This window comes from Neomonachus schauinslandi, chromosome 10 (genome assembly GCF_002201575.2).
Source record: "Neomonachus schauinslandi chromosome 10, ASM220157v2, whole genome shotgun sequence".
Classification (NCBI taxonomy): Eukaryota; Metazoa; Chordata; class Mammalia; order Carnivora; family Phocidae; genus Neomonachus; species Neomonachus schauinslandi.
The window spans coordinates 56,612,539-56,749,856 of NC_058412.1; the positions used below are offsets into that span (position 1 = coordinate 56,612,539).

General features: G+C 41.2%; 2 protein-coding genes across 5 annotated transcripts; both read right to left on the reverse strand.

Moving 5' to 3' along the window:
• Window positions 1–12,072: 12,072 nt before the first annotated feature.
• On the reverse strand, window positions 12,073–79,626 carry AFTPH (aftiphilin). 4 transcript variants are annotated; one of them, XM_021699035.2, is made up of 10 exons: window positions 79,426–79,626; window positions 49,531–51,494; window positions 37,206–37,357; window positions 35,190–35,316; window positions 34,715–34,771; window positions 31,489–31,611; window positions 25,592–25,652; window positions 19,934–20,057; window positions 14,255–14,286; window positions 12,073–13,199 (listed from the first exon to the last, which is right to left on the reverse strand). In XM_021699035.2, exons 2-10 carry the CDS (start codon window positions 51,460–51,462, stop codon window positions 13,174–13,176), a joined length of 2,634 nt encoding a protein of 877 aa, XP_021554710.1. In that variant the 5' UTR covers window positions 51,463–51,494; window positions 79,426–79,626; the 3' UTR covers window positions 12,073–13,173. The 4 variants fall into 4 exon arrangements, with proteins under 4 accessions (XP_021554710.1, XP_044775039.1, XP_021554709.1 ...); XM_044919104.1 differs by lacking the exon at window positions 14,255–14,286 and adding an exon at window positions 23,957–24,130; XM_021699034.2 differs by lacking the exon at window positions 14,255–14,286.
• A 46,853-nt stretch (window positions 79,627–126,479) lies between these two features.
• On the reverse strand, window positions 126,480–134,207 carry LGALSL (galectin like). The gene is made up of 5 exons (XM_021699148.2): window positions 133,793–134,207; window positions 132,913–132,984; window positions 132,674–132,762; window positions 131,616–131,793; window positions 126,480–129,620 (listed from the first exon to the last, which is right to left on the reverse strand). The coding sequence occupies exons 1-5, from the start codon at window positions 133,826–133,828 to the stop codon at window positions 129,477–129,479; spliced, it is 519 nt and encodes a 172-aa protein (XP_021554823.1). The 5' UTR covers window positions 133,829–134,207; the 3' UTR covers window positions 126,480–129,476.
• Window positions 134,208–137,318: the final 3,111 nt, after the last annotated feature.

Sequence of the window (137,318 nt, forward strand, 5' to 3'; positions counted from 1 at the left end):
CGTGGGGACCGCCCCGCCGGCGGGGCCCGGGGCCTCCCGAGCCCTTCCTCCTCCCCAGCTGCCTGTGGCTGGAGCTCGGGGCTCGCCCCCTGGCCCACAGGACGAGACGGAGGCTTCAAGGGCATGCAGCCCCAGACCACGGGTCCAGCCCCCGGGATCCTATCTCCGGGGCTGTTCCTCACAGCGAGGTGGCCTTCGACAGCTCCCTTCACCTCTCTGGCCTCAGTTTCTCCTGTGTAAAGCACCTGGCCTCGAGGGGCATGGTTTCTGAGGTCCCTTCCCGCTGTCCAGGGCTCTGACTGGCCACCTGGACCGTGCAAGTGGGTGAGGGGGCGATGGGGTCCGCAGGGGGGCGGAGAACAGGGCTTGAGGCTGGGCAGGGAGCTGTGCAGTGGGGGAGAGAAGGAGGATGAGGCAGGAGGCTGGCCTCCTGGCCTCCAAAAGGGGAGGTCCCTGTGGGAATCCCCTCACCATCTGGGTGCCTGGTTTACAGTCACGTGTTTGCCGGGGGACGAGGGAAGGAACAGGAAAGAACGTGCCGACGTGACTGGAAAATCCAGCTGGACAGGAGACAGCTCCTCGCTGTCCCTCCCGCTGAGGCCGAAGCCGGGCCTGCCCCTGCCCCTGCATCACAGGCAGGCCCTGCGGGTCCGGGAGCCCCATCCAGGGCTGCTGCTGCCACCGGGCTGGGAGCTCCTGAACACAGAGTCTGGGAGCCTTTAGCTTTGAGGCTTCGCACGTGCTCCCAAGACTGGGTAGAAATGACACTATTTTCAACTTAAATCCATTTTCCTATAGATTTACTGAAGGAGTTTAGAGACACTAGTTCTTAATTTATAAGCGAGGCAGCAGCTTCCAACACGTTAACCCAGAGGCCTTCATGGGCTCCCCAGCCCACCCCTACCCTCCTCTGCAAGAAGGGAGGCTCTTACAAAATGTCCAGATGGCTCAGAGAAGAATAGAACACAGTCTGGTTGCAAGTGGCAAAAATGCCCCTGCAAGGAGCTTAAAGATATATGTACAGGGGCGCCTGGGTGGCTCAGTTGTTAAGCGTCTGCTTTCGGCTCAGGTCATGATCCCAGGGTCCTGGGATCGAGCCCCGCATCGGGCTCCCTGCTCGGCGGGAAGCCTGCTTCTCCCTCTCCCACTCCCCCTGCTTGTGATCCCGCTCTCGCTGTGTCTCTGTCAAAAAAAAAAAAAAAGATATATATACATATAGAATGTATAAATACGTGTACTATTTTGTGTATATATTTGTCTCACAGAATCTAGATAAAGGTCAAATGTTGGAAGGGCAGGGATGTGATGGGTCTTGAATGCAGAGGGACTCGGAGGGCAGCTCCCAAGCTTCGCGACTTGAGGTCTCACTGCTGCTCTTCTCCGAACATCTAGAGCAAGGGAATCCTTAGCAAACCACACAGAACATTTGAGAAAGGTCTGCCGGGGGCCCCTCCGGCTTCAGCCAGGCCTCTCCTGCAGAACTGTAAATAGGTAGCCGGTCAGCGGAAGTGCGACAGCAGCCCGAGGAGGAGGGCTGAAGCGGGGGCAGGCTGGGGAGGCTTGTGCATCTCTCTCTCCCCATGGAAGGTACTCCTGGGAAGACCCTGCACGGAAGAAGGAGCGAGAGGGGGTGTTAACCTTGACCCTGGGGCCCCACCTCACAAGTCATCTCTTCCAGGCTGGGGGCTCTGGAAGGAGGGAAAGCGATGGGGCCAGGGCGAGGAGCCCTGCCTGGTGGCCCCCAGGAGCTGTCCTGGAGGCACCCTCAGCGAGCTGGATGGCCTTCCAGTGTCCCATTGTTCCGTGCCCAATCTTCCCCCGGTCACCCCTGCCCAGAGTGACCTCTCGCCCCTTGGAATTTCTCTGACTTTCTTTTTGGCTCTTGGCCCTCCCAGCAGGAGGTCTGGAAAGTGTAAGGTGACGTCTGGCAAGTTACCCAACCTCAGTGTTCTCACCTGTGGAATGGAGATCATCATCGTAGATACTTCAAGGGGGTGGTGGGGCGGCTCAGAGGAGATCAGAGCTTGAGCAACGGCGCATGCACTCTAAACTCCAGGTTTCAATCCAGTCTGCTGTGCGCCTTGGGCAAGTTACTTGAGCTTTCTGGGCCTCAGTTTTACGGTCTATAAGGTGAGATGAGAAGCGTGGCACCTATTTCCCAGGACTGCTGGGAGAGTAAGTGAGCGAAAGCACGGAGGGCACTTTGAGCGGTGCCTGGCCCTTACCGCGTGCTAGGTGGGCGCCCGCTGTAGAGAGGGGAGCCCTGTGCTGTGCGCATGGCAGACCCGCAGGAAATGAGCCCTGACGCCCCAACCCCACTCCTCGCTCGGGGGCCTTCTCTCTCGGTTAGCTTGCGCTCCTGGGTGGGAGGGGCATGCGGTGGGAGTTTGACACAACTTTGTTGATTCACCGTCCAGAAAGCTGCCAGGTGCCCTCCTGTGTTTTTCTTACCTTTTTTTTTTCTTTCCCTTTTTCGGTGGAAGTGGAGGTTGGGGCCGTGTCACAAACTCTGCTGGGAAACTGATGAAAGCTCTGGACCATCTCCCCAGAAAGGTGCTCAGAAGCGAGTAGTCACAATATGTTGCACAGAGTTTTAGGGGATTCGCGGAGCCCTTGAAGGCCAGGGTGAGAAGCCCCTCTTTATTTTTGTTTCAAAAGATTTTATTTATTTGACAGAGAGAGAGACACAGCGAGAGAGGGAACAGAAGCAGGGGGAGTGGGAGAGGGAGAAGCAGGCTCCCCGCTGAGCAGGGAGCCCGATGCGGGGCTCGATCCCAGGACCCCGGGATCATGACCTGAGCCGAAGGCAGGCGCTTAACGACTGAGCCACCCAGGCGCCCTGGGAAGCCCCTCTTTAGATGAGACACCCTCCACGTCTTGTTTGTTGGTTTTACTCCAACAAAACAAAGCTGCCCCTCTTCCTTTACTCATCAGTGGGAGGCACCTCGGCTTCCACCCTGGCTCCCATGCCCCCCCCAATCCCTCTCCCCAGGCCCCCTGGATCACTGAGTGCTTACTCCAAGCCTCGACCCTTGGCTAGGAGTTAAAAACAGCAACTGTTCAGCATTTGAGGGCAAAGAAGAAAAAGAAGGAGAAGACTCAACTTTGATAGAGAAACAGAAGGAATCGTCCTCGAAGCCAAACGCCATAATTCATCACGCTTTTATTCGCTGAGTGGGACTAAATGGTATTTATGACCAACAGGCCCTGGACTCACCCCGAGTTGAGCGATTCAGGAGTTGCCCAAACTCTGGCAGCAGGGAGGAAAGACACGGGAGTAGGGAGATCAGACAACTTGCAGGGGAGATTTTATTGTTCACGGTTGGTGTGATTTTTTTTTTTTATCTACTTACGGTTAAGTGTAGTTTCGAAATTTTTGTACAAGTTTCTGGGAAGATGATAACCTCAAACAAGATCTGTTAACTTGAGGTCAGTTATGGGCTTGGAATAGGGCTGTGTGCTGTAGAGCCCAATTCATTCATTCATTCAAGATTTATTAGGTGCCTTCCACACATGAGAGCTGTTCTAGGCACTGGAGTTAGAGCAGTGCACAAGGCAACAAAGGTCCCCGTCCTAATGAAGTTTTTGGTCTTGGCAGGAGAGCTAGATAACCAAATAAACAGTAAATATATGTCGGATGGTAATGTGTACTGAGAAGAAAAACACGGACCCCAGTGGCTAGACAGGGTCGCGGGACACTATTTTAGCTGGTGCTCAGGAAAGGCTTCTTTGAGCTGAGGCCTAAAGGAAAAGGCCTGGAGCCATGCAGAGGTCTGGGGAGGTCCCAGGGAGGAAGGAAGGCCATCCACCAGGTGGCCAATCCTGGTTGGGTTGGGACAGCCCAGCACGACTGAGGTCCCAAGGGCCAGTTCCCACAGCTGGGGGTTTCTGGATGGCCCCCCACCCTCTGCTGGAACCTTTCCTGGGGCACATAGATCCTTCCTGGCTGTGTGCTTGGGTCTCTCTGCCATGCTGAGAGCATGTTTCTTCCAGAGCCTTACCTTCCCTATTGTACCTAAACTTTGCAGAGCCCAAAGATTTCTGCTGAAAGCTGGATGGAGTTGGTGATATTTCAAGATATTGACCTTAAGAAAGGCTATACTGTTTGCTATAGACTGAACGTTTTCGGTTTGTGTCCTCTCAAAACCCCTTTGTTGAACTTCTAAGCCCCAGTGTGATGGTATTCAGAGGTGGGGCCTTTGGGAGGTGATTAGGCCTTTGGGATGAGATTAGTGCCCCTCTAAGACACCCCAGAGAGCTCCCTCACCCCTTCTGCCATGTGAGGATGAGGTAAAAGTCAGCTGTCTATGAACCAGGATGCAGGCTCTCGCCAGAACCTAGCCAAGCTGGTGTCTTGATCTTGGACTTCCCAGCTTCCAGAACTGTAAGAAATAAATTCCCGATGTTACAAACACCCCCATCTATGGTATTTTTGTTTAAGCAGCCTGAAGGGACTCAGACGCTGATAGAGGATATATGGGGGACAGAGAAACCAACAAGCTACATGATACCAGGAAGAAACAGGTGCATCCAGAATGTGGGACATTCTGCAACACAACTGGCCTGGTCTCTTAAAAAAAAAAAAAAGTAAAAAAAATAAGAGGATGGGAGAACTGTTCTAGATTAAAAGGAACATATAGTCAAATGGGATGCCTCCTCCTTGAGCAGACCCTGGTTTGAACAGGCAAGCTATGACAGACATTTTAGGGATGATTTGGGGAATTGAAATAGACTGGTTTTCAAACGGTATTCAGATATTATTGTTCGTTTTTGTAGGTGTGGTAATAGTATTGCAGTTAGATGAGAATATCTCTGTATTTTGATATGACGGTATGTGGGAGAGGGACATGGGATGATACCCACAATTTATTCTGAAATTGTTCAGCTAAGTAAGTAAATAAAATCTAAGCTATCGAAGGTTTAGGATGGCTCAAGGAGGGAGAACGCAATGTCCCACGGGCCCTGGCTCACCTTCCTGGAGTTGGCTGGGCCCTCCATGCTTGACAGACCCCTACCTGTGCACTTCCCGTGTGTCCGGGAAGGGACTGGGCACCAGCACCTGGCGTTCACTTGCTTAATCGAAGATGAATGAGTGCGTGGATAGCCTCTGTGGGACTGAACGCCCCACCTCCTTCACGTTTACCTCCCACCTGCCCTTGAAGCCCACCACAGGACAAGGAAAAACATGGGCAGACTTCCACTTGTCACTTTTGATGGAAACGCCCTATGAGTTCTCTCTGGATGATTCTAGGCCCTGCTGCCCTCTGCCCTCCCCTGGAGCCCCTCGGGCATCTCCTGGAGGCCTGCTCATGGAGCCCAGTTATTTCTGGAGCCTCCCTGTTCAGGTGGAGAGGAGGTTGCTCAGAATCACCGGGACGTAGAATGGCCTGCTGGTCCCTCATGATTTCTTTGAACCAGGGGCTGCATCCTACCTAGCAGCCTGGGTCCCAAGTCAGGCAGGGCACCCAGCAGGTGCCCAAGAGACCTTGGCGTCCTCAATAATAATACTAAAGATACCTAACATTTATTGAGCACTTAGTATTTCCAAGGGTCATCCTAAGTGTTTAACATTAACATTAACAGAATTAATGTCTTTAATTCTCCTAAGAAGCCTGGGTTGGTATTTTTTACTCGAGTTCCCATCCGCAGTTTACACACGGGTTCATGGTCTCACAATTAGGAAGTGCCAGAGCGGGATTCAGACTCTCAAACTCTGGTTGCCTGCTTGCTGCTTGTCTCCTGGGGGGAATGTGCGGGCCGCCTCTTTGGTGGCCCTGGAAGCCCGAGGAGTCCCGTGCCGTGAGGCTGGTGACCGTGTGGAGACAGCTAGCGAAGAAGGGCGCCAGCCCCCAGGGCCCCGGGGCTGCAACTTGCAAGCTCCGAGCTGCACTGATGAGCTGGAATGGTACAGCTCGTGCCCCTTCCAAGCCCTGTGGGAGCCGCCACAAGGCAAGGTCATCGGGCAGACGGACAAGTGTCACCTTCTATGGAAGTGTCTGGGGGGACCCTCTCCGCGGACGTCGGCCGCTGCAGATACGAACCCGTGGTGGCGGCCTCTCCCCTCCCGCTGGGAAAACAGCCATGTTTCAAGCACCCTGGGCTTTCTTGTCTGTCACGAGGGCAAGGCATTCCTGCCGGGTCCCCAGGAGCACTGGAGTGGGGACCGAGCACTGTGTTTCATCCTTGCTCCTCTCCTGGGGCCGGCTGGTGGGCTGAGGCCGATATTAGATAAATACCAGTTGTCACCGGTGGGCTCTGCCCTGATTTGCTACCCTTGGATGCGTCCTTTCAATAGGTGTTTGGTGATGCAGGCCCATGAGGTCCTGCCTGCCTCACAGATGTTAGGTTCCAGCCACAAAACCAGAATAAAAAAAAAAAAATCTGGGGTGGGAAAGAAGAGTCCAGATTTCACTGAAAATGAAGCTCTCCAGAGCTGCTGACTAAGGAGTTTTCTTTCCAAACATCTGAAACAGCAAACAGATTGTAAATTAAGAGGGAGTTACAAGATAGTAGCTGCAGGCAAACAAGGCCTCCCTGTTCTCTGGGTCGGAGCTGGGGCCGCGCTTCGGGGCCGGGCGCCCAGGGACGGGATCGGAGCGCAGGGGGGCCCGCCACTGGTCAGAGGTGGCTGCAGAGGGAGTTCTGGCCTCTTCTCGGACCCAGGGAGAGCAGTTTCCTCTGACAAGAGGCGGAACGCTGGTCTGGGTCATTCTCTGGAGCCGATCAATTAGTGACTCCCGCCCAGATCAAAGTTCAGGCTCCCAAGGCAACTCAGCAAAAATAAAGTGAAACAAATTGTAACCCATCAAACAGATGCTTCCCATGAACAGGGCCTGAAGGGGGCAGTTGGACGGTCCTTGTCCACTTCTCTCCTCCCGAAGAGTAAAAGTACTGATTTCAGTGAAACGTCTGCTTTCCGTGGAGGCTCGAGTTTCTAATGGAAGGCGGGCCCCTGGGGTAGCTTGCTCTGGCGGCAATCCTGCTGGATTTGGGGTCCTGGGGCCATGATGGGAGCCTGGGCCCAGAACCACATGGTCAGAAGCAAGGCCCGCGCTGCCCACCAGGCCTGCATGGCCGCCAGCTCTGGAACGGAAGTCCTGCTCTGGATGACAGGACAGAAGAAAAGGGGTGGGGTAAGCGGGAAAGTGGGTGGCCCTCCCGGCAGGTTTCATCATGGAGGATGCCTGAAGGCATCCTCGTTGTGTCCCTCGCGGGTAATGACTATCAGTGTGACATCCGCTTTCAGGGCTATCCAGCTTTGAGCACCCAGCACCCAACGGTGTGGTCATGTGAGCCCCTCTGAGTCACGTCAGGCCTTGCTCAGAGACGGAGAGGCATCTTTACTGATTTCCCATGTCCCAGATAACCATCTGCTCAGGGCACCCTCTGGGAAGTGGTCAGGATGATTCTAGGTTTGGGAGTCTCCTAGAGAGCCGTGTACTTCTCAGCCAGGGGCCGCTGGTGGTGTAGGCCACAGAGCTGTGCTCCAGGAGTGGCCCGGATCCTCATATGTCCAGCCCTTACTTGCTGCTCGCCCAAGGCAGGGATGGAGGCAAAACCAAACCCAAACAAATAGCTTTTGGCAAAATGGAAGCCCCAGGGAGTTGGGGTAGTGTTTGGGGGTTGCTTCAGAGATTGAAGGATTGAGTCAGTGATCAATAGAATAGGGTGTGTTTTGGAAAAAACTCAGATGGGGCTTGAGGTGGGGTTTACAATATTTGCAGGCAAAGGCAAAACACAGATTCTGGAAGGATCCCCATCCATTTCACTGAGAGGCTTATGCATAAACTGGTTTAGGAAGCAAACCAGGTGAGAGTTCGCCTACGTGTCAGGCACTGTGCCAGGGGCCAGGGGGACAAATCTGGGCCAAACACTGACCCTGCCCTCAAGGACCTCACAGCCTGGAGGAGAAAGAAGAGCACATCGGTCATTATAAAGCAAGGTGACGGGTGCCCTAACGGCCCTCATCATGCCAAGAGGCTGATACCCTGCGGGGAAGCATTCAGCCTTTGGGATCAGACAGACTTGGGTTCTAGACTTCCTCTTCCTGGCTGAGTGACCTTGGGGACGTGACATCATGTTCCAAGTCTTGGTTTCCTCACCAGTACACTGGAGTCAGGGACTTCTTAGGTTCCTGGGAGGATTCGGGGAGAGAATGTGTGCGAAGCCCCCGTGTCTGGCACTCAGGACTGCTCGGAATCAATGTATACTAGGTTTAGTACGAGTGTTACATCATCAGAGGGGCTTGCTGAGCACTCTGGGAGGCCGTAGAGCAGCTGTGTGGGGTGAGGTGGGGCCCGGGGTGGGACCCGGGGTGGGGGGCGTCCAGAAAGGCTCCCAGAGGGAGGGGTGCTGGCCGGCTGGTGAGGAGGCGCATTCCCGGCAGAGGCGCGAGCCCGGGTCGGTCCCCAAGAGCCCGGGGGCAGAGAGGGTGGTCTCAGATGCTGTGCCGCACTCACACATATTGCGTGATGTGATGGGAAATGCTCTTTTCTGCGACAGCCCAGGCCCAACGGATAACCGACACGGAAGGCTCTGGAGGTCAGGCTGACTTACCGTCAGGAACACAACCGCAGGAGGCTGTGGGGACCCTGGTGTCCGCTCAGTAGGAGTCCTACCGGCCAGTGCTGGCCATCCAAGCAAGCGAGCTTCGGAGCTCGCTCGAGGTCCCCGTGAATGTTCATGGGCTGGCCTGGCCACCCCTTCGGAGGGGAGACGCAGGAGAGTCAGGAAAACTGCGGTCAGGTCCTGCCTCTCTGGTTATAGAGGCACGATGCTGTGCAAGTTGGTTTCCTGTGTAGGCTTCCCACTGCCTCAGCTTGCAGAAGGGAACCGTCCTTGGCTTTGTCAGATTTGTGATCTGCAACACCACTGTCCCCCAACACAGAGGCCCAGGGAGTTAGTAGTGGCCATCCTCATCACTGCGGGGCCAGCGCTGCAGGGCTCCTGGGGCTGGTTTGCGGGCGCCCGACTGGCTCATCTTCCAGCTCTAGAATTCTGTGATTCTCTAAGGTTTCTTCCTACCTTAGTTTTCAGTTCTGTAGACTCTGAAGTACTGGAGCCTTAGGAAAGGGATTTATTCAACATCTTCCAGCTGATTAGTGGAGAACTGTATTTAGAAGACACAACTCCCAGCCTAATCCGGTGTCCCTTCTACCTCCCCCGGCTGCTCCCTACCACCATCCACGATTTGTCTTAGCACAGGTTCCTCCCAGGGCCCAGGAAACCTGTGCGGCCCTCCATAGATTCCTTCCCCTCTTATTAGAAACCACCAGGAAGTCAACAGATCCAGCCCTGAGACAACAATCCCGGAATTCATTTCTCTAGGTATGACTTGAGCTCAATGAAATACTGTGTGTATGCAATGTGAAGTGAAAAGTGAGGCCCAGCTTTGCAGTGGTCCTACAGCGTCTGTCCGCTCCTTCTTACTACGAGAACGCTGGTTAGATGGCTGCCCACAACACAGGTACTTCCCTGCCTCTTTTGTAGCCAGATAGGGCGCTGTAACGAAGTTCTGGCCGCGAGGTAATAATTAGAAATATTTTGTATACCTTATGGAAAGTGTTCTTTTTATTTATTTATTCTTGTTAATCCCCATACATTACATCATTAGATTTAGATGTAGTGTTCCATGATTCATTGTTTGTGCATAACACCCAGTGCTCCATGCAGAGTGTGCCCTCCTCAATACCCACCACCAGGCTAACCCATCCTCCCACCCCCCTCCCCTCTAGAACCCTCAGTTTGTTTTTCAGAGTCCATCGTCTCTCATGGTTCGTCTACCCCTCCGATTTCCCCCCCTTCATTCTTTCCCTCTGCTACCTTCTTCTTCTTCTTCTTTTTTTCTTAACATATATTGCACTGTTTCAGAGGTACAGATCTGAGATTCAACAGTCTTGCACAATTCACAGCGCTTGGAAAGTGTTCTTAATGAGAGGGAGAATGCTCTTCTTTGCTATTCCTTCATAGATGGCTGGAACATAGGCATGGTGGCTGAACCATCAGCAGCCCCCTTGGACCATGAGGTAGACACCATGTGTGGGTCCTGGTGGAACGAGGTAAGTCAAGAGCTTCAGTCACCGATGATCTTATGAAGCCCCTTCACCAGCCCTAGACTGCAAGAGAAACGAGCTTCTATGGCTTAAGCCACCATTGCGACGTTTCATCAATTCTGGTCATTGGCTGTAAGGCAGCACTATTTTCAGCACTAACAGAAAACCCACTGCGGGTGAAATGGAGCCCCTCCGATTGTGGGGCACATTCCAATCTCAGAGAAGTTCAGATGTGACGGAAGTATGAATCTTATTACATGGAATGCAGTATTTTGGGTTTTTGTTACTCACAGCCAAACCTAATCCTAACTGATTCAAGAAACATGAGGGAACGAAAAGTGGCAAGTTCTAAATAAAGAACATGATAATCATGTAGAGGGAGGAACAAGTTTCTATATAAAAGAATGACTCGCAAAAATAGTAGTGACACATGACTCAATGTAGGGACATTTCTCCTATACTTCCCGGTCTGGATTTGGCCATCAAGTGAGAGGAGACTCTAGGGGATGAGTTGAGCTGGCTTTAAGGTGTCGAGGACACAAAGCTGACTGCTAAACCAGTCTCCACTGCGTGTGACTGGCTTTTAGGGTCTCTGCCGCTTTGGTGTCTTCTCCCCAACTCTGCAGGGCCCACCGGGTTGACTTCGAGCAAGACAAATGGGCAGCTGCTGTGTGCAGCCAACGGGCTCTCCCTTAGCTGAGACCCAGAGAGACGCTTGAGGCTCTTCCCTCACCAGCCACTGCTCCTGCTTTTGGGTGCAACCTGAGCCCTGGTTTGGGGCGAGCACTTCTTGTCCTTAAGGCGAGTACTGACTTTAACCCGTGATAATCCAATACTGATGTGCCTGTTGTGATTAAAACATCAAAGGCCAATAGGACAAGCAAGAGGGAAATCTGGCTCATCTAAACGTGGTTCTAAGATGAAATATCCATCCTATGTGTCATTAAAGCAGGGTCACTTTCATGAGGAAGACCCACTTGACCATGTCTAAATAATGCAATCACTTATTTTACGGGATCCTTTCTCCCATGATTACTTCTTGAATCCCCTGGGACTCCAGGGGCCATCACAGGTTTTGCTGACTCTACGTTCCTGCTACCATTGATTCTTTCCTCACGTGACAAGTGTTTTACATTTATTATTTAATACATCAACCCCACAGGAAGGCAGTATCATTCCCATTTTCAAATTAAGGCTCAGAGAAGTTGATTAACTTTCTCTCAGTAACGCAGCTAATAGATGGGCTCTGAACTTTCGTTGGTAAAGGCTGCCATCATAGTCTAGTCGTACGGCAGAAGCAGCCCTTTCAGCCTCAATTACCGAAACGTGTAAAGTTCTGCTGAGGAATACTTTTATCCTTCCATTCGGAAGGGTCACGGGACACTGGGGATTTGGGACTATTCTGAAAGAGAGCCTTCTCTGAAACCACGATGACAACAAAAAGGTCGGACACGCACGGTCACTCCAGGCCATACTTCTAGTATGTTCACCAGCGGTTCCCACGGCCTGTGTGATAAGCTGGCAGCACAGGGATGTCCGTGCGGGAGGGGCAGGGGGTTCCCACAGCGCAGGAGGCCGACAGGGACTACTGTCGGGCCGGCTGCCTGTTTCTAATGAACTATGTCTTGTGACTCTGCTGACGCAATAGCCGATAGCAATATTTAAAAATTACCTCGTAGAAATTTCTTGCTCACCTTAGTATCATGCATATATTTACTGGCAAAGAAAAAAATTCCCTAGAAATGCTTATTTAACCTTACCAGTTCTGATGAAGATACATTATAGTGAATCATGGGAAAGTCTTTTATGATCTCATGTTCTACATAAAAATAGCTCCGCCTCAGTACTGATCCAGTTCCTATGGGCCAGATCCCAATTCTTTCTGCTTTCAAAAAAGTGGAAGCCCGACCTACCAAATGATTTCCTCTGGACTGAAATACATTAAAATGGAATAAACCTTCCCATCCAAACTCATCATATTTTTCCCTCAGATACCAAAGTACAAAAACACCAGGCTAAATTTCTTTTAAATTATTTTATTTTTGTGTAAGCTAAAAGGAAATTTACACACTGAAATCTCAAAAGACCTTGGGCATGCACATTAACCTTGTCAGAGGTTCTTCTACATGTCTTTCTTTTTTCCATAGGAATTTCCCCAAACATTTAAAACCCATAGTTTTTACTGTATATACAGCCTAAACCATAGCAATCTATGATTATGTCATTTTACACTGTGCAAAATCCTCAAAAAATAGTGGTACGATAAAACAAAAAATCATTAACAAGTAAATTTCATTGTAAGACATTCATGTAATTTGGTCCTTCTCCAAACCAAACTGATTTAAAACAGACACAATCTCTTTAAACCCCTCCAATCAAGTTCTGACAATGATCCACACCCTGTAACAAAAGAGCAATCGATAAAGTACCTTGCAAAAGGTCAAACAGCAATATGCCAGATTGAAAAGATTAAAAAAGAGCGCAAAAATGTTAAAAGCCAGATCTTAAACCCACTACACATAAAATTGAAAAAAAAAAAAAATTAAATGGGGACTTTGGAGCTTATTTATGATAGCAAAAATTAATTCAACATATGATATGGAAAATTAATAGGACATTCAATGCAATCTGAAAAAGACTGAAGGGGATTTCACAGACAGTGGAGATTTGAGTTTTTAATTTTCTTTTTTTTATTTCAAAAGTTTTGTAAGAAGGACACCACCAGTGTATTTCACAAAGACATAAATGTATACACCCCAGCAACACAAAAAGAATAAATCTTCAAAAATGTTCATCCCCGGTTATTTACATTTTTTTCTAATATAAATTTAGGACTTCAGTATGTAAATAAATATACATTACTATGTATACCTTTCTAGTGCGGCTTACCAACAAATCAGCTGAACTTTTTTTTAATTAGAGCAGGTATGCTTTTGATGGAAGGGAGGGAAGGGCTGGAGGTAAAGGGAAAGCAACTGAAATTGTCCAATTCACATCAGTTATCAGTCTGCTTTCTCTTGGGACCTTGTGGAAGGTGTTAACGTGGCCGGGAACATCAACACCTTGGCATGCATGAACGTTAAGTCCGGAAGGCTAGCGATCACCTTGATGGCTTCTTCACTCAGGTGCTCTTCTCTTTTCGGTTTCCTATTGACAAATGAAAAAAGAGAACCGTGTTAATATGACTTTGTTGTAGGTCAAATGGGAGAAAATCCACTCTCAAGGTAGAGAGTTAGAGATCTGTGGGGACTTCTCTGCCAGGTCCTGAACCTCATAATCCCTGTGTGTGTGCTTCCGTGCCAGATGCCGAATCTCTCACAGAGATGCATGCCCGAGTCGTGTGTGCACATTACGGCCAGGCTCGGACCTACAGACATTCCTGTGTACCCATGTACGGCTCACAGACCTGCCGAAGGCTCGCAGCATCTACCTGGGCACACTTTTAAAATGTTACTAAGCAGAAATAGAATGCTGGAGCCCTAATAAAAGTTCACCCAACCAGATTTCTCCCTGACCCCCGTGAAACTACCAAAATTACTTCAACATAAAGCAAAGTTTATGTCTGGCACAAGATCTTGTAAGTCATTTTAACCCGGGCTTTCTTCATTCCCCATGGGGAATTCCAGGAGAGACAGCCCTCGGCTCAAAAACCCCCAGTCTCGGCCCCGCTGGGACACAGGCGGCAGGTCCAAGAGGGGCAGCACGGGAGCTGGTTCTGGATGCTGAGAATGGACACAGGCTGGAGTGCTCGGGGAGAGGGGAAATCTCAAAATCCTAGGGGTTCTGCAGACGAAGTCCATTTTACTCACTGCCCCGGTATCAGAGGTGAGCAGGTTAGCGCCTAACACAGACAGGAAGAACTCCTTTTCATCCAGGGCTTCCCAGGAGGTGAGCTGCAGAAATGTCAAGTGAGCCTCAAATGTGGCTCAAATTGAGCACATGACTGTAACCCAACCCTGATTTTTTCCAAGATGTTAAATATATTGAAAGAATAGTTGCGGTCATACAGATATTAATTTTAGACCAAAGTTCATTTAAAATTGCTGATTCTAAAAAGCCCAATTCTCTTTTATGGTAAAATAGTTGGTACTATATTAGGTGTGACACAAGTTATTTCTTCCACCTAATTATTCTCTTTGTCGTTGTGATGGGGAACGGGACGTCAGGAGAAGAAGCGAGAGAGGAAAGACAATATTTCATACCTAGATTTTCTGTTATCACTTTTGAATTCAGGCTGAAATGAAAAGATTTAATAGAATGACGGAAAAATCAAACATCAGAATTGTAAGACCAAAGTTCTTCCACAAGGGATGGGCTTTAGGCACACCGAAGCCATCAGATCAACCAGTACTCAGTTCTAGGGTTCTCAGAAGAATGGAATAGCAATCCAGTATTTTCTGCTTAAAATCTACAATTTTAATTACATTTAAATGGTGGCAAAATTATTAGGTGGGTGTTTGATGAAGAAAAACCAGACAATGGGGGCACCTGGGTGGCTCAGATGGTTAAGCGTCTGCCTTCATCTCAGGTCATGATCCCAGGGTCCTGGGATCAAGCCCCGCATTGGGCTCCTGGCTCAGCGTGGTGTCTGCTTCTCCCTCTCCCTCTGCCTCTCCCCCTGCTCATGCTCTCTCTCTCAATCTCTGTGTCTCGAATGAATAAATAAAAATACTAAAAAAAAAAAAAAGAAAAAGAAAAACCAGAGAGTAAAGTGAAACACTGTAAGTGTCTGTATGATGGAAAAGGCCAGTCTCTCACCAGTGGTCCATTTTAGCATCACTAATGATGGAGTCAACCAGATTATTATGCAACTTCTGATGCAGTACAACACCTGTGCTGGAATCCAGCCAAAACGTTTCACCCGAATTCATTAAACTTGTGGATATAATTCCTAGCTTACAGGAAATAAGGGGAAAAGAGAAATATATTAACTACTACTTGAAGGAAGCCAACATATAAATCCCGAGGTTGGGATGTTCTGCAGGACATCTGGACTGATCTTTTTAATAAGCTACTGTTAAAACTGAAAACAAACAAAAGGGTTGGGGGTAGATAAGCTGGATTAAAGGAAGTTGAGGAGCCGTAACAGCCAGGTACAACAGTTGTCTGTTTTGCTGAAACCAATATTGAGTTGAGGGGACATCTGAACATAGCTTCGGTATTAGATGGAATAAAAAGGCACTGAAGTTGGGCGCCTGGGTGGCTCAGTTGGTTGGGCGACTGCCTTCGGCTCGGGTCGTGATCCTGGAGTCCCTGGATCGAGTCCCGCATCGGGCTCCCTGCTCGGCGGGGAGTCTGCTTCTCCCTCTGACCCTCCCCCTTCTCATGTGCTCTCTCTCATTCTCTCTCTCTCAAATAAATAAAATCTAAAAAAAAAAAAAAGGCACTGAAGTTGACAGATGGAGATCACAAACTGCAGAGGTAAGTTCAATTTGGCATGGACCATAAAATCTCATTTTTGTTTAAAACAACACACATACATATATTATTTACATAGAAAATGATCTGAAAGGAGTTATACTGATCTGAGTGGTAAGAATGTGAAGCTAAGTTTTAATTTTCTGTATTTTCTAACTTTCTATAATATATCTATCTTATTGCTTCTGTAATGATACAAGGTTATTAAAAACAGTAACAGAGAGACTCTGGACTCCGGGAAACAAAAGGTTGTGGATGGGGAGGTGGGTGGGGGGGATGGGGTAACTGGGTGATGGGCATTAAGGAGGGCACATGATGTGATGAGCACTGGGTGTTATACACAACTAATGAATCACTGAACATTATATCAAAAACTAATGATGTACTATATGTTGGCTAATTGAATTAAAGAAAAAAAAAACAGTAACAAATAGGGGCGCCTGGGTGGCTTAGTCGGTTAAGTGTCTGCCTTTGGCTCAGGTCATGATTCCGGGGTCCTGGGATTGAGCCCTGTGTCGGGCTCCCTGCTCAGCGGAGAGTCTCCTTGTCCCTCCCTGCCGACTCGTGCTTTCTCAAATAAATAAAATCGTAAAACAAAACAAAACACAATAACAAAATTGCACCTTAATGAACTTTCTCATTTGTGAAACGCAGTTGGGGTGTGGGAAAGGAGAGCAAGGTAGAAGCTTTTACCCAAGAAATGGTTGGTAAAGATTACTCTATAGACTTTCTACTAATGCCCTTACTTCAGAGGCACTACTTAGAGGCAACAGGAAATTGAAAAAGTTTAGAGTTGACAGTCTGTGTATTTATCTGTAGTCACTGTGCATTGATGTGATCTAGTTTTCTTGGAATATAAGAAGAAAATGCTTGAGGAGAACCTGAAAATAAAAAGTTGTATCATGAACTTTTCTCAAATACGAAAGCAGGGACCTAATTTTGATTTACATTCTTGTTAGCTAAGATGTATCCTTTTTGTCAGTGCAATACAACTGAGAGTCCAGAAACAAACCCATATATTAATGGAAAACTGATTTTCCATAAGGGTGCCAAGACCACCGATGAGGAAAAAGAGTCTTTTCATCAAACAGTGTGGGATATCTGCATGTAAAAGAATGAAGCTGGACCCCTCACAACACATTCAAATATTAAATCAAAATGGATCAAAGACCTAAATGTAAGAGTTGAAGCTATAAAACTCTCAGAAAAAAACATAGGTGTAAATCTTCCTGCCCTTGAAATAGGCAATGGTTTCTGGGATGGCTATAACCAAAAAGTCAGACAAAAAGAAGCCTCAGTGAGAATGTGGAGAAACTAGAATCCTTAACATATTATTGGAAGAATGTAAAATGGTGGCATTACTTTGAAAAACAGTTCAGCAGTTGCTCAAAAAGTTAAACATACTGTTACCATATGACCTGGTGGTTTCACTCTGAGTATGGAAAACATCTGTCCACACAAGAACCTGTACATGAATGTTCATAGCAGCATTAGTCAGAAGAGTCAAAAAGCGAAAACCACCCAAGTACCCATCAACTGATTAATGGAGAAGTAAAATGTGGTATAATTACACAAAGGAATATTATATTATGCAGCCATAAAAAGGTATTAGAAATACTGATACACACAATATCGTGGCCGAACTTGAAAACACGCTAAGAGAAAGAAGCCAGGAACAAAAGGTCACATACTGTATGATTCCACTTATATGAAATAACCAGAACAGGCAAATTCCTAGAGACAGAAAGCAGATTAGTGTATGTCAGGGGCTGGGAAAAGTGGCAGATAGGGAGTAACTGCTACTAAGTATGGAGTTTCTCTCTGGGGTGATAAAAATGTTCTGGAATTAGATAGTGGTAATGGTTGTACAATGCTGTGAACATACTAAAAACCACTCAATTGTATACTTGAGAAGGGTGGATTGTATGGTATGTGGATTATATCCCAACTGAAAGGTCAAAGGAAAAAAAGAGAAAAAAAAGACGTATGTATCCCTTTTGGCAAATAGTCGTTTGGCTTGTATAAACTTGAGTTAGAGGTGTGCCGTTACTAACTAGGTGGTCACCCACTGATTAAGGTGAGGAAGTAGTTTTTCTCTGTATTAGAAAAGGTAAAGCAAGAAAGAACTATTTCAAAACTAAGATCTTGAATTTCTTTAAAAAGTGAGAAGTTACTTTAACAAACTGGGTACGGAAAGAGATAAGCACATGCATTTCTTCCTACATATGCAGCAAAGGCATTCAGAAAAGAGTATGTGTTTGTTACACGTCAACTTCCTCTCCCTACTCCTCCGTTTCTTAACCTTGTGGTACCCTACAGTCACTCTACCTTTTGTGTACAGTTGTCAACAGTCAAGATTTTGTTGAGCTTTACTTTCTGTAGTTTTAATTCAAAAACAGAAAGAAAAATAGAACAAAATGTAAAAACAACAAAGACTCTGAAATTTTCTGAAATGATGCATGCCATCCACCTTTCATCCACCCTGTACAACCGAGAATCATTCATGGGGACACCTTATGGTATTACCTTCTAATTGTAAGACGTGAATATTTGCATTTCTTACCATTTTCAAATAATTCCTCAAAACAAAAGACAGAGTTGCCAACTTGGTGGTTTTACTCCCCCCCCCCCCCCCCCCGCCCCAATGTGTTGTGTTTTAAACACGAAGCTGGACAGATACTAGAGAGCAATTCAATGCAGTTACGACACTCACCTTAGGATACACACAATGGTTCTAGTTCATTCCGTAATAGTACAGAATAAGGGAAACAATGAAAATAATTTCTTAAAGTGATAGGAGTTGTTCAAGTTCCCTGGTGTACACGGGATGTTTCAAGGATGAGTTACAAAGTTAGGAGAGCAAGCAAGCTAACAATGTGGTGTAGAGCTCCTCCTAATGGCACAAAGACTGAATTCTCATCATGGGACTTGCAAAGTTCTACCACAGTTCCTTCAGTGAGACTGCAGAAGTAAAAAAGTAACGAAATGGTAGGACTGTCCTTAGAAAAGGTTGCCCTAAAAACGGCAGGGGAAAGCCCAAACAATAAAAGCATCAGTATTTTTTTTTTTAAAGTCAAATGTGCAGCAGCTTTTGGCTAACATATATAGAAAAAATGGACGAGAAACTTGTATGAGAAGAATTTCAATTTGAAAATATGATTTGGGGAGAGGAAAAATTAGAAAGTGAGCAAAAAGAATCCACAGAGGATTCATTTACAAATAGGTTCACTAAAGAGGAGGCTTTACCAGTGGCAGCAGGTGTTACCACAAAGACACGGGAACAATGAGAACAGGAGAATCTGTGGTGCGCGCATGTTGTAAATTATTCTAAGGAAAAGCTAAGGATAGCCACAATTATAAGATAATAATGCCTTTTCATAATTATAAATATTAATAATAATACATATCTGTTGAATGAATGGATATTTACACAATACAGTTTGAAAGGCAATGGGATAATTCAAATCAAAGTTTTAAGACTGGTAAGCATTTATTCTTCATAAGAAAAAAAGACTTTTTATAAATGGCTTTTTTTCTACAGAAGAATTGACTGAAAAGATAAACCTGAATCTGACATGGAAACAATGTATTTATTTAGGAGTAAGGGCTATAATACTTCTGCCAAAGTGGGCCACTAGCAGGTAAGTATTTCCACTTGAAAATGCTGATGACAATGGGTTTGGAACAGTGAAGCTGGCGCTCCTATCAACCAGTATTTGCTCCCGCGGCAGTGATTTCCTGGTTCACAATGACTACCTCTTATTAGGAACTGGCCTATTCTTACGGCTAACATGTCAAAGCAATGGCTTACTGTTCTGGTGCCTAGTTATGTAAAACTAAAGGTTTACCGAATCCTGAGCACAGGGCCCAAGTGACATTCCTTCTGTCTGGCTCCAACACTGCTTTTCTAAAGGCCATGTCCCTGAAGGGCCTCCCAGAAAGCTTGGCAAAGCAAGGCTTCACATCCCAACTCAGAGATGTTGTACATCAGCAAAAATGCAGAAAATAAAAGAGTAGCCATCGCCTATTCCAGCTTAGGTCAGGAGTAGAAAGATTAGCCTAAGTGACTCTGGGAGTGTGAAAGTGGGTTCCCACAGATGATCATCTCAGGGGTTATGAAGGGAAGAAGGGATTGTTTCTACAGTGGCTTATGATCTCAATACTTGATCAGAATTCTCCACAAAGTTTGGCGGGGCGGGGGGGAAGAGGGGGTAAGAAGAGAAAACCACATCTGTCAGCCCTTTCCAGCCTCTTATGAAATAAATAGCTCCGCTCTAATAAAGTTCATAATTAAACATAATTTGATAACTGTTTTCTGGAATTTGGCATCATCTATTGATTTTTATAAATACAAAGTGAATTTTAATACAATTTATTGAAATACTGTCAACTTATTTGCTTTCCCATTTGGACTGTTTTAACACAGAATTCAAAACAGGGTGTAATGAACACTATCTGCTTACCTGGTAGATGTGCTTGTCTTCTCTACTGTGGACATGAGTCTTGCAAATGCATCAGTCACTTTGAGGCTTGAGGTGGAGATTTCCAGCTTAGAAGTTGTTAACTCATACAACTCTGGATCCACACCTTATAGTATAAAATGACAGTCAGTGAGGGCAAGCTGCAGTGCGTTAGTCAGTCAGCCACGATCCAAGATGCAAAAGGCACTCGTTCTGTAAACATCTGAGTCTTTTACGAGCACAACACGTCTGTAGACTACTGTAATATTGCATTTATTTTTTAAATTAGATTCCACCTTTCAGAATTTTTATAAAGAAGGAAAATACTTTTAAAATCTCACTCTGGTATAAATACAGCCTTAATTCATCTAACATTTATGTAGTAGATATCATGCAAATATTTCTAAAATTTCTATCTGCTGTAGAAAATTCTCTCAATTTTGGATTAGTGACATGAAAGTTATCAGTGTTTTATAGAGAGCGCACATAATTTGTTATATGATACCTCAATGTTTAAATGGACTGATTAACCTCATTTTTGATATTTTCTCTCCCTCTACACCTCTCTAACCGTTCTATCTCCATTACACTCTCTTCCACACCCAAAGATTTAGAAGCTAAAGTCTCAAATATGGTAAATGACTTGGTTAAATATATTCTGGCCACCTGAGGACATGAAATATTCCTCAAAGCATCACATTATTACTAAAGATAAATTATATACCACATTGTTCTTTCTTCAAAGTAGGGAGGGTAAAATATTCCCAGAAAAACTAATAAAAGCACTACTTTTAGACAAAATGAAAATTGTCTCAGGGGTTAATTATATTTCTATGGTCTCATATCCAAGCTGGTTTTAAGGAATTCAAAATGAAGCTGAGTTAGATTTATTTGACTTCACTAAAACATACATATATATTTTTATATTTCCCTTGAATATAGATTTATATTAAATAACAATGACTATAAAAACACTTAAAAGAACAATTAAGTATTTTCGACTCAAGCTCAATTTTGGGTAATAGAGACTCAGATAAAAAAAAAATTAATCCTCTGCTCTCTATGGTACCAGCAAATTACTTGAGGTAAAAAGTTTAGTAGTTTCAGAGTATAGCAGAAAAGCAGACTGTAAGGAAGAATGTCTTATAGTTTCATCAATTTTTATTTATTATTTCTAAAAAAGCTCTGAAGATCAGCAGAGAAAATTATACATACATGTAAATACTAATGTTATTAACAAGTTTCCTCCTTTTAAGATATTTTAAGGTTAAGAAAAAAATCAGGAACTGCCTTCTATTAACCAACTTTGCAGATGACTGGCAGATGTAAATACAGACTCAGATGTTTACAGAAACCAAACAAGCAAAAGCAGCTTCCACAGTTATCATGTCCAACAAGGAAGGAAGGCTATAGAAAATGTTCGTTGACTCTCCCAAGTTCTTAATATTTCATTAAGGTACAGTTTCGAAAAATACTTAATGAGACCCTTTCTTTGTATCTCTCTAAGGATATACATTTCAATTAAAATCTAAAAAATTGTAGATACCTGTAGGGGACCAAATGAACCCAAAGTACCTCCTTCCTCCACTGTGAAAGGTTAGATTCCAAGTAACCACAAAATTTAAGCTGATGTCTAACATACAGCGCAGAATAAATAACTGCATTCTGACTGGCAACAAAAAGTGGTAGTAAAAATTTGGTCAGGTTTGTAAAATACTGGCCACTTGGCTGTCAAAGAATAAAGTGGAAGATCAAAAAAAAACCCAAAAAAACAAAAAACCCAACCCCCCTTGCCCAAAACAAAACCACCACCATCACAAAAAAACCAAACCAAAACAAAAGAAAACAAAGAACCCCAGGAAAGTACCATGACTATATTTTATATTTTTCAAAAACAAGATAACTACTTACTCTACACTAATAATTGGAGAGTAATTCTTTTTTAATGGAAGAGTCTGCTTGTGTTTTTTTTTGGTTTTTTGTTTGTTTGTTTTTTACAGAACCTCAATGAGGCACAGTTTAGTTACATAACTAAAGCTAGCCAACCAAGTTCTATGCCAACCTCCTAAGTCTCACACACAAATAATTAAATAACCGCAAGCTAAGACAAAATGACTTTCCCAGAAACAAGTCAGAAAAAGTGCAACCAAGTGGTGAAATGGAACACTGAGAAAGGTGTTGATACCTGTAGGTTGATGGTAAGTTTTAACAAAACCCAATAGCAATAAAAAGAAGCCACAGCAAATTTATAGTAATCAAGTTTATAGAGCAGCTAGAGCATATTAATGAAAATACGGAACAAAAATATTTAAAAGGTTCCAAAGTAAGGAGGACTGCATTTGAGCATGCTAATTTCACTTCCACTACAGCTCTAAGCTTCTGAAACCACTTGCTCTTCTTGAAGCTGTGTATACTGAGCCTGGTTATCACGTAATTTCTGTACTTCATTTGTGTTCTTAACTGAGTTTGAGATGTAACCAAAAATTAAACTTGAACCAGGTTTTAGGTGTCTAAAAATAGTGACCTCATGTAAATTATAGTACAGTTCATGACAAAACAAATCTGAGAGCAAATTTAAAATGGGAGTTTGGTAGTTCATTCTTGGGAATACAGTAATAAGGAAACTGATACACAAGTTTTTGTTGTCTTTTTTCCCCCAATTAAGTATTAAAAACAGCTAATTAGGCTTACCCCGGGCATTCCATAGCTCAAACATATTTAGAAGTAATTTGGGTAAATAGTAAAATATCATTTTGAAGTCAAAACCAGACAGAGATTGGTTTTTCATATGCTTGCAAAATCTTGGAAATAATGAAAATGATAACCAGGGGCTTAGATTTGAGAAATCCAGTCATTCTACCAAATGGCCTTGGAACTTCCTTACAGCAGGATCAGATTTCCATAACCAGATTTTGGAGAAGGATGTTCTGGGTTCCAGGCTCACCCTTATCTGACTGTTATGGTCTCCCCCATTTCCCACCATGGATCCTGAACTGCTGGAAGTGGATGGCAGGGTATCAAGCGGAACAGAATAAAACCAGCAAATTCTCAGGAACCAGGCTGGCTGTTAACTGGCTGCTAGTGGGGATAGACAGGGATCCTCGCTATGCAGTCTGGGCATCGGCATCTATATGGTACCCCGACAGCTGTCCGGTGATCAATGGACATGATGACCAGATCACAAGAAGGGATGACAGGGACTCATTAAAATCATATCAAATAAAATGTAAACATATAAATGCCATTATATTTTAATCTTTTATTCAGTTAAAAAATGACAAAGTACATTAGTCCTTTGGTCAATAAACTGAACTTCGCAGGGCTGAACATGAATTTAACAGGCACTCCAGTAAGTTTTAATTTCTAGCTTTTAATCTCATAGCAATTATTTTCTACTATTCTGTAACATTTCTTTTTTCTCCATGGAAATCTAACAGAATACTTTCTATCTGAGAGCTACATAAAAACTACATAGTAAGTTCTATGTGGGATCTATATAGAACTAAGTGCTAGACTCTAACGTTTTGGAACCCAATTATACACTTAGCATTAATAAACAACTAACCGAATGCTAGAATTTGTAGAGGTTCTATTACCACAGGCACTACAATGCAAAGTCATCTTTGTATACTAAAATATTCTTGTATTTCTAAACCTGTATTTTTTCAAATGGCTTTATAGGATATGCTTTCAAAAATAAGCATATAAAATATCACATTTTGCATTTACAGCAGCCCCCCCCCCCCCCAAACCTTGCCTTTAATTGTCTAAGGACATTAGGGCTACTTTATTCCTAGAAACTACTTTCAGCTCTGACTGGTACACTGAGAAAGCTTTCCTTAAAACACATTTCACAGAAGTCATTTGTTATAGTCAGATACTAGAAAATAACAATAGATAGATAAAAGTATCAAAAAGATATTATAGAGAATACAACTACTTGTTTCCTTGTTTATAGGAAAGTCAAGTGATGTGGTCATGCTTTTAGTAATTAAACTAGAATTGTGGTTTTAACACTCTGCTGACCTGGGATTGTGGTGCTGCTGCTAGAGCTACTGTCATCCACGGGCCCAAAGAAATCAAGGTTCAGAAGAGTGGAACCTCCACTAGCTTGAAATTCAGTGACCGTGTTGGTAGGCAGCCACACAGAAGGTAAGCCAAGGGAGGAGGGGTTATGTGTAAAAAGGGGTAAGACACACACTTGAACATGCAGGTTATAATTAGTAGTCATTACATATTTTAAAATCAACATTAAAACAATGTGTACAGTATTAGTTTTTCATTACTAAGGACATTTCTAAAGTAACAATTTAATAATTCAATGTACATTTTCTCATGTACAAAGTAAATAAAATTTAACACTTAGTAAGGTTTTAGTTAAGAGTTCAGCTCTTTCAATCAAAACTCAAAGCCATACCAGAAAGACCAAGGGGAAAGTGTACCCGTTAAAGGGAAACAATACTTTAATCTCAACCCAACAGTAAATCACTGTACATGCCCAAATCAATCTTCTGTGTTAGTAATGTTGGTTTTGAATTAATGATTTTTAAAAAGTGACAAAGTTGTCAGTTTCAGGACACACACCAATACATTAACTTGGTTTAAATTAAAATAACATTAATAAGGACTGTCATAACTGCCCTACCCTGATGTGCAACCTCAAGCTGTACTGTTCCCCTTTAACTCTGAAACAGTAATCAGAAATAGCATACAGTTTTAAAGAAGTTGTTTGTTAATAAAAAGCATGATGATTTGACTGAATATTCGAGACACCAGACAACAGCAAAAGGTGCATCCAGGCTTTCCTTCAGCACTGCTATTCAATTGGATGCTTTCCAGATGTCCTAGGACCCCCAGTCTAAGGCAAAGCTGATAGAATGACAGGTGTTTTAGACAATGGCTCAAATAACTTATGAAGTATAAAGAATAAGAATAATTCTATCTTAGGGTCCAATTAAAATTTGTGGTGTCAACACACGGGAAAACTAGCATTTTGTGTCATTTATTTTAAAGACCCACATTACTAGGATAAGTTATTCCTTTTCAGGATTTTCTCTTAAAGCCTTCAGAGAAACCAATTATTTCTGGAACTACCTACTAGTATTTTGAGACAAGTTTTAGAAAAGGATCATGAAAATCATTCATTTTCCATTTGCATAATAAGTGCTCTATAAAATATTATTAAATCTGAAAACTACTTTAAGTCAATAAATATGGATCTATTTGCACACTGTTTTTGGTTATATAATTGTGCTTTGTGCTTTTTTTTAAGCAGCCTCTAGCCACAAGACTTTGCATCCAAGAAAATTCCATAAATTAAATCTACAGAAACAAATTTCAAGTAAACTGGTCCTACCTAAAATATAATTTCAACTACTTAGATACTTGTAAAACATAAAGGAGCTTGTTTTTGACTTAAGATAAAGAAATTAAAATTTTACCTAGCTACTGCTACCTACTTATGGACATTAATACTGTTAATAATAGTAATAGCTGTTGTTTTTGAGCAATTACTGTTCAGAAAGAAAGCCTGAATTTCCAAAGATAAGAAGAAGAAGTTATGTTCAAACAAAAAAGGAAATCAGCAGAGAGAAGTTTGTCTGAACTTTGTAGCTTTCTTAACTCTAGCTCTGGTGCTAGAGGCTCTACGGAGAGACGTACCATCTAAAGGGTTAGTAAGGCCACTGCTACTCCAGTCAAACTGGACGGGTGGTAGAGACTCCTAGAGTTGAAAACCAAAAAATCAAAATTAATCAGTACAGGCTGTAGCAACATAAAGAATCCTTAAAAAAACAAAAACAAAAACAAAAACTATTATAGCAAGATCATTAGGCAATAAAGTACCTAAAAGACAAAATTGGGAAAATTTACAATTTCAGAAGGTTACCTAAAAATATGAACACAAACCGAAACTGAAAAATTGACAAACAATACAGTTTATTGATATTAAAAAACTGTCTTTGAGAAATGGAATTCACTTTACATTTTCAAACAGATTTTTATGGACTGATTCTATGTCAAGATTTCAATCTAGTCTCAAGTTATGACTTAAACTATTGGCTAGATTATAATTCAAATATTAAAAAAATCACTGACTTTAATCACTAAAGAGTGATCTACTTTATATTAAATGACTAGCCACTTAAAATATCTCAGTGGACGGTCTAATGCAATAGAGAAGGTACCATATTGAAAATGAGATTTGAGTTATTCAAGACCAAATAACTACTAAATAACTAGTTGTATGACCAGGTGTAGCTTAATTTAGTTGGTCTCTTTGTATATAAAATGAGAAGGTTTAAAGTCCAAGGTCTCTGGTTCTTTACAATTTCCCAAAGTAAAAGTATGGGCCAGTAAATAGGAACTAAATTTAAAATTAAAAAAAAAAAATTTAAATCTTCTCTAGTTTAGAAATGACTTATAATCAGTATCAGAATTTAATTTTTAAAATAATGTACTTAAAAGTATACTCAGAGCTCATCTGAATATTCTAGGTTTTAAATTTTGTTGACTGCCTAACACATAAAGATAAATTGAGTAAATGATACATGTAAGACGTAAAATAATACAAAACATTTAAAAAATGATCATTGCTTTAAGAACAAATTTTACAAGAAAAAATTGGGATTCCTGATTTTCTTCTTTTATTTTGGGGTGGTGTTGACAACACTTACTGAAATAGCCTGTGTTCTGACAGACTCTTAATACCAACATGTTGCTGTCCTTTTTTTTTTTTCCGGTATTGCTTACCACTATGCTTTATTGTAAGGTAGGTACTATTAAAACTTTACATTCGTTTTTTGGTGTGTAGATAAAGACTTGTTCCCTGTAGGAAAGGAGCATGAACTGATTATTTTTGAAAGTCTAATTCCGTTATAATACAATTGTCTTGATAACTGGGTATCAATGACAGGCATGTTACTATTATGGATTTAGTCTTTCCTAAATCAGGTCAGGCCTGGAGGTTGAGGAGGGAGGTATAAACAAAGCAAAATCCTCACATTAGTGGTTGCCAGGGCATTATAGGATAGTGGGGGTGGGGACGGCCATTAAGACAGTTCTTTATGGTGATGGAAGAGTCATATATCTAGATTGTGGTGGTGGTTACACAAATCTACCCATATGATAAAATGACATAGAGCTATACACACATATTGTAATAATCAAGTCACATCCCTTGTTTTAATATTATGCTATAATTAAGATGTAATTAGGGGGAGAAACTGCTGAAGGGTACAAAGCATCTCCTCTGTACGATCTTTGCAACTTCCTGTGAATCTATAATTATTTCAAATAAAATTAAAAATAATGCTGGTGAAAATCTAGTTTATAACTTACCTGCAAGACTAATAAGCATTTGGAAAATATCTTCCTTAGCTGATCTCAAAAACAAACAAAAACCTCTAAGCATTCCCACAGATTCAACTCCTATTATTCTCCTTAGAGATCAGTGAAACCTTTAGTCCTATTGAATACTGACAGGATGGACAACACCCAGGTTTATGCAATAACAAAACTTCTGGTTAAATGGAGCAAAGCTCTTTCATTAACATGTTTTATCTAAACGATGTCAAGTAGCTGGTTGCTTAGAAATATTTCAGTGATTTGCTGGAATTTGAGATTCTTATACAGGTGTACGGCATTTTGAAGACATAACCAATATTATAATAATGAGGTGCTAAAACACGAATCAACATTTAATGGAAATAAGACAGAAGTAAAACAGAAGACCATAGCAATTATAAGCTAACAAATGGCACTGGTGAGGAAGGCTACTTAAAGAGAAAGCACTAAATGAAGCATTTTAAAACAACCTCAAGCAATGTGGTATGAATGATTACTACAGCGACTAAAAGCACTAAGGAAGACAAGGTCATAATAAAAAAGAGCAAAAACGCTATATGTTAAGTAACTGGAATTTAAATTAAAACTTGAAATAAAAAAAATGAAAGGAGAAACATTAAGTACACTTAGATTTATCCCTAAGTATTTCATGGTTTTGTCGCTTTAGAAAATAACATGCTTTTAATCACTTGTTTTTAGTATATATAGAAATATAGGTTCATTTTTATATATTGATCTGATATCCTGAAATTTTGCTAAATTTACTTATTGGCATTACCATCTTTTTTTTGGTAAATTCACTGGGATTTTCTATGTAGATGATCATGTCATTTATGAATAAAGACAAAGAATGCCTACTAAAAAAAAAAGAAAAAAGAGCTGCCCCGCCTCTGCCCCCCCAAACCAATGGGGACTAGAGATCATAGACTTGGGTTCTAGTCTTAGATGTACCACTGATTAATGATTTTGGGTACATCATTTAGCCTTTCCAAATATGTTGTCTTAATGTAAAAAGAGAGCACAATGTTACATAATCATTTTTTTCTTTCTTCTAACTTTAAAATTCTGATTCACCAATGAAAGAGCCACATCAAGTAGCAGGAAACTGGATAAGTAGTGACTAGCCAGATAACTGCTAGCCAGAGAGCTGACTCTACTCAGCCGTGGATAAAGTATGGTAAACATACTGATCTTACCAAGAGGGGAATCAGTAATGGCACCATGAATGATGTGACCTTGAAATTCAGTGAATAAAGATTTTTTTAAAGAACAAAACAACAAAAGTATCACTACTGCTTTTTGCCCATAAGCTGTCTTTCCAAGTAAGAGTATCCTGGAAAAAACAGCGGAACAGTTGTTAGTAAGTCATCCAGCTCCTAAACAAGAGATGCAATGGTTATAAGAATAATGAGTACAAACAAATTTGGAAGAAATAATAAAAATCCAATGGGTACCAAAACAGACAGAACAGACAGATCAGAAAGCAGTTAGTCATAATGAGAATTAAACAATGATGCTAAGTTTGAAAGTCACAGTGGTGCCAATATAAAAACATAAAAGCAAGGTTATGGCTATTTCCTCTGGATATTATGACTAGGGGGAAGATGTAATAGTATTACTGCACGGCCAAAATGTAAAGTAAAAATAATATACACACTGACTGCCAAAGAATAGTGGTAAGAAATATTGCTTTAAGAGAATTTTACAATGCATTTTAGAGGTTTTAAGAATATTTTAACCTGATTCAGGGGTACGGAGCCAAGTAAAGATCATATAATTTAGTGAAGAAGGTCAGGCATCTCAGCACAAAATTCTGATATGGATACTGAAATGTTCAGTTTAATTGTGTGTACGTTACAATGAAGTCCGAGAGAGGCTCAAGTTGATTCAGAATCAGTTTGAACAACAACTTCCACTGGGAAATACTATTTTCATTGGTTCCCAAAAAAGCCTAAAAGTGAAAGCTAATGAGGATCACAAACTACCATAAAAAAGTACAGAATAAACTTTTAAAATTACACATAAGTATTGGATTAACAAGAGAGATGTGTGCACTAAACAGAATAAAAGGATGTGATTAAAAAGTTTTTTTAATATAATTATTAGCAAGAGACCAAAGTTTCATCTTCCAGCAAAAGTTAGATATGCTTGCCTATGAATAGGGGGACAGTAGTCCTTTGATTATAAATCTAGAGGCGTGTGTGTACATGTAAAGAGATAGCAGCAGCTAAACACATATTATGGAGCTATGACTAACCTCCATTAAATTAATACACATTAATTTCCATTAAAAGTTCCACTAAATTAACATTTTTTTATTAGATCTAGACTTTTAGTCATTTATAATTAAATTCTGTAAGAAAGGTGATATAAATACGACGTGTGACTAGAATAAAATATATGAGATTGATTAAATCAGCTGGGGCAAAAATGACAGGTGAGAGCTAACAATGATAAAACAAGCAATAGCTTATGGGGCCGTAACACAGAGAAGTGCTTGGATGGGGGAGAAGAGGAGGCGTCGGCATCGGCAAGCAAAACTAGCAACAAGTGGCCTCAAATAAAGAGCAGCTTCATTTTCAGTAAACATACCGGGTAGTTTGAACCAGGTAGTTCAAATTACTTTCCTAACATCCAGTACTGCTGCAAGAAAAATGTTGCTTAAGGCTGAAGTAGGAGTGTGCTATGGGAGAAGTAATTTTGGAATCTGCTTATGTAGGGCAGGCTTGGGAGGGAAGCTGATAGCTGGAGAACATATAAGGGCAATTAAAGGAAGATAACGAAGGACAGTCTACCTATGGAGACAAATTTGCCCAAACCTCCTTGCCTGCTGCCCAACTATCAACAAGGCCAGGCATTTTATGCCTCAGGCCTCCCTGCCCACTATTTCAGTGCTAGTAATAAATTGGCTTCAAAGGGATGTTTAAGCTATGCTCAAGTATAAACCACAGTGGTACACAGCAGTAATATTAGATGTTCCTTGAAACACACGTGAAAGGGTAGGACTTTGCTTTATATCATTATTTTCTAAAGTATATTCTTTAAAATACTAGTTCTATGGGTGTTATGACTCTTTTCCCCTGGTCCCTGTAGAGAAGGGTCCTGTGGCCAAGTAAATTTAAGAAATAATTAAAATTAAATAGGGTTATTCACTGCTGGATTCTCCAGAGTCCTTAATGTGTGCTGAGAATCTCCAAGGGTGGTTACAGGGTATGATGTGACAAATTTTCCAAACTTACTTCCCCCTGGAACCCTTCTTAAGTGGAGTATCTCTGGGGATTAGCGTTCAATGGAACACTTTCTAGGCCCTAGTTTCTTTCAATGGAACACACATTTTGGGAACGGCTGTCCAAATATACTTTTTTGTGTTAGATAAAACTGAAGATGATATTGAAGGTAAGAAGTGACAAACACAGAAAATGTTTTACAAATGGTAATGTTCACTTAAAAATATTAATCTTCTAAAAAGAATGCTTAACTAGCACTGAGTCAGTTCCTAATTTGATGTGGGAAGAGTAAGCAAATTTTTTCCCAGATAAAAAAATGAGGGGCATAGCTCTGATAATAAACATACTAGACTGAAAAAAAAATTTGTGCTTAATGGTGCCAAGGTGGTGAAGAATAAGAAAGGTAAGACAGCTTTCTTTTTTTCTTAATCCAAATAATGTTTTGTAAAAGGCCACATCATTTTCAACTTAAGTAACTCTTCTATTCAAACTCTCAAAACAACAGTTTTGATGTAATAAACACACTTAATTTTATTACTTTATAAAATTTGCAGGCTTCAGGAAAAACACATATTAGCAGATTTGAAGAGCTGGTGTAAATGCAGTGTTTCCCAATTATTTTGAAAATCAGTACTTACCAGATTGGTGTGTCAGTAATTATGATTATACAATGTTCAAGCTGTAAGGGACTTTTAGAGATGCCTGCTTCAAAGTCTTCATTTTATAGGTAAAGAAACTAGGGCCTAGAAAGGTTTTAAGGACTTAACCGGTAACCAGCCAGTTCTCATATTGTGCCTTTTTTGAAAATTAAAGATGGCTTGTTTATTGTATTCCAAGGGATGTTAATAAGTAATCAAAATAATGTCCATCATTAAATCAATTTTTAAAATATTTAAACTGAAAGTTACATATTATGGGAAACACTGTGTCTGGACATATGTGTGTATACATGCATAAATATATCAATACATGTACAGATATTTTTACCTGGAATTGGTCAGATGTACATGTGCTCATTTCTGGTGACATGGTATTTGTCTGACCAATGGAAGCGATTTTTTCTGCAGCAGATAGTGGTTTCAATGGTTCCTTGGTGGGCTCTAACATACCCTGAAAAAGGCATATTAGCCATTAGTGGAAGGGGGTGAGAAACCAACTCAAACTTTATGAGAAAGTCAATCTAGCAGAAAGTTAAAAACCAAGTCATTTGGAAAGTACTAAAGACAAAAAGGAACTATTCTTAAATTTTGTTAAGAGACGATCTAGCACTATAATGGAAAATGTTTATTTATTTATTTAAAGATTTTATTTATTTATTTGAGAGAGAGGATGAGAGGAGAGAGAGAGCACATGAGAGGGGGGAGGGTCAGAGGCAGAAGCAGGCTCCCTGCCGAGCAGGGAGCCCGATGAGGGACTCGATCCCGGGACTCCAGGATCATGACCTGAGCCGAAGGCAGTCGCTTAACCAACTGAGCCACCCAGGCGCCCGGAAAATGTTTAAAGAGACAATCTTCTAGCACTATAATGGAAAATGTTTTACAATAGTACCTTTGGAATCCAAACTTTTTGAAGACCGTGTATTTTAAATCTGATTGGTTTTAAAGTACCTAGTTATCACTGTTACACAAAAACATAAGCAATTTGGGATGGCAGGGGTGGGGAAGAGGCAAGCACCACAGATTATATCCAGGCCCTAAGACTCCAACAATTTTATGATAGTCCAGACACGGAAACTGCAGAAAAGGACACCCTTTGTACCCTTTACACCATGGTGGTGCTTGGAGAAGTGAGAATTCTAAAACATGCCATCTAATGTGATGCTGTCTACATGCTTCAATGTAAATTTAGTATATGATCCTATCTCCACTAAAGGATGGGAGCCTTAACACTTAGTTCCTGGGACTAGCAAAGCAGAGACACAGCCATTTCAGAGGGGGGAAAACATCTTACATGTTCCTCTAGGTGTGTTACAAATCTAATGCACTTTCTGAGTAAGAAAGGAAGGCATTCAGGGAAAGAAGGAAAAAAAAAAAACAACCCAGCATTTTGTATCAATATTTTACCAAACACTAATAATAATGGGTAATCATCAATTAATGGTCTGAAAGAAAGCTAAGCTTTAATACATTTTAAAATAATACTCAATAAACTCTTGAATATTTATCAACCAGACCACACAAAAGTCTCCCTTTACTGGGGGAAAAATATTAAAGTGGCTAAGACAGTAAGGTCAGAATCTGTATATTCCCAAAAACAAGTTTTCAGGACAATCCTCCCTCTTCTCATAAAATAGGGCAAATGCTAACTAAAGCAGTTTACAGACTGCATTCTTAACAATGGTATTTGTGAAAGGCTTTACTCTAGCAGCTTGTATGAAAATAAATTCATGGTCTAACTCAGTAGCTTATATATTATACAGGGTTTCCATCTAGTGCACCTTACATAAAGAGACAACGCATTCAGCAAACAATTCCCAGCCTTAGCCAACTTCTCTAATGTGAACTATCCCTTAAATCAGTGGTTCTCAAAGGGGTTCCCAATCAGCAGCTTTTGCATCACCTGGGAACTTGTCAGATGAACAGCCTCACCCCTACTGAATAAGAAACTCTGGGGGTGGTGCCCAACATTCTGTTTTAACATGTCTTCCAAGCAATTCTGATGCATATTAAGGTCTGAGACCAGTGACTTAAGTGATCATTTCAGGTCTTATTCCTCCAGACGAGACCAAAGGATACTGAATACCCCATCTGTGTGAAGCACCATGGGAAAAATTCAGGTATAATTAAATTTTGAAACCAGATATGAAAAAGAATAAGTTTCTAAATGTAAGGCATCATAAAGATGGAGGAGGAGAGGTATAGTCACTAAATCAACTTTGGTATTAAAAGCTTATAAAAATGGTGAAATGATTACTAATAAATTATAATTAAGATAGGAAAATAAAGCAAAAATATTAGTCTCTAACTCCTCGCTAAATTTAAAGAACTGGCTAATGTGCTAAGCCTACAAATAAGGATTAAGTAGTTATTGCTCCCAATGTGCTGAATGAAAACCCCTACAAATTCATACTTCCTACTCAGAATGTGACAGTAACACCAACAATCTCTAGAATGCTACTCCTTGAGGAAAAAATACAAATAACCAAAAAGTTAAAGAATGTTCTTCATTATATTACCACAATAGAAAAAAGTATAAGGATAATCAAGGTGTTTTGAAAATACCAGATAAGTTACATTTATAAAGGAGCAGAAACTGAATAAAAGGCTGAAGCACAGAAAAGTTTTGTCTAATTCCATAAAACAAACAAAACTACAAGAATGAAACAAAGTAAAACATTCCAATTCAATATCAATAATTAGAGCTTATTCAGGGAAAAAGTTTATAAATTAAAGAAGGTCAAGTTCCACAGCAAATTCATTTTCGCATGCACATAAAGGGTTGTATGATTTAAATTCCATACCAAGTTAGTTATTTTTTTCTTAATCATTGTATTTTTACCTTATTTTCAAGTTATTGGTGAAAAAATTTAAAAATATTTTTAGTTTAATAGACAGAACATTTTTGTTCACCAATAACTCAAAGACATACCAAAAACACAAATACATCAAACTTTAAAGTGTGACTGAGTCTTGATAAGGTACAGAAAGAAAATTCCTCAGTTATCCTGGACTACCTGGCATATTTGAAAAAACAAAATTCAACACATTTAAAAAATTAATGGAAAAACTGAGGACCAATTATGGGTCCCGGCTCATTTTCAATTACTATCATATGGTATTCCCAAGCTTTTATACACATCCATAGCTTCACTAATGCAACATTTAAAATTTATCACAACTGGATTAAAACATATGATATCTAAGCCTTCAGATACTTCAGCTTCCACTTTTTAAAAGCAAATTTAGAAAGGAAAAAAAAAAAAGAAGAGCAAGACCTCCAAAGGTACATATTACGGAGTTAAGAGCACTATGTTACTAGGATAAAAATAATCTTCAATGTAAAACAAAAGTGTTTTTAATTAATAGAATATAGAAAAATGTCTTTAAATCAAGACTTGAAGGGATTTACGACATCAAAAAGGAAATTAATAGTTATTCATTTAATGTTCCCACACTAAGTGCCCCTTAAAATATACTTTCCATGTCATGCCATGTAAGATAATTTAACAGAATGCAGCAGTGATAAATTTGCACAGAGACATTTTTGCACTTACCAATCCTGCTGCATACATGGGCACTATAACAGGCTGCTTCTTATTACCCGTGAAGAGCTACATACATGTATTAGAGAAAAAGAACACATATTTAGAGAATGCTATGGCATATAATGAAACAGTTAAAATATGCTCGCAATGCTTTATTATATACACTGTGAAACATAAGTATAATAAATTATTAAATTGCCCATATGAGATTATGTTTTTGATCTCTTAGTCCAATCCCTTCATTTTATAATTAACAAAAAACACTGAAACAACTTTTTCTTAAAATAAGAAATACTGACTGGAGAAAAATTTATATAGATTTATGTTTAAAAATTGGCATATTCAAAATACATGAGCATTTAAGACAACTAATTATTATTTTTCTGAGCTACTAGCTTATCACAGCTTGATTAGAAGTTGTAACAGTATTTAAAAACACTCATAGGTCCACTAAAGGATTTTCCAAGGTACTAACAAAACTCACAATGTTTCGGGTGTCTATACCCAAGGAGCACAAAAGCTTCTTGTTGCTATGGGAGCCGCCCCACTGATATCTCAAGCCATGTGCATCGTGGATATCCTGTAGCTCGGTCCACACATCCAGCAGTTCCCTGCAAAGGTCATGACAAAGCCACCAACAATGGGTTACTGAATCGCTTTCACCATGAATTCTAGTTTTAATGTGATGGTGAAATGTTATACATTCCAATTAATCTTGCATTTAACATGAGTATACAACTATTATCTGAATAAAATCAACAGCCACTGCTTAGTCATTAAAGTGGCTAAGTTAAACTCATTTGGAACAATATGCAAGTAATCAACCAAAATTTAGTATGTTTTTTTAACTGTAAAACAAAAATATTTAAAAGGAGAAAAGAAATCACTCAACCTTCCACCATATTACTACAGCCATTTAATATTTGTGCTTTTTTCCTCTTTGAGTCTTGACCCACAAACACAGCTGCAATTATACAGAGAATTTTGTGTTTTTTCAGATTTTAAGCATTTCTTCATCTACATGTATGCCTTTTTCAATGGCTGTGTAACGTTCTATTAGACAGAATGCATCATTATTTATTTGGCCACAACCCTACAGTTTAAATAAGTTGTTTTACTATTCAGCTCCTATTGCTGGTTAAGGCAAAAATATCTTCCTGTATTTTATGGTGTGTTTTGTTGTAGAGTTGTGTTATATCCCAAAAATGAATCTCTTGGAGAGATTCCTGGGTCTATTTGGACAACTAGCATATTTTTAAATAACACATCTAAATGGTTTTAAGATGGTAAAGCATAAACGTTTTTGTCCCCTTTTCTTCTCAGAAATCACCCCCCCAAAAACCAAGAAGCAAATCATAATCTTCATCTTTAAAGAAATTAAGAGGTACTTAAAACCTTGCACCACAAGCATTGAGGTTACAAAGAGAGATGAAGGAAAGACTTGCACAGAATGTGTCCAGAGGTGGAGAGTAAGGAAATGCAAGAGAAGAGTACAGGAATAAGAGTAACACTGAAATTAAAATTAGAAAATCAATCTAGAGCCTCTAACATCTAATAATTAATAGGAGTTCCAGAAAGAAAACAGACAATGGAGGGAAGGTAACGTCAATACAAGAGAACTGCCCAATACTGAAGAACAGAAGTCTCCAGATTGAAAGACTGTACACCTTGTGCTCAGTCCAATGAATGAAAAGATTTATCAAGACACTTCATTGTGAATTTTCAGAATACCAACAACAAAAAATCCTAAATTATAAATTTAATGTGAGGGTAGAATAAAATAAAATTTTACCACCCATGTACTTTATTTCTCAGGAGGCTATTAGAAGATGTGCTCCACCAAAATGGGCTCTAAGTGAAGGGAAGTCCCAAGACAACGTGTGTTTCTAGATCGAATCCATTCCAGATTGGAATAGGACAATGGAGTACTCAGGAAAAAAATGGAATGGCTAGCCTGCCAGGTTTGATCACAAGTAAAATTGTATTAATAGGCTGCTGGGGGGTAGGAAAAGACTTAGTAAATGAAAAAGAGAGGCAACTATATGTCCAGGAAGAAGCTCTAATAATGGACAGTGAACACTATTTACATGATTATAATCATGAAAATACCAAATATCAACTTAATGAAAAACTATGATATAAATATAATGATGTACTACCTGTTGGTTAATTGAATTTAAATAAAAAAAATTAAAAAAAATATATAGGGACAACGAAGGGAGGAGGATAGCAGATGTAAAGTCTAAATTCTCATCTATCATACTAGAAGTCAAAAGATAATTTATAAAATTGATGAGAATATTGATTTAGAAATATTTTTAAAAGTGTTAAAAAATGGAGCAGGGAGTTGTTTTTTTTTTATAGCACAATCTTACTTTTTAAACTTCAACACAATGTTATAAGAACATTTCAGAACCTTGATGCTTTAAGATAACCTTATAAGTTAAAATAGTTGAAAGTAACAAATATACATGCTGTCTAAAAACTGTCTACTACTTACCCACTTTCAGCTAAGGCCTCCCTTGTTTTTATTGGGAAGGTGCTTGTTTCCAGCAAGTGCTTCAGGGAAGTAACTTCCTCTTCAGTATCAGGGATAAATATTGAAGGAAAACATGCTTCAAAAATTCGCTCCAGGCGGTTTAGTAAAGCTGTCTGCATCAAAACACACCCCAAAAGTTTATTTTCATTTCTCTGATTTTAATGATGTGTTTTATCATCAACACACACACACACCTCTAACCCCACACCCTGTCCACTACTATGAGAGAGGTTAACTACCAGTCAGGTACAGGAAACACTAAGTGAAAGGTGCATAACTAACTCGAAGAAACTGTTCTAAATGATTACATTAAGTAATCATAGTTACAGTGGTGACAAATGTAGTTCTATACCAAGCAACATATCTGGTACTTTACAAACATTACCTTATGTAATCTACTACAGAATTCCCAAAGAAGAAATTCTTATTCAATTGTACAGTGAGAAAGCAATCTCAAAGTGTGAATAATTTACCCAAAGCAAAAATAAAAACAAAGAGAAACATTCAGAAAAACAAGCAGCATTCATCTTCTTTCTATCACTAGATGTTCCCTACTACCACTCATGTACTCTAGATTTAAGAATAATTAAATTGAATATTTATGAAAAGTATTATGCTATTATAGTTGAACCTTTTTCTTGAATATAAACATTTGAATTTTAAAAGCCTTTTAGAAATATCTCTGTTGCTAATAGAACAAACCAAAGTAGGAAAGAATGTCTCAGTTTTTACTAAGAAATTCAATAGCTCATTTAACATTTTGATGATCTGTGTTATCTTTTAAAAATTCCATTTCTCTATTCTTCTATCTATGGTGTGTATATTTTTGAATAGAACACTGCCTTTCCTCCAAGCAAAGACTGGATATTCCCTAGAGCATTTTCACTGAGAATATCGGCATTTTGGAGTATTTTCATTAATTAAAACTTGTTGAATTGAGATTAACTTACATTTTTTGGGGGTACTACTATATTATTCTACATGTGCAGCCTACAATAACATTTATTCCCACTTTCCCAACTGTATGTCAGATACATGTAAAATATTTTCAACTTAGCTCAATTTACTACTTAAACATCAAAGGGGAATACAGACTGTTAAGTTAAAGACTGTTGGAAGTGTACACCTGAAATGATACTGAGTGTGTAAGAAAATGCCACATCATGGTGGTATTTCTTGCCAAGTAACAAAAACAAGTTAACGCCTGATTTCTGTTGTTTAGCATAGTCAGCAAACAGGAAAATGAAAAACAAAAGGAAAAATCTTCACAAACATGTTTTCCAAACCAAAATCTCTCTTTTGGAAGCAGTATCAGAGCAAAAAACTTAACACTGAATAATTAGTCTCAGGGTACTCTTCTGCTATCTCTACAAAAGTTACTCTAACACCTTCATTATATTCGTGTGTGTGATATGGGAAAAGGTTCTCAGTATCAATTATGAAACCTACAGTAAAGAGTAGACTCAAGATCCCAAGGCTTGTGAAACTTGAGTGTGTCAAGGGGACCCGCACTTACTTGCTTCAACAGAGGGAATGGACAGACATTACTTTTAAAGGGATCAGATAACCATCTAATTGGAAACATGATGAGCGCCGGCTCCTTCTGGGCAGGGAAGGTAAACAAAAACTCACATATGACCAAATTTTACTTCTCTGTAAATTAAAACCGAATCTCGCTCGTATCCCCTTTGTTATCCTTTTAATGGGAAAGAAAAAATATTTATCAAAGGAAGGAAGAAATGACCCCAAAACACATTTAGTCAATTGGGCAATATTATACCTAACTACCAGTCTTAGGCTCACCAGTGAGCAAATTCTCAAATCAGTGGAATGTACGTGAACAAACAGAACATCACATTCACCTCAAGTTTTTACTTCTTACCTAACCTTTTCTCATATAGAATGTAAATTACCTGAAAAATTTATAAGAAAGTTCCATTTATCTTTACAGTTAGATATTACACTCAATTGCTTCAATGAAATATTTTGTTGAATGAAGTAGAGCAGGGGTCAGCAATTCTTTCTTTTCTTTTAACAATTTTTTCAATATTGGGCCAGCTAGTAAGTATTTTCAGTTTTGTGCCACCTATAAACAAGTAAGTGTGGTGTGTTCCAATGAAACTTTATTTACTAAAACAGGCGGCAGGATAGATTTGCCTCATAGGCCACAGTTTGCTGACCCCTGAGGTAGAGCAATAAAAAAGATTCAAATAATCAGAATCCACTAACTGAACAGCACACCACCCACCACAAGGAGGAACTCTAACAATTCAAAAAGAAAGCAGCTAACAATTAACAAAGATTGTGATGCAAATTAAATTTCCTGACATTTTCCTTTAAAAGTACACCAATTTCCAGCTATCCACAAATCCACAAGGCTAGTCTGATGGTAAAAGGGAATCCTCTAAAAAGAGTTTCTAACTAATATGTTGTTCATGGTAATACATGCCAAATTTCATTTGCTACTAGTTAGTTCCAGGAAGTAAGTGGCTGATAAACTAGAATATTTCAACGGAGGACTTGTGGACCCAGAGGTGAGACTCAGTTTCTGGATTTATAAACTGGAAATATCAGGGGCAATCTCACAGGGTGGGTGACGAATTACAGGATTAAATACTTGGCACCCAGTGTGTGCCTAAGAAGTGGTAACTTTATCACTACTATTGTTATTATACAGATAGCACACAAAAACACAGTGGCCTACCAAGGAATAAAATAAATGTCAAAACTAGGTTCAAATCTCACTAGGGATGTTTCTCTGCCACGATTTAGCATTCTAAATCATTATGAAAACACTTGTTTCAATCTATCAATTTCTACCATAAGAAGAAATTAAATAATCCAAATTCTTGCACCCTCCCTAAGATCCTCCTGCTGAATGGAAAATAAGTACCAATTTAAAAATGTCTATCATTAAGAGCCACTTACATAAATAGAACCTCTTACTGCTACTCTTTGTGGATTTTATTTTTTTATTAAAAAAATTTTTTTTGAGGGAGAGTAAGGGAGGGGGGCGGGAAGAGGGAGAGGGAGAATCTTAAGCAGGCTCCATGCCCAGTGCCCAGTTTAATACATACAACAGCCTTAAACCAAATTAGTAACAAAATTAATGTTACATCAACACTAGGGTCAACAAAGTGATATATTATTTAAACTTGGACTTACTCTACTGTGTGTAAGTGAAAAGGAACTTATTATTACCCTGCTTATAAGAATTCTTATTTCTATATCTAGCCATAAGAGGCAATCTACTGGTTTTGATTAAATGGGGACACTACACATTTTTAAACTCCTTGTAGCTGATTAACTCAGAAAAAGATGTGAATTAAATAGTAATATTTAATAATATAATATAATGATATAATATATAACAGTAATATTTAATAATAAATAGTAATATTTATTAACATGTACATGTGGACTTCTATTAGATATAAAATTCTAAAAGACTGTATTTTATTATGTGGAATTAGAGGTAAGGTCAGCCTGGCTAATTGAGTTTCCCTAGGCAGACAGGGCAGCATATAGCAAACAGTATCAGTATAAATAACCCTAATCCGTTCAAGAAAGTGAGGGCCTAAATTCAGTAAAATATCACAAGATGTTCCCTGAAACATAGTTAAAACTGCAAAAGCCTGATAAAGCACATTATGTTTTTTATTTAATGCTTACACAGTGCTCACCACATGCCAGGCATTATTCTAGATGCTTTACAAATATTAGCTCACAGAAGAACACAGAGGAACCACAGGAGGGAGGTAACAGTCATATTATTATCCCCATTTTCTAGATGAGAAAAAGAGAGCACTAAGAGGTTAACTTGCCCATAGTCAGATGAATATTACATGCTGAATCCTAATCTAGTATAGTTTCAGTCTGTGTTCTTAAACACTGTATTAAGCTGTCATCAAAGCAGTTCTAAGTTCAATTTCTAAAAATTATAGGAGCTTTGAGGGCAGGGAATGTCTCATCTTGAATCTCCAGTACTTAGGTTCCTGTACATAGTTGATACAGAAATGTTAGCTAGTTCACTGTGCACTAGATTAAGAAAAAAAACAAATCACACTTCACTTTTATTTAAGACTGCAGGGGGCATATTTGTTCTACTTACGAAAGCATATCTTACTATGAACCATCTAAACCATTTTTGTACATAGGCTGGATGTATTTACATAATCCTAACAAGTATAATAACTGAATTCCTTACATACTAGGTACTATTCTTGATGCTTACATATATTACTTTATGAATCTTTTTCAAAAAACCCCAACTGTTTCCAATATTACAGATGAAACTAAAGCACAGGGAGATTAATTAACCACAGTCTCATGCTGGTACGGTGCACAGCAAGGATTTGATCCCAAGTCTGACTCCAAAGCCTCTACTCTTTTCACCAAATCATGCTTTTATCCAACTTTGGTAGTCTTTCAAACATTTGTAGCCATTAGATAAGGGATTCAGCTGTAAACTGCTGAGGTGATGACTGTACTTAAGAAAGCAATGATTCATCTAACACTACAATTCATAGTTTTCAACAAAGCAAATTATAAATTTTTACTAAAGAGTACTACACTGTAAATTAATGAGAAGGTGCTGAGGGCCCACACACTTAGCACAGTAGTTAGCTGAGGTTACAATAGTAACTAAATAGCAAACAATGAAATAATATTCACAACAATTACTTGACTTTTATTTTATTTTTTTAAAGATTTATTTGAGAGAGCGAGAATGAGAGAGAGAGAGAGAGTGGGAAGGGTTAGAAGGAGAAGCAGGCTCCTCGCCGAGCAGGGAGCCCGATGCGGGACTCGATCCCGGGACTCCAGGATCATGACCTGAGCCGAAGGCAGTCGCTTAACCAACTGAGCCACCCAGGCGCCCCGGTATAATTACTTGACTTTTAAATGCCTTTAACTCCAAAGTCAAAGAAGAAAAGTAGTCATCAGTTCTCCCTTGAATTTGGACTTAGAGAACTGGTGACTGGTTAGCCGAATACCAGTTATGTAACCAGTTCACATGTGCATCAAATTCTCCGCCTGGCAAATTGCAGCACATCTAGCCATTACACATTGTAAGAACTGAGGGCTCTGATAAATGCAGAGTTGAAAGTCAAATGCTATTCAAGGCGGATGCGAGAGTCCATTTTCTCTATTCACGTCGTGCTAGGACAAAGGACGAGGGCACTAGTACTCAGAAGAGGTCCTAATCTGTCAAAACTATTCTGCGAATGGAAACCAGCCCAAAGCAGCAGCTTTCCTCTCAAAATAGTTTGACAGGTGAGTATACAGCCAGAACTAGATGTTACTCCCACACAAATTTTCATTTGCCCCCCTACTATTACTTTCTGCCATTCACCAAAAAAATTCAGTTGCCAACACTATTTCTTTGCACCTTTACAGACCATTTTCCAAGAAGTTCATTTCTGAGATTATTCAGTAACTAACATTTATTGAGCACTTATTATGTGCAAGACAATGTGGTAAGCACATCTACACACATAATTTCATTTTACCTTCAGAATGAGAGATTTTAAATAACTGCTATTATTATTCTCTAAATCTAAGGTTCAGGGAAGTGACTAATACAAGTTAGTGCTGAAACCTGGATCTCAATCTAGCAGTGTGACTCCAGAGCGTTGCTTTTAAGCACTATACTATTGCTAGGGCCAGGGCCTAAGGCCCACAATAAATTTAGGGATTTATGAAAATGTTTTTTTTTTTTTTTTAAGATTTTATTTATTTATTTATTTGACAGAGAGAGACATAGCAAGAGAGGGAACACAGGCAGGGGAAGTGGGAGAGGGAGAAGTAGGCTTCCTGCTGAGCAGGGAGCCCGATGTGGGGCTTGATCCCAGGACCCTGGGATTATGACCTGAGCCGAAGGCAGACGCTTAATGACTGAGCCACCCAGGCGCCCCTGGAATGCATGAAAATGTTTTAAGAGCCAATTTTTTTTTTTTTAAAGATTTTTGTATTTATTTGACAGAGAGAGGTACAGCGAGAGAGGGAAAACAAGCAGGGGGAGTGGGAGAGGGAGAAGCAGGCTTCCCGCGGAGCAGGGAGCCCGATGTGGGGCTCGATCCCAGGACCCTGAGATCACGACCTGAGCCGAAGGCAGACGCTTAACGACTGAGCCACCCAGGCGCCCCAAGAGCTAATTTTAACAAACTCATCTTTATACCAAGTTATAAAATAGAATTTTAAATATCTTTTATGGGTAAGACACATAAAAGTCATATGCGGCCCTGGCTACATTACTCGCAAAGGTACACTGGCTTTTATCTTTCCCAATTTTCTCATTTCTCATATATTTGTTTTCCTATCAGGGTCCTTTATTACCTTGAATGTCTCTATAATAATAGTTATTACTTTTTCAAACCTGATATGATTTCTGGGAAAGCACAAATGATCAACTATCCAATGGTTTTAATTCATCAATGAGGGCAAAGCATCGTGTATGAATTCACTCTCATTCTGAGTTCTGTCATATCTCCATGTTTAGGGTAGGAGGTATATAAGCAGCCATTTCATTTCACCCACTGATGCAAACAAGTCATATTATCGAATGCAGAGTTTCCCAATTGGTAGGCCCCAGTCACAAACAGGCTACAAGTCTCTCCCAAATCTTGAAAGCTATACAGGGACAAATGGCACTCCCTGTTCTGATGGTTAGTTTTACGTGTCAACTTGACTGGGCCATGAAGTGCCCGGACAACTGGTCAAACGTTATTCTGGGTATATGTGTGCGGGTAGTTCTGGATGAGTTTAACGTTTGAATTGGTAGACTGGGTAAAGCAGACTGTCTTTCCGAATATGGGTGGGCCTCACCCAATCAACTGAAGACAGCTTTAGGACTGTATTTGGGACTTCTCTGCCTCCATAAAGACCTGAGCCAATCCCTTATAATAAGCCTCTCTTTCTACCCCCACCCCCCATCTCCCAAGCCCTCCCTCCCTCCCTCCTCCTGGTTCTGTTTTTCTGGAGAACCCTAATATATCTCTATTTTATAAATAACTATTCTGGAGTATAAAAAGTGTATTGAAAATCTCATTCAGTTTTTCAAAGGGGTGTGTAAGACCAGCACCTAGGATCCTAGACTGGTTCTTATGCCACTCAAATGCATTATCTTCTTGAAAGTATCTTGTATTTAAGGTAATTCCTAAAGTTTCTTCAACATATTTCTAGTTAAGTTTTCTTTTCTTCCTTCGGAACAAAAGTTGATTAATGTTAATAGTTTAACATTGATAGCATTAGGTCTTGCTCGTAAGTGGAAGTTTAGAAGAAACATAAAATCCACTGGGTAATTTAATCTTCCATTTAAGAGGTTACCTTATGCCTTGCCACCATTAAATATTAAGGAAGATATCAAGTACGATCTACAATTGTACACTTTATCAATTCCCAATTTCAAGCTATAATGTAAGAAGAGTGACCAACTGTAATATTCACCATGTTCTAAAAAGATGGTTTGGCCCTTCTGTACAATTTGTGGATAAATCTAACAAAGTACTTCTACCTATTTGAAATTAAAGAGCAGAATTTCCTGAGGGAAAAATAACAAAAGAAATTGCTATGCAGATACTTCAAGTAAGCAAAGAGCTATAAAGCCAAAATCTCAATTTCTTTCTTTAAAAAAAAACCTGAGCTATAACTGACATACATTATATTAGTTTTAGGTGTACAACATAATGATCTGGTATGTATATATTGCAAAATGACACCACAATAAGTCTAGTTAACAGCCATCACCACACAGTTACAAATTTCTCATTTCTTGTGATGAGAACTTTTAAGATCTATTTTCTTAGAGATTTTCAAATATACAATATAGTATTATTAACTATAGTCACCATGCTATACATTCCATCTCCAGGACTTATTTATTTTATAACTGGAAGTCTGTATCTTTTGACCACTTAATTTATTTGGTTGCTTACTTCTGTTTTCAATAAGTTCAGGTGTTCATCCACAGAAAGGAAAACTTGCACAAATCTCAGGCAGATGATTAAATAAACAAAGGTGAAAATGTGGGGTTTGTTAGAGTCAGTTTGAGAATGCTGACTTTCTGGTGAACAAATCAAAATTTAATTTAAAAGTAAAAATAGGCCAAAGTATTCATAATTCTCTTCCTTTTTCTCTTTGTGATACTCTTAATTTTTAAGGCTCTCAAAACCAATCTTCATCTAATAACACTTTCCCAGTAGCATTATCAAGTAGATGGCTAATAAGAAAAAATTACTCATAGCTTCCTTTTCTATAGTCAGTTAATATAAAGAGATTACTTACCAATTACCTAAATTCTCAAATAACATCCACAGAATATTTTAAAAATTTTATAAAAGCTCAGAGTACTTACAATATTAACCTCCTTTACCATATACCTAAGAAAAAAGTCATCTTGGCTATTTCAATCAAATTTCCTTTCTGGAATATTAACAGGTTAAAAAAAGAAATAAAGAAATCTGGAAAAAAGGACTGCTTTGAAAGTAAGGAGGATTTTTTTTGTTATTATCATTTTGCTTTGAACCTTAGCCCAAAAAACAAAGAACAGTCTGGACCTCTTTTCCAATTTGTACAACAGAAATACCACTATTTGATTTCTGCAATTTATAAGAATGTTAACATGAAATATATTGAGCTCTGGGTTCTTTTTATTTTTTTAAAGATTTTATTTATTTGACAAAGAGAGACACAGCGAGAGAGGAAACACAAGCAGGGGGAGTGGGAGAGGGAGAAGCAGACTTCCCGCCGAGCAGGGAGACCGATGCGGGGCTCAATGCCAGGACCCCGGGACCACGACCTGAGCTGAAGGCAGACGCTTAACGACCAAGCCACCCATGCGCCCCGAGCTCTGGGTTCTCAGAAAAAAATATTCACTGAAAGGGAAGAATATTTCTCAATAAATGGTCATCTATGGCTTTTATATCAAGGCTTCAACCTCTGAGTTTCACTAGACCCACATTTGAGAATTAGTTTGACTTGTCCGAACATTTTATACATTTGAAAGATGTCTTCTTGGTTGACTTTTCCCTAAGTAATAATTATTACAATAAAGCTGCAACAATTGACTGTCTCGACCCAAGGAAGATATATTTTATTAAAATATTAAGATATCTTTTTGGTAGCCTGAAAAAAGGAAAGTACTAAAAAATAGGGACCCAGACAATGTCACAGTGAAAATTAGAAATTTGAAATGACAACTGCACCATATGTTTCATTTCTCAAAACAAAGAATTGCTCCCCATGTTTGTTTAATTGAGTTAACTGAGCTATGAATTCTAAAGACTCACAACATTCTGTCAAAGCAGAATTTGGACAAAATGACTTAAAGGCACTGCACTCTGTTCACGGCAGAATTGTTGCATCCAGGTAAGATTCAAGAGGAATAAATCATTCTAAATTTTACCATTAAAAACCTAATGTTCACTGTCATTTGGGGCTCCTGGGTAGCTCAGTCGGTTAGGTGTCCAACTCTTGATTTCAGCTCAGGAGTGCTACGTCAGGCTCTGCACTCAGCAGAGAGTCTGCTTCTCTCTCTCTCTCTCCCTTTCCCTCCGCCCCTCCCCACACTTGTGTGTGCTAATTAAAAAAAAAAAAAAAAAAAGAACTCAGCGTTCACTGTCCTTAGTATGTGAGGATTTCTGTGCTGTCCTCAACACTGTAGCAAGTAGGAGAAACATTTTAGGAAAAATACCAGTAAATCTAATCCTCTCCTAGGGGACTTACATTAATGTACTTTTCCAGCATATTCTGGAAAAGGAAGAAACTGCAGGCCACAACTGCCTTCACAACACAGGATAAGAATGAAAATCACTTCCAATTCAGTCATTTACTCAGCAGGGCTTACCCATTTCCCCACCTCAACTTCCTTCTAAACTTATCTTCCAGCCCCTTCCAACAATTTCTCCTTTCCAAAATCCATCATTTTCCAAACCTGCAAAAATAAAAGTCTGAGGACCGAGCCAAACAAATCTCAGGAAGTCTTAAATGTATCTTGCCACATCTACACAGTTTTTGCTCTGTCTTTATAAAATAGAATCATACTACAAAATTTTTACTTTTCAGTGATTTTCATTCACTTTAAAATTTACTGTCATTTTATCTTCACAAAAGTCCCTTGAAGTGGATATTACCTCTCTCTCTCTCTCTCTCTTTTTTTTTTTTTTTTTACAAACAACTGAGCTCAGAAGTAACTCATCCAAAAAGCTATATAAGAGGCTGAGTCAAGATTCAAACTCAGATTTGTAAGATTATATAAAGCTTATATACTTTATTACCTCTTATATCCAGTTATCAAGTTATAAATAACTTCAATCAACTTGTGTAATGCAAAATTTCCTTTTTGAAGTGGTCATACTTTAAAAAATTCATTATCTCATGATGTTACAAGTTTTGGGCTATAAAGATTATTCAATACCAGTGTCACTTTACAGTAAGATGAAACTAAACAGGAAAGGATTAGGTCAAAATCAACAGTCTTGGCTTTGCATTATATAATTAGTTTACTCCTTGTTTAAAATGGAAACCTTCTACTTCAATAATAAATTAATCAACAGGAATAATACACATTAACCAAATCGTATAATAACTGAATTAGCAAATTAAGCTATTCAGACACTCAAAGTCAAATGAAAAGTGATTAGCTGTTTCCACCACCTGGTAATACCATAATAATATCTTCATGTATCAAAGCAGTGATGTATAACCATTTCAATTAACACTCAGACTTCGGAAATACTTCTAATTGAAAATGGTTTGCTTAGCAAAAGATAACTGGAAGAATTTGCAGATTCTGATCTTGTTCTTAGTACCTTTAAAAGAAGCTGGTGAGACAAGTGTTCCCTATATCAATTGTCACTACAAAGCAGTGATTTTCTAGGGAGTGCTCTTCAACACCTCTGGGGTTGAAGAAAGGTTAGGTTTAACACAGGGTATAACTCAGGACTGGGGAACAACCTGGATATCAAACTGCGTCTCTAGGAGCTATTTTAGGTCAAAACAAATCTTAGTGAATCTTTTCTGAAATAGTCTGCAACAGAAAAGGATAAAGTACAGGCGCTGGGGGCTAAAAATATTCTCCCCAACACACCTACTCCCCAAGAAGTGTAAACATAAATGTACGTTTGCAGGAAATTATAAGCAAATAAATACGGCCACAGTAAGTCAACCTATGACTGTTTCTTGTTCTAGGTCTAACCCTTAATTCTTCTCATACTCTCATCCCAGGTCTTTAGTCGCTGTCAAATTATGAAGTCCAAATCCGCTTTGTTCAAATTCTCTATCCTTCAATTCCCTACAGCCTTCAGCAGACGCTGGGGTTTCAAATTCTGCTTGCTCTCTCCTGCACTCAAAACTGTACTTCAGGGGCACCTGGGTGGCTCAGTTGGTTAAGCAGTTGGCTTCTTGATTTCGGCACAGGTCATGATCTCAGGGTCCTGGGATCAAGCCCCTCCTCCGATGGGTTCTGCGGGGAGTCTGTTTGAGGGTTCTCTCTCTCCCTCTTCCTCTGCCCCTCCCCCAGCTCGTGCAAATGCATGGGCTCTCTCTCGCATAAATAAATAAATCTTTAAAACAAAAACAAAAACAAAAACTGTACCTCAATTACCTAGGTCTTCTGGTGGGGAAAATTAAGAGACATTATTTCTTAAAAAAAAAAAAAGAGAGACATTATTTCTGAAACTTAAAAAAAAAAATCTTCTATACCTCAGTTTAGCCTTCTTTTTTTTAAGTTTATTTTATTTTTTTAAAGATTTATTTATTTGACAGAGAGAGACACAGCGAGAGAGGGAACACAAGCAGGGGGGAGTGGGAGAGGGAGAAGCAGAATCGCTGCTGAGCAGGGAGCCCAATGTGGGGCTCGATCCCAGGACCCCGGGATCATGACCTGAGCTGAAGGCAGACCCTTAACGACTGAGCCAGCCAGGCGCCCCTAACCTTCTTCTAAAAATCACTGTAAAGGTAAAAACTGAAGGATTCATTGGATAGTTAATTAGCTAATTAATGAATTTTGACATAAGTGGTATTTATGTTAATAAAAAAACCAAGCTGATGAATTTCTGTAAATATTAAATTCACTGAGATAAAGAAAAAGCTTACCCAGCATTACTTCTTATAGGACTGTCTATGTAAAGTTTACCACCAAAGGGTTGTGAAAAATTTAACTCATCTACAAATCAAGCATTACGTATCGTAAGAGACTCCTTCAACAGGTACCCAGTCTAAAAATACTTTCTGTAAAGCCTCCACAGCAATTAATGTATCATACAAAATAGAGAAAATCAGTAAATACCTGAGCTGAAGTGGCTGTTTCCTGTAAATGGCCACCAGCAACTGCTCCTTTGGAAGTTGCTGAAGGGACACTGTGCATTTTGGGGGTTCCTGGAGTATCAATCTTTTCATCTGTCCTATGTGACTGCCAGGCTTCCTTTCGATGGTGAGATTCAGTAGCCTGCTGGTCTCCAAAAGCAGCCCAAGAGCAACTATCTTTCTGTCCATCCTCAAAAGCATTCCAATCTACAACTTGGCTAGGCCCAGCTGAGCTGAAGTCCGCAAAATCATCGGAGTCTTGAAAAGCACTGCAGTTATCTCGAATATTTGGCACAGAATCAAAATCTCCAAATTCACCTTCTTGCCCAATTTCCAATTTTGAAACAGCATCAGTGCCTGTCCCAGCAGACTCTCCTCCCAACTGACATTCCTCTGATAAACTATCAGAAGTCTGTTTTAGGTCGGACTCAGTAAATATAATTTCATCTTGGCAAGAAAGAGCATTCGTATCCCCAAATTCTCCAAAGTCATCACCTGGCTCACTAAAATGTGGAAAATGCTCTGAGGACTCTTCAAAAGTGATATCGCTCATTGAATCTTGAGTACCAGTAACAAAAGGGGGGGTTGTGCCACTGGCTGTGCCGAAGTCGCCAAACTCATCCTCGTTAGTATCATTGCAAGTCACAAAGTCGTGACTACTATCACCATTTTTTACACTTAGAGAATCATCCAGAACATTTTCTTCTGTAGGATCAATGCTGGCGCTTTGGGAATAAGTGAACTTTCTACCTTCTTCTTTGGAAGAAGCAACTTCATCATCAGCATCAGAAGTGTTAACAGAATCCATACACAGGTCAGCACACTTCGAAGTAAACAAATCAAGTTGTTCCTCAGTTTTACACTCTTCTCTCATACTGGCTTCTGAATTATCAGCTGAGTCTGCCAAACTCCAAGGCTTTGACTGAACACTGGATTTTAAAAATTCATCCTGTTGCAATGCTGGAAGGCCTTGTTTTTCGGTACTGAAACCTCTGGTACTCATGACGCTAATTTCTGAAACACAAACCTGATCCTCTCCATCCATGTCTCCTTTATCATCAAAACTTCTACCCAAAGACACTGCTTTTACAGAATTCAGTTCACTGACTCTATTAATTTTACTGTTTTCCTGAATGGTTAATGCTTCTCTATCATTTAAAACTTCACATCCTATTTCTTCTAGTTGTATTCTTTCCTTTTTGGAAAATGTGGCAAAATCTGCAAATTCCACAGCAGGACTAGGTGCACAGTCTAAGTTATACTCAGTACTATGAGTGTTAAGAGGCTTTCTTCCTTTTGAATTGGCTACAGTGTCCAGATCATCTGTTCCCTGAGGATTTCCAGTTTCCAGTACTGCAAACCCATTTGTCAGAATCTCCAGACAAGGAGGCTTTTCACCATTGCAGCTCTCTAACTGCCTGTTCTGATGAACAACATTCATATCAGTTCTAAAATCTCCTGGAGAGAAACTTTCAGGTGTTCCAACATTCTGTCTTTGCTTCACTATAGTATTTAAATCTCTGGGACTTTCTATGTCATCAGTGGAAGTATCTAAAGTTTTAGATGAAATTATTTCTTTGCTGGTGGTAGAAAGTAAAACATCAGACTGTCCTTTTACAGGAGAAGAAAGTTCAGCTGTGATGTCTTTATCATTACCATTTTTAATGGACTTAAAGCTAGTAAGGCTATCTACATTTTCTGAGAAATCATGAATTGGCATAAAATGGTTTGAAGGAACAAACTCTTCCTTGGGATGAGTATAATCCGGTGTATCAAAATCAACAAACCCTACACCAGAAGGGCTAACTTCTGAAAACCCACCAAATTCCCCAAATTCATCATCATCGTCATCCTCAGCTCCATTGTCTAGTGGTGGTGGGGATGAAGAGTACATTCGAATGATGTCTGGCTCCATTGCTCAATTGCTTTCAAATAATTAATTTACACCTGAAAAAAAAAAAAGAGAACAGTTTTTTTTTTTTTTTTTTTTGGGGGGAAAAAATTAAAAAAAAAGTTTTTCAAAATTCTCTCAAAGCTATTTCAAAACAATGCAAATTTACAGTGCTCTGTTTTGTATCTTTTAAATTATTTTTCCCTTAGGTTAGATTACTTTACACAGCTCTAATGGCAAAAGAAAAAAAAAAATTCTTCTAGTGCATGTTTCCAAGAACACTGGCATTACATTACTGAATTTGAGGTTTCCAAAAAAGTTGGAATAAACACAAAAGTATATCTACAAAATTCTCTCTCGGGGAACTTGCTTGTTCTCTTAAGTTCTCTTTCCAGTCCATTGAGGATTCAGATCCTGCCTTACGCATTTGTATGACTTCTTTATAAATAAGACATGAAAATTTTATCTCTAATAATTGCTACAAATATATTCCTCACTTTGCTTTTCAATGTTTATTTCTGACCCAAGTTAATTTTTTTTTTAAATAGACTTTTTAAAGCAGTTGTTTTAGAGCAGTTTTAGGTTCACTGCAAAATTGAGCAGAAGGTACAGTGAATTCCTATACATTCCCCACCCTATTAATGCACAGCCTCCTCTATTATGAACATCCTACAGAGTGGTGTATCTGTTACAACTGATGAACCTATACTGACACACATCATTATCACCCAAAGTCCATAGTTTATATTAGGGTTTGTTCTTGGTGGTGCACATTCTATGGGTTAGGACAAATGCATAAATATGTATCCACCATTATAGTATCACACAGAGTAATTTCAATGCCTTAAAAATCCTCTGTTCCACCCATTCATCTCTCCCTCTCCCCTGCCCCTGGCAACCACTGATCTTTTTACTGTCTCCATAGTTTTGCCTCTTTTGGGATATCATATAGTTGGAATCGTACAGTATGTCACATTGTATGTAGCCTGAACATACTGTGTGACTGGTTCTTTCACTTAGTAACATGCATCTAAGCCTCCTCCACGTCTTTTCATGGCTGATAGCTCATTTCTTTTTAGCGCTGAATAATATTCCATTGTCTAGATGTATCCCAGTTTATTTAAGTCAATTTTTTTTTTATAACTTTCAATACTGAAATCATTTCTGACTTAAAGGATTGCAAAAACAATACAGAGTTCTCATGTATATCCCACCCAATTTCCCACAATAGTAGTATAGTAAATAATGATAGCACGTGACCAAATCAGAAAACTGAAAGGAAGTTGCAAAAAGAAGAGTTCTCATGTATATCCCACCCAATTTCCCACAATGATGGTATGGTAAATAATGAGAGTACATGACCAAACCAGAAAACTGACATCAGTAAAACACTATGAACTCAGCTACAGACCTTATTTAGATTTCACCAGTTTTGTGTATGTGGTTGTGAAATTTTATCACATGTGCAGATTAGATTCAAATAACCACCACTATAATTGGGATAAGAACTGCTGTAAAATAGTTCAATAATATTCATCAATATAAAGAAACTCCCTTGTGTTACCTCTCAATATTCATACCCTCCCCGAAGCCCTAACTCCTGCCAGCCACTGATCTATTCTCCATCAGTATAATTTTGCTACTTTACAAGTATTATGTACATGGAATTATACAATATGTAATTCTTTGAAGTTGTTTTTTTTCACTGCGCTTAATGGCCCTGAGATCCATCCATGTTGTTGCATGTCAAGAATTCATTCTTTTTTATTGCCAGGTAGTCCTCCGTTGTATAGTTGCACCACAGTTTGTTTCTCCGTTCACTCAATGCAGGACATTTGGATTATTTCTAATCACAAATAATTACAAATACAGCTGCTATGAATATTTATGTACAGACTGTTATCTAACCACGAGTTTTTAATTCTCTAAGATAAATTCTCAGGAGTGCAAATGCTGGGTTACAATAAGTGTAAATTTAACTTTATAAGAAACTGCCAAACTGTTTTCCAAAGTTAATTTTTAAAGGGACAAATTGATCAACTTTTCATTAGTAATTTTCATTATTTTGCTTTCCTATAAGCTTGAGATTTAATAAGTATTCACTTTTTTCCCTTTTAGTTTTCTTTGCATTTAGTTTTTTTTTAATTTAAATTCAATTAGCCAACAAATAATACCTCATTAGTTTCTGATGTAACGTTCAGTGATTCATCTGTTGCTGCATTTAGTTTTTAATACATCTAGAATTTATTTTGGTATATGATCTAAGGCAAAGGTCTAAGCAATTTTTTTTTCTAAATAGCCAAGCAATTATCATAATCCCACTTACTGAATAATCCTTCCCATACCCATTAGTTTATGGTATCTTCTTTCTATATACGTTTAACTCTTATGTGGAATCTATGTCTGGGTTATCCTGTTCCTTTGTAATAAAAAGTCCAAAGGGCCACAAGACAAATTTACATTAAAAGCAAAGGGAGAATTAACAACAAAAGTCCTAGAATAAAACCAGTCCATAAATTGATACTTTCAATGAACTGAAGCCCAAGGAATATTCCCTGTAATTCACAGTTTCAAAATTAGATACATGAAGAAAATATTTTACTACAAAATTCAACCAGTTTTATAAATTCAAAAAAAAAAACAAAACAAAACACCAAAACAAAACAACCACTTTCTTCCAACTCTCAGAATAAAAATTCATAAGATCTTCCAGCTATAGGGAGAAGGTACCTTAGAAACCACTTAATTAGACATGAGGAAAATGAGGCCTATTGGTAAGCAACTTTCCCAAAGGTCATACAGCTGGTTAGTAGAGAATGGCTTCAGAATTTTGAAAAGGTTCTTTGAGGTCAATGACTGGTCAGTCACTGAGAGTTATTTGAAAGAAATTGAACAAATCAAAAGAAAAAGACTCCATTGCAATATATCTATTTTAAACTGCCTTCCTTACAAAATCAGCATCATAACGAAGAAAATGATGGCTTTACTTCTGAGATAACTTTTCTGCTGATTTAAAGAGAAAAGGAAAATAACAGTAAAAGTTACATATAAACCCTATTTTCCTCCTCCTTTGATAACCCCTTCCAATGCTCAGGTGTACAGGGTAATTTGACCTCTAACAGTTTCCCTGTGATTATGAAGTTCCTATTTTTAAAAGTACTCTGATTGTTAATGAGTATGTGGAGAAAAGGACATTTGTACACACATACTGCCGGTGGGTGTGTAAATAGTTAGAAGGCTTCCAGAAGGCAATCTGGCTATACTATACAAACTTTTTTTTTTCCTTAGAAGTAAAACAAAATGCTCCAAAGGGATTAGTTAAGGAAATCATGCTTTGTCCTTCCAATAGGATACTATGTAGCCATTAATATCATGATTCCCCCCCTTTTTTTAATTTTAAAAGCATTCATAATGTTGGCAACATATCAAAAGGACACAAAAGCCAGCTTGAAGGGATTCTTGGTGGTAAAATCAGTGACAACTTGAGCATCAAAATAAAGATAATACTGGATTATAATCCACTGAATAAAAGAATCAACTATCAGTCCTCTGATATAAACATTTAAGATACTGCAGTTTCAAAATATCTCCCCACAACATACTCAATTACAAAGGAAAAAAATGTAACTTTACAGTGGGTGGAGGCTGACACTTCATCAAATGATCAAAGTGAGCATCATTAGTAATGGGAATATTGAAATCATGTATCACCTGACAAGATGCAACAAGAATACAGGATCACTCCTGGAATATTCCTGCCCAAAATACACAATCTGAATCTATTCATGAAATTTCAGACAAATTCAAATTGAGAGTTAGTCTACAAGACAACTGGCCTGTAATCTTCAAAAGTATCAATGTCATGAAAGTTAAGGAAAAACTCAAGAATTCTTCCAAACTGAAGATGACTAAAGAGACATGACAAGTAAATTCAACACCTGATTTTCAACTGGCTTCCCTTTCTATACAGGTCATTATTGGGATGACTGTGAAACCTGAATAAAGTCCAAAGAGCAATGTGTTGATGCTAATTTCTTGATTTTTTTTTTTTAAGATTTTATTTATTTATTTGACAGAGAGAGACACAGTGAGAGAGGGAACACAAGCAGGGGGAGTGGGAGAGGGAGAAGCAGGCTTCCCGCGGAGCAGGGAGCCCGATGCGGGGCTTGATCCCAGGACCCGGGGACCATGACCCAAGCCAAAGGCAGACGCTTAACGATTGAGCCACCCAGGCGCCCCTAATTTCTTGATTTTGAGGGTAGTATTGTGGTTATGTAAGAGAATGTCTTTGGTTGTTGGAAATGCACTCTAACATACTTGGGAGAGATGGGATATCAGGTTGGCAACAGTCTCAAATTATTCTGGAAAAAGACTTATTTGTACTGAACTTGCAACTTTTTCTATGTTTGTTATCTCAAAATGAAAATGAAAAAATTAAAAGCATTCAAGGAGATTTATGTTTGCATTTAAATGTGCACAGTGTATAATAAATGTGTTACTTATATAGTATTTTATTTTAAAAAACTGGCAAAATATACATAAAATTTACTATTTAAAAATATAAAAAAATTACTATTTTAATAATTTTTAAGTGTACAGTTCAGTGGCATTAAGTACATTCAAACTGTTGTGCAACCATCACCACCACCCATCTTTAGAACTCTTTTTATCTTCCAAAATATTAAAATGTTTTCTGTACTCATTTTTTAAAGAGATTTTATTTTTTATTTATTTGAGAGAAAGAGTGAGAGAAAGAGAGAAGCAAACTCCACACTGAGCATGGAGACCAACGTGGGGCTTGATTCCATGACCACGAGATCATGACCTGAGCCAAAACCAAGAGTCAGATGCTTAACCAACTGAACCACCCAGGTGCCCCCGTTTTTTGGATTCATTAAACAATAACTCCCCATTCTCCCTCCTCCCAGCTCCTGCAACCAGCATTCTATTTTGTCTCCATGAATTGGACCACTCTAGGTACCTCACATAAGTGGAATTACACATTTGTCCTTCTGTGACTGGCTTATTTCACTTAGCATAATGTCCTCAAGGTTCATGCATTTTGTGTAGCATGTGTCAGAATCCATCCTTTTCAAGGCTGAATATTATTCCATTGTATGTATATACTACCATCTGCTGGCAGACTGCTGGGTTGCTTCTACCTTTTGGCCATTGTGAATAATCTGCTATGAACGTAGGTGTACAACATACCTTTTTTTTTTTTTTTAACTTTTTGTTTTGAAACAGTAATAGATTAATATAAAGTTGCAAAAATAGAAGACACTTGCACACCCTTCACCTAGCTCCCCCTAACGGTGAATCTTATACAGTTCTAGTACAATAGCAAACCTGGAAATTGACCATGTTGGCACAGTACTATTAACTAGACTACAAACCTTCTTCAGTCCTCACCTCTATAAAAAACAAAACAAAAACAAAAAAACTTGCATCCACCTGTATTTGTGTGTAGTTCTGTTTAATTTTATCCCATGTACACATCGGTGTAACTACCCAACTATCAAGATACAGAACTGCTCTCTCCCTCGCACCCCATCCCTGGGAAACCACTGATCTGTGTTCTGTCTCCATAGTTCTGTCATTTCAAAAGTGTTATGTAATTATATAGTATATAACCTCTTGAAGGTGACTTTTTCACTAAGTATAATGCCCTTAAGGTCCAACCTGGTTATTGCATGTATCAGTAGGTCAATTATTTTCATTGCTAAGTAGTATTCTATGGTACAGATATACCAGTTTGTTCAACTACTCATCAACTGAATGACATATGGGTTAGTTCTATATTTTATTTTATTTTTTCAAAGATTCTATTTATTTATTTGACAGAGAGAGATAGCAAGAGCAGGAACACAAGCAGGGGAAGTGGGGGAGGGAGAAGCAGGCTTCCAGCCGAGCAGGGAGCCCGATGTGGGACTCTTGATCCCAGGACCCTGGGATCATGACCTGAGCCGAAGGCAGACGCCCAATGACTGAGCCACCCAGGCGCCCCTCCTATATTTTATTCTTATAAGTAGTACATAAACTACATTAATAATATATGTACCAGTAGCATATTTAAATAGTATACGTATTAAAGATGCTAACAACATTTATGTACAGGTTTTTGTGTTAACCTAAGTTCTTATTTTCTGGGATAAATGCCCAAAAGTGTGATTACTGGGTTCTATGGTAAGTACAAGTTTAGTTTTGTAAAAGCCTGCCAAACTATTTTTCAGAGTGCTGTACCATTTTACCTTCCATAATACCTTTTTTTTTTTTTAAAGATTTTATTTATTTATTTGTCAGAGAGAGAGAGAGAGAGCACATGAGCGCACAAGCAGCGGGAACGGCAGGCAGAGGGGGAAGCAGACTTCCCATTGAGCAAGGAGCCCGATGTGGGACTTGATCCCAGGACTCTGGGATCATGACCTGAGCCAAAGGCAGATGCTTAACTGACTAAGCCACCCAGGCGTCCCCATAATACTTTACTTTTTAAAGAACCACCTGTGATGTTTCTTATTGGTAGAATCTGTTCATGGTTAACCTACTGTTTTTCCTAAAACTTTTCATTGTTTGAAAAATGAAATATTTTACTTGGTTCAGGCTTATTTCAAACTCAGATGTTAAGGAAATAGCAATCTGAATCAGAAACTTTGTAATCAAACCAACAACACAGAAAATAGTTCTTCTTGTCACATCTTGAAAAAGTACTCTTTCTCCTTCTTGATGCAACAAGCTCTGTCAGCCTCCCAGACTACAAACATTTCCTTCTTTCTCAAAACGGTGTCACCTACTGATGGGAAGAACTTGGGCTACATATTCCCCTTCAGCAGGTTTTGGCTTTGGTCCAATTCATCCTTCAAAAATCTAAGAGAATGCTACTCTCAAGTTTCAGTCAAGAATGCCAACCAGGCAGCGTGGAGAAGGCTTGAAACTTTCCAGAATTTTCCAACTCAGTAAAGTTTGTTAGTTGAAGTACTATTTGTTAATTGAAGTATTTGTATGATGAATTAACTTATTAAGTTTGACTTTGACAAATCCCCCCCTTTTTTTTTTACACAGAAAATATGGACCTAAAATAGCTATTCCTACTTAACAGGAAAAAGGGATAGATGAGCTACTTTAATATTGTGCCAGGCACACAGCAACCTTAATAACTGTTTCTTCATCCTTCTTAATGGACTACTTACTCCACACCACAAGGAGTTCTAATCAGTTTTCTAATTTCTTTATCATCTGAACAAGCACATGCACACACGTATATGTGTGTGTGCGTGTGTGTGTAGAAGGGCATGTTCAAATTCCCATTTTTATGCCTGCTTATTCCAAGACCTCTTGAACAAGTAACTGTTCAAACAAGTAATGGGGGTATCTAGGAACGAGTCAAGCTATAGTATACACAAAAAGTAGACACAGGGCTTTCATGCTTGGGTAATAAATGGGGTATCCCGAAGCTAGTTAGAGCATGCAGATAAGAGAATTTGGCAGACCTCCTGCACTTTGGAGATCTGTCCATGGGAAATCACATCCTTAATACAGAGGCTAGGGAACAACATAAGTGAAAAATGGTAAATAAAAATGCAAGCCAAAGACGACCTTCAGGGCTACAAACCATGAAAATCAAAGGATCTTGGGTTTGGTAATTCTATTATAGGAGTTGAATACAGAGGGGCCAGGGGAATAATCCACAATCCTAGTAACAATCAGCAGTGGAACCCTGAGTCCTGTGCCAGATCAGTTGCCAGGGCAACAAGGCATACAATGGGTGAAAGTGATTCAGTATGAATCTCTCATAAGAAAAGAAGTTGCACCTGCTCAAGGAGTTCTAGCCTCAGGTCTGAAATGGTCATGGAAAAGAAGAGGTGGTAGGTCTGTAGGTTGAAAGCTCTGGGGTCAAGCAGATAGGTGGGCCTGGGAACACAGAGGAATAAAAGGAGGAATGGGGCTAACTATCACCTAAGACTATCTGGCAATTTTAAAATAGTTTCCCAAAAGAAAGTTGGAGCACTTAAATTACCAGATATCAAGACCTGGTTTAAAGCTACATGTCATGTGATAACAAAGATGCCATTGCAGTGTGGAGGGGGAAAGGACAAGCCTTTTCTTTGAACAAACAGTGCCAGATCAAGTAAATACCTACACAGGGGGAATCAATCTTTGATTCTACCTAATAACTCACACAAAAATCAGCTCCAGACAGACTGTAGGCCTAAATGTGAAAGGTAAAAACAATCAACCTTCTACAAGATAACTTAAGAGATTTTTCATGACCTTAGGGAAGGCAAGGTGTTTTAAATAGGACATAGAAAGCAGTAATCATAAAAGAGAAAATGATACACTGGACTTCATGAAGATCTAAAACTTCTGTTCACCTAAAGAACAACATTAAGAGAGTGAAAAGGCAAGCCACTGCCTGGGAGAAGAAAGCTGTGGTACATATAACTGTCAAAGAACTCAGAGCCAGAATATATACAGAATTCCTACAAATCAATGTGAGACAACCCAACAGAAAAATGGCCAAAATACCTGAACAGGTAAATCACAAAACAGATTATCCAAATAGCCAGTGAGCACATGAAAAGTCGTCAGGGAAATGCATATTAAAACACAGCAAGACACTACTATACACCCACCAGAACAGCTAAAATTAAAACAAAACAATTTTAGGGACGCCTGGGTGGCTCAGTCGTTAAGCATCTGCCTCCGGCTCAGTCATGGTCCCTGGGTCCTGGGATCGAGCCCCGCGTCGGGCTCCCTGCTCCACGGGAAGCCTGCTTCTCTCTCTCCCACTCCCCCTGCTTGTGTTCCCTCTCTTGCGCTCTGTCAAATAAATAAATAAAATCTTTAAAACAAAACAATTTTAATCATAGCTACCAATGGCAACAATATGGAACAACTGGTGTTCTCATACTTTAATGGTTCGAGTGTAAACTAGTATACACATGTGGAAAACTGTTTGTCAGTATATACTAAAACTGTACCAGGTACATACTCCACAAAAGTGAGTACATTCATGCACTGAAGGCATGTACAAGACTGTTCATGAAAACTTTATTCTTTTTTTTTTAAAGATTTTATTTATTTATTTGAGAGAGAGAATGAGATAGAGAGAGAGAGCATGAGAGGGTCAGAGGGAGAAGCAGACTCCCTGCTGAGCAGGGAGCCCAATGCGGGACTCGATCCCGGGACTCCAGGATCATGACCTGAGCCGAAGGCAGTCGCTTAACCAACTGAGCCACCCAGGCGCCCATGACAACTTTATTCTTAATTAAAACAACCCAAGTGTCCATCAGCAGAATGGTTAAAATGAGTCATGGTGTGTGTGTGTATATATATATATATATATATATATATATATATATACACACACACACACACACAATGGGGTACATTATGAATTATTATTACATGCAACAACATGGATGACTATCACAGACATGATGTGTGAAAGAAACCAGATATATACACACAAAATATATACTGTGTGATTCCATTTCTGGGAAGTCTAAAACAGGCAAAACTAAACTATGGTGATAATTCAGAATAGAGGTACCTATAGCAGGTACAGTATTGACTGGAAGGGGGTATAAAAGAGCCTGGTGCGTGCGAATGTTATTTTCTTTTGATCAGAGTACTAGTTACACAGGCACATATATTTGTAAAAATTCATCCCACTGTACACTTCGGACTTGTATGCTTTGCTGTATGTATGCAACAATAAAAAACAAAAAGTATTTCTCAGAAAACCAATATACTTAGACTAACAACAACTACATTACAAGTGAATGCATATAGGACCATAATAATAAGCATACCATTCTAATAAAAAAAAAGTTTGCTTATTTATACTTTGCCTAACTGGGATTTAAGGTAATATACGTATGTCTCAAAAAGTAGCATGGTATAGGAGAAAGATCTTGGACTTGGAGTCAGATAGATCCTAGGTTCAGATTCTAGTTTCCTCATTTACTAACTATGTGAGTTTGCCCTCCTTGAGCTTTAGTTTCCTATCTATAAAAAAGGGCCAGCAGTTCCTCCCTTTCAATGCTGTTGTGAGGATTACAGATAACAGACCTTCAGTACCTGGCACATTCTATGCCTCAGCAAGTTATCAACTACCAGTACATTTTAACTTACACCGAGTCTGTGGTTCAAACCATAATCTACCCTTAACAAAAATCTAAGCCAATGTTTGCTTGGTTGCCAAAAACATTCACATGACTCTGCATATACTTTAAAAGGTCACTGAAAGAATAAGTCACTTAAAAATATTACTAACACTAAAGATACATGACATTGACTTTATTGCCAATTTCTATAACCCATCCCTGGAAAATATGAAACAATGCCCAAGGTTGAAAGACTGAGACCACAGAGGTTAATAGTAGTCTATTAAAAGAATGGAGGTTTTGATGAGGAACAGGACAATACAACCCAGATGTCCTCAGTAGTAACTTGAAGTAAACTGGCTGTAGATACTATCCATTTACAGAAGAGACCACAAGAATAAAAGCTTCTAAGAAGGTACCTGGTTGGGATGGAAAGGATTCTACATATTCCTCTAAGATAGAGTTAATCCTTGACCACCCCTCTATCCTCCATCATTCACACAGAGTATTAACTATCTTAAGGGTCTTTGGGCTCACATTTGGTGGTAGTGGTGGGGTCTTTAAGAGGCTCTTTAGGAATTTCCCAGATTCAAACACTGAGAGAACCTTCCAGACAAGCTAAAAACTCACCAGAAAGAAACTCCCACGTTTTATAGGGCTCCAGCCAAGCTGCATCAATGTGTACATCAACTTTCAAGGCCAGATAAGCACACCCAGATAATACAATCCCCAGCTTTACTGAGGACCTTTCACTCCAAACTTAGTTTTACTGGACTGAAATGGGGGTGGGGGTAATGGAGAACACAAACAAGCAGAAGGATGGTGGTAAGAAATGAGAAAAGAAAAGACAAACAACCATATCTGAAGTTGTGCTATAAACTTTAAGTAGCACAAACTACACCAGCAAGGTTTAGTTAATGGATCACACACACAAAAACCGCTACCTTCTCACCATGATGTCTGAGGTTTTTAATGAGTCACTTGTCAAATCATTTGGGTGAGTGATGGGGAGAAAAATGTGTATTTTCTTTAGAAAAATGAACGAAAATGTTACATAAGCAATTAACAACATCGATTTGCATTACAAATGTTGCCTGCTATTGCGGTAGTTCAAATTATTCAAATCTTTTTTTTTTTTTTTAAAGATTTTATTTATTTATCTGACAGAGAGAGACAGTGAGAGAGGGAACGCAAGCAGGGGGAGCGGGAGAGGGAGAGGGAGAAGCAGGCTTCCCGCAGAGCAGGGAGCCCGATGCGGGGCTCGATCCCAGGACCCTGGGATCATGACCTGAGCCAAAGGCAGACGCTTAACGACTGAGCCACCCAGGCACCCCTAAATTATTCAAATCTTTACTTGTAATATCCTCACGGGAGTTTTAAGATACTATCAAAATATAGTCTCATTGAATCTGCCCAGCTTACATTCTGCTTAAGAGTCACCTCATCGTCTTGTCTCAGAAAGAGCCCTTCTTCTGAGCAATGTTTTAGTTAACTTTCTGTTTTCCATACAACTAGAAATGACTGGACCATGCATGATGTCACAAAAGTTTTCATGCTTCTAAAATTGAAAATCTACAAGAATGATAATTTTCATTTTCTCTTTTTGAGTGGTTTGTCCTCAGCCTATTATATTAGCTCTATGATAACAAAACAAGGAGAGCCCCTAGAAATAGATGCTTTTTAGTAAAGAATTGAGAAAAGTTTTGTTGTTGTTATTTGTTTGTAGGACTCCCTTCAAAACAGGCTGCAAACTTCAAGGCTATTTAATCAAACTTCCATAATCCCCAAGCTGAATACTTTTTTATTTTTTATTTTTTTTTTAAAGATTTTATTTATTTTTTTGACACAGAGAGACATAGCGAGAGCAGGAACACAAGCAGGGGGAGTGGGAGAGGGAGAAGCAGGCTTCCCGCAGAGCAGGGAGCCTGATGTGGGACTCGATCCCAGGACCCTGGGATCATGACCTGAGCCGAAGGCAGACGCTTAACGACTGAGCCACCCAGGAGCCCAAGCTGAATACTTTTTTAATATAGATTTTATTTATTTGAGAGAGAGAGAATGAGAGAGAGAGAGAGAGTATGAGAGTGGGGAGAGTCAGAGGGAGAAGCAGACTCCCTGCTGAGCAGGGAGCCCAATGAAGGACTCGATCCCGGGACTCCAAGATCATGACCTGAGCCGAAGGAAGTCGCTTAACCACCTGAGCCACCGAGGTGCCCTGAAGCTGAATATTTTTAAGAGATCCCATAATTCCTTCGAACTTGCCGATTTAAAAACAAAAACCCAAGACATCATAGACATCAACTGCATAACATGCGGTATTATTTAAAACATTTGTTGAGGGGCATCTGGGTGGCTCAGCTGGTTAAGCATCTGGTCTTTGGCTCAGGTCATGATCCCAAGGTCCTGGGATTGAGCCCCTCGTCAGGCTCCCTGCTCGGCGGGGAGTCTGCTTCTCCCTCTCCCTCTGCCCCTCCACCCTGCTCATGCTCTCTCGCTCACTCTCTCTCAAATAAAAACTTAAAAATTTTTTTTGAACAAATAGTATATTCCCAGTGCTCATACCAATATCAAGTTAACATTTATTCAACGCTTACTATGTGTTGATACTATGTGAAAAGTACTCATGAATTATCTCATTTAGTCCTCATACTATGCTCTGAGGTAGAGATTATTATCTTCATTTTACAAATAAAAGCTTACAGAGGTTAAATAATCCCTCATGGTAGTGTAACTACTAAGCAGTGAATCAGTCACAAGCTAATAAAACACTCGAAAAATGTCTTATTGCAGAAATAATTGACAGCAAATACTAGAATTACAAGAATCACCTTAAAGGTTTCTGAAACTTCCACAATAATTTGGAAGTAGGAAAAAAGATGCTTACAACCTAATAACCAACAAAAATGCCAAGAGGTGAATGTCTTCTTTTAATATTAATGTACACAGTATTAAAAATGTGGTGAAGAATGAAACAAGCGGCAAAATATCTTTATAACTAAGTTGATCACCCTCAAAAGGCCAGACTGCCAAAAATGACAACCAAATTTTCTGTCTTCCTGATTTTGATGGGGAAGGATGATTCACAAATAAGGATGTCAATAAGGATGATTCACAAAAGTACAAATATCATACATATAAGGTAAATGATGACATAAGCAGCAACTCACATTCACTCTTCAATGAATGTTGCTAAATAGCAATAAGAGTTAATAATTTTACAGAAGGTAGTTTTCAAAAATTCCTAAGAAAGAGCTCTCCTTTTACTGTGTATTTCAACTTTCTACGTAAATCTGTAAGACATTTTATTTGTGTTTGCATGGCTGCACAGTAAAAATTAAACAAGATAAATAAAAACATTTGAAATTGCTTTACCTTGAATTCATCATATCAACTGACCATATTTGAGAGATTACTAGCTATTATTCCCCAAAAGGCACTTCAACTTGAAGTTGAATAAATGATACTGGATAACTGTTGATAACAAAGACAACAAAACAGAAGCAGCAGTGAGAGGATGGATGCATTAGCCCTGGGAAACAGTTTTTTCCCTAGTACTCTCTGCTCTTATTACAGTTACAGAATAAATTAGCCACTCTAATTTTCCCTCCTTATCCCTGAAACTTTGCGACGAAAACAGAATCTAAAAGCAGGAACTACTTCAGGTTTCATGTCCTTTCACTAAAATCTTGCTTACATCTACAATATTGTCTACAGATAACCCCTGGACCTTCTGTTCTCTATCTGAATTGCTTGCTCCAGAGGACCCTTTGAATTTCTCCATTACTACTGATGCTTTCTCATCAAGCTTGTAAATGTTCAAGAGTCTTCCAACCTCAGACAAATCAGAGCAAAACAAAACAAACTCCTCCCTTCTGTGTCCTTCTAGCTCTCCACCTCCTCACCACCAAGCTTCTTCAAAGGGCCCTATCTATTCGCTATCTCTACTTCCTAACCTCCCACTCACTCCTCAACCCAGCACAATCTGGCTTCTATCCTACCACTCCACTGAAACTGCTCTTGCAAGAGGTACTTTACTTGAGCTCAAAAGGCTGGAAATGCTGTGCAGGAATAGGCAGGCCTCTGTTGTTGGCCACTGCATCCTCAGGGCCTGGTGCACAGGAGGAACTGAATACACTATTATTGTTTTTGCTGGGGCATTTACTCCACTGACTACTCGTGAACTGTCTCCTCCTCCACCTCCTACTAGGTTTCTATAACCCTAGCTCTGGTGCTCCACCAATTAAGTTAGGAAACACTGAAGTTCAGTTAAGGTAAGTAAGTGTGATCTGAGAGAGGCTGGTCTGAAATGTAATACATGTAAAAGAAAGCAAATCCAATCATTTGTGCTGCAACTGTCTGAAAAAAGAGTATGTTGAGAGGGGCAGTATTTATATGCAAGCTAGGGGAAAAGAAAACAAAACAGCTAAAGGACAAATTTTTGTTCATGTGTTTTTAACAGACCAGCTAGTATGACTCTCTGCTTTGATTTGAGGCAGTTTCTCACCATAAGTGGAGGTGTCAGCTGGTTTCTCCAGAGCGTGATGCGACTCTGGATGGCCCAACTAATTTCCCCTGCTCTTGTTCTCTGCTCCCAGCAACTTTAATACTCCATGTAAAATTTCCCACAGATTTGCAATCAGCCGACATGAATAGTTGACATGTTTTGAAAGAAATTTCTTACTGTAAAGCTTTAGATTTAAATTCTGGTCAAGACTGATGAGTTAAACCTCAAGATCCCATGGTATTCTGAAAAAAATAAAAACCAAAAACACAAAACCTACTTTGTGGACTTTCAAAATGGAAAACCCCCCCCCTCTAGTCTGTAACTAAAATACGTATATGTTGGCAGGCCTTTGGCAGCTGCCCTTCCTGATAGTGCTACTCTCTATATTATAAATATCTACCATGAGAGCAACTCACCTTTTAGAGAAAAAACCATCTAGTAAAAGTTCTAAAACTGCAACCAAATGCAGTTAGAATTCAATTATCTGAGCTAATGAGAGAGGATGCAGTGTCCTACATAATCTATAACTCACAAATCTGGCTTTAAAATATGACCTATGTAACAGCAGATTTACCTCACAAATTGTCTTTGCTAAGTGATATTTGTTACTTTAATTTGTTCCCTGACCACCCATCAACTGAGAAAAAGATAACCTAGAAACCTGTGAGAAGGAAACCAGATGATGAACCAGACTTAAAAACAGTCATAAATCATCCACAAATAATAACATATAATGACCTTCTTGGGATGAGTTGTTATAAAACAAAAGCTTTGTATATGTGAAAAACCAAATATAAACACATTACAAAACAGTGCTCAAGAGTGTATGTGTGTGTGGTATACACAGGTAATGCCACAAGTAGGTCCCCCTGTACTGATAACCTTTATGGAAACTATGGAAGGAATTCCCATAGCAAACAAATTCTAGGTGGTTGACCTTTTAATGGTGGTATTCCTTGGTTTAAAGTTTTACTTTCTCCTGAGAGGTAGAAAGGCTAAAGGGTAAAAAGAATTTCACCAAAGAGTACTTACCCTTACTCTCTGGGTACTCTTGATAGTTTCATTTTTTCTTAAAAGCTGGTCAGGATCCCCTAAATTGATTTTACAAACCTAAATTTATAAACCAGAAATAGGTCATAACCCAAAGTTTAAAAAAAAAAAAAAGACAAAAAGAACACTGAAGAATTTAAAGAAAATGACCAAAATTAACAGTCAATTTCCCCTAAATACTATTAGTACCACTGAGGTTAGGGAAATGCAGGTCCTTCTATATAGATGTTATGAACAAGGTCAAGTAATCAATAAAAAAATTTGAAAGTTGTCCATATATTTACCTTTAAACTATGTAATCGGCACGATTTAAGGTGATTTAAAACTTCTGCAGTATTTCTATTCTGGGTATTTTCTAAGACATCAACTCTCCTATGATCAGTTTTATAGGAATAACTCATTTTACAGTCTTGTAGCCATTGCTTAAAGTCTGCTACAACAAGAAAAAAATTCAAAATTATCTCTGCAAAATCTTAGCACAGAATTTGTGTTAATAATGTATGTCTACCATAACAAGAACTGTTTGCACGCATCAATTTTGTTCAAGGTTTAATCCCCCTCACAATAATACTATCATTCTCTTTCCTTCTGATCCACTTCCTCTAAATCCAATTATTGCTTCCAGCATATAAGAGGAGGGAACAGAGCTTCTTTCAAAACAAAGAACTCCTCCTTGATCTGGTGCTTACAAGGACAAAAATGCATTCTTAAACTACATTATTTGAATGAACCAAGTAATTTGATAAAATGAAAGTATTCCTTTTCTCTTCACAGAATTTTACATATAGTAATAAAAAATACTATTTATTTTTCAAATTCATACTACCCCCAATCTAGGAAGCAAGTCACTTTAAGAATAAAATTAAAGATACTATTGGTGGGAGTAAATGTTGGTTCATACGCCAGGCAATTCTGCAATATACCAAAAAATTTAATGCATATTTTTTGGACTAAACAATTTCATCCACAAGAATGTAGCCTAAAGAAGCATTCATACAAGTACACAAAGATCATTCCACATAAATGTTAATTCCTACAGTTTGTTTAAAAAGCAACTGAAAATAACTTAAATATTTATCAATAAGAAATAGGGTAAATAAAAAATACAGCCATTAAAAAAAAGATAAAGCTACATTACTAATCAGGAAATGTGTCTAAAACACATTTTTAAGTGAAAAAAGCATTTCTGAAAGGCATTCTCTCTTGATTCTCTTACTTACCATAGCCTTTCTCCTCCTTCAATGGATCTGCTTCTTCTGCTTGCCTCTTAAATTTCAGTGTTTCCCAGGCCTTGGCCTCCCCATATTCTTATCCTGGAGAGATCTCATCCACCTTTTGTTTTTATATGTTCATAATGCCAAAACCCCTATCTATCTACAGGTTGCCCAACCTCCAGATCTGTCTACCCAAATGCCTTTCTGAATATCTCTACTTGGATGTCCCAAAGAGATCTCATATTCTCCAATTCCAAAACTGAAGTCAACCTCTACTCAAAGAACAGAAACCACTTCTTCCTATACAACATTCTGAATTCTAAGTCCAGAAATCTGAGTGTTAGCCCTGACCGTTCCCCCTTCGCCACCCCCATACCACAAATTAAATCAACCACAAATTAAATTTTCTATATTGCTTACTATATTTGTTTTAACATCCCACAACCAATAGCTTATTTCAGGGCCTCATTATTTTTGGCCAGGATTACTACAGTCTACTTGAAACTCCTATTTTATCCAACATGGCGAAGACACTCTCTCTTTGCTCCAGCCAAACAAAAGTACCCCCTGGTTCCTCCACCCACTGTTACCTCTAGGTTGTCACATGTCATTTCTTCTACTATCCTTACCTGTTTGGAGAACCCATTTACTATACCTTCAAACCCTATTCAGTCATGAAGTTTTCTGTGAAGTGAGATCACCAATACTTATCAAGTTATTATGTCATAGGTACTATGCTAGGTGCTATTCATACACTACCCAATTTAATCTTAACCACTCATTTTTATGGAGGAAAAACCAGGCTTAGAGAGGTCAAATAATCTGCTCACGGTCTCATACAGACTAAGTATGGAAAGTAGGGCTCTAACATTACAGCCAGTGTTTTCATTATGTTAGGTTGCCTTTCTGAATTAATTAATCCTTCTTTATATCTACCTCTTTTATTACATTTGACAAAATAAATCAAATTTGTTTCCATGTTTTTCTCCTCTAGTAGCCTATAAACCAATGTTACTCAATCTTAGCTTCGTATTAAGTTTTCCTTTTTTTTAAATAAATAGTTTTTTTTTTTTTCTAAAGATTTTTATTTATTTATTTAACAGAGAGAGAGAGAGAGAGAGAGCACAAGTAGGCAGAGCGGCAGACAGAGGGAGAGGGAGAAGCAGGCTCTCCGCCGAGCAGGGAGCCCGATGCGGGGCTTGATCCCAGGACCCTGGGATCATGACCTGAGCCAAAGGTAGCCGCTTAACGACTGAACCACCCAGGCGCTCCTAAAGTTTTCCTTTTTTAATAGAACAGGTGGACCTAAAGATCGGTATTTTTTTAAAAGTTTCAAAGATGATGCTGATTGTCAGCAAAGCTTGAGAGCCACTGAGTTAAGTTTCCAGAGGATAAGAATATCACCGGACTTTATAACTTTGGGGATGACATAAATGTCTGTAAACTTCGCTGCTGAACTGATACAGGTAAATCAATGAAATTGTAATTTTTCTTATAAAAAGTTTTCCCCTACTTACAATGATTTAATCGTACAAACATTTCTTAAAGTTCTGTCATACACATTTATCTGAGAATATCATAAAGAAATTTTACACTCAGGATTTAAAAAGAGTTTACAACATAAAATTTTTGATGTTTTTCTTAAATGAAACTTGGAAGATTTCCTTAAAGGATCAAATTTAAATTACTGCAATAATCCTTGAAACAGATGCAAGTATGTATATAATTTAAATGTTATAGAATCCTTGGAAAAAATAAAATCATGTTTAAAAAATTAATCAGTTTCACTTGCAGTTGAATATTAAGAAACGAATGTGAACAGCAACAACAAACTTTTCTCTACTTCCAGAAACCAAGGTCACTGGTAATCTGATTAAAATCTGTACTTTTTATTTAGGTGTGAAACTTGCACTGTGTGTCAGGTAAACTTCTGAAACCTCATTGAGATGGAAAGCTGTCATCTGCTGGCTCATTATGATATAGAGGAATGCGTCTGAAATATGAAAGGAGTAAGAAAAAATGACAACTTAACTATAGGTAAAAAGTCATGAATATTCTCTCTTTTTTTTAAGTAATGAATAGTCAAACATTCCAGTTTGAGCTTCAGGAAAGAGAGAATTTGAATGAGATTCCTGAAACTCTTGGTGTTTTTTGTTTTTTGTTTTTTTAAGGAACAAAGATGCTATTAAAAATATCCAGTGCAAAAAGAGTTAATTTATCTCTTAATGTAGGTCCATGACTTTTTAAAAATAGCTACTACAAGCAAAAGTCTTAAGAAATCAATGCCTCAGATTTTGAGTGTCACTGTAGCAAAAGTGTTTTACCTGAAAATAGTCCAGGTCAACATTTCTGTATCCAAATAACAAGACGAGAGATGATTAACCATAGCAAAACAGAAAATACTACAAAACATAAGCAATGACTAAGAAGAAAATACCCCAAAAACACCCACCTTGGAGGGCGGGTGAGGCAGAAATATTATTCATTTTGTCTCTTTAAATAACTGTGGTCTCATTAAGATATATGCAGATATTAAAGATCCTACTCCTAGAAATCTTGCTTTGAAAAGTATCATTTAAAAGAATAAGGTGTGAATTAAGAATGATATCCTCTATTACCTAAACATGGAATTGTTATTTAACATAAAAATTCAATGTTAGCAATGTAGAATTTTTACATTTGTTGTTAAAACTTGTTAGGTATTTTATTTATTTTTTTTGCTGCTCATGTAAAATGGGGTCTCCACTTCCATCCTATTTTCTTTTTTTTTTTTTAAAGATTTTATTTTTTTATTTGAGAGAGTTAGCAAGAGCAGGAACACAAGCAGGGGGAGTGGGAGAGGGAAAAGCAGGCTTCCCGCTGAGCAGGGAGTCCGATGCGGGGCTCGATCCCAGGACCCTGGGATCATGACCTGAGCTGAAGGCAGACGCTTAACAACTGAGCCACCCAGGCGCCCCTCCATCCTATTTTCTAACTGCTAAGTACTATTTATAAAATTGAAAGCTCCTGTTACTTGTAAAGTTTACCATCACATCATAAGCAAACTGGAGTAGTTTGACCATTTCCTTTCCAATTCTTTTGTCTTTTTCTTTATTGATTGTGCTGGCTAATGCCTCCAATACCAAATCTAATAGTTATGATAGTAGGCATTAGTATCCCCCCTAAATTAAGATACCGATTTTTTATCTGAGGCATACATACATTTTATCATATTATAGAACTATCCAATAATTCTTATTTTAAATTGCTTTGTTAAAAAAATTAAAAATGAGTTTCAAAATTTATGGAGCGAGTTACAGTATTTAAAGAGAGAATTACATAATTTTTCCTTAAATCTGTTAAATCAACAAAAAACCCAATACTGATTCATAATTGTTTTCAATGTGTTCGTGAGGGAAGAAGCCCAGTTTGTTTTCTCCTGCTGGAAAAAGGTATGTTTCCAAGTAACCAAATAAGCATTGTGTTAGATTACTTGCCTGATTACACATGTCAAACAGAAATATTTAACTTAATTGATCCAATTTACTCCTTACTTTCACTTTTACAAATAAGTCTCAAAACAAACTTAAATTTTCTTGTTAAGTATGAAACATATTCAAATTAGTATAAGTTCTAACAGGTTTCATCCAGGCTCTTTTCTTATTCAACTTCCCCCCCAAACAATCTCATCCACCTAAGGCTTTAATTACCACATTCTAGGACTGCCAGATTTATCCCTACAGCCCAGCTCTCAAACCTGAGCTCCAGACCTGCCAGGCCAACACTCTACTAGTTCTCTCCACTTGAATTCCTCAACTCAAACTGAGCTTAACAGGAAGAGAACTCAAGCTTTTCTTCCTCAGATCTGGTCCTCTTCCAGGGCTCTCTAACTCAGGGAATGGCCCCTCTACTCACCTAGTTACTAAGTCAGAAACATGAGGGCCACCTTTGAGGAAGCTCCTCACCTTCCCCTATCTTCTAAATAACCATTTTCATCTCATAAATCCCTCAATTCTAGAATATCTGTACCTCCTTTCACCTCCTGTGACTTGTTCTGGTCTAAGCTGCCATTATCATTTAAACAGTCCCTTCTTGACTGGTTTCAATCATGCCCAACCCAAGTAATCTTTTAAAAAGTCAATCTGATCACACTGATTCCCTGATTGTGATAAAGATTTTTTAAAAATCTTTAATAAAATTTATATAAGCCATTCCCATCTCTCCAGTCACCTTCTCTTCCCTTCCCTTTTGTTTCCAATGCTCTAAATTAGGCCCTCTTTGATTTATTGAAAGGCAAACATTCTTTTGTGCCACAGGGCCTTTGCACCTGTAGCCTATTGCCTAAAACATTCCCACACATCCTTCAATTCTTAGATGAGGGATCAATTTCTCAGGTAAATTTCCTAACACCCTCCCCCAAGTCCTATATTTCATTCAGAGCATAAGAACTGCAGTAAGTTATAGTCTGTAATTAAACACTTATAATTTGAAAAATGACTGTGCATACTGTGCATCTTATGAAAAACATACTGACAAACTGAAATATAAGAAGTGATTTTTAAAAACTTATTTACTGCTTTCCAGAGTAGTGAAGTTAATCTCATATTTCTTTTCCATAGATAAAAATAAGTCAGTGTCATGCTCCAGAGCAGCACTGTCCAATTGAAATACAACTCGAGCCACATATACAATTTTAACTCTTCCAACGGTCAATTTAAAAAGCAGATGAAATTATATGCTTAACCCAAAGCATTTAAATTATTTTAATATACGATCAACCTAAAATATATATCTTAACATTAGTTTTGAAATCTGGTGTGTTTTTTACACTTAGAGCACATCTACTTTGGACTGGCTTTATTAAAAGTGTGACATGTGGCCAGTGGTTATTGTGCTGCACAACATAGTTCCAGAAGATAATGTCTTTTTTTTTCTTTTAAATATTTTATTTATTTATTTAACAGAGAGAGACACAGTGAGAGCAGGAACACAAGCAGGGGGAGTGGGGGAGGGAGAAGCAGGCTTCCCACTGAGCAGGGAGACCGATGTGGGGCTGGATCCCAGGACCCTGGGACCATGACCTGAGCCGAAGGCAGACACTTAACGACTGAGCCACCCAGGCGCCCCTAATGTTGTCTTTCTTGTACTTAAATAGCTTGCTAACATAATCAGAGTTATTTTAAAAAGAACATGGCAGGGGCGCCTGGGTGGCTCAGCTGGTTAAGCATCTGTCTTCGGCTCAGGTCATGATCCCAGGGTCCTGGGATCGAGCCCCGCATCGGGCTCCCTGCTCTGCGGGAAGACTGCTTCTCCCTCTCCCACTCCCCCTGCTTGTGTTCCCTCTCTCACTGTGTCTCTCTCTGTCAAATAAATAAATAAATCTTAAAAAAAGAAAAAAAAAAAGAACATGTCATTAAGCCATTTTAAATTCATATCAAATAAGGACACATCTCCCTTTAAACCCCTCAAAAATGTTTAAATTACGCAAATATTCCACTGCTGAAAAGCCTAAATCCAAAATAAAAATTCAGGTAAACAGTTTAAAAACTGCATTTTTACTGATCACCTGAGGAGATTAAAGGAAGATGGGTACTCTCAAACACTGCTTGTAGATAAGTGATTTTATTATAACCTCTTGGAAAGCAACTGGTTTTCCCTTTGATTTAGTAACTCCACTTCTAAGACTCAGTCCTATGGAAATAACCAAAAACAAAGTCAAAGATCACAAACTTTTTCACCAAGATATAATATGATTCATACATACATGTGTATGTGACACTCATATACCCACGGCGGGGGGGGGGGGGGGGGGGGGGGGGGGGGAGGCGGGAAAACTGAATGCAATCCAAAACATATGGTTATCTCTTTGTAGTGTGATGACTAATATTCCTTTTAACATATATTTACTGAGTGTTACTCGGCGCCAGGCATTAAAACAGATGAGTCCCTGCCATCAAGGGGCATACCAGTTTTCTTTATGCTTTTCCACATCTTCCAACTATTCTATAATAAACATATTATCCTTTCGTAATTTTAATAACCAGAAAAAATATAATATGGATTTGATTTGGACAAATCAACTGAAAAGAGATATCCACCTGGGGAAGAATTTGAATATAGCCTTGAATATTAGTTTAGATGAAAATTTTCTGAAATGGCAAGGGAAGTTTAGTTGACTAACACAAAACAAAACAGTCTGTATGATAAGACTTCAGTTTGTTAAAAGGGCACACACACACACATATATAATGTGGGGAAAGTTATACATTAAACTGTTAACGGGATATTTCTGAATAGCAGGAATGTGATTTTCTTTTCTTCTTTTTTTTTTTTTTTGCTTGCCAATTTTCTACAATGCCCCTGTAATAAAAGACTATTTTCAAAAATTAAAATATATATATACAGCCACTATTTCTGAGCATCTACTACATACAAAACTGTGCTAGGTTCTATAAGAGGTAGAAATGAGTAAAAGGAGTCACAATCTTAAAGAAAACTACAACTAATTAGGGGGAACAACAGAAGAGAAAAATAAAATTAACACAAGCCAGAATATAAACATCAAATGAAGTAAAATGTAGTTACAAGGATTCGAAGAAAAAGATCTTACTTGATTGCAAAGAGGAAGAATGGTGAAAATGAGAAAAAGCTTAGTAGAGATAGAATCTGAAATGAAAAGGGTTTTAACTGACAGGTAACAGCAGGCACTAAAAATAAAGTATGGGGCAAGAGTCAAAGAACAGTAAGTCACATAATAGGAGTTTGGCTAGAATGTAGGATATATGAAGGAAGTAGGCAGTATGCTGGAAAAGTGGGCTGTGAGGGCCTTGAATTTTCATAAGGGAGTACCTCTAAGTTTTTCAAATTTAGCAATGGGGAAATTACTAGAGGTTCCAATTCAAGAAACTGTCCATATCACTGTAACCACCTCCTAATGGAATCTTCCTGCTTCCACTCCTGCACTCCTATAGTCTATTTTTTGTACAGCAGCCAGCCAGATCCTTTTTTCCCCCCCTAGCCAGAACCTTTTAAAACAGATTATGTCACATCTCTACTCAAAAATCCTACAATGGCTTCCCATTTCACACAGTAAAAAGCCAAAGTCATGAGAATTTCTACAAAGCCCTGCAACACTGCCCTCTTACCCTCTAACTCTGTGATCACATATACTACTTTTCCCCTTGCAATTCTTTGACTATTCCAGGCATACTTCCGCTATCACTCTTCCCTTGTATTTTCCTCAGCAACTTCAGGTCTTCAGCTTTCTCTGAGCCCATCCTATATAAAAAAGCAAGCCCCAACGAAAACAACCTCCTACTCCTGTCTCTAAGACAAAAAGTCTGAACTCCCGTATCCTTCCAAATGGACTGTTTTTCTTTGTGATACTTAACATCATCTGCCACCTCTATATTTTATTTTTTTAATCCCCACACACATATATATACACACACAAATGCAAGAAAATGAAGCTCAATAAGGGCAATTTTTTTTTTCTTATTTGTTCATTTCAGTACAGCATCTAGAACAGGGCCTCACATACTGCAGCAAGAATGAAAGAGAATACCATAGTGTTAGTTGAAATGGCTTATGGTATTTTTTAAAGTATTTACATAAATAGAGCCTACAGTAAATTTATTCTAATTTACTACTTTATTTTCCTCTGGGAACTATTCACCAAAACAGTGCTTATAAATTAAGCTTTGAGCATACAGACAACCTTTAATTTACTAGCAATTTATCTCTGCAAGGTTTACTTAAGATTGAAGAAGAAAGGAGAGAGTATTAAACCTATTTTCCTTCTTTTTTCATTTCTCCCAAACTAATGAGCAATGATTCCCCACCTCTCTGCTTCCTCCCCAGTGTATAGTTTCTGACTTTTTCCTTTTCCCAGGGAATAGGTCTAATCCAGACCTACGAGCCCCAACCGCAGGGTAAGGCCAGAAATAGAAACTAGAGTTTGAGTGTGATACAGGGCTGTTGAGATGGCTGGCAGGAGTAAGAGGAGAGCCCAGGCAAGGGAGGTTACTGCAGAGGAACCTCGGAAGGGGAACAATTCTTTAAATATTTTCAAGTTAGAACCTCCTTATATTTTAAAGGAAAGTCAATACAAAATGACACTTAACTACTTCCCTGTCCTCTTTTTAAATATACAATGCTAAAAGACAAAGTGACACTTCATTTTAAAATGAAAAACCTGACCTTTTATTTTATGATTTCAAGCACACAAGTTTAGGAAAAAAATATAATGAATGATCAAGTACCCACCACTTAGCTGTGTTAAATCTTAACCTTTTATGAAATTGCTTCAGATTTATATTAAAAACAGTAAAGCTATGGTTGAAAAACACAGGCCCTTCCTAGATCCTTTATCCCTCTTCAGTTTTTCAGAGGTAACTTTTATTCTTATTTGGTATTTATCATTCCAATGAATGTTTTTATACTTTTGCTACATATTCCATGATTCCCAGAAAATATATTGTATAGTTTTGCATGTTTTAAAAACTATATTAAAATTACATAAATATAAGCAAAACTATCATATTATATCCTGGCTCTGTTACCAGCTGTTTGACCTTAGGCAAGTTGCTTAACATCTGTGCCTCAGTTTCTTTTCTGAAAAATGGGGATACCACTATGAGTTTATAGGGTTGTTACGAGGATTAAATGAGTTAATATACTCTAAATAAATCACTTAGATAAGTATCTCACTCATCAGTGTTAGTAATTATCATAAAGTTGCAAAAGGACGTGTGATTGTATTATATATACACACTCTGAGAAAAGACTAATTACTGAATTGATAGATATATATAACCCATATAATGCCAGACATTTTTCAAATTGTGTAAAAAGTATAAATACTTACGAAGTTCAGGCTGGAAAGATTCACTAGCCTAAATAAAGAGGAACTGAAACTGCTAAGAAAGGAACTGAAACTGCTAAGAGAGAATAAAGTCCTTATTTTTTAACTTATGAATTGTAGGTAACATTAAATTACAATATAAACATTTGATTTAAATAATTTATGACAGTTTAAAAATACCTAAATATGTAATGGCCTCCTTTATGAGTTTTGGTGGGTAGGGTTATGAGAGAAGGGGTAATTCCTCAATGGGAAGCTATGCAAAGACTTTTTATTTTATTTTTATTTCCTTTTTTTTTTTTTTTTTTAAGATTTTGTTTATTTGAGAGAGAGAGAGACAGCGAGAGAGGGAACACAAGCAGGGGCAGTGGGAGAGGGAGAAGCAGGCTTCCCGCTGAGCAGGGAGCCTGATGCGGGGCTTGATCCCAGGACCCTGGGACCATGACCTGAGCCGAAGGCAGAGGCCTAACGACTGAGCCACCCAGGCGCCCCTCAAAGATTTTTAGACTGTTAATTTAGCTCTCACAGAAAAATAAAACATTTGGTACTCAAATTTCACTTGTTTTCTGAACTCTTAACTAACTGCAAGTAAAACAAATTAAAATTTTAAATGTTTCATAATAGGATTCATCTAGATTACAAAATTTTCATAAAGACAACTGGATTCTGCAAAATTTATCCATGCAATTATGGACTCAGTATCTAATTATGGAAACCTTTGATATAGGATTATTTTTTAATAGTCTCTAGGTTAAAAATCCGAAAACAAAAACAAATGCCCTACATATTATGTGAATTCTAGTGAATTTCTTACAAGAGCTTTTTAAAGGTTTAAAAAATAAATCTATACTTTGAAGATCAATTAATGTATCTGATTGATACATAAAGGAATTCGATCTAATAAGCATTTACTAGGTGTCATTTACTGGGCTAAATATTTTATACAAGATCTTTAAATCCATGTACTGTATCTTCATGGACAAAATTTACAAGGCTACCATAGGTACTCTGTATAGACACATATACTTCTGCAAACAGTTAAAAATGACTACTACAAAAGCCAACATTTAAGCAGGCAAAGCATATAAAATGTAGATAAACTGTGCAAATTATATCCATGGAAGAGTGCTGAAACATTTGTTTCCCCTAGAGTTTGGCATATATTTCAATGTCTAAAAGGTTAACAGTAACAATTAAATGTAACATCAAGGATCTGTCTCCCCCTCCCACCCTCAAAATAAAAAACAAACAAAACCCAAACAACCCAATTCGGAGTATGAGAAAATACTCCGTGAAAGCCAGTGAAGAGGGAAGATTAAAGTTCAAAAGTAAAGTTTTACTTTTCTTCTCCTAAAGTGAGAACTCTGAAACGGAACCACTGCTTTTAATTTGCCCCCTTCCCATGCCCCCACTAAAACATTTACAAATATGAGTTAGTCCTTTCCTCGGCCCCCAAGAGAAGATTCAGTGGGAAACCAAGCTAAAACTTGCTAAACCACTAAGAGAAAAACCTAGCCACTCTCAGTACTTTCCTAATGGAGAAAAGACCCTACCACTGTTCACCCTATACTCTTGTCCTCTGCCTAAGCAAGACACTGCACCTGCCAAACTGGGAGCGTAAAGAACAATGGTCCAACTTTGCGAACACAATCTGGGGAGGAGACAGATTTCTTTAGGAGTGCAAGAAAGGAGCAGAAAAGATCCTTTCAGGAGCGGATGCATGAGCTTTGGGGCTCTCCTCTGCCTGTTGGAGGACTCAAAATCCGCTTGCTTCAGAGACCCTTGGAAGCAGCCGCACTCCGGTCGCAGCCGGCCTCGGGCCTGGGAGAAGCAGGCAGTGTTTACACCTGTCACGAGGAAGGGGGAGGGAAAAAGAGGAAGCCCGAGCAAAGCCCCAAACTTCACAGCCCCCGGGAGGGAGCGGCCGGCCGGAGCTGTGGGCAGGTGGAAGCGGAGGGGCAGGGCAAGTCGGCGGCGGCCGGGGATGTGGGAACCGCTCACACTTCCCCGGCCGGTGCCCGGGATGGCGGGGAGGGATCTGTGCGGTTTGGACGCTGCCGCCGGCGTCCCCGCACCCGCCGCGGAAGAGAGCAGAGCCCAAGTCCGGAGCCCGCAGGCCCGCAGAGCCGGCACCGTCCCTGTCCCCGCAGTCCCAGGCTCCGCGGCAGGCAGGTGCTCCCGGCCCGGGCAAGGATCCGGCCAGTGGGCCGGGCCGGGTCCCAGCACCCTGTTTCCCCCGCGCGGCCGGGGAAGCGGAGCGGTGGCGCTTACCTGGCTCGTTCGGGGCGGCCGCGATGGGCATGGCTCAGGGGCCCGGGGAGTAAGTGGCTCCCCGGGGAAGGACCGGCTAGTCCGACGCGGAACTGGTGAGAGCGGAAGGCAGGCTGCTCACAGCCCTGTCAGCAAAGCAGCGCCATGGGCGCCCACCCGGAGTTTCAGCGCTGTCGCGGGACCCCCATCCCATCACCCTCCGCCCTCTTCCGCCGCCGCCGCCTCCTCCACCTCCTCCTCCGCCGAGACCCCCCGCCCACTCCACACACTCTCCCATCATGCAGCGGGGGAACCGCTGCCGCCGACACGTCATTTCCGGGCGCAGGTGGCTAGGTCGGGGCCGGGCGCTGGTGGGTACGGCGGGGTGGGGGTGGGGGAGGACACTCCAGGGGAATTAGTGTCACAGAACGCTCACCCCTGCGCAGGCGCGGTCGTGCAGCGTGCCGGCCGCCATTTTGGGTGTGGGCAAGCTGCCCTTTTTCTTTACTTCCTTGCGAGTCATCAAGCTGTTGCGGGGAAAGACGTCTTTCCGCATTCCGCCTGTCGCTGAAGCTGCGCTCCAGGCGAGGGACAGGTGCTTTTCAGCCGGTTAACGATATCGTTCAGTCAAGACCGAGTTAAGTCTCTTGCTCTCCAAATAAAATTGCCAAGATTTTGAAATACAGAACCATATCTTCTCCACCAAAAACCTACCGGAGAGCCCTTATCGGCTTGCCCCTTTCGCCCCGAAAAACGACTTTTCATTCAGTCCAAGTCCCTTCCTCTTTTTAATTTAAACTGACAGAAGAGGAAGCTGGTGGTTGATACATAACAAAGAGATTGTTATAAATCAGTCTTAAGAGGGAAAGCACCCGCCGAAGACTGACAAATCGGCTTTGAGACCAACACCAAAAAAAAAAAAAAAAGGAATTTTGCTAACAGATGGAGACGGTGGTAATTTTTCATAGATGCTGCGGGAGAATATCCAATGAAGCTAAAGATAGCAAATCAACTTATGCATTTCTCTAGCAGGGGTCATAACGGATTTTTTTTCTATCATCAGTCTTGAGCAGTTGATCATTTGCGTTTTTATAACCTTTCCCTCTTTTTTTATCATCACAAATATCTGTTAGAACACCGACCACTGTAAAAATCAAACTATAAGGCTTTAAGGATTATTGTTATCGTCCGGGATGATGAGCCCGGGGTACCTACCCTGCAAATCATGAGCCCTGCTGAGTGCTCATTCTGCTCACTTTTGCCAAACCTGCACCGGTAATAGTTCCAAGACAACAAAGCTCAACAGCTACGCAAAGAAACAAGGACGGAAAACACCCCCTCAGCCACAGAGAAGTGTCCACCCCCTTGAGTGGAGAAATTATACAAATCAGGGGAAGGATAAGGACAAAAGCAGTTCATCACGGTTTATCCCGCCTCTGCAATGTTCTAGACAAATTAACTTGGAGCGCTAAAATAGACTCGCATTTGTCTTTTTACAACTCAGTCGCTGTAAGAAATACGGAGACTGCATCACTTTAAATTGGAGTACCAATTGCTTTGTGGTGGTACTGGATTTTTTGTTATTGCTCAGTCACTAAAGAAAAATCTATATGACTTGTCAAATTCCTATTGTATTTCGCCCCCTGCTGGTGTAGCTCGCGTGCAAGCGTGAAAAAAATATATGTATATGTCACTATAAATGTTTATTGACCAAGGAAAGAAAAAAAAAATATGTGTGTGTTTGTGTAGAGACTGGAAATGAATTGACTTTAGGTGAACACATGCTTGTTTTAATTTGATCGCTCTACTAAACAGAAATATCGGAATAAGAAGAACATATGATAAAATCCTAAAGCAGACCCTACACCAAGAAAATGTTTAAATTGAAATAATGAATTTAAACATCAAAACGTTAAAAAGAAAACCCTGCTTGAGGAAAAATATCTCCCTGATCCATACATAACATATGATTATAAAATGATGATTCTTGTCAGATAAATGTAGAAGCCAACTGTATTCACTTAAGGACAACAATTTAGAAATCCGTGTCCAACTTTGAATATGGAAATTGAGTAGCCATTTGGTCAGATGACTTGTGAGTGCAACCAACCAACTTGTAATTGGTAATCTTACACAGGATTCTGAAGACAGCATTCCAAAGCCTATGAAAATGTAGTACAAAAGGACAGTCAGTCTTGTTTCTGAATGTTTTTAAGATGATGAATCTGTAGGAAACATAATTATTAAAATTCATTGCATTTGGAAAAAAGTCATTGCATTTGGATCTAATGATGGTATTATTTTTGTTTACTTTTTAAAAATTATGACCATAGAATTCTTATGACCTAAGAATTTGCATCAAGAAAAGAAAAAGTAAATGATCATTTATCATGTGTTGTATTTACTTCTAGTTTTTTCTCCTGTGCGGATTTTTTTACAAAGTTGTAATCATAACTTAATAAAGTTATGTAAACATAACTTTCCACTTAATATTATGTTGTAAGCATTTCCTTCTATTGCTTAACATTTTATAAAACCTTAACTTTAATTGCCTACATGGTATTCAATGGAGTGGACATACTGTGATCCATCCATTATCCTATTAGTAGATATTTTCCACTACTGCAAATAATACTCTGATGAACATTTTGTGCATGTGGCTTTGTCCAATTGTAGGACTTTTTTCTCAATATAAAAATGATGGAGCCAAAAACTATTAATGTTTTATTGGCACTTTATCATCTCACATTATTTTCCAAAAGACTATGCCAATTTACAATGCCACCAGGATGTAGGAATGTACCAATTTTACCACCTCCCTACCAGCAGTGGATAATAATTAAAACAAAAAAAAGATGGAATTATACTTTATAGACTAAAAGTTGAAAGGAACTTAACTCACATTGTATAAGAAATCAACAAGCACAAAACCCCAGCAATGTGATGTTCTGGAAAAGCAATAACATAGACCTGGATCTATGAACAGGGTCTATCATCACTATGATTTTGTATAAATTACTTAACCTCTCTGGGCTTCAGTCTTCTTATATGTCAAATGAGAGTGCAACTAGATCACAGGTTCTCAACTCCTTTAGGACAAGTAACTAGCACATACATCTCTTTGAGAATATGGTCAAAGCTTTGGCCCATCCTGCAGAAAATACTCATCCCACAGAGGTTCAGATTTCTTAGACCTCCTAAAGCTCATTCATGGAAGAGGTAAGTCTATGAACTGCAGCTTCAGAAACCCTGCATCAGATGACTTCCAAGGTCCTTTGCACCTACACATTTTCCTAGGATTTCATTTTATGACCCAGTAAACACTTTCTGGCTAAGTAATACTTTTTAGTGGACAAACAAATGATAATATATTCATAGATGGATTACTTTTCAGCACTTAAATAAACTAGGGCTATAGGTATCAATACGGTTAGATTATAAAAACAAGAGTGAATGAAGTTTCAGAATGGGTAAAATGTGATATGAATTTTATAGTATCTGTGAGTTTTAAAAAGAAACCAATACTTTATGGATATAAATTTTATATAATAAAATATAAAAATATGGATTAGGGGCTAGTATGGAACGGGCCAGAGAGCAATAAAGTGGACTTTATTGTCATTGCAATGTTTTATATCTTTAAGAAAATCTGAAGCAAATGTGACAAGCCATTTACAGTTTTTTCTTTTTTTTTCTAGCTTTAAGATCTAACTGACAAATAACAATTGTATTTACCTAAGATGTACAATTGATGTTTTGACCAAGCCATTAACATTTAATTCTAGGTGGAGGGTACATGGGTATGTGTTATATAATTCTCTGACATGCTCTGTATTCCCTTTTTCATGGTTAAAAAATAGTTTTTCCAGAGCTAGTTAGTTTAAAACCATGCATTGTGAACAGCATTCTAGAGAGAGTTTCTGACATATTATGCTAATGCTAGTATCTGAGATTTGTACAACTTTTCAAAATGCTTTTCAGTATATTATCCCTCCTGATTCTCACAGTCCCTGTAGAGCCTCTAGGGTCCCTCCCTCAAGTGTCTGTTACTGCTCCCCCAAACTTAAAAATCACTCCCGGAGCCAGACTGCCACACTGGTTTTCTGGAGAGCTTCCTACTGGCATTTTGGGCCTCTACTGGTATGTTAGAACTGACAGAGACAATAATTCAGGTGTTCTGGCCTCTGGGTCAGAGCCTAAATTCTTATAGCTTGTAGACCCCCTGAAGTAAATGTTGCTGTGGTGCTTTTCCTAACAGGAAATCAGGCCAGACATCTCCCAGAACAAGGCAAGAGAGACTTGAGCAGGAGCTATGCTGGGACCTTACTCTTCTCTAGGGTAGAGGGGTACTTATTCTCAGACTCCAGGCAGGATCTTTGCCTCCCTTCATTAATACCATCAAGATGAGTGTCTCTCCTCTCAGGTAATCGAGTCATCCCTAGGCTAAGGGCTCAGAAGCAGAGAGCAACCCCAGGGGGCTGGCAATCACTTCTCTCCACACCTTTAGTCCTGCTGTAATCCTGTCTTAGACTATTTTATCTCACTCAACCTGTGTACATTATTTCTGTTTGTCCCTCCCCAAACTGAAAGACAAAGGCAATTGGACACAATGAGCCCCCGATGTGATATAGATCATAGCTAAACTACATAGGTCACAGAAAGCATGGAGATGGCAGAAGTACGCAGTATTCTTGCCAAATATATTTAATCTGAATCTTACTAAGCCTTTAAAACTACCTTCCAGTTTATAGGAAATACCGGAGGAACAAGTTAAGCAGGACTACTAAGAAACAATTGCACCAGTCCAGTACATGGATTATTCTACAAACAACTCATTCTCTTCAAAAGGGATAGTCTAGGTTAAAAGAGACTTAAGAGAAATTACAACCTAATGCAATTTGTGGTTCATCGATAGAATCGTTATTTGAATAAATTGGTTATAAAAGACATTTTGGGGATAGTTGAGGAAATCTGACTACGTACTGACTTAAATGTCTTGAGGAATTATTAATAATTTTTAATAATATAGTAATTAAGTTATGGATATGTATGAGAATGTCCTTACTTTTTGGAGATGCCTGACATGAAATGATGTATATAATTTATTTTAAAATGGTTCAGAAAGGGGTGCCTGGGTGGCTCAGTTGGTTAAGCATCTGACTCTTGATTTTGGCTCGGGTCATGATCTCAGGGTCCTGGAATCAGCCCCATGGCAGGTTCCCTGCTGTGCAGGGAGTCTGCTTGTCTCCCTCTCCCTTTGCCCCTCCCCCTGCTTGCTCTGTCTCTCTCAAATAAATAAATCTTTATAAATAAAGAAATAAAAATAAGACGGTTCAGGAAAAACCCCAAATACATAGAGATAAAGCAAACATGGCAAAATGCTAGAAATTATTAAATTGAATCTAGGTGATGAATGTCTTAGTGTTTATTATGCTATTATTTTTACTTTTCTGCTATTTTGAGTATTTCATAATAAGAAGTAAGAGAAAAGGCTATTAAAAAACACCCAAGTATACAGATGAGGTCTGGGTTTCCCTTACATTTATTTCCAAATTACTGCAATCCCTAGGCAATCATTGTTAAACACGCATTTCTGATTCTGGAGCAGACCTTATAAACAGTGATCTTGTAAAGGGGTTTAAAGATGTAGAAAGGAGAAAACAAGCAAGGACTGCAACTTCCAAATCAATTGTAATTAGTTTAAATCCTCTAATATGCACAAATACAGTAGAATCACAGCTCTGCTCAACAAGGAGCAGTTCTAATGCAGTGTTAGCAAGAGAACAGCAGGAATTATATTATCAAGAGTAGTGCACTATTTAAGCAGCAGTCTCAGCTGAAGCCCTCTCTGACTTTCCAGGACTGGTCCTTCTGCTTGAAATGCCTTTCTTCCTGCTTCTTACAGTGGATGGCTGTCCTTTTTCCTTCTCCTTCTCCTCCTCCTCCTCCTCCTCCTCCTCTTCCTCCTCCTCCTCTTCCTCTTCTTTCTTCTTCTTCTTCTTTCTTCTTCTTCTTCTTCTTCTTTCTTCTTCCTTTTTCTTCTTCTTCTTCTTCTTCTTCTTCTTCCTTCTTCTCCTTCTCCTTCTTCTTCTTCTCCTTCTTCTTCTTCTCCTCCTCCTTCTCCTCTTTCTCCTTTTCCTCCTTCTCCTTCTCTTTCTTCTCCTTCTCCTTCTCCTCCTTCTCCTTTTCCTTCTTCTTCTCTTCATCTCCGTCTCCTTCTCCTTCTTCTTCTTCGAAGAGCTCAGAATCTGAACCCCTTTCCTATGTTTGGGAAAATCACCAGTTTATGAATCTAGGTGGGAGGCAAACCCTTCCTCCCAGTATAAAGGCTGAAAGGGCCAATGTGGGGAATTAAAGACAGCTGCAGATTTTGCCACTCTGCAATTTTGAGATGGCGTCTATCGCTCTTCTTGAGTGTGTGCTAGCCTGTGGCTTAATTTGACCCACAGCATGGGTGGACGTGGTGCTGTGTAACTTTTCAGGCTGAGCATTAAGAGATTGGAAGCTTCTGACTTTGCTGCTTGGCATGCTCATCCTGGAAGAGAGACATCACATAAAATGTACAACTCCCTGAGCGCAGCATGCTGTGGGAAGCCCAATCTACTTGAAGATAGAAGTGACCTACGCTAAGCTCCCAGCCAACAGCCAGTCATGCAAGTGAACCATCTTGGTTATTCCAGGCAGATGAGCCTTCAGACGATTTTTTAGACCCAGGAGGCACCGCTTAGAGCAGAAGAACTAACCAGCTGAGCCCAGTCATCCTACAGAATCTTGAGATATAATAATGGTCATTGCTGTTTTAAGCCACCAAGTTCTGGGGTGGTTTGTTACTCAGCAACTGGCAACGAAAACAGGCAGAAACTTCTTTTCTCAGCTTCCTTTGCTGCTAGGTGGAGCATGCAAACGAGGCTTTGCTGAACAGATGCCCCTCCCCAGACTTCAAATTAGGAGCTAATTAACAAATAGAAGCAAGAACCACAGAGAACTTTTTCTGATGGTGATGGGAGCTGGTTTGGTGACACAGAGCTTCTGAGGCAGCAGCGGCTGGTGGCTGTTTCATGTTCAAGGCTCAATACCAGTTTCGGCAGCCTCCTCACTGGACCAGATCTCTGGCATGTTTGGGGAGATGTTTCTGGCTGTTTGGGTTCTGAGCTTGGTTCTTGAATCACGTAGGAAATTCTGTGAGCTACCTAATATTTTAATAAATTTCACGTAATCAGTCAACGTCCATTTCTGTTGCTGGTGACTAAGAACTCTGACAGATACTCCCTTAAACTATGTGGCTTCTATTTGTTCCTTAAGATAAAATTCAAACCACAATAATTACCCCTCCTTCACTGACCTCTTCTCTGTACTCCCTGCCCTTAAATTTCTTTCTTCTCTTCTAAGCCCCTGTCATGCCTTGTGTGTATCTATAATATTGCTCTTATCACATCCAGTGTAATTTCCAATTTCCCAAACTGCCTCCCTCACTAAACACATAACTTTAAAGGAAAGAACTGGGTTCTTCATCTCTGTATCTGTAGTGCCTAGTATAGTGTTTATCTAATATTTGTTGGATGAATGAGTAATTGAATGAATGAAATTGATGGTATGAAATTTAGTATGTTTATAACAGCTCTGGACATAAATAGTTATCATTTCTAAGGTTTGGTTTTTTTTTACCATTTACATTCTTGTCATAATAGAACATCGATAAGGTTCCCTTGACAAGAAAAATAGAGCAAATTTTAGAGTATTGCTTTTATATAATACCACTGTAAATTCTTTGGATACTACTGATATCCATAATATTAATGGATTCCTTCTTAACCTAGCAACTATCTCCCTTTTGTGCACTGCCAGAGACATTTTCATTGTTATTCCAATGATTACTTTTATTCTTTTTTGATGTAAAAATGTTGAAAGTGTGGGTTTAAAAAATCCTTTTAGTGATATTCCCTAGAGTACTTTAATTTAGGCATTTGAGATAAAGAGTTCTGTAAAAAAGTCATCTTAGAAGTAAAGCGATGGCAGATACACATTATGAACCTTCTAGCCATGATTTAGTGAAGTCATAACAAACATGTTCTCATTTGAGAACAGCATCAGGTTAAAGGTTAATGAAAATATTTGTATGGCCAAAAATCCAGCTACTGAATCAGGATTCTCCCACTGTATCCCCGGGCTTGAGCCATAGACAGCTATGTCTTTCAGAGTTCCACAGGTGATAGTGATGAGCCAAAAGTTGATAACAATTAAGACAAGGGACCATTTATTTACTTTTGGCTATGAGCTTATTATTTAGCCATGTAAGAACATTAACTACTATGTTAAGGCTCTGTCCCAGGTTCTGTGAAGACAAATATGAACAAGATACTCCTTGTCCCTCAGGGGTCTGCAGCCTGGTATCAGGTACATGCAAAGATTTTACATGTTTTGTGCACTTTTCTGTATGTTTTATACTTCAGTAAAACAATCGTTAATAGTTTCTACCTCATCGATCTATCTGAGGTCGAAATGAGATGCTGTAAATATGGTACTGAACACAGAGCTTGGAACATACTAAGTACCAGTCAATGTCAGCTATCACTGATGTGGTTATTCCATGAGTGTTGCATCTCTACTGACTGGGACATAGACTCGATTTCTCCCTACTGTATCAGGTGCGTGGAGTTTCAGATAGACCCTCAAGGACTCCTGAGCATGAGTTCAAGTGGATCAGTGTTTCAGGATCAGTGTTCCAAGACCCTTCCTTCCATGTTGTTCTCAAAGCAGTTCCTGGACTGGGACGAGGTAGGGCTGAATCCTGGGTAGTACTTGGGTATAAAAGAGAGCATGTAAAGAAACATGAACTAAGGAAATGGTGTTGGTGGTTCCCAGCCCCTGGGAGGTTTTATAAGCTTACTATGGTGCTTTTATCCTTCCATCAGTATTATATACATATGATACTCACATGTTTATTGAATGAATGAGCACAAATGTTTAGAGTGCATCGGTGTTAAGTCTGTGTTACCTTCTACAGAAATGTGTCCACTCTGAATCCTTGAGCACTGATATGCTCCTGCTGAGAGAATCCAAGTTACCCATCTTTTGTAACACCCAACCTGGAGAAATGTTATTGAAGTTCACTCAATATGCCAGCTTCATCACAGATTAGCAATCTAGATCTACATTTATGCAAATTCTAAATCTTTCGGCCATGTAGGGCAACCGCTTTCTGGTGGGGTATTTCTCAAGACTCCCTTTACTATAGACAACATGGTTGTTTACATTGAAAACTCTTAAAATCTATGAAAAAAATACTAAAACTGAAAAGTGAATTTAAAAACATTGCATATTACAAGGCTAGTATACAAAAATGAACTCTATTTGTATATGCTACCAACAAACAATTGAAAAAATGAACTTTAAAAATACAACTTATAATAGCATTCAAAAACAAAATATTTGGGAATAAACTTGATAAAAATCTGCAAGACATTTATTCTGCTAACAATAAAGCATTGTGAGAAACTTTAGCAAAGACCTAATTGAATGGAAATATATAATGTTCATGCAGCAGAAAACTTGACATTGTTAAGGTGGCAGTTTCCCCCAATTTAAACTATAGATTCAACATAATCCTAATCAAAATTCCAAGCAGCAATTTTTTTCCAGATTTTCTTTTTAACTGAGATATAATTGACACACAATATAACATTATACTATTAATTTCAGGTGTACAATGTAACGATTTGATATTTGCATATATTGAGAAATGATCACCACAGTAAGTCTAGTTAACATCCATGACCGTATTTAAATTTGAAACAAAAACCAGGAGTGTATTTTTCCTTAAGAAGAGAATCAGTTTTGGGGCGCCTGGGTGGCTCAGTCAGTTAAGCGTCCGGCTCTTGATTTTGGCTCAGGTCATGATCTCAGGGTCGTGAATTTAGCCCCGTGTGGGACTCCGTGCTTAGCTCAGCTGGTGAGTCTGCTTGAGATTCTCTCTCTCCCTCTCCCTCTGCCCCTCCCCCTGCTCATGCACATGCATGCTCTCTCTCTAAAATAAATAAATAAATATTTTTTTAAAAAGAGGAGAATCAGTTTTTATTCAATGGAATCTATGAAACAAATCATTTGGATCTAAAATATATTATTTATTCAATGTTGTGTTGAAAATGGCCTGCCCTTTTGATGAAGAAGCTGAAATGAGCTAATGAACTAAACAAAAAGCCTTTGTTAGCTGGTTACTGGGATAGTGATGAAGGTCTCAGATTAGCATAAATTTGTCTGTGCCCTGATATCCATCAAAGTACAGCTTTCTCTGTTGTCACTGATTATAGGGGGATAAAATCACCATTGCTGTCAAATGGTTTTTCTACAGAGCCTTATCCTTATCAAATATAAACTTATAACATCTATATGGACAGAAAGGCTTGTGATAAAGGCTCATACAGTCTTGGAAGGTAGTAAAACAATGATAGGAAATGATGATGGTTGACAAATTACCTTAGTATTAATCACAGGGAGATACATATATGAAATTCCATTACACTCGAAGCATTTTTTTCTTCTACTTTCTCGCTTTTCTCTGGGTTTTTCTTCCTCAAGACCATACAGTGTGATTTCTGGTGTTTGAGGCAGCAAGAACCAGCTCCACTATCTTCCTTTTGCAGGGGTTTAAAAATAAATAAGTAGAAGTTCTTCTGACAATTTATAAACCTAAAACTCAAGGAGGAGCTTTGTCTCTTCCACAGTGTGCTTTAAAAAATATTCTGGGCTGTGCAATTGGCTCTGGCAAGTGCCTATCACACCACAACCCCACATGACTTTCAGAATAGCTAGAAGGACAGCCTCAAGGTCGTTCTCTCTCTGGGATCTCTCTCGCCCTTTGTTTTCTCCTGCCCATCCTTCTCCTGAACCTGCCTCCTCCCAGCCTCCCTGCTCGAGAACTGGCACTCGTCCTCTACCACTATCACCTCTAGATGCGCTCAGTGTGTGTACATTCAACCCAACCCAGCAAGGCAAGAGTCTTTGGCCTTAGCCAAGCAGATCACCGTTGTTCCTCAATCCTACCTTTGGGATCTCAAGACATCTATGTAGTTTTGTTGTGTTTCATTTATTTTACAAAGATGGAATCATCTGACTCCCGATACAGTTTTGAGCTAATTACTTAAAAAAAAAAAAAAAGTATATTATGGACGTTTTCCCCATCAGTTCATACAGCACTTTTCTCTCCTTTTTTATGGCTGCATAGTTCTCCATAATGTGGCCAACTATGTATTTAAAAAAAAAAACAAACTAATTCCACATTCTCTACTATGTTTAACTGTGACAAATAATGCCATGATTTCTTAATCAGGGGAGTGGGATAGAAAGTGGAAGTAAGTTTGGAGCATGTCAAAAGGCTGGCTGTAAGTCTGGTTTGGAATATGGTGATGACTACAATAAGTCTGAACTCACCTCCAGAGTACAACTGGATGCCTTGGAAATGGGGTGAGGGTGAAGGAAGGAGGAAGTGGAGAGGGCAGCAGAAGAGCTGGGACAATGCCTGGATCAGTGGGTAGGTCTCGTTCTTCCCAGTATCCCAGTCCTTTTTAGGCAACTGGTGAATTCATTCAATTACCAACATGGTGTTAGCCCAGTGTTAACTCATCTCTTCTCAACTGAATGCTCTAACGACTGACTCCTCTATACCTTAGTTTGGGAAGGCAGGCTGAGCCCAAGTTTTGCAGGATTTTAAATTGTGCACCAAGGAGTTAAAGCAATAGGGAAGCTGTTAATGGATTGTGCTTGAGTTGAGACTTCAGATCTCAGCTCAGAAGTTTGCTTTGCGACCACTCAAGTGTTCTTAGGAGATAAACAGCACTATTAAAGAACAGCCAACTGTGGGAAAGAACACAATACATCACCTGTCTGGTTGTGTTTCAAGTCAATTGTTTACTTTTATCTCCAGGGGTAGTCCCATTCTACTCATTTAACTTCATATTATTTGTACTCTTTTACTGTATATAACTATGTTCCCATGATGTCCCCCATCCTCATAGCTCTGTTGGTTTCTTCTCTTTTTGACTACTGGTGGATTTATAATGCACACTTGCAGCATTTTCTAGCATAACTTTTAAAGGTAAATACACTTGTGCCACCACCCCCCCCCCCCCCCCCCCCCCCCCCAAGACTGACTTTTCTAAAGCATTTGACTTTACAGTTATATCCCCCCCACAACAGAATCACTTTTTCAGTCATCATGTATTTGGGGAGATGGTCATTTCCTATAAGGCATATTTTGCAAAGAGCAAAGGAACTCTAATAATTATAGCAATATGTAAAATGATATGATCTGCATATGTTAAACTATGTAATATGATACGATCTATATGCTAAACTACTCATCTAACTACAATCTAACACAAGCCCTCAAATAACAAAATGCTGCAAATTCTCAATTTTGTAGAGTATATTTGAATCTCTTGATGTTATGTATTTATTATTATTATTATTATTTAACTCTTAATTCCATTTCCTCTGCAGGCGTAACTTCACAGGAGACTCTTATCTTCCTTCTCTTGTTGATCGCCTTTTGGTTGAAGCATGCCTCTGCTTCCCAAACCTCCTCCAGTGTCCACTCTGTTCTTGGGTTCTGCTTTGGACAACCTGCCATGGGGCTTCTGTTTGATCTGGGGTTTCCTAGGCTGTGTTCCTCAGTTGTTTTGCTCAAGACCAAGAGAGGACAGCTCTCCTCACTGCTTTCTACAAGCTGCCTTTTGCTGAAAGCTAGAGCGCACAAAGAACCCCTTTAGGGCTTGAAAGAAGGTGCTGTCAACATTCGGTACCTTGCTTCTGGCATTAGTCTTTCTATCCCTCTCTGGAGATCTGTCTCCTTCCCTGCCAGGGCTCTCAGACTTCATCTCCCCAGGAAGTGATTTTCTCAGTCTCTCCACAAAAGCCCAGGAGGAAAGAAACTGGCCTTTCATTCATAATTGGCCACTGTGTGCTATGGGATGTAGTGGGAGTAGGAGTAAATGTTCTCCATAGTTGACATAAATGCATCTTCTAACAAAAACCAGCTGCGGCTGTCACTGGAGTGGGTAGAAAGCTTACTGTGTTTGGAATGATCAATGATGAGATTACCAGAAAGTCAATGTGTCAAGGAGTGACTTAGAGTATCCTACTGGATGAGGAAATGAAGATCAATTTATTTTACTCATGGTGTGTATGAATGGGTACTTTGTGTGTGTGTGTGTGTGTGTTAGTGTGTGTGTGTGTGTGTGATTTCCTTCCTTTGTAAAGGAGCTAGTTTCTGAAATTGAGAGGACCAGGCTCCAAGGGGATAATTAGGATTTTAACAGCTTACTGTGAGTGGAAAATTTCATTTCTCTAAGTACTGAGAAGTGCATGCTAATAGTTATTCCAACCATTGGTTAGTCTGCCAAAGATTCCTATCAGACTTCGACATTCAGATAGATGACCCAACAAGCACTACAATCAGCAGAGACCTGTAAAGACTTTTCTGGAGAAAATCAATCTGTACCCACTGCATTACCCAGGTATGTTTGTTTTTCAGATTCATAAGTATTTTGCTGTCAGAGCAGCCTTTTTATTCGTCTTAACCTTCTATTGAATTCTTCGAGGTAGCTCTTCCAAATTCTTCTCAATCTTCTTTCAAAACTTCTGACCTCCCCCTACTGCCACAGATACCTCTACCCCTAATTTACTGAGAAGGTCAAGGCCTCAGCTCTTCTCTCTACTATCTCAGTTTTGTCTGCATCACCATCCATCCTTTGCCCCCCCCCAACCCCCGCCGCCCCAATTCTTTCTATCTGTTTCCAGAGAAGCCACATCCTATTTTTCATCCCAAAGCTAACCTTTCCTGGGGGTCTTTTACCAATGATTCTCCACTTAATCCCCATTGTTCATTATCTCCCTCTTTCTGGCATCTTCAAGTTCTTGTTCTCTAGCTTCTCGAAAGCAGGCCCTGTCGTCTTGACTGCAAAAACCTATACCACAGCTAGGCTCTCCTGTCAGATTGCTAGCTAACCTGTCTTTCTGGAAAGTGTAGGCTATAGCCAATGTATCTGGAACGATCACAGTTTTTATTAAAACTGGCCTCTTATAGGTCATCAATGCACTGCTTAAACACCACACCTAATGACCTCATGCTGCTGATTTCTGTAACCCTTGATACTCCTGACTGTGGGCCATGCTTAGGAAAGGAGGACAATGGGGGTTGGAGTGGGAGAAGGAGGTAAATGAGATTCCAGAGGGGAGGTGCAGTTTTTACAAGCTGCCGTTACAGAGGTAAAGCTGAGTCAGACACACCAGGACCTTGGGCTCGGTTCCTTTTTGTGGAGGCTGGAGGGGGCAGAGTTGCCTCCCTGGCCCTATCCTCAGAGCCCAAACAGCAGGCCCTGTACACCCTGGTGGACTTGAGCACAGCACTGCTTGGGCAGAGGACTGGCTGTATGACTTTTGTTTTAGAGAAAGGAGTTGGACAGACATCCCAGGGCCTACGGGGAGGTTCCTGCTTACTTTATGGAGTCAGGCATATTGAAAATGTTCAACCTGAGTGTTTCTAATCGAAAGCACCCGAGTCACTCCAAATCCAACACTATACTCAGGAGCGGAAGATAACCTTGGATGCTTTCCCTTTCTTCAGATTCTTACCATGGTTTCCATAACACCATGCTATTCCTCCCTCTCTGGTCTTCCTCTCTCACTGGCTCATCTGTTGCATGAGCTATAATAGTCAAAACACCCCAAGTTCCCCTTCATACTGATTCCTCTTCTCTCAGTACATCCACCCTTGATTTCTCTTTCATTCCCATGCTCTTGGAAAGCCTGGTGAAGCACCCTCCTCCTCTGATGTGACCAAGAGTATACTGGTCCTAGGAGGCACAGTTTATCTTAGATTAATTTGAAAGATACGCAAACATGCACCAGGCTACCCCACCCTAATTCACCAGTTTGGAAGGTTGTGGGTGGTGATGGTGGCCACATTCATTCATGCTGGAAATTACAAGTTCCTATAGAAACAACAGTGCTCATTCCACAAGTCCTTTGATGTTGCCACATCCTTTCATTGTTCACAATCTTTAATTTAATGGCACATTTTGTAGTCTCATACTAGAGGGCCCATTCCTTTGAGAGGCTCAAGACGCATTGATATGTAATGATAACTAATGAGGAATGTAGAAGGAATGCCAGCATTAGAAAATTGCTATTTGGCCACCACCACAGTAATAACTGCTTCAGGCAAGATTCATCAAGGAAAGCTAAAAAAATTTTTTTAAGTTTATTTATTTAGTTTAGTAATCTCTACACCCAACATGGGGCTCAAACTCACAAGCCTACGATCAAGAGTCAAATGCTCTTTCCAACTGAGCCAGCCAGGTACCCCAAGAAAAGCTAAAAATTAATGAGCAAATGAAGGATGAGAAATAGGATAGTAATATAATCTCAAAGTATCTCCCCATAAAATACTTATTGCAAAGCTAAAATTAGTCATTTTACAATGGAGAAACCTGGCAGATACCACTTTAACCAAGTGATCAAAGGTAACACCATCATTAATGGGACAAAAAGGCATCATGTGCTTCTTGACGTGAACCTCTGAGAAGGCTACTACATGGCTTTTGGAATATTCCTGACAAAAATGCATAACCTCGATCTAATCATGAAGAAACATTAGACAAACCCAAACTGAGGACTATTCTGCAAAAGAACTAGCCTGTTTTCTTAAAATCTGTCAAGGTCATGAAAGAACTATTTCAAATTAGAAGGGATTAAAGAAACACGACAACTAAACACGACATGTGGTTCAGAATCTAATCCTGGACCAGAAAAAGGACTTTAGTGGGGCAACTGGCAAAATCTGAATAAAGTTTGTAGATTAAATATCATTGTTTCTTTCTTTTTTTTTTTTTTAAAGATTTTATTTATTTATTTGACAGAGAGAGACACAGCGAGAGAGGGAACACAAGCAGGGGGAGTGGGAGAGGGAGAAGCAGGCTTCCCGCAGAGCAGGGAGCCCGATGTGGGGCTCGATCCCAGGACCCTGGGATCATGACCTGGGCTGAAGGCAGACGCTTAACAACTGAGCCACCCAGGCACCCCAATATTATTGTTTCAATGCCAGTTTCTTGATTTTGGCAATCAAACTATGGTTATGTAAGAAAACGTCCTCGTTTTTTAGAAAATACACAGTGAGATATTTAGAGGTAAAGGGGTATCATGTTTGTGATTTACTCTCAAATAGTTCAGAAAAAATTGCATGTGTGTAGAGAGAGGCTGAGAATAATAAAGTGTGATAATATATTAACATTTGGGGAATTTGAAAAAAGTATATGGAAATTCTTTGTACTACCTTTGCAATTTATCAGTCTCCAATTACTTCACAATATAAAGTTTAAAAATATCTCATAATAAAAATACCAACTTTTATTGAAGACTTGATGAATACTTACTAAATACTCTTCAAAGCACTTTGTATGTGTAGTACCTTTTAATCTTCACAGTAACCGCATGTGGCAAGTACTCTTACTATCTGCAAGTTAAAGATGAGGAAACAGGTTTAGAGAGGTTAAAAGACTCGGCCAAAGTCCCACTGTTAGAAATGTTTGAGCCATAATTTAGAGAGGCTGTCTGATTCCAGAGCTCATGCACTTCACCTCTGTGTCATGTATAATTTACCAAAGATTGCTTAGATTAATCAGCCATCTGGCTGGCTAGCTCAGCTCTCTGGAAAATTCTCAGTGACATCACATCATGTAGATATAACCAGGTGGCTCTGGTTGGGACTACATTCACAGTTTTTAAGCAGTTTTCTTTTTTCTTTTCTCCTTTAAAAAAAAGATTTATTTATTTATTTTGGAGAGAGCTTGCGCATGCGAGTGGGGGGAAGGGCAGAGGGAGAGAATCTCAAGCAGACTCCCTGCCCAACAGGGAGCCCAATGCAGGGCTGGATCCCATGACCCCGAGGCCATGACCTGAGCTGAAACCATAAATCGGATGCTTAACAGACTGAGCCACCCAGACGCCCCTTTAAACGGTTTTAAACAGGGGTAGGGAAGAGACTGATACTTCTTACCTCTATCCAGTTCTTTCTCCTTCCCTGGACACTGAAGGCTACACTTCTCATCTTCCCTGCAGTTAGGAAAGGCCACGTGATTAGTTCTAGCCAATAAAATGTGAGCAGGAGAGATGTGTATCATTTCCAATGGGAAGTATTTAAGGGCAAGTGTATCCCCTCCATGCTCTCTCTTTACTGTCCGTGGTGACTGTGAAACCGACAAGTTGAAATGATAGAGCCACAAGATGGAAATGATCTGGATCCTGGAGTCACTGCATGAAGGACAGATGCCTAGAAGAATTACCCCACCCCTGTTGGATTTTGTGTAAACAAGAAATAAATCTATGAAATTAATCAGTAAGCTGTCAGGGTTTACTTATGACCACAGCCTAGCCTAGCCTAATATGCAGACTACAAGGGCTTAAGATGCTTGCAGGGGCTTGACTAGCAGACAATTAAAATGAATAAAGTAGCTATCAGTGAACTAGGAATGGGAGGGGAACTTTGTTGAATAGGAGGTGCTTGTCCCGTTATAGAAGAGCAGGGCTCAGATCTAGCTCTTTCTCTTATGAAATATTTTGGGGCCAGCATTGCTGGGTCTTAACCGAATTTTTATTTTTTCAAGAGAAGCTGGAAATCTGGATGTTAATGTGAACTCCCTCAAAATTTAAATGTTGGCAGCTCATACAAATTTAAAACAAAATGAAGTCAAAACCAAAAATAGACATCCTTGCTATTTCCTAAACATCATAGGAATGCCTCTGCCTCAAGGTCTCAGCTTGCTGGTCCTTCTGGGATGTTCTTCCTCTTAGACACCTGCAAGACCTGGTCCCTCTTCTCTTCAGGTCTTTGTCCAAATATCACCTTCTCAGCAAAGCCTTTCCTGACCACCGTCTTTAAAATTGCAACACCCTCTCCCTCCCGCCTATATTCTCTCCCCTTTCCCTGTTTTTCCCCCCTCCTCCATACCATCTATCACCTTCTAAATTAATAATAATTTAAAAAAACGTTTTGATTGGTCTGCCCATTTCCTATCACTATACTCAAAGTATATGAGGGCAAGAAGTGTTTGTCTTGATTTGTCAGCTTTTGTATGCCAAGTGCCTAGAATAGTACCTGGCAAATAGTGCTCAACATTTATTTGTTAAGTGAATGATTTTTAAAAAACACTCCACTATGTGAATCAGACCAAGCACACCTGGAGATCTGATTTGGTTCAAGAGCCATCAGTTTACAATTTTGCTTTTAGACACTGAGCAGTCCTTGGAGAAAAGTGCCATTTAGGGTTGTGAGCAGTCCTCTGCCTCCCACAGAGTAGACATTTGATTTATTTTGTTCTGGGAAATAGACCACAATGCGTTTTGAGAAAAGTCTTGTCTATTTCAGGGAGCCTCATGCCTGCTTTCGTCTTCCCAGAATACTGGGACAGCAGTCTACTTTTCATCTTGTCTCTGCTGTAAAGCCTGGATTTCATTCCTAAATTTCTGTCTAGATCCTGGCATGTGGACCAGTCCTGGTCTTCCCAGTTACAGGAGCCAGTGCTGTCCCTTTGGGTTTGAGTTGGGTTTGAGTTGGGTCTGAGCTGGGTCTGAGTTGGGTCTGAGCTGGGTCTGAGCTGGGTCTGAGCTGGGTCTGAGTTGGGTTTGAGCTGGGTCTGAGCTGGGTCTGAGTTGGGTTTGAGCTGGGTCTGAGCTGGGTCTGAGCTGGGTTTGAGCTGGGTTTGAGTTGGGTTTGAGTTGGGTTTGAGCTGGGTTTCAGCTGGATCTGAGTTGGGTCTGAGCTGGGTTTGAGCTGGGTTTCTGTCACTGTGAATGACAGAGTGCTGACAAGTTAAATGTGACTTTGGGCAAGTGTTTCATGTTTCTGAGTCTCGGTTCCTTTGCTTATAAAAAGGAGTGGGTCACATTAGAAAAGCACCAAAGCCTTTTCCAGGATTTCAACACTTTATAGAATTCTAACACAATTAAGGTTCTCAATCTATGGAGCCCAAACATTTTCCACTGTGGGTGAACTTGATTCCCCAGAGTCACATGCCACTCTGCCCCTATAACTGATGTAGGAAATGTTGGGGTTTGGAGCCCCAGAGAGAATTCTTGAGATGTCTTCAGTGCAAAAAGATGGTGTTGTTAATGCACAGGGACAGGACCCGTGGGCAGAAACGGATTGTGAGGAGCAACTGATTATATACCGTGGAGTTGGGGGAGGTAAAGACAGGGAAGTTTCCAAAAGAACTTCATGTGCTAAAGACTCACAGGATCCTGGAGGCCTAACTATTGTCAAGCTAAGGTTGTTTTTTCCTCTAGCAAAGCATTAACGTTAGGATAGTTGGGAGTTTCCTGGAGGAATGGCCTACTCTGTCTGCCTCCAGTATTTGTCCATGGGCTGCAGGTTATAAGGAAATTCATCTGTATCCACCGTTCTTTTGCCTTTGTTCCCCACCTCGTCGCCACCAGCCCCTCTGACGTAGGCTCTCCCCCTGTCCCTGCTGGTAGAACCATGCGTAGGTCATTTCTAGTATCTCCGGGTATGTCCTACAACAGGATCCTCGTCGGCGCATTTTGTTCTTTTGGACCCGGCTCTTGCTTGCCGCAGTTCAGGGCATGACGGTAACTGTGGATATGCTCCTTTTACACGCCCACACGGTACCCTGGTGTCTGGTAGCTGCTGGGCCACACTTGGGCATCAGAATAATAATAACAACTAGCATTTATGGAATGTTACTAAAGTGCCAGGGACTCAGTAGTGCTTTACGTGAATAATTTCATATGGGGCAACTACTCTTTGGTCTAGAACATACTCTTCCCAGAAAACTCACGGTTCTCCCTCATCTCCTCCAAGTCTTTGCCCAATTATTGCCTCCCCAGTGAGGCCTATTCTGACTCCTTGCATCTGGGCCTCACCCCCCACAGCTACCCATCTCATTCCCTTGTGGGACTTTTTTTCCCAGAGCACTTTCTTCTAACATACTCTGCTTTATGATTTCCATACTAGCAGTGTTTCCTGTCTGCCTCCCTTACCGGAATGTAAGCTCTGCAAGGCTAGGATCTTTATTTTGTTCACTTCTGTCTCTCAAGCCCCTAGGACAGTACCTGGCATATAGCTCAATAAATGCTTGTGGAATACATACATATTTTTCATTTTGCAGGCAAGAGAACTGAGACACACAAAGGGAAGTAGCTATCCCACGTCACATACCCAGCAAGTGACAGAGCTTGGGTTGAAATCCAGGCCATCTGATTTCTGTTAACCACGACACTATCTCTGTGTGAGCTGGGTAGTCCCCAGACGTAGATGTATCCTCCCTGGACACGTTGTTCCTCCTCGAGGCCCTGCCGTAGCCCTGGAGCACAAACAGGGCCCTGAGAGTGGGTCCCAATCCACCAGTGAACCCATGAATCTTCCTCTTCCTTCAGCTCAACCCCATCCCTTCCCCAGACACTGCCCACTTCCGGAATAATATAGTACCCTCAATGAGATTAAACTTTCATTTAAGCCAGGGAAAGAGTTCATCTTCTAGAAACATCAGTTTTCCACCTAGCAAGTGCTCCTGAGGTTAAGAAACAGAAGGATTGGCCACTTTCTTGCAATGAAGTAGGATATCCAGAAAACAAAACAGAATCAGCTGTAAGTGCGTAAGTGTGTAAGTGTGTGTGTGTGTGTGTGAGAGAGAGAGAGAGAGAGAGATGAGCAAGACTTTTATACCGTGAGCTCCCCTTACCAAGTTCCTCTCCTTCTCTTCTTTTAATTCTAGTTCCAATGTCCAGCCATGCTACCAATACCTGCTGAAGCCCCTCTGGACGGAACAACGTTTTCTGCAAAGCCCACCTCCCAAGAGGGCTGGAGGGAGGGCAGCTCCCCACTGCAAGTATGAGAAAGTGTTGTCCCATTACTGGAGGATTCCCCCCAGCGCCTCCTCAATCCCGCAACCTCCGATTAAAGCCTCCTGTGAGAGTGACTCCTCCACACTTGGTGAGAAACGATAGCTTTTCCTTTGTATGCAGTTCCTTCCGCTCCCTGCCCTGCCCCCTGGGCAAGCGATGGAAGTGTGTCTGTGGTGTTGTTTTGAAACAAAGGAACACTGGACGGTTTGCACGGGCCATAAAAGGCGGAGAGGTACAGAAAGACCGTCTGGGGCTGAGCGCAGTTCTACGCAGAGGGTGCTTAGAAAAGGGGCCGATCATCTTTCTGCTCTTGGAGAGAAAGCTGTGTCTTAAAAGCACAACCTCCCCTTTGTGGCCCTATGCTTCTGATGATACCAACAAAGATACTAATATTCATAAAGATGCTATTCTTCTCTCCTTTTCTCCTCCCCCCACCCCCCTTCTAGAAAATCAACACCTGTGAATTCTGTGGGGGCCCAGGGGGCGGAGCATTCTCCTAATGTCAGCCTGCCAAAAGGACCCTGGCACTTATCTGAAAAGACATCTGTGCCATAGGACCAGGCTAAGGGGGATGCGTTTCCATCCTCAAACATTTCCTGTCTTTCTAGTGACTTCCCATCTGTCCATGATTGACAAGTAGTTTTAGCTGCTGGGATGGATAAAAACAAAACCAAATCCTGTTGTGATCTTTCCACAGCTGGGCCCTTTATGTTCATCTCTGAGTGAGTGGCAGGCAGGACCAGTGTGACCAAAGAGGGGAAAGCTGAACGCAACGTCGCCCCAGAGGAGAGAAGAGGACAAGGTGGGGTGCCACATAGCCTGTGCCTGGGCCCAGGGCTCTGAGGTACACAGCAAGGCCTGGGAGAGGCAGACCACCATGAGCGGTTAGGTCTGAGGAACCCCAGACAGTCATTTTTACTGGCCTCCCTTTTCCTCTCTTGTAATTTGGGAGGCTTGGGGGAAGATTCCTGGACAGGATGGCCTCCGGCAAACCACACATCCTCCTACCTCACTGTTTTCCATTTGTAAGGGAAGGGTAAGCAGCAGGTACCTCTGAGTTGTTGTGGTTCTGAGGCTGAGAGGAGGCAGGAGGGGCCACATCTCATGAAGCCGAGCTAGCAAACAGGGATGCCAGATGTGGCCATGCCAGGGGGTCTCAAACTTGAGGGTTCATCAGAATCCCCTAGACGGGACTGTGGACCTCCCCCCGCTCCAGTTGCCTTTCAGTAGGACTGGGTGGGGCCTGAGAATTTACATTTCTGACAAGTTCCCAGGTGATGGGAATCACTGGTTGAGAACCACTGCTTTCCCACGCGCCCAGGCAGGGAAGCCCTCAGAGATGAAGATCACCCGGATGAAGCACAGAGCCCCCGCCCGGCCCAGGGTTGCAGCCTCCAGGATGTCTACCTTTCCTTTCCCTCCTACCTGTAGGGGGCAGCTTGGTTCTGTCTCAGCCTGGAGTAAGGACTTCCCCCCCGCCCCCCCAATAACTTGGAGGTTAACTGCTGATAAAATACTCCTATTTCCTGAAAATCCTAGACAGATGCTATCTATCTGGGCCCTTGGCTGGGGAGCCCCTTCAGTCTGAGTGTTCTCAACGTTGGCTGACTGGGGCTTTAGTACCGAAAGAGGTCAGTGTTGCTAATGGGGGCCTCCTAAAGGCAGGGAGGGAGTGGGTCGCATTCGCCTTAGTGTTCCCACTGCTAGCAAAGGGCTGGCTCAGCCTCAGGGCCCAATAAATGGTCCACAAACGAACAAAATAAGACCCTGAAATGAGTATTTGTGCAAGAGCCAGTGAAAGAGAAGGGCAGAAAGGGTTGGAAAGAGTTTTTTTTTTTTTTTTTTGGTTGTTGTTTTTTGAGAGAGAGAGAGAGCACACAAGGGGGGAAGGGGCAGAGGGAGAGGGAGAAGTAGATTCTTCAGACTCCCCATGGAGCAGGGATTCCCATCGACAGGGCCGGATCCCAGAACTCCGAGACCATGACCCCAGCCAAAGGCAGGCACCCAATCAACTGAGCCACCCAGGCGCCCCGGGATGGAAAGAGTTTTAAACACTGTCAGTCTACCAGGGACACCAACCCCTGTTTGTGAAAGCAAGAGTGTCCTCTGAAGCTGAGTGATTCCTTCTCCCCTGTGAGGAGACATAGGACTTCACCAAGGCTAACACGTTCAGACAGAGGGCTGCAGGAGCAAAACCAGCCAGCAGGGGGAGCCTGTACATGCGCTCTGTAGGTTCTTAGCGCCTGCAAGGGGCAAGGCATCCCCCCAGTCCTTCTGTTCTTATTTGGAAAAAAAAAATGTGATACTGCAAAATGCCTCAAACGTTTATTTAAAACAAGATGAGAATAAATGAGCAATACACAAGAAACTCCCAAGCTGAATGACAGTATTCTATTTGTACTACAAACAGCCTACCAAATCCAGAGGTGGTGTTGCTCCAACAAATAACAATCCTCCCACTCAGGAGGCTGGCCAGCCTATAGATTTGTCCAGTGTGGAAAGGCAAGGCATTCTGGGGACATGCAAGGAGCAGCAGAGGCTCTGAGATGGGAAGAAGGCGTTTTGGGCAAAAGAGAAAACTAAGCTAATTTGAAAGGGCTCCTCTCTCCTGTCCATCCCTCAGGCTAGGAGGTCAGATTTGCGTAGAGACTCAAGAGGGGGATATGAGAAAAATCACAACAGTCACACTATCTACCCACCTGTACTCACTTTTCCATGATGTGCTGATTTCTATGTGAAAGTGGTACCCTGTGGGGCCCACTCTCAGTAGGAGAGGCCTTCTGGTTGGGTCTCTGAGAGTGGCCCTAGGCTTGTAGTACTGTTCCATTCCCTCGCTCTCTCAAAGTTTCCCTAGTGCCCAGAGTGACCATGCCATGGGACATGATCAGCACATAAGACAAGCTATGGATGGAGGACAGAGCAACATCAAGTGACCAACCCATGACGGACTGCCAGAGTCATGACTGACCCTTAGGAACAATGTTATCTGTCCCCCACACTGGTAATGGACACATCATTTGGTGGCACTTTGCACTAAAGCCGTTCCTTGAGCTTTCTATCTCCCCTTCTCCAAAGCTGGTCCCCCTCCCGTATTGTCTATCTGCTATTTTATCGTCAGCATTTACAAATTCATCTAAACAAGAAACTTTTTATTTTCTACTCTCTCTGCCATCCACGTTGAGGCAACAAAGAATCCTGATGATTCTCTGTCCTTTCCCTTCCACAGCCACTAATGAGGACTCATCTGGATGGTTCCTAGCCTCTGTCTCCTCAAATTCCACTCTCAACACTGATTCCAGATGATCTAAAAGTCCTATTTGATTATGGAGTTCACCTGTTTAAAAACCACTGCTAGCTCCCCCGTGCCTATAGAGGATGAGGCTGCGTTACTTTCAGGAACCAGGCAGGGTAGGAATAGATGAATGAGGGAATGAATAGAAACAGACAGATGGGGAAGAGGAATTGGGAATAGGAGAGTTTTATTGTACTCTTGTCCTGTGATAGGAGACCCCACCACTGCAATCCTGTAAGCCCTCAAGTTGAATTCCAACCAAGACAGGGGAATACAAATTGTATTTAAAATCTTTTATTCGATTGTTTATGCCACGCCAGCCAGGCAGGCTTCTCATTTCCTCCTCTGCTCTCCTTATAGATTCCGAAAGCACTTTGGACTGCTTCCCTAGGATTTGCACTAATGAGAAATAAGGTGCCACACGGTCAGGCCCGTGTAGCCTAGCAGACTATACTCCAGAGGGCCTCTCTGTACGCAGTTGGGTGGGCACGTCCAACAAAATGTCCCTTCTAGTTCTCCCCAGCCTCTAGCTGGACAAAAGAATATGTTCTCAAAAGTAGAACAATACTTCCTCTTTTAACACAGGCCCTTGTTCTCTACTTTCCTTAGAAAAATATCTTTTTCTGAACACTCACACTCACACACACACACACACACACACACACACACACACACAGGGGGTTTAGCTTCTGATAAAAATTGCTGTTACTCTGCTTTTGTCCTTAATATCTGTCTCCTGCGGCTGGTTGGCCCCTGTTGCTGCACTTGACGGGAGCTGACAAGTAACCACTCGTTGGTGTCACTCATGCTGTGACTGGAGTGGCCCCAGGGTGAGGCGCTGAGACAGTGGTTTTGTGTTTATGCACCCGGGCAACTGTCATGTTTACTCACAGTCTCTTTGGTCAGCTTCCAAACCAGCAGTACTGCACCCGTTAACACTGGGCTCCCCACCAGTGACTGATGGGCTGGCCTCTTAGTTGTAAGGAATTGTTACTTTTAACTTGAGCAACTGGTGGTTTCATTTGAGAAGCACTTTTACAAACACACATCAGAGTTTCGCCTGACAAAAACCCTTCACGCCCAATGAGGCGGTGAAACCAAAAGGTGTGGCCATGTACTAATCAGCCCATCTGTTCCTCTTCTTGAGAGACTCATTGTGTCTGTCAATCCACTTGGATTTGTTGAGGTTCCACGGTGTGTTTGGCATTGATCTAGCCTTCAGGGACCCAAAGATAACCAAGATATGGTCTGCCAGGAGTGGTAAGTATGTGAGCAGGGAAACGTAGGGCGGGGTCCTAGGGCTAGAAAAGCAGGCAGAGGCCAAGTGCTATGGGAGTACAGAGGAGGTGGAGGGCGATTGGGGAAGGTTTGTGGACGAGTTGACGTTTGAGCTGGGTGCAAAAGGCAAGGAAGAAGCTCTTTAAGAACAGCCATGCCAAATACTGTGCTTGGTGCTTTACTGGCTTTGATGGATATGCAAGGTCCATAACAGCCCTGTGAGAAAGAAATTGTTATTAGGCCCATTTTACAGATGAGGAAGCAGAGGCTTATGGAAGGTTAAGTCACTTGCCTAAGGTTACATACCTAGTAAGTCAAGGAGCTGAGACATGAGACATTGCCAGGTACATAGTAAGCACTCAGTAAACATTAGCTAATAAAGCCCATGCCCCTTATGCCATCTTATTATGGCTTCAGAAGCATGTGAAAGAAGCATATGTCTGGGTTTTACTCTGGATCACTAGAGGCATGAGTCCTTTTTGGTGGCATTCTTAAAGCTCTGAGTTACATCTTGGAGCCTTGCCTACATTATGAAGAAGGCAGACTCGGTCTATGGCTCCCATTGGTCACAGGCATGCCCCTGTTCCCCTCTCATGCACTCCTCTTTCTTCAAGCTGCTCCTCCTGCTCTTTCTCCACTTTTAAACAACCTATTTCTTAATAAAGAATCAGGCCATTTAAGTTTGAATCTGAGAATTCGAAATATGGGGGAAAACATGGAGATCATCTAGTTCAGCTTCTTGATTTACAGATGCAAAAACTGAAGCTGAGTTAACCAAGATTCTTTTTGCTTCAAGAAACAACACAATTTAAGCTATCTCAAGTAAAAAAGAGAGAGAGATATATCAGAGATATATTAGCTTTCAGGGAATTTTTTTAAATTGTCACTGGTTGATTTGTGCTCTCTTTTTAATCTCAAATCTTTTGTCTCTACTTCAAAATGTCATGGCTTCAATTGTTCTTATTATAGTTCGAGTTCCTTTATACGGTTGGTAGAAGGTATGGTGACAGGAAACCCCAGGCTATATCATTTCATGCTAGTGATTTTAGATAAAAGAGAGAACTTCTGTCTCCTTGTTTCAGTGTATATAAATCCCAGGGAAAGACTGACTGGCCAAACTTGGGTCACATCGATACTTCTTGGACCAAGCACTGTGGCCGTCTGGTTGTGTTATGATGATTGACCAGACCTGGGTCTCATGCTATCCCAATGTGGGGGTATGGTAGAGATGGCAGGTATAATGGAGAGCAGCCCTACCAGAATCATATGTGCCTTTATAGAGGAAGGAAGGTGCTCTTATCAGAAGAGCAGTGAGGTAGTAAGCCATCTAAGATGGTCCCAGATGATCCCCACCACCTCCTGTATCCAGATCTTCTGTAATCCCCTCCCCTTGAGTGTGAGCTTGACCTAGTGACTCATTTCTAATGAACAGAATATGGCAAAATTGATGGGATATCTCTTCTGACATTGCTTAGCCAAAGTCTGGGACCCCTGCCCCCTCCTTTTTCCTTACTCATTCTGATGAAATCAGTTCCCATGTTGTAAGTTGCCCTGTGAAAAGACTCATGTGGCAAGGAACTGAGGGTTGCCTCTGACCAAGAGCCAACAAGAGACTGAGTCCTGCCGGCAATCACTGAGTGGCCTTGGGAGTGATGCTTCCCCACCTGAGACTTGAGTAGAGGGCAGCCCAGGCCAACTGTTTGATTGCAGCTGTGAGAGATTCTGAGCTGGATGATCCAGCAAAGCTACCCTCCCATTCCCCACCCATAGACACTGAGAGATAATAAATGTGCATTGCTTTAGGCTGCTAAGTTTGGGAGTAATTTGTTACATAGCAATAGAAAACCAACACAAGAAGGAATGACATTGAGCAGATAGGAAAAACAGAGAGATATCCATCACAGAACTTACTAGAACACAAAATACCATCATTGTTCTCGTTTCTGAATGTCCTGAACTTTCTTTTTGAGACTTTTCCTTCCAGTTTTGTATTCTTCCCTGCCTGGATTATCCTTTTATTCTTCATGCCTTTTCTTTATTTATTTTCCCATTCTCCATGCTTTTATAAGAGCCAGGAGGAAAGGGAAGGGAACAAGGAAGAGAAATATGTTAGGAAACTCACAAGAATGAGGGCCTACTATGTGTCAAGCACTTTGCAGGCCACTTTCCATGACTGGTCTAATTTAGTCATTCCCCCACACCCTATTTTTGTGTTTATTAGTTCTGTTCTACAGGTAAGAAGCCTGGAGAGTTGACATGACTTGCTCAAGATCACTTATCAGGGAAGGGACAGTGCTGGGACACAAGCAAAGCATGGTCATTCCCTGGCAGCCTGCTGCCTCCTGGCATGCAGGTAATTGTTTTTATCCAATAATAGACTCACTTGTTCGTGCTCATGGGGCATGGACTCCAACATCAGGCCTTCACTCAGAGAGGGCTGCCCAGTTTGATTGTACAGCTTCCACAGAATTCCTCTCTTCTTTTCTTTCTGTGCCAACAGGTAAATTTCTAACCAGATCTGCTGCCAGGTGAACAAATCCCCTGGGAAGGAATCCCTTCTTCACTCTCCAAGTCAAATTGTTTCTGTGTTAAAGACTGAGCGTGCTAGGGAGGACGCAGGGCCACCTGCTCCCACAGGCGCTGGCAACAGCCCTTGTTTATTGAGGACAGCTGCCCATCCTGGCAGGAAAGGGGAACCAGGAATTTCAGGGCCCAGAGAGGATGTCCCAGGCCTCCACACCCCAAAGTGGAAAACCTCCGCCTTAGCTTCTCCTGCCACACCAAATGGAGACAGGCGATGGAGTGGAGAGGTTCTATGTGCAGATACAACTCTGATTCCATCACTAAGATGGTCCCGTGAAGTCCCATCAGCCCAGCAAGAGAAACCTACAACAGTGACTAGACCATGAGCCTGGTTTCAGAGACAGAGAAAAAATAATTTCCCTGATATGCTCTTCTATGCCGTATGAGTCATAGCTGAACTGCCCAGAGAAGCATTTTTAGAACATCACCGAGGGGACAGTCATAGGTCTAAACCTTAAGGACTACATTTTTTAAAGGTCAACTGCTTTCTCCCTGGAGAGGGTGCTTCTAATAGGGACCACAGAGTTGGATAATTAATAATTGTGATGTTGGGAAAGTAGCGTGGAAAAGGGAAAAATTGCTTGGAAGAGGCTCCACATCTGATTTGCGCCTCCCACCTCCCTGCATTGCTCTCATCGAGGGATACACCGAAACTCAGCTCCACTTTCCAGAGCAGAGCTCTCACTGACCTTAGTGATTTGCAGTTGCATTGCAGTATTAATTGCATTTATAGAGCCGACAATCGCATTTCGGCAGAGACCGCTACCACGGAAATGTGTCACACATTCTTTCCCCCCATTTATATTCTCAATAGCCTATGGTAATTGCCACAATCGTTTCTTCATGACAGATCTGTGCTGTATTTGTACACACGCCAATATTCAGCACATACCTGGTGTGTGCTCGTAGCCTAATTCAAGAAATGGGAGAAGGAATCGGATGTATGAGGGTTGAAGGCTGAACTGACTTCTTCCCATTTCTGGGACAAGTCACTCATATTCAGTTTCCATCCTCACCGTCAGGATTTCTCTCTGCCTCGTCTTCAATCCCCACTGCTCCCCCGAATTCCAAGCTTTTCGTCCCTGCTCCTTGGGCTGTTCTGCTGCCTCCTCCCAGATTCTCCAAGGCTCCTCTCTGCCGGAACTCTGACATGCTGTGGCCACGTCTCCCCGATATTGTGGCTGGCCCTGGAATGGACTAGCTACTTTTTACCTACTTCCTGCAGCCAGGGCTGTTCTTGGAAGGCTGGCCCTTCTCTGAGGATTGTTAATAACGAACACCCTTGCTGAGCACTTAGTGTCAGCAAGACTTGTGCTGAGCTCTTCATGTGTGTTGTTTTCATTAATCCTCACGAGAAGCTTGTTCTCCTTGTCATCCTGCTTTACAAATGAGGACACTGATGAACAGAGACGCTAAGTGACACGCACGGAGTCACCAGTCTAGTGTTGGTCCTGGAAATTGAACTCCGTCAACTTGGCTCCAGAGCTGATGTTCTTCACCATGACACTGTTATTGGCTGGTGCCAGATCTTAGCCTGTTTCCTGCAGGGTCCTTTAGGCCCTTGTTATTTGCAGGCCAGGTGTAGCTCTATCATGAGATAAGACAGGTATTCAATAAATTCTATTCAAGAACCATGTGTTGAATATCTGCTGGGTGCAAAGCACTGCTAGCTAGTAAACCTGAGCTGTAGGTTTTGGTGTGGAGATGACCCACGCTAATCTTTCATTTAAAGATTGGAAAGAGAATCCTTTTGCTCGTAAGAAGAGCAGATCTGACTTGAGGCAAAACTGGCAGGTTTCTGTGTCCCATCGTGGGGCATTTCTTGAAGCCTGTTCTGTTCTTTCTTCAACTTCAGAAGCTTCTCCTTCTCCAGCAGGATCTCCTCTCTGTGCTTCTGCACCCAGCATTGCACTCAGAAATAGTTATAGGCACATCCATGCATCTGTAATGTAAGTTTTATCTTCTGCTTATCCAGGAGGGCCCTTCAACATTTATTCACTTGCCTAGCTCTGGAGAGGCCACAGCGGATCACGGTATCCCCAACCTCACTGAGCTTATACTTTGGTAGATGAGGGCAGACATGAGTCCCTCTAAAGTGTGAAATGAAACAAGAACCCTAAAGGGGAATATGTGAAGTGAGGTAAGACCCCAAGTTGATTTTAAAGGGCATTATTTTCTGGGGTGATGGAAATATTATAAATCTTGATGGGCATTTTGGTTGCATAGGGAATATATTTTTCAAACCTTGTGTGCATTGAAGACCTGACATTTCTCTGTGTGTAAACTTTACCTAAATAAAAGCTCTTTTGTCTAGGAAATAATGAAAGGCGTAGTTCTAAAGGAACACAAGTAAGTAGACACAGAGTCATTCCCAAGTGTCATATAGGTAAATCATCTATCTAAGGGCCATTCATTCAACAAATATTTACTGAGCACCTAATATGTACTAGGCTGTTTGAGGATCCATCAGTGAAGAGACAAAGAGCACTGTGTTCATGGAGCTTACATTCTAGTAGGACCCTTTGGGGGATGAAGGAAGGATTTTAGCAGGAGAGCAGCAGATTTCAGGCCACTGAGATGGCCTCAGTGATCCACAAAAAGGGGGTGATTAGTGAAAAAGGCCCAGAAAGCAGAAAGCCCAAGTTCCTGAGATGCTTTGTAGGCTACAGCTACTCTTTCAGGTGGGGCCCAGAGAGAGAGCCTTCAAATCTTCCAGCCCTAACCCCACCCAGAGTCTCCCTACAGCTTGGGAGGGCAGCCTCCACACCCCCTCCCCACCAGTGACTCCGTGGGATGAGAGGACAATGCCTCTGCCAGAGGGCCCAGCCTCCCTTCTGCAAACAGGGGAACAGGGCTTGGGCTCTGGCCAAAGCCAGCAAACTAGGAGGTTGGAAACTTACTTTCTGAGTGCTGGGAGAGGCAGGGAGGTGTCAGTGCTTCTTGAAATCAAACCTATGTCCTTAGAAACACCGCAGAAGGGCTTGGCAGAGCCCCTGGGAGTGGGATGGTGCTGCTGTGAATCACAGGAACCCCAGGCGAGAAGAGGCCATCTGAGCAGGACGCAGCTTCTTTTGAAGTACCAAAATCTTTATTAAATAAAGGATCCGGGAAGCCTTGATCATACAGCACAGTTTAATAACATTGTCTATGATGAAGGACAACGAGGCAACATATGGTCGTTGTTAACTAAAAATGATGGAAGTGCCATATAATCTCTGAATTTACAAAGATAGCATGACTTACGCGATACATCATATTCTGCGGTTGGTCTTTTTCAGTAAAAATAAGAAGACGCAAGAGGAGAAGAGTTGGCGTTGCAGTCTGTGAGACTTGTCTTAATATCTCTCATCTCTTCCCAATTTTTGTTCCTCCTAGAACCCATTTTTTTGTCCTTTAGTTGATCATACTCAGATTGTTTACTTTCTGTTCCATTAGTTGAAAATATATATAAAACTTCCAGGTGGTATGGAAACTTTCTCTTAGAGGGTGCATAAGAGAAAGAAATTAAGTTCAGGAAGAATTTCCTTAAGCCTAAACAACATAAAAAACTTCATTTATTTTACAAAATGACCAAAATGCCTCCAATGAACCCTGAAAGTAAACAAGCATCCAAGTTCTTCTCCAACACGTTGGAACTCTTCTCTAGAGGTTGTCTCATCCTGTGGTTTGCCCAATGTACCATGCTGACCCACAAGGGGGAAAGAAACAGGAGAAAAGACACAGTCAAGAGAGGTCAACACACTCTTGGAATTTGGAAAGCTGATGTATTTTTGCACAAGTTGTCAATTTTTTTCTGTAAAAGTCCAGGTAGCAAATAGTTTAGGTTTTGGGGGGCTACATGGTCTGTGTCAAAACTATTTAACTCTCTTATGATAGCATGAGAATAGCCGTAGACAGTAAGTAAACAAATAGGTATGGCTGTGTTCCAATAAAACTTTATCTACAAAAACAGCCATGGGTTGGATATGGCCCACAGGCCATTCATTGTTGGCCAGTCCTTGTATTACTGGTTAAACAACAGGCCAGAGACAACAAAAAGAGAAGTGGGGGAAATGGGGCTGGAAAATGGAGTCAAGGACAGTTATGTGTTCACCAAACCCCATTTTTGTACAGACATGTATTCGCTTGTGTTTTTCCAGCCTCCCTCAGAGTTAGGTGGGGCCATGTGACTGAGCTCGGAAGAGCAAAATACAGGCAGAAATAAGGCATGCTACTTTCAGGCCTGGCCTTTGTGTTCTCACTTGCTCTTTCTTTATCTGCTGGCTGGTACAGCAGGAGACAGGGGAGAACTCCGAGGCCCCAGAAATTGCAGTCACGTGGTTGGAGGAACTTGGGTTCCCAGATAATAGGGTTGGGCAGAGCTTCCCTGCCGACACTGTCAGACCTAGACAGGAAGTAGCCATTAATTCTTCATTTTGCTAACTGGCTGAGAATTGGGGGTTTGTTTGTTACAGCAGCCAGGGTTACTTCTTTGAACCAGTGCAGAATCCAAGGATCATGTTACTTTGTGCCACAGACCCCTGGAAAGCCCAGGAATTGGATGCAACATATACTTTTTTTTTTTTTTTTAGGATTTTATTTATTTATTTCAGAGAGAGAGTGTGTGTGCAAGAGAGCGCGAGCCCCTCAGGTGGAGGGACAGAGGGAGAAGAAGAGAATCTCAAGCGGGCTCCGTAATGCACGTGGAACCAATGCACCAACGTGGGGCTGGATCTCACGACCCCAAAATCATGACCTGAGCCCAAACCAAGAGTCGGATGCTCAACCGACTGAGCCATCCAGATGCCCGGCAACAGATACTTTTGAATGTGGGGTAAGGGTGGGGTTGCAATTAGCAGAATTGCTTGAATTTTCAGATTAAAAAAACACTCAGACCCTGAGATCCCACCTTAACTCTGCAAAGTCAGCAGACAGCCTTTCCAGAGGAGTTTTCAAATCCTTCACCTAAAACGAGTCTGTTTGATTCTAACAGAAGCTTTGTTAGAACCTGTTAATTATGAGAAGCAGAGACCATTTAAGCTAGTTTAACAAAACTGGGGAATTTATGATAAAACTATTGGGGCGTTGCCACAGATTTGAAGATCAGCATAAAGGCCAGCCTGAGGTCAGGTCAGGGTTCCAGAACTGGAAATCCATCAGGACTGTCAGCTCTGCTTCTCAGCCAGCCGCTGGTTCTTCTGTAACCCAGCTTCCTCTATCAAGGGGTGGCCAAGCTCAGAAACGGAGGTTTTTATTTTTCCCTCTCAAAAAACCCAGCCCAGACTGAACCTGAGTCTCCTGGTACCCATTCTAAGATCGCGGCATGGCAAGTCTGGTTGGCACTGTGTGCGACTGGTGTCCACTCCTGGTCCAGTCAGCGGTGGCCACAGGCTACAGACACTCTGCTGAGGCCCAGCCTGGGGTGAGGTTGGCTCTGCAGAGGGTCAGTGTGAACTGAACCGACCCCCCATGCAGGTAGGCAGGGCAGGTGTTTTTTCCCTCATTTCATGTAGGTGGTGACACAGGCAGGGCAGATGTCATTGTTCCCATTTTTCCCACAAGGGAAGCGTGGCCCAGAGAGGTTAATGAATTTCTGTAAGCCACCTAGACGCCTCAGCAGGGCTGGTCCCACGGCCAGCCTGGCTCTTCCTCCCGCTGCTCACCTCTTACCACAGTGTCCCTCTGTGTCCCACGTAAATCGGTAATTGTCTGTTATATTTACCAAAAGGATAACCTTCTCAAAAACAAGTTTGGTTTTCCCTATTGCCCTTCCAAAGATTTTGCTTGATTTTGCCATGGCAAGAGGGATGAGGGTGTGAAAGAAAGACCCAGGAGATCCATGGGTTTTTAGCACTAGAAGCTGGTTTGAAGACTGGAACTATCTGAGAGCTTCTGCTATAACTCACCTCCTGGACTCTGGCCTGAAAAATCACTAAATCGTATGATTGCTACCATTACTACTATAGTACTGAATAGTCTGATCAAAAAAAATTTTTAAAAAACTGCACAAGTAGCCCTAGACCAGAAAATTCTGGTGGACCGGAATCTTCTCTCTCAGGACCAACCTAGCCCTGCCCTTGGTACCTAGTAGGCACTCAATATATATTTGTTGAAAGACTGAATGCCCTTGTTTCCTGCAGAAAAATTGGGAAGTACTGAGCAGCATAAGGAAGAAATAAGATTCACACATAATTCCACCACTACCTCTTGAAATGTGTCCTTCATACATTTTTATAAAAATAGGATTTTACTCTACACACTGTTTTATCTTCTTTCCTCCCTCTCTTCCTCCCTCATTTCTTTCTTCTTCTTCTTTTTTTTTTTTTAAAGATTTTATTTATTTATTTGAGAGAGAGAGAATGAGAGAGAGCAAGCACATGAGAGGGGGGAGGGTCAGAGGGAGAAGCAGACTCCCCGCCGAGCAGGGAGCCCGATGCGGGACTCGATCCCGGGACTCCAGGATCATGACCTGAGCCGAAGGCAGTCGCTTAACCAACTGAGCCACCCAGGCACCCTCATTTCTTTCTTCTTTCTTCCTTTCATTTTACAGTATTTTAGGACATCATTTGTAGTGACAGTCTAGGATTTCATCCCATGATCACATTTATTTGTTGACGATGCTCTCCCTTTTAGGTTGTTTCCAGATTTTTCCCTACACTAAGCAGGCTGTAATGAATCCCCTGGCAACTCAATCTTTAGGTCTATCTTAGGCTGTTTCCATGAGGTAAGTTCCTAGAAGCGGAATTCCTGGCTCAAATGGCGGACGCACTTTGGATGCTTTCTGCTCGCTGGCCTGCCAACAAGCTTGCTCCAATGTCTGCTTCTACCTGTGCTGTTTGAGAATGTCTATTTTCAAAGGTCTGATTTTTTTAAAAAGTGTCCTTTGGCTTTAGCAAATGCTTTTAGAAGGCCTGTTGGTTTTTCCTGTCCAGGTGAGACTCCTGAGAGACAGGAAACATTGGCCTGGGTGTTCTAGTGCTTCAGGAGGTGAGGAGGTGGCGTGCTGACAGCAGGGGTGGGGGGTGGGGGTTTGATCTGGAACAGCCTCTTGGCCCATAAGCTGCCCTTTGCCGTCAAACAAGGAGCAGAAAAAAAGAAAGTCTCAGTGTTCATACACTCCGAAGCCCATAAAGTGTTGTATGACAAGCAAAGGGACTTCTTTCTACAATTTGTTCACCAGAATTGGAGCCCTTTTGAGACCATGGGCCACAGGATAAGATGGCTGCAGGGACGTGACATCTACTAAGCGTGGTGTGAGTCTGAGGACCGCACAAGGCTGCTGCCGGCTCCTTCCCACCCAGGAATGGAGATGGGCCCGAGTCCTGCATGGGCCAAAGCCCTAGATGACTAGGCTTGTTATCAACGACCAGAGAACCAAAAGGTATCATGCGTGATGATAAAACTACATCGTAAAGCATATTCACATGAGGTTAATTTACTCATCACAATGACCAACATCAAGGCCACAGAAACTGTTCATAGCATATATGAATTGTTCTAGGTCACACAGCTAGTAACTGGCAGTTGGAAAATTGAGAATAAGTTTCTGGAGTCTTTATGGTTTGGCCTTTCCACTCTCCTGTGATGAACATTCGTATCCTGTCCATCCTGGGTTACACCCTCTTCAACAGAACCATACTGTGGGGAGAAAACAGACTCTAGAATAAAAACATTAGGCCCATTTAGTAAGTGCTTACTGCCAGGGTGACTGGAGGCCCCATCAGCCTGGATCTTTGAGTGAGGCTGATACGGAATCCAACACTGTCCACCAACCTGAGGTAGATATGTAGCAAGAAGCAAGAAACAAACCTGTGTTGTTTTCAGTCACTAAAATTCAAGGATTGTTTATGACTGCAGCACACTATCTAAAGTGAAGGAAGATGGGGAGGTTGGTGGAGCACGAGAGAGAGAAAGTTACCCAGCAGCAGAGCCAGCCATTTTAGCACCTCTCTCCACACCCAGCTTACACTTGGCCTTTGTGTCTGCTTTCACCTGCAATTCCCACATGAAGGTACAGGTCAGTTATTGGGAAGAGAAGTGAAAAGCTCATCCTTTTTTGGGGGCGGGGGCTGTGGGTGGTGAAGAAAAGCCCAGAAACTGGAGGGTCTGGCTGTGAGGACTCAAGTGACTGCCTGGCGGAACCACAGACACCCTAGTGGAAGGTATGTGGAAGTGCAGAATCCAGTGCCCTCTCCGTTCTCCTCAGCCCCAGGGACACATGCAGATGCCGCAGACTCCAAGGCTGTTGTGGGCTCGGCAGTTCGGCTTCCTGCCCGCCAGGGAGCCCAGTACATGCACTGTCCCTCACCCACATGGACTACTCAGGACTCTGTTTCAGGATATGAGTGGAGGCCTCAACTTAGGGAACTTAAGGTCTAGCCATCCTTCTTATTGTCCCCACCTCATGTCCTCTCAGTGCTCATACCCCCATTTTCTGACCCAGTTTGGAGGGCCTCTCAGGAACCCTTGCCCTCCCCATTTCTTAGGGATGGACAGGTCTCCACAAGGCGGAGAAGCCCAGGACCCATGAGTGAGCCATCCCGGTGAAGCGATGCCTGTCTGGAGTGTGGGCAGTGGGCATGTCTGGCAAATGTGGCCTTGGCATCTGTCTTTGGATAACGATGTTATTCTTGGGTACCACAGATGATAAAGTTATCACTGTCTCTTTCAACAGACTTTCTGCTGGAAGCATCTCTGTAGATCTGAACTGTCTGCAATGCTTCCAGCAGACTATTGTGTTTGCAGACAGCTTTCCAAGGTCGCCTGAGAGCACTTCATCTCAGCCCTTCTCTTTTGTAGGGCATCTGAGTAAGCGGATGAGGCCCTTCTCTCTTTCTGTATCTGTTTTCCTTACCCTTCTAGCAAAGTTCAATTTCTTGGAGGGCCACCCTCATTACTCTCTAAGCAAGGATAATCCTGGGAAAACATGTGAAGTATTTGGAGTATCCAACTCCTTGCCTTCCAGGGCCTTTCCAGCAGCCTGGAACTCCGCCTCACCCCTACTTTTCACACCACCTCCTCCTGCTCCTGGCTTTGCTCCTGCAGAGCCTCCGGGCCAGAGAGAAGAAGATCTGCATTCCAGCTCCACATCTACCTTGGGCACACTGTGATTTTAAGCAGTTGATGTCATCTCCCTGGACCTCAGTTTTCTCATCTGTAAAATGGCAGTATTAGGTCCCCTCAAAAATGAGTTCTATGTCTTCTGTCAGTTCCCTCTCTCACTTTAGACCTAGCCTTCCAAGTCCCAGTCCTGCAGGGCCAATAGCTTCGGCTTTCCAGATCTTTTCTTTGAATTCTTCCCTGGTGACTTCTAGAAGCAGGCCTCATCTCCAGAGCGTAACTCTGCTGGTGGGAACGCTACAGCCTGCATCAGGTGGGTGAGTGGAATTCCGGAGCCTGATTTTGTGGTGTCTCCCACTCGGTGCAAACAGTCAGCCACCCAGAACTTGCTTGTCTAAGGGGTCTTTCTCACCGTGGCCAGACACTTCACTTGCAGCAAACTTCGTGTGTAAGTAGGAGTTTTCTCTCTCTCCTAGGCGGTGGGTGGATGAGGGGGTTCCTTTTAACCTATTGTAGTGTGAGAACACAGATCGACTTCCCGTTTGACTTTCACGGTGATGCTTCATATACAGGGCTTTTCATAAAAGCCTGTGCAGGGTATGACCTCCTGTCCTCCTGACCGAAAAAGGTTGGGTGCTTTTTTCATTGCTTAACCAGGGAGTTACTTTTTGCGGAAAAGAGAAAATCTGATCCTTTTCTCCCCTAGAGCCCTGGGTGGGTTGTGAGAGCTTTCTAGATAGGATTAAAAAAAGAAGTGCGTGCTCTTTGGAGTGAAGATGGAAGCCATTCAGGCGGCTTGAAGAGAGCTTGAGACCCAGGCAAATACAAACACAGTCTCATAAGCTCAAATTTGCAAACGACTTAAAATTTGCCAGGGAAGTGTGGATGACTAATCAAAGCAGAAGTCTTCTAATGCGGGGACTTTCTTTCTTTCTTTCTTTCTTTCTTCTTTCAACATTTTTTTTTTTTAAGATTTTATTTATTTATTTGACAGACAGACACAGTGAGAGAAGGAACACAAGCAGGGGGAGTGGGAGAGGGAGAAGCAGGCTCCCTGCTCAGGGAGCCCGATGCGGGGCTCGATCCCAGGACCCTGGGATCATGACCTGAGCCGAAGGCAGACGCTTAACGACTGAGCCACCCAGGCGCCCTGTGAGGGAACTTCAAAACAAAAAAACAAAAAATACCGCAAAACCCCATAACAAATAAAAGACAAAACAAGACCAAATACCCTAAACAACCCCAACAACAAGATGGGATAATTAGTAAGGCTCTTAGGACTCCCCAGAATTACAGCTGAGCAAGCTCGTTAAGGCCTAAGTGGTTGTTTTCCATCTGGCTCTAGCTGCCGGGTGCACTTGGTGGCTTATTGGAATAAGGATGCCCTGTCACTGCTGTTTTACCAGCCACTAAATAATCCCTTCAAACGGTCACTGGGAGGTGGGTCAGGCACATAAGCCTCTCCTGAAGAATCAACCAAGACAGTAACCAGAGTCCCAGCTCACCCCGGAATGGCCCCAAGGAGCCCAGACAGGACATTGCTGTCTCGGGCCCCTCATCGCCCTTCCTCAGCTGGTTCGCACTGTGTCTCTGCAGAAAGCCCTGCCCAGGATCCCTCCTCCCAAGTGGCCATGGACAAGTCACTTAAGCTCTCTGGCTTGTTTTTCTCATCTGCCATGTGAGAACCTAGCAAGCTCTGCTACTCAGGTAGCCTCAGAACTGCTAAGTTGAGGTCCAGAATATAAAGTATCAGGTGAGGGAGTCATCATTCTGATGTATTCGAAGAGCCACCCTTTGCTGAACGCTCATTACATGCCAGGCACCATGCTAACTGCTCTATGGACCTTCTTTTGCTTAATCCTTACAATAATCTTGTGAAGAAGATTTTTGCATCCCCACATTACAGAAGAGAAAAATGAGGCTCAGATTGGTCAAAACTTATACAGGGAGATCACAGAGCTGCAAGCAGCAAGATTTGAACCCCGATCTGTCTGTCCTAAGGCTCTTCCTTTGCACAGTATTTATTTTTTTTAATTAACTTCTAAAAAATTCTGGTATAGTTAACACACAGTTTTATATTCGTATCAGGTATAAAATACACCGATTCATCCATCAGTCTGTTCTCTATATTTAAGAGTCTGTTGCTTGGTTGGTCTCTCTCTCTTTTATCCTTTGCCCATTTGTTTTGCTTCTTAAATTCTACATATGAATGAAATCATATGGTATTTGTCTTTCTCTGACTGGCTTATTTCACTTAGCATTGTACCTCCTAGATCCATCCATGTTGTTGCAAATGGTAGGATTTCATTCTTTTTTATGGCTGAATAATATTCCATTGTGTGTGTGTGTGTGTGTGTGTGTGTGTGTGTGTGTGTGTATGTGTATTGATGGACACTTGGGCTGCTTCCATAATTTGGCTTATTATAAATACTGCAGCAATAAACATAGGGATGCATGTATCCATTTGAATTAGTATTTTTGTATTTTTGGGCTAAATGCCCAGTGGTGTAATTACTGGATCATAGGTTAATTCCATTTTTAACATTTGAGGAACCTCTATGCCATTTTCCACAGCAGCTGCACCAGTTTGAATTCCCACTAACAGTGCATGAGGGTTCCTATTACTCTACATCCTCACCAACACTTATTTCTTGTGTTGTTGATTTTAGCCATTCAGACAGGTGTGAGGTGATATCTCATTGTAGTTTTGATTTGCATTTCCCTGATGATGAGTGTCATGTTGAACATCTTTTCATGTGTCCATCTGTATTTCTTCTTTGGAGAAATGTCTGCTCATGTTTTCTGCCCATTTTTAATTAGGTTATTTGTTTTTTGGGTGTCGAGTTGTATAAGTTCTTTATATATTTTGGATACTAATTCTTTATTGGAGATGTCATTTGCAAATATCTTCCCCTATTCAGTAGGTTGTGTTTTAGTCCCAATAGTTTATTTTTGCTTTTGTTTCCCTTGCCTCAGGAGACATATTTAGAAAAAAGTTGCTATAGCCAATGTCTGAGAAATTACTGCCTGTGCTCTCTTCTAGGATTTTTATAGTTTCAGTTCTCACATTTAAGTCCTTAATCCATTTTGAGTTTATTTTTGTGGATGGTGTAGGAAAGTGGTCCAGTTTCATTCTTTTGCATGTAGCTGTCCAGTTTTCCCAACACCATTTGTTGAAGAGGCTGTCTTTCTCCCATTGCATGTTCTTTCCTCCTTTGTCAAAGATTAATTGACCATGTAAATGTGCGTTTATTTCTGGGCTTTCTATACTATTCCATTGATTTTTGTCCTTTGCACAGTATTTCTGAGTGGAGAGAAAGTGATTCCTCTCCAAGATTTTGTCAAATACAAAGAAGGCACCCCAATTACAGAGCCCTGGCAAGCCTTCAGATGACTGTAGCCCTGGTTGACCGCTTAATTGTAATATCATGAGAGACCCTGAGTCAGAACCACCCACTTAAGCTGTTCCTAAATTCCTGAACAATAAAAACTGTGTGAGACAGTAAGTGTTTACTGTTGTATTAAGCCTCTAAATTTTGGGATAATTTGTTGCAAAGCAATAGATAACATACAACATTTTGGCTACCATGGATTCATCCAACAAACATTTATTTATTATTAATTGTGACAAGCACCCTGCTAAATGCTTGAAATGCAGTAGTGAGCAAGATTAATATGGTACCTGCCCTGATGGAAATGATCATCTAGCAGGAGAGACGGATATTAAACGAGCAAAGAGATAAGAGAACATTGAGAAGGAAGCACCGTCTTTAAAATTAAGTTATTGGTAAAGTTGAAGAGGAGATAACCTGAGTCTTGAGGATAGAAAGAATCAGAGGTTCTGGCATTTTCCTCCCCACCTGTCTTGGTGTCCTCACTCTTTGCTGCCTTGAGTTGTTTTGGAAATGAGGCACAGTATTAAAGAAACTAGCAAATGAAATGATAGAGACTTCTTAGCTTTCTTTGGGCCTGAATCTCCCCTATGGAGAAAATGGCCTTTAAAAAGCTCCCTTGGGGAGCTGCTACAGGCCAAATAGCTCTGCATAAGAAAGGGAATTGGGGAGATGCAGAAGCTGTGTGGGGACAGCTAGAAGTTCAAGAGGGACTTGGGGAGAAAAAAATGTCTAGTAGGGATTTTTATTCCTCTGTTTAGTGGTATGTGATAAAATGCTCTTTTTCCCACAAAATGGCCAATAAAATCTCTTGCCGCTTAACGCTTTCCGGAGTAGGTTGGCTTTTTGAGGCGATGACAAAGCATTGCGTTCTCCTCCAAGATTGGCTTCAGGTGAACCCAAGACTGTTCACAGGAGACCAGCCACATAGGGGTTGGACAAACACATAAATACAATTGTGTTAGTCATAAAAATAAACGAAAGGCTTCTGATCATCGCCGCCATCTGAAATGGACAGCTGTGCTCCTGACACTGATCGGCGGCCTCGTGGTGCCGCGGACAGCTGTGCGGCCGTTGCTGAGTTTTGGTGTAGCACGGATGTGCGAGGGGCATTCAGGCCCTTGGAAGCCCAGCTGAAGTCTTCTGGACCCAGACACCCTCCGGGGTCACCCCAGCAAGCTCTGTCCTCTGGAACATACAATGTTCCGCCCAGTCTGGCCCTATTTACTGACATTCATCTTTATGTATATTTTATATGTCCATGACCCGTCTTTCCAGTTAGATCATCAATTCTTCAAAGGTAGGTGACATTTGCCTTTTATCTCTTTTTATAAGCCACAGTGCCTAATAGGGTGCCTCCATATAAAAGTGCTCCATTAACATCCAGCTTCACTTCATTCGCATCAGTTACGAGTGATTCTCTGACGGGAGAGAGGAACTGTGGACGTGAATAACTATGCAGACGTGCTTTAAGAGCATAAGCCGTATAAACGTATTTGCCCCTTCAACTTAGTGAGCTGAATTTTTAAAAATCATCTACATAATTTCGAAGTTATTGAGGATTGCAAGGGGAATCCCAAGTCAAGAACTTACACTGCTTACAAAAGCAGAGAGAATGTTAGTTGCCTCAAAAAAAAATCCCCCAACTGTGAGGTAACTCCAGTATTCGACTTTAATCAGAGTCTTATGAGAGCAGGTCTCTTTCCAATCTCCTCAAATAAAGAGACTGGTCTTGTGTTCCATAATGTGAGGGTTTTTTTTTTTTTAATTTGAGGATTTTAAAAATATAGGATAAATGAATGGTGAATTAGAATCTTAGAGTAACAGACCACATTACTCCATGAAGATTCTCATTAAAAGAGAATGTTTTCAATAGTTCCTTATCATTTTGTGCATATCTTCCTTGTTCACTTTTTAATGTAACATGAAAAATCATTTTATGTTGAACTAAAGATTATTTTTACTGCATTAGGAGAAACCCATGTTTCTAATTTTGGAACAGCTGTAATAATTGAGGGTAGAAAAAAAATCTCTAATTATATTTTACAAACATCATTCTAAATATTGCCTAATACACTGCTAATTTTGGCTAAATTTTATTTTATTTTATTATTCTTTTTAAAATATATTTTTTTTTTTAAGATTTTATTTATTTGACAGTGAGAGAGGGAACACAAGTAGGGGGAGTGGGAGAGGGAGAAGCAGGCTTCCTGCTGAGCAGGGAGCCCGACGCAGGGCTCGATCCCAGGACCCTGGGATCATGACCTGAGCCGAAGGCAGACGCTTAACAACTGAGCCACCCGGGCGCCCCCCCTTTTTTTTTTTTTAAAGATTTTAGATTTTAAATAAAATAGACTTCAATGAAACAATATTAAAAGCATATTCCAAGGGATTAGACACAGTCTCAAAGATTAGCGCTTTTAATACTGTTTTACAATGCTGTGGAGGATTGTTGTAGAAATTGTTACCATGATTCTTATTTTTTTAGAGAGGGAGAGAGGCGGGCAGGGCAAAGGAGGATGGAGAAAGAATCCCAAGCAGCCTCCACACCCAGCGTGGAGCCCGACGTGGGGCTCGGTCTCAGGACCCTGAGATAATGACCTAAGCCAAAATCAAGCCTGTAGCTTAACTGACTGAGCCACCCAGGCGCCCCGGCATCATGATTATTTTAACTCTGGCTTTTTCAGTTGTGATGAATGTTTTACACCTGCACAAGCTGTTGTTAACTCTAGCTCTACAAACACGATGACACAGGGGTCATTATTTCTATTTCTCACGGGAGGGCTAAGAAACCTGGAAGTTTAAAGTGCCCACCTGAAATTGTGACTGATGGTTCGTGGGGTATTTGGAAAGTTCTTTCTTTTTTTAAGTAATTAATTAATTTGAGAGAGAGAGCGTGTGGGGAGGAGGGACAAAAGGAGAGGGAGTCTTAAGCAGATTCCGCACTGATCGAGGGCTCGATCTCACAACTCTGAGATCACGACCTGAGCCAAACCAAGAGTTGGACGCTTAACTGACTGCACCCACCAGGCACCCCTGGAAAGTTCTTAATCTGACCATGACCATGTGTAGCCGCTTTGTACTGCAATGTAGATTATTCAATTTACCAATGTATTTCAACAATTAAAACATTTTTATCCTTCTTTAAAAAAAAAAACCTAAATGCAATCAAGTGTCCACCTGAGCTTACACAAGGAACCCCCAAGGCCAGGGCGTCCTAGTCCCGCCTCTCACCACGACCTCACCGCTTCTCTTCTTCCTCTTCCCAGACCAGCTATTTAGGCAAGCTTCGATTATGTGCATTTATCATTTTAGAAATAATGACAGAATACTGACGGAAAGGGAGGTGCTGGGGTCATTAGCAAACGTTTGTTATCATTCTTACTCATGAAAGCTTGGAAGGCCCCCAAAACCTCACATCATCCCCAAGGCCTGTGGCCGGCTTGCTGCTTCCCAGGGCCTATTATTTAGGGACTGTCTGTGTTGCCCTATCAAACAATGATGTCTCCTTACCTTCTGGCTTTGCTTGCCTAGTCACCATCTTTCCCTGGGAGATGGAAGGGTGTATCAAAGCAAGAGAAAGTGTCAGTGGCTATTTCTTCCCCTTCTCTCTTGGTTGAGTATTGTTTTGGCATCTTGTATACACCCATATTAATTAATTATTAAGTATATGTCTTGCAAGGCAGTTCTTTGCCTTGGGCAGGAGACTTTTTTTTTTAGGGAAAAATCATTGTGAAATTAACATGGCGATTAGTAAGCAAGGCAAGCATGCAGTGTCATGTACCAACTCACCAGCGTTTTCTTGTGAAAAGAAGACTCTAAATTCACTTCCAGAATGCCATGAACAGCTCACTGGGGCCATTACCACTTGCCCTCTGACCCCTTTCCAAGTTATAAGCCACTTTGTATATTTGCCTCAGAGAAAAATTGGGCCCCACCCTGGCGATTCTCCAATGAATAACTAATTGAAATGCTTACCAATAAGGAAGGCAGGCTTCTTCCAGAACCTCAGTCTTTCTCAGAGCATGCACTGTTTAAAATAGGTGTCAGGGGCTTCCTGAGGTCCTAAGACAACCTAAATGAGGAAGATTTTCATAAAACTTGGTTGAAAGGCACTTTCTTTTACTACAGTGTCTTATATTTGAGGTGGGGGCAGAGTGAAGAGAGGAGAAGGTTAAATCAGGGATAATGTCACACAGCTGTAGGGTTTATAATGACAGTTGCATGATTTTTTGTGGGGAGAGCAGGACCCACTTGTGTGGAAATGCAGTTTTCACAGGAAGATATCCACAGGTTGGAATATCACAACCCCATACAGTCCAACAGTTTGACAGTGAATGGAATTCACCAAGGCAGAGTTGCTTAATTTAGGATCCAGGACCACTGGGTGATATCCAGGATGTTTCTTTTTTTTCTTTAATTTAAATTCAATTAGCCAACATACAGTACCTCATTAGTTTCAGATGTAGAGTTCAGTTATTCATCAGTTGCATATAACACCCAGTGCTCACATATCTCGTGCTCTCCCTAATGCCCATCATCCATCTCCCCTCCAGCAACCCTCAGTTTGCTTCCTACATCTAAGAGTCTCCCATGGCTTGTCTCCCTGATTTCTTCACTTTCAGTTTTCCCTTCTTTCCCCTATGATCCTCGGCACTACTTCTTATATTCCACATATAAGTGAAACCATATAATTGTCTTTCTCTGATTGACTTACTTTGCTCTGCATAATGCCCTCCAGTTTCATCCACGTCGATGTAAATGGTAAGATTTCATCCTTTTTGATGGCTGAGCAACATCAGGATGTTTCTTAAAAATACAAACTCCTGGGACTGACTCCAGACCTATTGAAACAATCTCCCAAGGGAGAAGCTGGACTTCTGCCTTTAAGCAGATTTCCTGGGTGATTTTTTTTTTAATCTTTATTTTTTAGAGAGAGGGAGAGAGAGCATGAGCCAGGTGGGGATGTGGGAGAAGAGGGAGGGAGACAGAATCCTAAGCAGGCTCCATGCCCAGTGCAGAGCCCAACATGAGGCTCCGTCTCACGACCCTGAGATCATCACCCGAGCCAAAATCAAGATTTGGACACCTAACTGACTAAGCCATTGCTGGGTGATTCTTAAAGCACACTAAATTTTAAATCCACCAGAGAGCTTTGTCAGTTTATTCACTGATGTATCCAAGTGCCTAGAACAGCAACTAACACAGCTCAATAAATACCTGTTGAATGAATGAAGGCCTTACGTGTCTGAGGCACTTGGAGGCTCCAGCTATGGTTATCTTCCACACCATCTAATCCACAGTGCCGTCACGCAGCAAGTATAATGTCATATTCCACAAGGGATCTCCTAGCTAGGCTGTGGCGGAGGGGAAGCTCTCCCATCCCCGCCCAACAGCATCAACAAATTGTCCCCACCTTAACAGGTGCCACCCTGCCTCTCTACTTAACTGCAAAAGCCTGACAGAGACCAGTCTCCTAGCTTTGCATCCTTAAAAAATAAAAATGGAAAAAAAGGGGAATAAAAATAATTAAGACATAAGTAGGACAGCCTGTGAGTAAGTAACTCTCTACTCATCTCCCGTAACTGAAGCTAGGCAAACTTCAATAAGCCACAGTTTTACTTGTAGGCAGAATAGCCAAGGAATCAAGTTCCCTTCCTAATCATTCCAACCACAGGAAAGAGAAGATGGGGGAAATGCAATCTTGCTTTTGTATATACAACGTGCTAAGACTATATTTAATGATTTATTAGGAAACCACTGTATCCTTAACAGGTAGATGGATTAAGAAATTGGTACATCTGTACAATAGAACACTACTCAGCAATAAAAACTATTGATACACACACCACATGGAACTCAAATGCATTATGTAAATGGAAAAAAGCTAACCTCAAAAGATTAGGTACTGTATGATATTCTTTATAGGACACTCAGGAAAAGGCAAAACTATAGGGAGGGGGCAGAGAACAGTGGTTACCTGATTAGGGTGAGGAATGGGGGACAAGTTTAACTACGAAAGGATAGCACAAGGGCATTTTTGGGGGTGATGGAACAATTCTCTATCCTGATTGAGGTGGTAATTACAGGAATCTATGCATGTGTTAAAACCCATTGTACACCAAATAAAGCTAACTTACTGTATATAAACTGTATTAAAAAAAACCCCATTGGAGGCGCCTGGGTGGCTCAGTCGTTAAGGGTCTGCCTTTGGCTCAGGTCATGATCCCAGGGTCCTGGGATCGAGTCCCACATCGGGCTCCCTGCTCAGCGGGAAGCCTGCTTCTCCCTCTCCCACTCCCCCTGCTTGTGTTCCCTCTCTGTCTTGCTCTCTGTCAAATAAATAAATAAATAAAATCTTTAAACAACAACAGCAAAAAAAACCCATTGCACATACAACATAAACTCATTAGGTCTCTGAGACACTCTCCTTTCCTTGATCAGTTTATCAAGGTGGGAAACATGAACAACTGGTCTTGGGAGTATACATGAAAGTGAGAGAACACTGCTATACCATATGGTTTAGGCTAAGTATACCATACCTGGCACCAAATTTAGTATTTTATAAATGGAAACCATTTTGTAGAAAATTCCTTTATTATAGTGCAAATAACTTTCAGCAGTGACATAATAATGTAAGAACACATTTAGCAACATTTTACACCACGCAGTAAATAAGAAAGTGTTTCTTTGAAAATATGTCATCATAAGAACATTATTCCTACATCAATGCCGGAAAATGCCAAGGCTGTTTCTCTCAAGGCAACAGGGCTCCCTCCCTCTTTTCGGATATTTCCTTCTTAATAGAAATGAAAGGATTTGCCATCTTAACAAGCCACCATCATTTCCCAGAGCGACTTCTTAGGGGGTTTTGAACTGAGCTTGGCAAGATTTGAAATGGGGTTTCAGATTTTTAAAAAATAATAATTTTAAGACAATTCTGGGACAGCCCAGAAAGTAGAAGTCACTTCTATTAGTTTTTAAGTAGATACATACATTCACTCCAATTTTGATGCAGAAATGGACAGATTGTCTAAAGCCTGCCTTTTATTCCCCCAGAGCCTGATTGTTATTTATACTCCTTGGTTTGGGTCATGTTGCAAAATTAGGGCTCTGGTCAGAAATAACTCCTTACATACCGAAATGCTTTCCTGTGAAGCTTTAAATTGCACTTTCCACCCTGAATTCCCACCTTAGACCTCACATGCCAATGAGAGGCAAGAACATTGTTTCCAGTTTACACCTAATGAGTAACACAGCCCACCCCCTGCTAATTGAGCTATACCTGAATCAAACCATCACATCATTTAGATTAATTCCAACAGGCTTAACCAAGAGGTTCCTACTGGGCCTCCCAGAGAAAGGAAGGGTTAACCGTGTATCTTTACACTGAGCTGCCCAAGGGCTGCCCAAGGGCTTGGCAGCTAAGCGGTTAGCTGATAGGTAGAACAGTGTCACTTCCAATTAGCCACAAGCCCAGCTCCTCTGGTTTCTGCTGAATTATGCAGTGTGTGGGGATGGAGGGCCACTCAAAGGAAACCTCCCGTGGGGGGGGTCTTCCACCAAAACCCCTACAAATACGGTTCAGGGTACCCTCGAAGCATCCGCACGAACACGCCTCAAAATCTAGCGGCTTTATAAACCACGAGAAGTGAATCACAGGCTTGAAAGTACCTGGAGCCAAAGAACAGCCCTCTTGGCTGAATATGGCTGATTAAGTCAGCTGGTACATAAAGCTTTTCAACGCTCAGCCAGTCTTGCTGGATAAGGTTATCTTCTTATATAACACAATAGAACTGTGCTAAATAGTTTCAAAGTTGAGAAGTACCCAAATATATCACCTATAAAAAAATTCACGATTTTAGTTTGCTTTTTTCTTAGACTTTGGTACTGAAACACTGTCTACATTCTCGACACATGAAAATGACATGGCCACTTCCGTGCCTCTGCATGTTGTGTAAAAAAACTCAAAAGCAAAGCAGGACAAGGACATGTCATACCATGATGCAGTATGCTGTACAAACAAAACCTAAATTATATATAAATACATCCCCACCCCAGCTCCCCCTTGTCCCTCCCCACTACCTGACCAAAGCAGTGCCAAGGCTCCTTCTCTCCAGGGCCAGTGCAGTTTGTGAAGCCCGGCACCCGGGACTCCAGCCACCCCCTGCCGTGCGGTGATATTCACACCGCTGCCTCCTCCTGGAGATGCTCTGCTATCCGATCAGCTCCACAAACGCAGGGAAACCCCTATAGCTTAATTTGAAACATTCACACTATGGGGCTGGACTCCAGGGATCTGGAGTTCTGGGAGTTAACCGTCCAGATACACTAACTGGATCATTTCCTAATCTGGATCCCCCCTTATCCTAATGTCTCAGCACAGCTAACACAGTAGGAAGCATCCTCTCCTCTGAAGTTCCAAAGGCACTGCTTAGAGATATTGGTGAGGGTCACATAGTAAAAGTAATACAATGAGCTAACAGCTTAAGTTGATATAAATCATTTCCAAGTAAGTTATTTGGGGCCATTTGCTTCTGCTTTACACTGCATTCCAGAATCATTTTCATGGTACACTTTTGCAAGTTTACATAATAGTTATTTTAAAAATTGTCTCCACAATCACCTCTTACATGTTTTCAATTAGTTTAATAACAACTTAACAAGCCGTTATAAAGACCTAGGTAAAAGTAATTAGTCTTAAGGAAGCCAATACTGTGCTAATTCACAGTAAAGAGAAAACGTGATATAAACAGAATTTATGTAATCGTCGATTACTTGAAAAGCAGTGTTATCAAAATGTTGCAAACTTTTCCCAAAAGCACTTACAGCAATTTATATCAAGAGATCCTAAGTTTAGGGGTATGGAAGATACAATTCTTTCATGACTGTAATATGTAATCTTCCCCTTTGGACCTAAGATATCTGTACATTCAAAAGTTCGTAACTTGCTGTTTTTGAGACATTAATCATTCTCTAATACGTACATTGAGTATAAATAAATAACTACGAGACAGCTTTAAAAATCTGAATTAACGTTATGCTGTGCAAAAACCAAAAACCAAGAATAAATCCAAAACAAAACCAACCAAACCTTGAACAACCTACATTCTATGTAAATACCCTGACTAAATGTTGCTTGTGCTACACACTTCACTTCAGTGCAGAAATGAGTTGATCTCGGTGTACCATCTTTGTTGGCGGTGGTGGTAAGTCTTAAGCACTTTTGTTTCTAAGTATCCCCTTGCTTTGAAAAGATGAATAACTTGCTACCAAATCACAAATTATCACAAATCCATGTCAGTTTAGTCTGAATAAAATCCAGCATAAATGTATTACTTTGTTCTGGAAATAATGGCTCGGTGTCTTTGTTCTGACAGCTTCCTAAGGGCAAACCACAGTTTGAAGTTGTCGTTTTGGGTTTAAACTGCACAGAAAGAAGAGACAGTGAAGCCTGCTTTTTGTTTTTGTTTTCTTTTTAAGTCTCCAGATCTGGCTAGGACACTTCTTCCAGACCCACAGTCAGACAGTTGTGGCACCTGATCCTATTTGAAACAGAGGTGGTTTAAACAGCATCAACCAAGCTTAGTGATCTGGAGGTCCCCGTTTATCTTTATGGTGTCGATTGCAGATAACGTCTGAATGCGGTGGTAGAAATCAAAAAGTTGGTGTCCATCCACAAACACTCTGAAGCGTGGGTGCTCACAGAGAATTTCCACCTGGAAGAAACAAAATCATAAGCTTAATTCACAATTTCAGTGAACCCTGATGGGGAGAACAAACACACAATCCTTCAGTTTAGAAAGGCAACATCTTCAGTGGTTCTCAAACCCTGGAATCATACAGAAGTACAACACAGGCTGCTGGACGCCACCCCCCCCCCAAAATTTTTGATTTAGTAGGTCAAGGGTCAGATCTAAGAATCTGCATTTCCATCACGTTCTAACACGATGCTGCTATTGCTGGAATGAGGAACACACCTTGTGAACCATTGTTCTTCACTCTTCAATATCCTTTAAAGATTTTAATTGTTCATGCTTGACCACTTCTCCGTTCTCTTTGTACTCCGGGAAGTAAGGTAAAGCAGCACAGATTTATTTATATGGCACTTAAGGCCTCCACGGTCATCCCCTGAACCTACCCCACCCTCAGAGGAGACCCTCGCAGAGATAAACTGGCACCCACTTAGTAGCATGTAGTAACAGTCTAGGCACACAACCATGGTAAACACTAAAGCAGAGAGAAGGTTACAAAGTAATTACCATTGGATCAAGGATGTGTAATTAACAAGGCTTTGTTAAGCCAAACACAAATGCTGATTCCATATGGTAAAAGCTTTTTCTTCCTCTTTTCCTTAAGGAATTCACCATAGATTTTAATCACTGGTTCTGTGCTATGTATTTATTAAAAGCATTGGTGGCCACCATGTAAGAAAAGACTTCATATGTGATATTAGTCACATTTAATTCATATTATTACTAAAATTATATCACCAAGAAGGGCCGATTTCACTTCAGTTTGGTTGTTGGGGAGCATTATATTCCTCTTGGCAGACAGAAGCTCTGGTTACTCATACTCATGAGCTACGCATTAAGATTCATCATTAAGAAACTGTCACAGTCAAAAAAAAAAAAAAAGAAAGAAAGAAAGAAACTGTCATAGTCAAGAGGAGCCTAAGGGGCCATTATCATTCTAGAGAAGGGCGGAGGGCACGGGTAATATGTACCGGGACCTTCTCCAGACTATGATTAGAAGGGCAACAATCTCAATTCTATCACTGACTAAAAGTCATGGATTCTTATTCCGCCCCCACCACATGTTATGATGAGAAGAAAAATTATTACTTCTTCATAAGGCCCTTGTAAATGTCTAGATGAAGAGCAACAGGTTAAGGGTAGTTGTGCTTTATTAGGCTTATATGCAACACGGAGCTTCTCACTGAGCTGTTATTATTGTGATGGATGTTAACAGGTGTAATACAGACAACTTCACCAGGCCTGGTATTTCAATAAATCCTTTCCTAACACATTACCCACATTACCTGCATCTCTTACTTGGCACTGTCCTTCATAAGGAAGGTGCTACTAATGTTGCTTGGCTGGATGGGAAGTTTGGGTTGTGCTTCCTGCCCACTAGATGGTGGAGAGCCAAGTTATACCCATCCGGGCCCAAGGGAAGGAATTTGTCAGCCACACAGCCGGTGACAATAAAACAGACTGAGGCTTCTTAACCCAGAGGGAGACACAAGGACCAGACCCCATCAGCAAAAGTAACAAGAGAAAATGAAAAGATTATCACTATTGTTCTTAAAAAAAGTCACCACTAATAAGGTTTAGGGCTCCTTATAGGTTGAAAAAAAATGAGGAAATTTCTAGCACTTATTATTTAATAATCAATCAAGATATTTTGGGACAGGTATAGATTACGTGCCTAGTACTAGGTTGAGTACTACATAGAAAAGTATTTATTCTTAACAATCTGGACATGGGTTTATTTACTAAATCTACGGCTAAACAGAGCCAAGAGCTACTATGGTATTAGTTCGTGTCAGCAAACAGAGCTCTTTTGATCATTCTTCTTTTTGTCACCATCAGGTGACAAATTTCCTAGACATGCAAAAATTCTGGCTGCTTAAAGCATTCTTGGGGTACGCCGGAGGAGCAGAGCACCATCACCCCGCCAGTGGCTGCAGTGGAAGCGCTCGAGGTACTCACCCTGAATGGCTGGTCTGGGATGAATGGAAAGTAAGGGATTGTGGACTGTTCTTCACCTCTTTCGCCAGATATACAAGAATTTCTGAGTAGTTGCCGGTCTGTGAACACAGCTTTGAGTTCAATGGCCACATCGGCGGGAGGGTCTTCAGAGTCACCACAGGTCAAGCTGATGGCAAAGCTGAAAAGAACATCGTTTCATTTATTCTGGGTTTGGCTATCATTGACCCAGGCTCCCACAGTTCCTCTTTCTCCTTGGGGTTTGTCTGCTTTGAATGGGCCACTACTCTTTACATAGGAGATTAGACTATGTATGGAGGAGGAGGATTACAGTCAAGCCAGGTATTTTGTTTATTTTATTTTTAAAATTTTCTTTAAGAATTTATTTATTTGACAGAGAGAGACACAACTAGAGAGGGAACACAAGCAGGGGGAGTGGGAGAGGGAGAAGCAGGCTTCCCACTGAGCCAGGAGCCAGATTCGGGGCTCCATCCCAGGACCCTGGGATCATGACCTGAGCCAAAGGCAGACGCTTAACGACTGAGCCACCCAGGCGCCCCCAAGCCAGGTATTTTAATACCAAAAGGAGGCTGTGGTAAGAACTTCGGTGGAGTTGAACATGACTAACATTAGGGATTTCAGATACCCCAAACCACCCACACATCTGTGTCTTGATCCGTTTCAGAATTCTCAAAAACAGCCCCAGAAACTGACCAGAGGAAATAATATCTTGTAATATTTGCTTGTCATTTATATTGGTAGATCTTGCTCCAAGCACCATGTTTAAAAACCCTTAAAAAAAATCCTTTGGCTTCCTCAAGGGTCAAAGAGAAAATGATGTGGGCCTATATTTATAATCTCTGATATAAATAGCTGTCTGGAGAAATGATGGCTGGGATTCATACACATTCTTTTCATGGGAACGTGGTACTTTCTTGGCACTTCCAACTAGCAACACTGGCCACAGGGAGAAGAGGAGGTGGAAGCAACCACAACAAGAGTGGGCAGGGCCTTGTAACTGCCTGATAAGCTTTGGGGGTGACAAGGACTCTCTGGCTTACCTCTCCGGGTTGAGGTCTACAATGCCCATCACCAACACCTTCTTGCCTGGTCTCATGCCACCTTTAATATGCCCACAAAATGGAACTATCTGCAAAGGAGGACAGGAGAAACAGGAAGTGTACCGCCTGTCCGGGCAGAGCCAAGCCCTCAGATCCTGAGGACCTGACCCATCAGAAAATGCAATTAGAAAGGAAAAGGGTGCAGGCAGAGACACAGAGCCCAGAACGAAATCACTTACCAGGCGTGGGAAGTACACGTCGGCTTGAACTGGAGAGCCCAAGGAGTTGTTTAAATGCCCATCATCTAGTTTCTAAAAATAGCAGCACACAGATTGGCTTTCCAGAGGCTCTAGTTTTAGGGGGCGTGGGGGCTGGGAGGAGAAGGGGAGGGAGTGGGGAAGCACCTATACAGATCTGGCCGAATCCAGCAGCCTTCACCGGACACAGGCAGTGTCTGCAGATGCTGCCACCTCACAGCCCACTGAATAACCTCATAAAGCCCGGGAACAAAACCCGTCCTTTCCACCCGGTAGCTCAGCTTCTGAAGATCCCCAGACCTTCAGATCTAGATCAAAATCCAGGTCGAGGCACGCCGGGGAGCCAGAGCCCCGCGTCGGAGGAGGGGAGGCCCCTCTTCAACCGCAACGGCCTCTGGACCCGCAGTCGCCCAGGCCTGTCCTGAGGGACATGGCTGGGGTGCAGGGCCGCTCTCAACTTCTCTCGGGGGCCCGAGGGCCAGACCCATTTCCAAGGGGGAATCCCCGGGACGTCGGAGGCGGCCGCGGGGCGCGCGCCCCAGACACACTCGCACAAGCGCACACTCACACGTGCAACGTGCACACACCTGGCCGCCGGCTGCATGGCACCGCGGGGGCAGTCGGTCACCCCCACGCCGCCGTCCGCCCCCATGCACCCTCTCTCCGGTGCACCCGGGGCACCCCGCCTGCCCCCCAGGCCGGCCGCTCACAGCCGGCGCTCGCTAACAGGTACCGGGCGCCTTCCCACGCGGGGGGCGCCGGGCTGGGCCTCAGCCTCGTCTACGCCGCAGCCAGGCTGAGCAGGCGGCGGCGTGCGGGGCCGCGGGAAAGGGGCGCCTCGCGTGCACCCCTCCGCACTCACCACCGCGGTATCGCTGTCGGCCACCGATCCCGCCATCTTCGTGCACGGCGCGCCGGGGTGCACGGCTGGCGGCCCGGCGGCGGCGGCGGCGGCGGGGGACGTGGGACGCGGCGCGCGGGCGGGGATCCCGGGGCGGTCCTGCGCCGGGCGGGGGCGCGGGTCCGAGGCTGGCCCGGCGCGTGCACACACCACACACACACTCGGGCGCGCACGCGCGCGCACGCCTGAGGCCAGGCGCCGACCCGGCAGGCTGGGCTGGGGTGGAGGGGGAAGGGAGCAGGAGGGCGGCGCGGGTCGGGAGGTCGGAGGTGGCCGCCGCTGCCGGCACCGGGGCTGGCGAGTCGGGGCTGCTTTCTTCCTCGGGGTGCTGCTGTCGCCTCCCGAGGCAGAAAGGTGACGAGGGCCGCGTCGCGCTGGCCCTGGGAGGCATTTAAAGGCCGCCGGGGCCCGGCTCGGGAACCGGGAACAGGGCGGGGACCGGGCTGGACTGCCGCGGCTTGCTCAGCTTGCCTTGCCCCTCGGCCATTGGAAGGTGGTGGGAGGCTGAAAGGGGGAGGGACGGGCCAGTCGCAGCCGGGGCGTGCGGGAGGGCGGGGGCTCTGGGGGCTGGGGAAGTAAGGACCAGGGCCTGCCAGGTGGCAGGTGCTTGTGACACCTTCGCCCCTCCCTTCCAGCCAGCCTCCTTCCTTCTGTCACGTCCTGGGGACGGTGGAGGCCGAGGTCGAGGGAGGACTGGAGGGTGGGGACGGTATTCCAGAGCTCCAGATTTCTTTCAGAAAATTCCAACAAAGTGGAGGAGAAGATTCGTTCGGCCCTCTAGGGTAGAAGGATAATGAGAGGGCTCTAGATTTGCGTAAATAAATATTTGACCCGAAAGCAAGAGGCAGAGAGGACTCAGGGTAAGGACTTTTTTTTCTAATCCCGGGAGGCTAGATACAGAATAGGCCTCTCTCTCCCTTGTGGACTGATGGCAGGCCTGGGCGACCCTGGAGGCTCTCCAGGACAGGGGCTGGCTATGTATTACCAAGCGGAACTGCTCCCAGTGAGTCCTCAGCCCCCACTGGGCCCTGTTTTTCACAGGTCACCTGCTCAGTGTGGGCCAATAAGTTTCTCACTGGGAAACTCCTTATATCCTTTGTGGAGTAATTCCCAGGGGTACACCCCTCTTTTAGTCCAAGGCACAAATTCCTTTTTGGTATTTTTTTTTTTTTAAGATTTTATTTATTTATTCATGAGAGACAGAGAGAGAGAGAGGCAGAGGGAGAAGCGGGCTCCCAAGGAGCAGGGAGCCCGATGCGGGACTCGATCCCAGGACCCTGGGATCGTGACCTGAGCCGAAAAAGGCAGACGCTTAACGACTGAGCCACCCAGGCACCCGATTATGTAACTTCTTAGATAAAGCTGTATCAACATACCCTCTATTAGGTGACATCTTGGTTTAAACATTCCATTGCATGAATCACCAGGGTGTTTTACACTAATAAGCAGGGAGCATGTGTGACATGCTGCAGTCCCAGAGGGGCCCTCACAGGCTCCCTTCTGGCCAGTGCTGCTGGCTCTGTGGCCTGGAACATCACTGCAGCTTTTGTGTCTTAGCTTTCCCCTTATGGACCAGAGCTAATCGTAGTAACCTCAGTCCAGTAGGGAGAATTACCTGCACACATCTGTACGCCACAGTCCTATCCTTTGTGTGCTCTGAAGTAGAGACTCAAATGCAACACAGTTGTGGTTCACATTTTTTATCTTGTTTGCAAGTCTTAGCTCAAAATCACACCTTAGTGATTGTTTAAAATTTATAGGCAGTTATAAGAAACCATGGACATTTTGAAAGCCCACTTGGATATATCTCGGTTTCTGAGAGTCTGGTATGGGGAAAAACCATCGAAGTCATTTTTTGTCATTAGTTAAGTGTGACAGAATACATCTTAGTGGTTAAAGAGCCTGTGCCCTGGGTTCAAATCCTGTCTCTACAGTTTACTAGCTGAGTGATCTTGGACAAGTGTCTAAGCTTTTCTGTGCCTTAATTTCTTCACCTGTGAACCAGAGATGACAGTGCTGATGCTAGTGGCTTCTTGTTGGGAAGATGAAGTAAATGGGTTCTTGGACCTTCCTTAGAATAGTACCTGGCACATAGTAGCACTCACTCTGCAAAAATGCTCAGTGCCTGCCATGTACCAGGCACTGGGGATCCAGCAGGGATTTTGTCTGTTGAACTTCCAGTGGGGAAAGGCAGTCCATCAACAAAAAAATACATAATATGTCAGGCAGTAAAAGTGCTAGAAAAAAATAGGAAAGAAAGTAAGGTGGGAGAGAGAGATAGGAGGTGGAGTGGTGTTATTTACATAGGGGTGGGCAGGGAAGCCACCTCTGGTAAAGTGATGTTTGATAAGACCCCTGAAGAAAGGGAAGGGGGAGGGAGTCCTTTGGAAGTCTGGAAGAAGAGGTTTCTGGTGGAGGGAACTGCAAGGAAAAAGTCCCAGGTGAAGTATGTGAAGAGTGTTGGGTGCTTCGACAGAAGAGATAAATAATTACCAATAAAATAGGCCCCATAGACCATGTGAGGATTGGTTTTTACTTGAGAGAGGGGGGAAGACATTGGAAGTTTCTCAGCGAAGGAGTGACATAGTTTTCCCTCTGTTATAGATGCATCCCTCTGGCTGCTGTGTGGAGTGGCCTTTGTGGGGTGGGGGTGCCCAGGAGGGAGGGGACAAGGGGGACTCCTCCACCGGGCCAGCAAGATATAATGGCGGCTCAGACACCCCGGGGAAGTGATAAAGATGTGAGAAGCCGTGGGCCCTTGATAAGTCCTAGCTGTTACCATTATGCAGCTTTGAGAGTTCATATTGACTTTTGAGCCTGTCTCCTCACCTGCAAAATGAAGGGTTGGGTTCATTCATCATTCCTTCTTAGCTCTTAGAAAGTTCTTGGGGTTCCTGAAAAGATGTGTAAATACCATCTGAATTTGAATGGGGTTGAGAGTAAGGGCTGCTGAATGAAAGCAATCTTGGGTTGACTCTTGGCTTGATAAGTGATTTTATAAGGTGAAGAATAATCCTTTGATTTGTTTTGTAAGTGGAGTTGAAGATGTTTGGATTGCTTGAGATGTGTTTCTTACATCTTGGGAATTTAAAGAACAGGAAGGTACTGAACCGTCCCAGAGTACTTTAACGTGGAAAATTGCCTTTTATCCCAAAAATGCTTCATTCCTTCTCAGTCTACAGAATGACTCATTTTAAATATGAAGAGGAAGGAGAAAGCCTAAATGAATTTTTTATTCTAATTAAAGCTGAACAGAGTCAAACTACTTTTTACAGGGAAAAGTTATTAGCAAATTAATGAATTATAGAGCCTTAATTTATTTTTATTCTTAGTTGTGTAGAGAAGGCAGACTGCTCTCTACTCGGATTTCAGGCATTTGTGTCTAAAACACATTAACCAAGACTGTGACCCTTTTATGAGGTGCACCAGTGAAATTTCAAGATGAACTGCACTACTCCTGGAAAATGCTAAAAAGGCTAAAGAAGCG

What these genes read in the sequence shown, in the direction of transcription:
- LGALSL (XM_021699148.2), bottom strand. Translation starts at nt 133,828, where the DNA reads ATGGCGGGATCGGTGGCCGACAGCGATACCGCGGTG. An exon ending in GTAGACCTCAACCCGGAGAG is followed by an intron (nt 131,794 to 132,673) that starts GTAAGCCAGAGA and finishes TGTTCTTTTCAG; the next exon opens with CTTTGCCATCAGCTTGACCT. An exon ending in TCCCAGACCAGCCATTCAGG is followed by an intron (nt 129,621 to 131,615) that starts GTGAGTACCTCG and finishes TGTTTCTTCCAG; the next exon opens with GTGGAAATTCTCTGTGAGCA.
- AFTPH (XM_044919104.1), bottom strand. Translation starts at nt 51,462, where the DNA reads ATGGAGCCAGACATCATTCGAATGTACTCTTCATCCCCACCACCACTA. An exon ending in GTATAGACACCCGAAACATT is followed by an intron (nt 34,772 to 35,189) that starts GTGAGTTTTGTT and finishes ACATGTATGTAG; the next exon opens with CTCTTCACGGGTAATAAGAA. An exon ending in CCATGTATGCAGCAGGATTG is followed by an intron (nt 31,612 to 34,714) that starts GTAAGTGCAAAA and finishes TGCCTTTTTCAG; the next exon opens with GGTATGTTAGAGCCCACCAA.